This window comes from Coregonus clupeaformis, chromosome 35 (genome assembly GCF_020615455.1).
Source record: "Coregonus clupeaformis isolate EN_2021a chromosome 35, ASM2061545v1, whole genome shotgun sequence".
NCBI lineage: Eukaryota > Metazoa > Chordata > Actinopteri > Salmoniformes > Salmonidae > Coregonus > Coregonus clupeaformis.
The window spans coordinates 6298155-6442333 of record NC_059226.1 but is presented as its reverse complement, the minus strand read 5'-3'; the positions used below and the strand labels follow the sequence as shown (position 1 = coordinate 6442333).

General features: G+C 43.5%; 5 protein-coding genes and 1 pseudogene across 5 annotated transcripts; 1 reads left to right on the top strand and 5 right to left on the bottom strand.

The window, feature by feature from the left end:
• Positions 1-16392: 16392 nt before the first annotated feature.
• Positions 16393-19449, bottom strand: LOC121551234 (GTPase IMAP family member 8-like). Its single transcript, XM_041863793.2, has 4 exons — positions 18641-19449; positions 18266-18390; positions 17277-17967; positions 16393-17141 (listed from the first exon to the last, which is right to left on the bottom strand). The coding sequence occupies exons 1-4, from the start codon at positions 19185-19187 to the stop codon at positions 16855-16857; spliced, it is 1650 nt and encodes a 549-aa protein (XP_041719727.2). The 5' UTR covers positions 19188-19449; the 3' UTR covers positions 16393-16854.
• A 12072-nt stretch (positions 19450-31521) lies between these two features.
• On the bottom strand, positions 31522-39290 carry LOC121550634 (annotated as a pseudogene).
• An 18265-nt stretch (positions 39291-57555) lies between these two features.
• Positions 57556-61028, bottom strand: LOC121550776 (uroplakin-3b-like protein 1). The gene is made up of 6 exons (XM_041863135.2): positions 60888-61028; positions 59477-59644; positions 59004-59235; positions 58814-58896; positions 58586-58715; positions 57556-58427 (listed from the first exon to the last, which is right to left on the bottom strand). The coding sequence occupies exons 1-6, from the start codon at positions 60943-60945 to the stop codon at positions 58232-58234; spliced, it is 867 nt and encodes a 288-aa protein (XP_041719069.1). The 5' UTR covers positions 60946-61028; the 3' UTR covers positions 57556-58231.
• A 5122-nt stretch (positions 61029-66150) lies between these two features.
• prkrip1 (PRKR interacting protein 1) lies at positions 66151-74471 on the bottom strand. The gene is made up of 6 exons (XM_041863742.2): positions 74328-74471; positions 73041-73119; positions 72632-72732; positions 72458-72543; positions 72265-72329; positions 66151-66568 (listed from the first exon to the last, which is right to left on the bottom strand). Exons 1-6 carry the CDS (start codon positions 74454-74456, stop codon positions 66471-66473), a joined length of 558 nt encoding a protein of 185 aa, XP_041719676.1. The 5' UTR covers positions 74457-74471; the 3' UTR covers positions 66151-66470.
• An 11749-nt stretch (positions 74472-86220) lies between these two features.
• On the bottom strand, positions 86221-123035 carry LOC121551181 (vacuolar protein sorting-associated protein 37D). Its single transcript, XM_041863729.2, has 4 exons — positions 122730-123035; positions 109340-109511; positions 97180-97262; positions 86221-86881 (listed from the first exon to the last, which is right to left on the bottom strand). The coding sequence occupies exons 1-4, from the start codon at positions 122850-122852 to the stop codon at positions 86354-86356; spliced, it is 906 nt and encodes a 301-aa protein (XP_041719663.1). The 5' UTR covers positions 122853-123035; the 3' UTR covers positions 86221-86353.
• Positions 123036-123735: 700 nt separating this feature from the next.
• On the top strand, positions 123736-143741 carry LOC121551050 (nucleoporin 88). Its single transcript, XM_041863575.1, has 17 exons — positions 123736-123972; positions 126460-126629; positions 127028-127153; positions 127551-127637; positions 127738-127914; positions 129836-130022; positions 131101-131251; positions 131426-131524; positions 131640-131727; positions 131924-132028; positions 132181-132333; positions 132626-132751; positions 139176-139241; positions 140730-140810; positions 141058-141184; positions 141278-141396; positions 143400-143741. Exons 1-17 carry the CDS (start codon positions 123736-123738, stop codon positions 143461-143463), a joined length of 2163 nt encoding a protein of 720 aa, XP_041719509.1. The 3' UTR covers positions 143464-143741.
• The last annotated feature ends 438 nt before the right edge of the window (positions 143742-144179 follow it).

The following is a 144179-nucleotide window of genomic DNA, read 5'->3' as shown; positions in this document are numbered from 1 at the left end:
GACAATACTCAAAAATCATCTGACAAGTGACACACCAAGAACAAAAAGAAATGCCCCTCACATTCTATTTTACATTATTTTTCTTTCCACTTAGTAGCGACACGACAGACAATACCTTTGAATCTGTCAAGGGACTCCAGCCCAGCTTATTGTATCCAGCTCTTGTGAAGCATCTCTCACTCTCACTCTCTCACTCACCAACACACGCACACACACACACACATACAACCACTCAGTGCATCTCCCTGCTCCTTAGTGGTACGTACGGTAGAAGTAATACAAAATGCTGCTAATCACGATTATCACTGCAGTGTAGGTGACATCATTAGAATCAGTGCCTCATGTAACATTCCAAAGCTTCAGCTCTTCCCAAGAAACGTGATGCTATGTGTCACGGTTTCGGCCGAGGCTGCCTCTCCTCCTTGTTCGGGCAGGCTTCGGCGCTCGTCGTCTCCGGAATTCTAGCTGCCACCGATAGATGTTTCATGTTCGTTTGCTTTTGTCTGTTTGTGTCACACCTGTTTCTGTTTTACGTAATTAGTGTCCTATAAGTTTCTCGTTGTGTTTGTCATGTGTTGTGTATGATTGTTTTTCGTCAGTGTTGTGTTTGCTCGGTTGAGCATAGTTTCTCCACTGCGCTGGAGCATAGTTGCACTTGTTCGTGCACCACTTCGTTTGTCGCACCTGTTTGTGCGCATTTGCCTTTTCGCCTTGTGCGTAATTTAGCTGTTGGGCTTAGTTGTCCTGTTGCCTGTGTTGGGCCAGAAATACAGCATTTTGGAACCTACAGTCGGCGTCCTGCATTTGATTTCCTACACTACACCTACACACGCCCTGACAGAATCATACACCAGTCATGGAATCAGCAGGAGCCGAAGCAGCCCAGACAAGACTGGAAGCCCAGGTTCGGGACCAGCAAGAGCAACTCCTGCAGATGGGGAACGCCCTGCAGGAGGTGATTACCACACTCCGAGGCTGGGGTTCGCCTCCACCACCGCCCGCCCTGCCAGCACCATCGGCCAGCCCGGCCATTCCAGCGCCGGAACCTCGAGAGTCCGACTATCTCTCCCGAGGGCTTACGACGGGACAGCGGCTGGGTGTCAAGGATTCCTGCTCCAGGTAGAGCTATACCTGGCCACCGTGCACCCGGCACCTTCAGGGCATGAGAGCGTGTCCGCCCTGATCTCCTGCCTGGCCGGGAAAAGCGTTGGAGTGGGCCAACGCGGAGTGGAGGAAGATCGACGCCACGACCATCACGTACACCGAGTTCTCCCGCCGCTTTAGGGCGGTGTTTGACTCATCCCCGGAGGGCGAAAGCGGCGGGGGAGCGTCTGGTCTTCCTCCGACAGGGGAAGAGAAGTGCCCAGGAATTCGCGCTCGAATTCCGTACTCTGGCGGCAGATGCAGGGTGGAATGATCGGGCCCTCATCGATCTATACCGATGCAGCCTACGTGAGGACGTCCGTCGGGAGCTGGCGTGCAGGGACACCAGTCTCACTTTCGACCAGCTGGTGGATATGTCCATCAGGCTGGATAACCTGCTGGCTACCCGCGGACGTCTTGCGGAGGGTCCGTCCATTCCACCCTCCAGCGCCTCCGAGCCTTGTCCCATGGAGCTCGGGGCGCTGGCGCTAGAGAGAGGAGGGGTCGGCAGGCTAGGGGGTCCATCCACTGCACCAACTGTGGTCGGGGAGGACACACCGCGGCTAGGTGCTGGGGATGGCCTCCTAGGGGAGATGACGACAGGCCCCGCACTGGGGATTCCTTCCAGGTGAGTAGGCGCCCCACTCACCCAGAGCTCTCTGTTGCCCATTTCTGTATGCCTGTATGTTTTCCACAGGTAGCACCTCATGCCCAGCATAAGGCGCTGGTAGATTCAGGCGCAGCTGGGAATTTTATTGATAAAAAGTTTTGTTTAGCGTTAGGGATTCCCCTCATTCCTGTTGATGTTCCTTTTCCCGTTCACGGCCTAGATAGTCGTCCGTTGGGTACGGGCTTGATCAGGAGGTCACGGCGCCACTTAGGATGTGTGCGCAGGGGGATCATCAGGAGATGATTCAGCTGTTCCTGATTGACTCTCCTGCGTATCCGGTGGTGCTGGGCATGCCCTGGTTGAGTACCCATAACCCAGTGATTTCGTGGCAGGAGAGGGCTCTGATGGAGTGGTCTGCTCAGTGTGTGGGTAGATGTTTGGGTGTTTCCGTAGGGGCTACCTCGGTGGAGAGTCCAAACCAGGTGCCCGCATTGCACATTCCACCTGAGTATGGGGATTTGGCTATCGCGTTTAGTAAGGCGAGGGCGACGCGGTTGCCACCCCATAGGCAGGGGGGATTGTGCGATAAACCTTCAGGCAGGAGCTGCGCTCCCACGGAGTCATGTGTATCCTCTGTCTCAGGAGGAGAAGAAAGCTATGGAGATTTACATAGACGAATCGCTGAGACAAGGATACATACGGCCGTCCACTTCCCCCGCGTCCTCGAGTTTCTTTTTCGTGAAGAAGAAGGATGGTGGTTTGCGTCCGTGCATCGATTACCGTGGTCTCAATCAGATTACGGTGAAGTATAGTTATCCACTCCCGCTGATTGCGACCATGACTGAGTCGTTGCATGGGGCGCGTTTCTTCACGAAATTAGATCTCAGGAGCGCGTACAACTTGGTGTATTTCTGTATTTCTGTATTTCTGTATTTCTGGCCTGTGTTGGGCCAGAAATACAGCATTTTGGAACCTACAGTCGGCGTCCTGCATTTGATTTCCTACACTACACCTACACACGCCCTGACACTATGGAAACTATGATAATATCTGGAATCATTTATTCGGTTACAGTCTAATGCAGGTTAGTACATAAGGCAACTATATAACTAGAAAGTGATGTTTAACAGGGTATCATTTTCAATCATTGTTCAGGCATTACATTAGTGATACATGTTTTACTAAAGATGTCATCTCGAGTGTTCCAAATGTTACTGATGGGGTTTCTTGTGTAGACCCAAATCTTTGCATATTTTCTGCAGGTCAAAACACCAAAAATAAATCTCTAGACACAACTCATTAAGAAAAACATGAGACAAAGTAGATGTATGCAGTAGATAGTACATAATTTCAAGGTGGTTGGATGAAAGCATTTTCAGAGTGCATGCTTTGGAAAAATATGTCACAAGCTGTTGTGATTCTTGAGGAATCTTAACTGAAGTGCCTGCAATAACTCTGGGATGCTGTGTTCCATGCTATACAAAACCCCCTCAGGGACAAGAGTAGCTTGTAAAGGCAATAGAAGCAGAATGTCAGCAGAGACAGTCTTGAGCACTAACACATCACTTATCCAAAAGACACTGGCTGGCAACTGGCAAACAAGACACCATGTTGGCTCAATGATGAGTAATGATCACATACAGTATGTCAGGGGGAGGGAGAGATCATTAGCAGCCCAAAAGGGCAGTGAAGGATGGAGGGGGTGTGAGTACAAAGAGTTCTTTTGAAATCAGTGATGAGCACCAGCACCAGGCTAAAGCAAGAGCAGAAACGGTTAACTTCTCAGAGTGTGACATGATCACTAGAGACTAGAGAAATCTTTATTCATTGCAGCTAAGTGTTGATTTCTATCATGCCACCTCTATGGACAATCACACTTCCACAATGTCCATGTATGCCAAATTAATTGCATGCTCATATTAGGCCATCTGGCATGTAATCATGTTCAATGTGAATGTCATTTCAGTCCTTTTCACATCACAGGATGTATGCAAAACATTTATCTGAATTCTGTAGACCTCAAGATTAGAATTAATTCAATACCGGATAGCCTGACCTGTCATAATCTTTGTGCAAAGTTTGGTCACCAAGATGCATGTAAAACGCCTTACTTTCTATGTGTGTTTTGCTATTGTCATGTTAAGATGTTGTTGTTTTGCTATTGTCATGTTATGATGTTGCTGTTTTGCTATTGTCATGTTATGATGTTGTTGTTTTGCTATTGTCATGTTATGATGTTGCTGTTTTGCTATTGTCATGTTATGATGTTGTTGTTTTTTGTTGTTGTTTTCCTATTTGTATTTGTTAGTTTAGTTAATTTTTTAACAAAATAATATTTTCAGAACCTGTACATTGGAATTGAACAGTAAAAAATAAGTTGAAAAATTAGAGATGCCTTGATTTATTGATGTAAGTCCTCTTTTAAGGTATTGTATCATTGATGTTTCATTGCAGTATACTTTATACAGTATGTTAATTTTCCAGATGAAACTATACCAGTCCTCTATCCCTTTTTCCTTATCAGTGCAAACCAAACTATAAATAAGAATGAATGAATTAGGAATTAAATAAGAATTAACAAGAATAATGAAATACATTGATGGTGTGATATAAAGCTATTAAAGAAGTCTAGTCAAACAGAGGGCTGATGTCACGTTGTATACTGATAGAAGACAGGCGCAGGAATGCGTAATAGGGCTTTTTATTACTCTACCCAACATAAGGTACGTCATGGAAAACGACGGGGACGAAGCCCAAAACAAACACGTATATACAGTATATACAGTATATATAACACAGGGATGTAACCCAAGAAAAAGAGCGAGGTGTAAACCTCTAAATAATACACGGGACGAGACCCGTAATAACAAGTGCACAATACTTGGTATGTAAACTGTAATACAATGTACTCACGAAACCAACGGACATGGGACAATAATCGACAAGGACAATAAGGAAAAGAGGGCACATATATACACATACTAAGCAGGGGGAATGGAAACCAGTTGTGCGTAATGAGACAAGACAGTCCGGGGTTGGTGGTAATGTACCAGGTCAGTGACGCCTAGAAGGCCGGTGACGTAGACCTCCGGAGCTGGTGAACGGAATCAGTGCATGGAAATATTGAACAAAATTGTAACATTTCATCAATATATTCATATACAGCAGCGGAACAACACCGGCCTCTGGGACGACCACAGGAATGCGGTGCGGGTCGGTCAGGGCGCCGACGGTGAAAATCCCTGGTCAGCAAAGCGTCCAGGAGGCGGGATGTCACTGGGTCCAGCCTCAGCGAGGGGACCAGGCACGATTGGCCTGAGGAGAGACACATGAAAAGTTGGGTTAATGCGGTAATCAGCAGGGAGTTGCAAATTGTACGTTACCTCATTAACCCTCCTCAGGACATTAAACGGCCCCACAAACCCTGGGCTCCGCTTCCGGCAGGGCAAGCGGAGGGGCAGGTTCCGGGTGGATAGCCAGACCCGGTCGCCTGGAGAGAAAACAGGCGCCTCACTGCGGTGGAGGTCGGCCTGTTCCTTGTGCCAATGCACGGCCCGCTGGGGACAAGTGTGTGCAGCATTCCAGATCTCCTCAGCGCACCGAAACCACTCGTCCACCGCAGGGGCCTCGGTCTGGCTCGGATGCCAAGGTGCCAGGGCCGGCTCATACCCCAACATGCACTGGAAAGGAGTGAGGTTAGTGGAGGAGTGGCGGAGGGAATTCTGCGTGGTCTTAGCCCAAGGTAGAAAATCCACCCACTCCCCCTGCCGGTCCTGACAGTAACACCTCAGGAACCTGCCCAATTCCTGATTGACCCTCTCCACCTGCCCATTAGCTTGAGGACGGTACCCGGAGGTGAGACTGACCGTGACCCCCAGGCGTTCCATGAACGCTTTCCATACGCGTGAGGTGAACTGAGGGCCACAGTCTGACACAATGTCCTCCGGGATCCCGTAGTGCCGGAAGACGTGCGTAAAAATATTATCAGCGGTTTGCATGGCCGACGGGAGCCCAGGCAGAGGAAGAAGGCGACAAGCTTTGGAAAACCGGTCCACAACGACGAGGACGGTGGTGTTCCCCTGGGAGGGGGGATGGTCAGTGTCAAAGTCCACCGAGAGGTGAGACCAGGGTCATTGTGGAACCGGCAGGGGAAGGAGCTTACCATAAGGGAGCTGTCTGGGTATCTTAGACTGGGCACAGATGGAGCAGGTAGAGATGTAAACCCGGACGTCCCTAGCCAAGGTGGGCCACCAGTACTTCTCAGTCAGGCAGGCGATGGTACGGCCTATCCCAGGATGACCCGACACCCGTGGGCACGTAGGCGCGGTTCTCCGGGCACTGTGCAGGTGCGGGTTCCGCATGGCCTGCTGTATTTCAACGTCCACGTCCCACACCACTGGCGCGATGATACGGAACGGAGGGATGATGTGGGTCTCCTCTCCCTGCCTCTCCTCAGCATCATAGAGGCAAGACAGGGCGTCCTCCTTCACGTTCCTCAAGCCTGGCCTATAGGAAATCATGAATTGGAACCTGGCAAAGAATAGAGCCCACCTTGCCTGTCTCGGGTTTAGCCTCTTCGCTGCCCTGATGTACTCCAGGTTGCGGTGGTCTGTCCACACCAGGAAAGGGTGTTTGGACCCCTCCAGCCAGTGCCTCTACGCCTTCAGAGCCTTCCTGACCGTCAAGAGTTCCCGGTCCCCTACGTCGTAGTTCCTCTGGGCAGGGCTCAGCTGCTTGGAGTAGAAGGCGCAGGGCCACAGTTTTGGAGGGGTTCCGGTGCACTGGGACAGCACTGCCTCGACTCCTACTACTTTGGAGGCATCCACCTCGACGATGAAGGGGAGTGAGGGGTCGGGATGTGCCAGCCGGGAGCAGTGGTGAAGCGCCCTCTCCGCCTCTGCCATCCAACAAAGCCGCTGGGGACCTCCTCTCAGCAGGGAGGTAAGAGGCGCGACCACCGTGCTGAAGCCCCGGATGAACCTCCGGAAATAGTTGGCGAACCCCAGGAATCACTGGACTGCTTTCACGGAGTTGGGGATGGGCCGTGACCTGATTGCGCTGACGTGTTGCTCCTCCATCTCCACTCCCTCTGTGGATATGAGGTAGCCCAAGAAGGACACGGACCGTTGGAAAAACAAAAACTTTTCTTGTTTAACATAGAGATTATGCTCCAACAGTCTTCCCAGCACAGACCTGACAAATGAGACATGCTGGACTCAGTCAGCAGAATAGACCAAAATGTTGTCTATATAAACCACTACACCCCGTCCCAGCATGTCCCGAAACACTTCGTTAATAAAGACCTGGAAGACTGAAGGAGCATTAGACAGGCCAAAGGGCATTACGAGATACTCGTAATGCCCTGTGGTCGTGGAAAAGGCAGTTTTCCATTCGTCGCCTGCACGAATGTGCACCAGATTATAGGCGCTCCTCAAGTCCAGTTTCGTGAAGTACTGCATCCCGTGCATTTGTTCGATGATGGTTGGGATGAGGGGTAAAGGATAGCTGAACTTAACGGTGGCTTTGTGTTCGATAACCAATGCAGGGGTGCAGTCCCCCATCTTTATTCTTAACAAAAAATAAGCTTGAGGAGGCTGGTGACGTAGAGGGGCGGATAAAACCCTGCTGGAGGCTCTCCTGTACGTAGGTCTCCTCGGTCACCGCATAGGAGAGGGGATAGACGTGTCCTCTCGGGAGGGCAGGTCAATGGCACAGCCCCAAGGGCGATGAGGAGGCAAGCGTGCAGCCTGGGTCTTAGAGAAAACCCTGTCCAGATCCTGGTATTCTTCCGGTAAATCCACTTGAGTGGCGTGGTCCGGACTTTCCACCGTAGTGGTGTTGACAGACACCGCGAGACACCTCCCCTGACACTCCTGCGACCAACCCAGCAGTCTCCTCTCGGACCAGGAAAACAGGGTTATGCCAACTCAACCAAGGGAGACATAAAACAACGGGGTGCGTGGGGGTGTCTATAAACAAAAAGGTGATCTGTTCTAAATGATTGTCATGGGTCAGCAGAGAAATGGGAACAGTGATGTGATGTACGAGCCCTGTCCCTATTGGACGATTATCCAGGGCTCGAACCGGAATGGGTGACTGTAGGGGAACCAAAGGAATGCGTAATGCTGTGGCCAGTGTGCTATCTAAAAGATTCCCGACAGCTCTGGAATCAATCAGAGCTAACGGAGGTGAGGGGCTAGGGTATTCAGGGATTTTAATGGAAAAACACACTGGTTGAGTTGACAGAAAAGGAGAGGAGATCTTGCATCCTCCCTGGCTTGTCACCTCCTCGCCTATTAGTGGAACGAGGGCAGGTCGGGGAGAAATGAGGCCCAGATTCCTCCTTCTCCTACACTCTGCCTCGGGCAAATGTGCAGAGCCCACCTCCATCGGCTCTGGCCACAGAGCAGGTGTAGCCATGGGCTCCTGATTCCGAGCAGGTCTTCGTCGGGACCACAGGAGGTTGTCCAACCGGATCGCCATGCTGATGAGCTGGTCGAGTGACAGGTTGTCATCACAGCAGGCTAACTCCATCTGTCCAATTTGTAAGTCGCTCTGGATAAGAACGTCTGCTAAATGACTTAAATGTAAAAATGTAAATGTACCTCCTCCTGCAGTCCGCTGCGGAAAACGGTGATCAGAGCCGACTTGATTATCCGGTGGAAGCCGCAATGGTCCGGAACTCCAAGGCAAACTCTGAGGCGTTCCTAGATTCCTGGCATAGTCGGAGTAGACGCTCACCCCCTTCTCGGCCCTCCACAGGATGATCAAACACTGAGCGGAGGAGGAGGGTGAAGCGCTCGTAGGACTCGACCTCGGGTCCGCCCATCTCCCAGACCGCAGCACCCCAGTCCAGGTCCCGTCCGGTCAGTGCCGAGATGACAGTGGCAACCCTGTCTCTCCCGGAGACAGCCTCTGCGTAGCGAGCGAGGTACAGGTCACATTGCAGAAGGAATGCCTTGCATCTCGCTGGCGCACCGTCAAAGCGCTCCGGGAGGGACAGGGGTATTCCGCGGACCGGCTCAGATGGGACGGAGGCAGGTAGTGGTGGTGTGGGGGCTGGTGCCGGAACCGGTGCTGGAGACTGGAGGGACTGCATTTTTTTCTCCAACCGCAGGATGGTTGCCAGCACGCTGTCCATGGCACTGCCGAGTCTGGAGAGACTGTCCTCGTAATGCTGGACTGTCTCTACGATGGATGCCAGCTCAGCCTTTCCCGCTGTCTCCATTTTTATGGGTTGATTATTCTGTCACGTTGTATACTGATAGAAGACAGGTGCAGGAATGCATAAAAGGGCTTTTTATTACTCTACCCAACATAAGGTACATCATGGAAAACGACGGGGACGAAGCCCAAAACAAACACATACAGTGAGGGAAAAAAGTATTTCATCCCCTGCTGATTTTGTACGTTTGCCCACTGACAAAGAAATTATCAGTCTATAATTTTAATGGTAGGTTTATTTGAACAGTGAGAGACAGAATAACAACAAAGAAATGTTATAAATTGATTTGCATTTTAATGAGGGAAATAAGTATTTGACCCCCTCTCAATCAGAAAGATTTCTGGCTCCCAGGTGTCTTTTATACAGGTAACGAGCTGAGATTAGGAGCACACTCTTAAAGGGAGTGCTCCTAATCTCAGTTTGTTACCTGTATACAGTGGGGGAAAAAAGTATTTAGTCAGCCACCAATTGTGCAAGTTCTCCCACTTAAAAAGATGAGAGAGGCCTGTAATTTTCATCATAGGTACACGTCAACTATGACAGACAAAATGAGGGGGAAAAATTGTGTTCTTTGGATGCAACTCAGCATTCTTTGTCCTCCAAACACGACGAGTTGAGTTTTTACCTATTTTGGTTTCATCTGACCATATGACATTCTCCCAATCCTCTTCTGGATCATCCAAATGCACTCTAGCAAACTTCAGACGGGCCTGGACATGTACTGGCTTAAGCAGGGGGACACGTCTGGCACTGCAGGATTTGAGTCCCTGGCGGCGTAGTGTGTTACTGATGGTAGGCTTTGTTACTTTGGTCCCAGCTCTCTGCAGGTCATTCACTAGGTCCCCCCGTGTGGTTCTGGGATTTTTGCTCACCGTTCTTGTGATCATTTTGACCCCCACGGGGTGAGATCATGCGTGGAGCCCCAGATCGAGGGAGATTATCAGTGGTCTTGTATGTCTTCCATTTCCTAATAATTGCTCCCACAGTTGATTTCTTCAAACCAAGCTGCTTACCTATTGCAGATTCAGTCTTCCCAGCCTGGTGCAGGTCTACAATTTTGTTTCTGGTGTCCTTTGACAGCTCTTTGGTCTTGGCCATAGTGGAGTTTGGAGTGTGACTGTTTGAGGTTGTGGACAGGTGTCTTTTATACTGATAACAAGTTCAAACAGGTGCCATTAATACAGGTAATGAGTGGAGGACAGAGGAGCCTCTTAAAGAAGAAGTTACAGGTCTGTGAGAGCCAGAAATCTTGCTTGTTTGTATACTTATTTTCCACCATAATTTGCAAATAAATTCATTAAAAATCCTACAATGTGATTTTCAGGATTTTCTTTTCTCAATTTGTCTGTCATAGTTGACATGTACCTATGATGAAAATTACAGGCCTCTCTCATCTTTTTAAGTGGGAGAACTTGCACAATTGGTGGCTGACTAAATACTTTTTTTCCCCACTGTAAAAGACACCTGTCCACAGAAGCAATCAATCAATCAGATTCCAAACTCTCCACCATGACCAAGACCATAGAGCTCTCCAAGGATGTCAGGGACAAGATTGTAGACCTACACAAGGCTGAAATGGGCTACAAGACCATCGCCAAGCAGCTTGGTGAGAAGGTGACAACAGTTAGTGCGATTATTCGCAAATGGAAGAAACACAAAATAACTGTCAATCTCCCTTGGCCTGGGGCTCCATGCAAGATCTCACCTCGTGGAGTTGCAATGATCATGAGAACGGTGAGGAATCAGCCCAGAACTACACGGGAGGATCTTGTCAATGATCTCAACGCAGCTGGGACCATAGTCACCAAGAAAACAATTGGTAACAACCTACGCCGTGAAGGACTGAAATCCTGCAGCGCCCGCAAGGTCCCCCTGCTCAAGAAAGCACATATACAGGCCCGTCTGACGTTTGTCAATGAACATCTGAATGATTTAGAGGAGAACTGGGTGAAAGTGTTGTGGTCAGATGAGACCAAAATGGAGCTCTTTGGCATCAACTCAACTCGCCGTGTATGGAGGAGGAGGAATGCTGCCTATGACCCCAAGAACACCATCCCCACCGTCAAACATGGAGGTGGAAACATTATGCTTTGGGGGTGTTTTTCTGCTAAGGGGACAGGACAACTTCACCGCATCAAAGGGGCGATGGGCGTGGCCATGTACCATCAAATCTTGGGTGAGAACCTCCTTCCCTCAGCCAGGGCATTGAAAATGGGTCGTGGATGGGTATTCCAGCATGAGTATGACCCAAAACACACAGCCAAGGCAACAAAGGAGTGGCTCAAGAAGAAGCACATTAAGGTCCTGGAGTGGCCTAGCCAGACTCCAGACCTTAATCCCATAGAACATCTGTGGAGGGAGCTGAAGGTTCGAGTTGCCAAACGTCAGGCTCGAAACCTTAATGAGTTGGAGAAGATCTGCAAAGAGGAGTGGGACAAAATCCCTCCTGAGATGTGTGCAAACCTCGTGGCTAACTACAAGAAACATCTGACCTCTGTGATTGCCATTAAGGGTTTTTCCTCCAAGTACTAAGTCATGTTTTGCAGAGGGGTCAAATACTTATTTCCCTCATTCAAATGCAAATCAATTTATAACATTTTTGACATGCGTTTTTCTGGATTTTTTTGCTGTTATTCTGTCTCTCACTGTTCAAATAAACCTACCATTAAAATTATAGACTGATCATGTCTTTGTCAGTGGGCAAACATACAAAATCAGCAGGGGATCAAATACTTTTTTCCCTCACTGTATATACACTGCTCAAAAAAAATAAGGGAACACTTAAACAACACATCCTAGATCTGAATGAATGAAATAATCTTATTAAATACTTTTTTCTTTACATAGTTGAATGTGCTGACAACAAAATCACACAAAAAGTATCAATGGAAATCAAATGTATCAACCCATGGAGGTCTGGATTTGGAGTCACCCTCAAAATTAAAGTGGAAAACCACACTACAGGCTGATCCAACTTTGATGTACTGTCCTTAAAACAAGTCAAAATGAGGCTCAGTAGTGTGTGTGGCCTCCACGTGCCTGTATGACCTCCCTACAACGCCTGGGCATGCTCCTGATGAGGTGGCGGATGGTCTCCTGAGGGATCTCCTCCCAGACCTGGACTAAAGCATCCGCCAACTCCTGGACAGTCTGTGGTGCAACGTGGCGTTGGTGGATGGAGCGAGACATGATGTCCCAGATGTGCTCAATTGGATTCAGGTCTGAGGAACGGGCGGGCCAGTCCATAGCATCAATGCCTTCCTCTTGCAGGAACTGCTGACACACTCCAGCCACATGAGGTCTAGCATTGTCTTGCATTAGGAGGAACCCAGGGCCAACCGCACCAGCATATGGTCTCACAAGGGGTCTGAGGATCTACCTAATGGCAGTCAGGCTACCTCTGGCGAGCACATGGAGGGCTGTGCGGCCCCCCAAAGAAATGCCACCCCACACCATGACTGACCCACCGCCAAACCAGTCATGCTGGAGGATGTTGCAGGCAGCAGAACGTTCTCCACGGCGTCTCCAGACTCTATCACGTCTGTCACATGTGCTCAGTGTGAACCTGCTTTCATCTGTGAAGAGCACAGGGCGCCAGTGGCGAATTTGCCAATCTTGGTGTTCTCTGGCAAATGCCAAACGTCCTGCACGGTGTTGGGCTGTAAGCACAACCCCCACCTGTGGACGTCGGGCCCTCATACCACCCTCATGGAGTCTGTTTCTGACCGTTTGAGCAGACACATGCACATTTGTGGCCTGCTGGAGGTCATTTCGCAGGGCTCTGGCAGTGCTCCTCCTGCTCCTCCTTGCACAAAGGCGGAGGTAGCGGTCCTGCTGCTGGGTTGTTGCCCTCCTACGGCCTCCTCCACGTCTCCTGATGTACTGGCCTGTCTCCTGGTAGCGCCTCCATGCTCTGGACAATACGCTGACAGACACAGCAAACCTTCTTGCCACAGCTCGCATTGATGTGCCATCCTGGATGAGCTGCACTACCTGAGCCACTTGTGTGGGTTGTAGACTCCGTCTCATGCTACCACTAGAGTGAAAGCACCGCCAGCATTCAAAAGTGACCAAAACATCACCCAGGAAGCATAGGAACTGAGAAGTGGTCTGTGGTCACCACCTGCAGAACCACTTCTTTATTGGAGGTGTCTTGCTAATTGCCTATAATTTCCACCTGTTGTCTATTCCATTTGCACAACAGCATGTGAAATTTATTGTCAATCAGCCAGGGAAGCTCAGGTGAATTTTGCAGTATATGATGTGAATAAGTCATTTGTTGCTCAGTTGGTAGAGCATCGCGCTTGCAACGGCAGGGTTGTGGGTTCGTTTCCCACGGGGGGCCAGTATGAAAAAATGTATGCACTCACTAACTGTATGTCGCTCTGGATAAGAGCATCTGCTAAATAACAAAAAAAATGTTAATGAATAATACAAAGTTCCATCTTGAATTGATGGGTAGACCTACAGCAGCTTAAGGTTAAAGCTACAGCCTGGAATCTGGGAATAATGGTCATTTCAACTATTGAACCATTTTATTATCCAAGAATAGAATCAATCTATAAATGCACACCAAGGTCATTCTTTGTCATGCCTCATTTTAGGAGGAGTCAGATGGTGACAGAGGTCTCAGCAGAGTCAGGCAGCCAGGGAAGACCAGTCTGTGACAGAGGTGAGGTGAATTGTTGCAGATACAACACTTTATTCTCTCTGTCCAGCAAACACTGGACAAGCCAGATGTTATTTTAAGGCAGTCTGACAAACCTCCAAAGTTGATTTCCAAACTGTATCAAGGGTTGATAGAGGTTTTTCCCGATGACACAAAACATGTAAAACAAAAACGTGAGGAAGACCTGGGAGACGCTATTGATGATGATATGTTAGAATGCCCAGTCATGTTCATATAATCTCAGACATAAATTACTGCAGTTTAAGACCATCCATAGAACGTACTATATGCCAGTGAAACTGAATATCATGCACTCCAAAATTGCATTATTCTGCTGGAGGTGTAAAGCACAAAAGGGGACATATTTGCATATGTTGTGGTCTTGTGAAGGCTGGCTGAATTCTGGCATAGAGTATGTTCTTTTATCTCCGCATGTCTATAGATTCTCCCTTCTCCCTGTTTTTGTTTGCTTGGAAATGTCGATACTGGAGACTGTTATCAGAAGAAACTGTGTGACCTAGCATTTATAGTGGCTAATAAATGCATTGCCATTAATTGGAAGGTTGGTTATCCTGCCACAATGTATGGAAGAAATGTCAAGTGACATACAGTATCACTAGATTTGTTTTAAGATTAAGGGTATACTGTGCAACTTTCATAAGGTCTGGATGCCTTATATGGAATACTGTACGACAAAAGGTGTCTGTATTGAAAACATGCCCACGTCAGGGGAGATACCTATTTAGGTAATCCCAAGATGCTGGGCTGCTCAGTCCTGGCCCTGAGGGTCTGCTGTACTGTTGTCACTCTGGCCTTGGCCTAACACACCTGAAACCAATAATGAATGTTTCACTAAGATCCTAAAGCTGAGTGGGGTGTGTTGGGTTGGGGCACTACAGGCCCGTGGATCCCTGGGGCCAGGACGGGGTGACCCAGCTATATTGTGTGCAAGTAAAAAGAGCTCTACAGTACTATTAGGCCTATGATATTGTTGAGGGTTCTTTGCACAGTGCTGATATTCTCTTATTCTTAAACAAACTTTAAACTTTAGAAAATGACACAGACAACGGCTTCTGAGTATATGTAAAATATCTTTAGTTATGCAATTGCAGGCAGAAGTTAATACAGAGTCAACAGGATTTGTATAGCTCTTCATAAGTTCTCCAAAGTGTCTAAAACAATCTCTGCTTTTTATACTAGCACTGCCTTCCCATAGCGTGATGTTTACCCCTGACCCTGAACTTGCCCTAGCAACAACAAAGTATTCTTCCTAATGCTGTCTTCCCATGAACTCCGTATCAGGGGGTGAGGTGTCAGACAATAAAAACGAGACATGTCTAAAAGACAATGTGGCAATTGTGGTTGCAGGTTTCTGAGAACTTTCTGCTGTCAAGGCCTCCATAGTTTTTAATAATGTAAGCAAATGCGCATAATATATCATATATTCCCCATCAATATGAATTATATGGAGGGTTTACTGTTTATGTGTGTTTTCATTCAACTTTTGTTTTCCAAACCTTTCCCTTGAGACACAAAAAAAAGATGGGAAGGAAGTTGTGTTGGGGAGAGAGTTGAGTTATTGACTAGACTGGTGGGGGTTGGGCGTGTAGGCGGCTCGGGTTGGCTGGGCGGTCTGGTTGAAATTTGATATAGAGGATGTCTTAAAGACAATCAAAATGGTCTTTGTACTTTATTTGTAAGAGTTGTTCATTTGTTAGGCTATTGGTTAAAGGTGCAACACAATATTGATTATTGAATTATCATGGATCTAGTTCAGCTTATCAATCACTTAAACATATTTAATAATCTGTTACCTAGCTTGATGACTGTGGCCATTTTTGCTTACTTTTTGTTGTTCTAAATAGAGACGGCTAGAAGGGTCATGGGTCATATTAGATTGTGTAGAAATGCAGGAAATGTGCTTTAGACGCCCCCCAAAATTGGAGGACCCCCAGATCCCTGCCAAGTTATGTCCCCCTCTATAAATAGCACTGCTGGGTGATTTAAAAAGTCATAGTCAAATCGATTAAATAATATAATAATACTCTTAGCTAAAAAAATGAATGTACAATATGTAGAATCTATGAGAATAGAAAGGTTCAGAACTTTTGTGAAACATCACAGCACAGTTGAAAAACATATGGCAAATACAAATCAAAACTGGATGGTGTTCAGAGATAGATGGGAGGGGTTGAGTGGAGCTGAAGGATGGGACTAAAACAAACAAAAGACAACTATTGTAAAATAGATTGTGTCGTAAAATGTATATAGTATGTATAAGCTGGAAGTAGAAGCCTAAGTGTTGTTGTCCATTAGTTTACTCCAATTAGGGGAGGGATGGTAGGGTTAGGGGAAAATAATAAAGGAACATATATTTTTATATGTATATTTTATTTTATTTATTTATTTTTACCCCTTTTTGTGATATCGGACTCGGGAGAGGCGAAGGTCGAGAGCTATGCGTCGTCCGAAACACGACCCTGCCAAGCCGCACTGCTTCTTGACACACTGCTCGCTTAACCCGGAAGCCAGCCGCACCAATATGTCGGAGGAAACACCGTACAGCTGGTGACCGTAGTCAGCGTGCATGCACCCGGCCCGCCACAAGGAGTCGCTAGAGCGCGATGGGACAAGGCCATCCCGGCCGGCCAAACCGTCCCCTAAACCAGACGACGCTGGGCCAATTGTGCGCCGCCTCATGGGTCTCCCGGTCGTGGCCGGCTGCGACACAGCCTAGGATCGAAACAGGGTCTGTAGTGACGCTTCTAGCACTGCAATGCAGTGCCTTAGACCGCTGCGCCACTCAGAAGGCCACATGTAACAGAAATATTGCCCATCTCTGTCAACATGCACTGAGTGTACAAAACATTAGGAACACAATTATTTGCAGCTCTCAATCTTTTCAGTGGAATGTTGAAAGAGTCATACAGTAGTTGAGCATCACATGCGTATCTATACAACATATCATTAGACACATGTAACCTGCCACCGTCTTTAACTAAAAAGAACATCAAGAAACTCCCATGACAAAGCTGAAAGATCCTGTTAGAAATTATTTTTCTAAAGTGAACTTGCTTATGGCAATCCTCAGATGAGATCCTGATATTATGCCCCAGATGTGTCAAGCCAAGGCAAGAGCTGTGTTATGTATTTTCTCAAAAGTAGGTAGTACTTTCTTACTCTTAGTATTGTCAATTTGAGCTATGCTCAATGTGAGTGCCTACGTTTGGTTTTCACCCCATATGTGTGGGCCTCTGACTTAGCAGGACTATCCAACATCCTTCCCTTTATCTTGCCGTCCACCAGACTCTCCTTGACAAGATTCTCCCATTGGTCCAGAGATTCGCCCATGTAACTGACTGTTGAACTCATAGTGCCGTGCCCAGAGGATTCCGCAGATCTCCCAGCATTCTTCACTCTCCATTCAGACACCTTGGCATGTGCTCCATAATTTATGTAGGAACTCCCAACTTCAGAGGGAGTCTCACAGCTCACTGAAACACAGGATAACAAACACTGTTAGAAGATCCCTTTGACTGGAATACCCAACAAGAAATGTTACGAATTCAAATAAGCATTTCTAAGATAATAGAAACTAACAGATTTGGAAAATCTAATGTCAAACGTACTGCTGGGGATGACGCCATCATCAATACTTTTCTTCCTCCGTACAAATGGCAATTTAGATTCCTCTGGTTCTACCACCACTGCCTTCAACATCCGCTCTATGAGTTCCTCTTCTCTCTTGTTCCATTCCTCTTCAGTCATCATGCCCTTTCCTGCTAACCAGTGAAGCATTGGCTTCTGCCTACTCTTCTGTTCAATGGCGAAATGTTGCCCTTTGTTACGTACAACCATCTCCTTTACCTTCCTCAACAGTGTTGTGACCTGAGAGCCATCATCCCAGTCATGGCAGTTAATTACATGATACCTGTTCCCACATTTTTCAATGAGTTGTTCGAGGGCCTCTCCTTCTCTCTCAATGTATTCCTCAATGGCTCGGTCTCCTAGCCAATCTCCCCAGGTGAACAGCACCATTGTGTGTCTCCAGACTTTCTCAGTTAATAGCCCTAGGTGCTCCTCTACTGCTTTGAGGTCTCCCTCTGAAAATGGTGCAGAAATGGGAATGACCAGAAGAAAAGCATGGGGGCCAGGTTGACAGAGAGACACACTGCGCACCACTTCATCTTGAACCCAATCTCGTGCATCCTGTGGGGTTCTCTTCCACCAGCCTGGTGTATCTACAACTTTGAGCTTCATCCCAGCAACTCTCTTTTGTTGTATTACACACAGTGTAGTTCTGTTTTGAATTCTGAATTCCTAAATATATCAAAAACAAAAAATGTATAATCAGAATAATTAAGTAGAAAATAACTTTACCTGTGTTTAGGAGTTACCAACAGGGGAATGTCATAAACAAACATCGCTTTATATTTTTTATTTCAACAAACTCCCTAGCATTAAAGCAACAATTCCTGGGCTTTAATTTCCACTTTAATGATAGACACTTTAAATAATATTTACAGATAAAGGACAGGAGGATCCAAAATGTCAAAGTATGTTGCACTCATACAGTATCTGAAGGAATATAGAGCAGGGTGAATTGAAGTTTCCATACCTTGGTCAAAGCTGTCGGAAACAACTCTCCAACCAGTATTGTGTTTCCTGCCACACTCTTCCCAGCCGCTCTTCTCCCAACAAGTACAATTCTCAACTCATCCTCAGAGAGTATTTGTTCCTCCCCTTAAAAATTAAATCTATTATTTTTGCTTTCTCTTGTTACAAAAAACAAAACTTTTCTTCTATTTCCTAAACTCAAGGGTGTTTACAAAGACTAAATAATTCCAAACTAAATCAATAACAAATGGCAATTTTTTTACCTAGGAGATATGCACAAATGTTTGTCCTTAGGGGAAACATGAACAATGATTGTAGAAGGGGTGAAAGTAGGCATATTCTGTTAGTTTTATGCTTAGAATTCAAATAGACTCACCTCTAAACAGTTCTCTGAGTGTCGTCATTTGTCTCTGCACCTTCATCATGATCTTTTGAGCTCTTTCTTCTCCAGCCCTCTTTTTCTGTTCCAAGTCTGCTGAAACATCTCTGTCAATTTCATAAGGACAACCTCTGTTTTCTACCACCATCTCCTCTACTTTCTCCAGCAGCTCGGTTACCTGTGTTCCATCACTTCGATTCTTGTTGTCAAAAACATGGTATCTGTTACCACATTTCTCAATGAGCCACTGAAGACCCTTCCCTTCACTCGCAATGCGCTGCTCAACAGTTGTGTCTCCCAGCCAGTCTCCTCGTGTGAAGAGCACAATCGTGTGCTTCCAGACTGCATCTGTGAGGAGACCCATGTGGTCCTCAACAGCTCTCTTATATGATTTGTTGAATGCTGTTGCAAAGGGAATCACCAGAAGGACCGCATGAGGTCCTGGAGGACATTGAGACACACTGCGCACTATCTCAAACCTATCCATCTTGGAGGTGTTCTGTAGAGAATTATTGTAGTACCAGCCTGGTGTATCAACCACCATAAGCTGCCTCCCTGCTACTTCACCATGTCTTGTCACACAGTGCACTGTTCTTCTTGTATTACCAGCAACGTCAAACACACCTTCCCCCAGAATGGTGTTTCCTGCTGAGCTCCTGGCAGCCCATTGTGCCCCAACAATCACAAGCCTGAGGTATGTTGGGCTAGTTGCCTCTCCTTTCAAATGTAAAATAAATCAAAAAGCTACAGTGAGGATGCAGATCAAATGCTCTGAGGTAAGAGAGGGGGTGGGTACTCATGTCTTATGCAAACTACAGTGAGGGAAAAAAGTATTTGATCCCCTGCTGATTTTGTAAGTTTGCCCACTGACAAAGAAATGATCAGTCTATAATTTTAATGGTAGGTTTATTTGAACAGTGAGAGACAGAATAACAACAAAAAAATCCAGAAAAACGCATGTCAAAAATTTTATAAATTGATTTGCATTTTAATGAGGGAAATAAGTATTTGACCCCCTCTCAATCAGAAAGATTTCTGGCTCCTAGGTGTCTTTTATACAGGTAATGAGCTGAGACTAGGAGCACACTCTTAAAGGGAGTGTTCCTAATCTCAGCTTGTTACCTGTATAAAAGACACCTGTCCACAGAAGCAATCAATCAATCAGATTCCAAACTCTCCACCATGGCCAAGACCAAAGAGCTCTCCAAGGATGTCAGGGACAAGATTATAGACCTACACAAGGCTGGAATGGGCTACAAGACCATCGCCAAACAGCTTGGTGAGAAGGTGACAACAGTTGGTGCGATTATTCGCAAATGGAAGAAACACAAAAGAACTGTCAATCTCCCTTGGCCTGGGGCTCCATGCAAGATCTCACCTCGTGGAGTTGCAATGATCATGAGAACGGTGAGGAATCAGCACAGAACTACACAGGAGGATCTTGTCAATGATCTCAAGGCAGCTGGGACCATAGTCACCAAGAAAACAATTGGTAACACACTACACCGTGAAGGACTGAAATCCTGCAGTGCCCGCAAGGTCCCCCTGCTCAAGAAAGCACATATACAGGCCCGTCTGAAGTTTGCCAATGACCATCTGAATGATTCAGAGGAGAACTGGGTGAAAGTGTTGTGTTCAGATGAGACCAAAATCGAGCTCTTTGGCATCAACTCAACTCGCCGTGTTTGGAAGAGGAGCAATGCTGCCTATGACCCCAAGAACACCATCCCCACCGTCAAACATGGAGGTGAAAACATTATGCTTTGTGGGTGTTTTTCTGCTAAGGGGACAGGACAACTTCACCGCATCAAAGGGACGATGGACGGGGCCATGTACCGTGGGTGAGAACCTTGTTCCCTCAGCCAGGGCATTGAAAATGGGTCGTGGATGGGTATTCCAGCATGACAATGACCCAAAACATACGGCCAAGGCAACAAAGGGGTGGCTCAAGAAGAAGCACATTAAGGTCCTGGAGTGGCCTAGCCAGTCTCCAGACCTTAATCCCATAGAAAATATGTGGAGGGAGCTGAAGATTCGAGTTGCCAAACGTCAGCCTCGAAACCTTAATGACTTGGAGAAGATCTGCAAAGAGGAGTGGGACAAAATCCCTCCTGAGATGTGTGCAAACCTGGTGGCCAAGTACAAGAAATGTCTGACCTCTGTGATTGCCAACAAGGGTTTTGCCACCAAGTACTGAGTCATGTTTTGCAGAGGGGTCAAATACTTATTTCCCTCATTAAAATGCAAATCAATTCATAACATTTTTACATGTGTTTTTCTGGATTTTATTGTTGTTTTTCTGTCTCTCACTGTTCAAATAAACCTACCATTAAAATTATAGACTGATCATTTCTTTGTCAGTGGGCAAATGTACAAAATCAGCAGGGGATCAAATACTTTTTTCCCTCACTGTATATGTAAATTATAATGCTATTTCAGGTTTCATTCAATCTTGTCCTTAGTATTTCACACAGATTTAAGCTCACCTTCGATCAGCGCTCTGAGTCTGGTCCTTTGTTTCTGTACCTTAGCCATCATCTGTTTGGCTACTTCATTCACTGCTAATCTCTTCTCTTCCAGCTCTTCTGAAAGAGCTGGGTCTGTCTCATAATGATTGCCATCGTTTCCTGCCACCATGTCTTCTATCTTCTCCAGCAGCTCTGTGACCTGGGTGCTATCACCCCCGTTATTGACATTCAGAACATGATACCTGTTCCCACACTTCTTAATAAGCCAATGAAGATCCGGCCAATCTCTTATGTGTTTCTGTAAACTTCTGTGATTGGGGGGAATGATTGTACTAAACAGCACAATAGTGTGTCTCCAGACTCTTTCATTGAATAGCTCCAGGTGTTCCTGTAACGATCTTTTGTCAATGTTTTGAAAAGCAGTGTCCACGGGAATGACCAAGAGAAAGGCTTGGGGTCCAGGATGACATAGATATACACTTCTCATGATTTCCAATTGATCCAATTTGGGAGTGTTATCTACAGGATAACCCCACCACCAGCCTGGGGTGTCAATCACAGTTATCTGTCTCCCATACACATACCGTTGTCCACTCACACATTGGGCAGTTCTTCTTCCTGTCTCAAAAATGTCTCTGCCCAGGATGGTGTTTCCTATCGAACTCTTCCCGCTGGCTTCTATACCCCACATCCCTCTTCCCCCAATTAGCACAATATTCATCTCTGACCGATGGTGGGTCTCCCCTGTTAAAGAAAGAGCTTAGTGTATTCCTGAGGCACTCCTCAAATGGAAAATAGTTTTTTTTTTTTTTTTACATGCACTGTATAACCTCAACATTACCACAGAACTTACCGAGGGAGGGAGGAGCCCTACTTGCCATTTTGTGTTCTCCACACTTCTTCCTCCTTAGCTGTCACTGGCAGTAAGGCTTATTAACTATAACAAAATAAAACTGACAGATATCATGTTATGACAAATTTGACTAAATAAAGGACATAGACCTTTAAAAGGTCACAGCGACATCAAATTGCTCTCAATTAGTTATTTTTCAGGATGTTTTTAGACAGGCCTCAAGTCGTCTACTGTATTTGTAGTGACATCAGTGAAACCACATTCCAAATTCTATCTCTTCAAAAATAAGAACAAAAGCAGTTAGATTACATTCCAGAGATCAGCTCCTGAGAAGCCAAGAGAGCAACAGCAGTGATATATTATATTAGACAGATTTAATGTGTGAATCAAAGGAAAAATCAGTTTTAGTTGCAATAGTAATATACAGTGGCAAGAAAAAGTATGTGAACCCTTTGGAATTACCTGGACTTCTGCATAAATTGGTCACAACAATAGACAAACACAGTCTGCTTAAACTAACACAGTGTAAACATTCACAGTGCAGGGTGGGAAAAGTATGTGAACCCTTGGATTTAAAAACTGGTTGACCCTCCTTTGGCACAATAACCTCAACCAAACGTTTTCTGTAGTTGCGGATCAGACCTGCACAACGGTGAGGAGGAATTTTGGACCATTCCTCTTTACAAAACTGTTTCAGTTCAGCAATATTCTTGGGATGTCTGGTGTGAACCGCTCTCAAGGTCATGCCACAGCATCTCAATCGGGTTGAGGTCACTCCAGAAGGCGTATTTTCTTCTGTTGAAGCCATTCTGTTGTTGATCTACTTCTGTGTTTTGGGTCGTTGTCCTGTTGCATCACCTAACTTCTGTTTAGCTTCAATTGGCGGACAGATAGCCTTACATTCTCCTGCAAAATGTCTTGATAAACTTGGGAATTTATTTTTCTGTCGATGACAGCAAGCTGTCCAGGCCCCGAGGCACCAATGCAGCCCCAAACCATGATGCTCCCTCCACCATACTTTACAGTTTTGATGAGGTTTTGATGTTGGTGTGCTGTGCCTTTTTTTCTCCACACAGTGTTGTGTGTTCCTTCCAAACAACTCAACTTTAGTTTAATCTTTCCACAGAATATTTTGCCAGTAGCGCTGTGGAACATCCAGGTGCTGTTTTGCGAACTTCAGACGTGCAGCAATGTTTTTTTTGGACAGCAGTGGCTTCTTCCATGGTGTCCTCCCATGAACACCATTCTTGTTTAGTGTTTTATGTATCGTAGACTCGTCAACAGAGATGTTAGCATGTTCCAGAGATTTCTGTAAGTCTTTAGCTGACACTCTAGGATTCTTCTTAACCTCACTGAGCATTATGCGCTGTGCTCTTGCAGTCATCTTTGCAGGACGGCCACTCCTAGGGAGAGTAGCAACAGTGCGGAACTTTCTCCATTTATAGACAATTTGTCTTACCGTGGACTGATGAACATCAAGGCTTTTAGAGATACTTTTATAACCCTTTCCAGCTTTATGCAAGTCAACAATTCTTAATCTTAGGTCTTCTGAGATCTCTTTCGTTCGAGGCATGGTTCACATCAGGCAATGCTTCTTGTGAATAGCAAACTCAAATTTTGTGAGTGTTTTTTATAGAGCAGGGCAGCTCTAACAAACATCTCCAATCTCGTCTCATTGATTGGACTCCAGGTTAGCTGACTCCTGACTCCAATTAGCTTTTGGAGAAGTCATTAGCCTAGGGGTTCACATAATTTTCCCAACCTACACTGTGAATGTTTAAATGATGTATTCAATATAGACAAGAAAAATACCATAATTTGTGTGTAATTAGTTTAAGCACACTGTGTTTGTCTATTGTTGTGACTTAGATGAAGATCAGATCAAATTTTATTACCAATTTATGTAGAAATCCAGGTAATTCCAAAGGGTTCACATACTTTTTATTGCCACTGTATCTAGTGAACTGTATTGGGTCTTAGATAACACACATTTGATAGAATATAAATATAAAGTGCAGTAGGCAGCTTTTTGGGTGACCAACCAAATTCATGTAGAAATGTGAGTTATAGATCTGTCATTCTCATTCAAAGCAAGTCTGAGAAGCGTTCTATGTGCACAATTTTTATGCTTCCTGTGTCACCCTAGTCATAGACTGTTCTCTCTGCTACCGCACGGCAAGCGGTACCGGAGTGCCAAGTCTAGGTCCAAAAGACTTCTCAACAGCTTCTACCCCCAAGCCATAAGACTCCTGAACAGCTAATCATGGCTACCCGGACTATTTGCACTGCCCCCCCACCCCATACTTTTTACGCTGCTGCTACTCTGTTAAGTATTTATGCATAGTCACTTTAACTCTACCCACATGTACATATTACCTCAACTACCTCAACTAGTCGGTGCCCCCCGCACATTGACTATGCAACGGTACCCCCCTGTATATATAGCCTCCCTACTGTCACTTTATTCTATTGTATATATAGCCTCCCTACTGTCACTTTATTTTTACTTCTGCTCTTTTTTTTTCTCAACACTTTTTTGTTGTTGTTTTATTCTTACTTTTTTGTTTAAAATAAATGCACTGTTGGTTAAGGGCTGTAAGTAAGCATTTCACTGTAATGTCTGCACCTGTTGTATTCGGCGCATGTGACCAATAAAATTTGATTTGATTTGATTTGATTTGAAATGCCCAGTGCAGTCCAAAACTTGATTTTCCTGTGTTTAGATATAGTTCCATACCATGAGGTTGAAATAATACTGGGAAATTGTGAAAATGATAATGTAATTTTAGTGTAAGAGCTGTTTGAAAAGATTTCTGCCCGTTTTGGTGGGCTGGAGTTTTGGCCTGCCTGGTTACATCATCAATCAATCAATCAATCAATTTTATTTTATATAGCCCTTCTTACATCAGCTAATATCTCGAAGTGCTGTACAGAAACCCAGCCTAAAACCCCAAACAGCTAGTAATGCAGGTGTAGAAGCACGGTGGCTAGGAAAAACTCCCTAGAAAGGCGAAAGCCTAGGAAGAAACCTAGAGAGGAACCAGGCTATGAGGGGTGGCCAGTCCTCTTCTGGCTGTGCCGGGTGGAGATTATAACAGAACCATGCCAAGATGTTCAAAAATGTTCATAAGTGACAAGCATGGTCAAATAATAATCAGGAATAAATCTCAGTTGGCTTTTCATAGCCGATCATTAAGAGTTGAAAACAGCAGGTCTGGGACAGGTAGGGGTTCCATAACCGCAGGCAGAACAGTTGAAACTGGAATAGCAGCAAGGCCAGGCGGACTGGGGACAGCAAGGAGTCACCACGGACGGTAGTCCCGACGTATGGTCCTAGGGCTCAGGTCTCTCAGTTGGCTTTTCATAGCCGATCATTAAAGAGTTGAAAACAGCAGGTCTGGGACAGGTAGGGGTTTCGTAGCCGCAGGCAGAACAGTTGAAACTGGAATAGCAGCAAGGCCAGGCGGACTGGGGACAGCAAGGTGTCATCATGCCCGGTAGTCCTGACGTATGGTCCTAGGGCTCAGGTTCTCAGAGAGAAAGAGAGAACGAGAGAATTAGAGAGAGCATACTTAAATTCACACAGGACACTGGATAAGACAGGAGAAGTACTCCAGGTATAACCAACTAACCCCAGGCCCCCGACACATAAACTACTGCAGCATAAATACTGGAGGCTGAGACAGGAGCGGTCCGGAGACACTGTGGCCCCATCCGAAGAAACCCCGGACAGGGCCAAACAGGAAGGATATAACCCCACCCACTCCGCCAAAGCACAGCCCCCGCACCACTAGAGGGATATCCCCAACCACCAACTTACAATCCTGAGACAAGGCCGAGTATAGCCCACAGAGGTCTCCACCACAGCACAAACCAAGGGGGGGCGCCAACCCAGACAGGAAGATCACGTCAGTAACTCAACCCACTCAAGTGACGCACCCCTCCCAGGGACGGCATGAAAGAGCACCAGCAAGCCAGTGACTCAGCCCCTGCAACAGGGTTAGAGGCAGAGAACCCCAGTGGAGAGGGGAACCGGCCCGGCAGAGACAGCAAGGGCTGTTCGTTGCTCCAGCCTTTCCGTTCACCTTCACACTCCTGGGCCAGACTACACTCAATCATATGACCTACTGAAGAGATAAGTCTTCAGTAAAGACTTAAAGGTTGAGACCGAGTCTGCGTCTCTCACATGGGTAGGCAGACTGTTCCATAAAAATGGAGATCTATAGGAGAAACCCTGCCTCCCGCTGTTTGCTTAGAAATTCTAGGGACAATTAGGAGGCCTGCGTCTTGTGACCGTAGCGTACGTATTGGTATGTACGGCAGGACCAACTCGGAAAGATAGGTAGGAGCAAGCCCATGTAACGCTTTATAGGTTAACAGTAAAACCTTGAAATCAGCCCTTGCCTTAACAGGAAGCCAGTGTAGGGAAGCTAGCACTGGAGTAATATGATCAAATTTATTGGTTCTAGTCAGGATTCTAGCAGCCGTATTTAGCACTAACTGAAGTTTATTTAGTGCTTTATCCGGGTAGCCGGAAAATAGAGCATTGCAGTAGTCTAACCTAGAAGTAACAAATGCATGGATTAATTTTTCTGCATCATTTTTGGACAGAAAATTTCTGATTTTTGCAATGTTACGTAGATGGAAAAAAGCTGTCCTTGAAACAGTCTTGATATGTTCGTCAAAAGAGAGATCAGGGTCAAGAGTAACACCGAGGTCCTTCACAGTTTTATTTGAGACGACTTTACAACCATCTAGATGAATTGTCAGATTTAACAGAAGATCTCTTTGTTTCTTGGGACCTAGAACAAGCATCTCTGTTTTGTCCGAGTTTAAAAGTAAAACGTTTTCAGCCATCCACTTCCTTATGTCTGAAACACAGGCTTCTAGCGAGGGCAATTTTGGGGCTTCACCATGTTTCATTGAAATGTACAGCTGTGTGTCATCCGCATAGCAGTGAAAGTTAACATTATGTTTTCGAATAACATCCCCAAGAGGTAAAATATATAGTGAAAACAATAGTGGTCCTAAAACGGAACCTTGAGGAACACCGAAATGTACAGTTGATTTGTCGGAGGACAGACCATTCACAGAGACAAACTGATATCTTTCCGACAGGTAGGATCTAAACCAGGCCAGAACTTGTCCGTGTAGACCAATTTGGGTTTCCAGTCTCTCCAAAAGAATGTGGTGATCGATGGTGTCAAAGGCAGCACTAAGGTCTAGTAGCACGAGGACAGATGCAGAGCCTCGGTCTGACGCCATTAAAAGGTCATTTACCACCTTCACAAGTGCAGTCTCAGTGCTATGATGGGGTCTAAAACCAGACTGAAGCATTTCGTATACATTGTTTGTCTTCAGAAAGGCAGTGAGTTGCTGCGCAACAGCTTTTTCTAAAATTTTTGAGAGGAATGGAAGATTCGATATAGGCCGATAGTTTTTTATATTTTCCGGGTCAAGGTTTGGCTTTTTCAAGAGAGGCTTTATCACTGCCACTTTTAGTGAGTTTGGTACACATCCGGTGGATAGAGAGCTGTTTATTATGTTCAACATAGGAGGGCCAAGCACAGGAAGCAGCTCCTTCAGCAGTTTAGTAGGAATAGGATCCAGTATGCAGCTTGAAGGTTTAGAGGCCATGATTATTTTCATCATTGTGTCAAGAGATATAGTACTAAAACACTTAAGTGTCTCTCCCGATCCCAGGCCCTCGCAGAGCTGTGCAGATCCAGGACAGCTAAGCCCTGGAGGAATACGCAGATTCAAAGAGGAGTCCGTAATTTGCTTTCTAATGGTCATGATCTTTTCCTCAAAGAAGTTCATGAATTTATCACTGCTGAAGTGAAAGCCATCCTCTCTTGGGGAAAAGCGGTAAATTAGTTAATAGACCAATAAGTAAGAGATAACCTCTCTGCCAATAACAGCTAGTTTTCCGTTTTCCCTGAAGGAAACTGACTACTGGTGTCCTAGCTAGTTAGTTACCATTGTCGCCCCCGCCTCTTCTTTTCTTCTATGGGATTTATCGCAGTTGGCATCCAACGTTATGGTGCATTATCGCCACCTACTGCACTGGAGCGCCCCCGCCTCCCACCTGTGTACCGGAGACTTAGCTTAAAAATTTACCAATAGAAGTACACTACCGGTCAAAAGTTTTAGAACACCTACTCATTCAAGGGTTTTTCTTTATTTTTACTATTTTCTACATTGTCGAATAATAGTGAAGACATCAAAACTATGAAAAAACACATATGGAATCATGTAGTAACCAAAAAAGTGTTAAACAAATCAAATAGCCACCCTTTGCCTTGATGACAGCTTTGCACACTCTTGGCATTCTCTCAACCAGCTTCATGAGGTAGTCACCTGGAATGCATTTCAATTAACAGGTGTTAATTGTGCCTTCTTAAAAGTTAATTTGTGGAATTTCTTTCCTTCTTAATGCGTTTGAGCCGATCAATTGTGTTATGACAAGGTCGGGGTGGTATACAGAAGATATGGATTTGGTATTTTACCAAATAGGGCTATTATGGCAAGAACAGCTCAAATAAGCAAAGAGAAACGACAGTCCATCATTACTTTAAGACATGAAGGTCAGTCAATACGAACATTTCAAGAACTTTGAACGTTTCTTCAAGTGCAGTCGCAGAAACCATCAAGCGCTATGATGAAACTGGCTCTCATGAGAACCGCCACAGGAATGGAAGACCCAGAGTTACCTCTGCTGCAGAGAATAAGTTCATTAGAGTTACCAGCCACAGAAATTGCAGCCCAAATTAATGCTTCACAGAGTTCAAGTAACAGACACATCTCAACATCAACTGTTCAGAGGAGACTGTGTGAATTACATTTACATTTTAGTCATTTAGCAGACGCTCTTATCCAGAGCGACTTACATCAGCAATTAGGGTTAAGTGCCTTGCTTAAGGGCACATCGACAGATTTTTCACCTAGTCGGCTCGGGGATTAGAACCAGCGACCTTTCGGTTACTGGCACAACGCTCTTACCCACTAAGCTACCTGCCGCCCTTGAATCAGGCCTTCATGGTCGAATTGCTGCAAAGAAACCACTACTAAAGGCCACCAATAAGAAGAAGAGACTTGCTTGGGCCAAGAAACACGAGCAATGGACATTAGACTGGTGGAAATTTGTCCTTTGGTTTGGAGTCCAAATTGGAGATTCTTGGCTCCAAACCCTGTGTCCCTCCAAACCCTTGTGAGACGCGGTGTGGGTGAACCGATGATCTCTGCATGTGTATTTCCCACCGTAAAGCATGGAGGAGGAGGTGTTATGGTGTGGGGGTGCTTTGCTGGTGACACTGTCTGTGATTTATTTAGAATTCAAGGCACACTTAACCAGCATGGCTACCACAGCATTCTGCAGCGATACGCCATCCCATCTGGTTTGGGCTTAGTGGGACTATCATTTGTTTTTCAACAGGACAATGACCCAACACAGCTCCAGGCTGTGTAAGGAATATTTTACCAAGAAGGAGAGTGATGGAGTGCTGCATCAGATGACCTGGCCTCCACAATCACCCGACCAAATTGAGATGGTTTGGGATGAGTCAGACCGCAGAGTGAAGGAAAAGCAGCCAACAAGTGCTCAGCATATGTGGGAACTCCTTCAAGACTGTTTGAAAAGCATTCCAGGTGAAGCTGGTTGAGAGAATGCCTAGAGTGTGCAAAGCTGTGATCAAGGCAAAGGGTGGCTATTTGAAGAATCTCAAATATAAAATATATTTTGATTTGTTTAACACTTTTTTGGTTACTACATGATTCCATATGTGTTATTTCATAGTTTTGATGTCTTCACTATTATTCTACAATGTAGAAAATAGTAAAAAATAAATAAAACCCCTTGAATGAGTAGGTGTTCTAAAACTTTTGACCGGTAGTGTTTAAAAAGGGGTTCCTGCACCTTTACAAAAAAAGATAGTAATTTTGAAACTGCAGTAACCACAGTCGACAGTGGTATTTTGGATGAAGCATTTGCAGTGTACTGCAGTTATACTGCACTCTGACTGCAATCTTTTTTCGTAAGGGCAGATGCAGGAATGCCCACATGCAGGAACGGTCCGAATTGCGGGCCGCAATTATACCCTTCAGCTTTTTGGGCGACCCGACCAAATTCACGTACAAATGTGAGTGCAAGTCTGAGAAGCCGTAGATCTGTTCTATGTGCGCTGTTTCTTTGCTTCCCGTTCTTAAGTTTCATTTTTGCTCTTTTTACTTTCGGTTTTGTACACCAGCTTCAAAGAGCTGAAAATATGACATAGAAAATATATTTCTCACCGCTTTAAATGGTACAATGATTATTGCTTGTTTGATCTCAAACTGAAATTAGGCGCACCCTTCGAATTTTGACAACCTGGAAATGTACGCCTATTATTGTAAAGTAGTATTAGTAAGTTGTTTATCAAGTTTAAATGTGTCAGTGAGTTTGTCATCACAGTATGGTAATAAACAGTATATAAGACAAGAAAAACACTTTCAGTGGCGTTAAATCGCAATGTCAATGTCCTTGTTATGCTAAAAGATTTTAGCAACTTACCATGTTATGTTGAATGAGGTGAATTGGTACAATATCTTGTCGCAAAGTCAGACAAAAAGAGTAGCAAGTGAAAGTGAAATCTGAATGTACACATGTTATGTATGGTACGACGTGCTGTACGTCGTACTGTACGTTGTTATGGTTTACGACAGTGTGCTGCGTTACGGATGAATGGGTTGTCAGAATGCGTGGCACATGTCATTAAACGACAGAGTGATGTTCAATGTGAAACTGTGCAGATGTCCGTTCTTTTACAACTAGGCTAGATATAACATTACACACACTTACATTTCGAAGTATAATTCCAACAAACAGAATATGCAGTGTAAACCTGCCTCAACCTGTTTAGGTGCCAATTCTTTAATTTTTTTTACTACACCCAATGCGGAAAATGTAGACATAATCAGCATTGGCATTTTGTGCAATACACACCTGGGTTCAAATACTATTTGAAATCATTTCAAACCCTCATCTGTGCTTGATTGAGCTTGTCTGTTGCAATTGAACCAATTGATAAGTGCAAACCCCACGCCACTGGGACTTCAGGCTGGCTAAAGAAAACATTCAATTTCTTTGAAAGATTTCAAATAGTATATAAACTCGGGTCTGGTGTCATACTGCCACCATCCGGTTGTTATACCATCATGTCACCATCTGGTAGATCAAGCTGCAGGTTGGAAAATGGTAGAAAAACCATCATGGTTGAAGTTATGGGTTCTTGAGGCAAATGTTCTCCTTATGACAAAAGGGACTTTTGGAACAAAATTGTCACTGTAGAACAAATGGAGCTGGTCTTCACTAAATATCATTTCGTAGAATGTGTTGGAGAACTTTATTTGGCTACTCATACCAAAATGTCGTATTCAATTTAAGAGCTAAGATCAATTTTTTAAAATGTTATCTTGGGGGTGACTTTTTATTTCTTGAAATGTAACATTACTTGCATATTATTTTACAGTTTACATAAAAGACAAGTAAAGCCTATTGAGTAAAAATAAACCCTCCATATTTAGGTATACAGGTTACTCTGAGCCTCGTTGATTTTGGCAAACCTTTGGGAGGACGTCTGCACTCGGACAAGGCTCCAACTGGTGGTTAAAGGTGCGGGGAGGGAGGGAGAGCGAGAGATCAGCAAAAGGAAAATACACACCGCTCTTAAGAAAACAAATGTGTTCATTCTATCACTCCTATAGTGAGGGAAAAAAGTATTTGATCCCCTGCTGATTTTGTACGTTTGCCCACTGACAAAGAAATTATCAGTCTATAATTTTAATGGTAGGTTTATTTGAACAGTGAGAGACGGAATAACAACAAAAAAATCCAGAAAAACACATGTCAAAAATGTTATGAATTGATTTGCATTTTAATGAGGGAAATAAGTATTTGACCCTCTGCAAAACATTACTTAGTACTTGGTGGCAAAACCCTTGTTGGCAATCACAGAGGTCAGACGTTTCTTGTAGTTGGCCACCAGGTTTGCACACATCTCAGGAGGGATTTTGTCCCACTCCTCTTTGCAGATCTTCTCCAAGTCATTAAGGTTTCGAGGCTGATGTTTGGCAACTCGAACCTTCAGCTCCCTCTACAGATTTTCTATGGGATTAAGGTCTGGAGACTGGCTAGGCCACTCCAGGACCTTAATGTGCTTCTTCTTGAGCCACTCCTTTGTTGCCTTGGCCGTGTGTTTTGGGTCATTGTCATGCTGGAATACCCATCCACGACCCATTTTCAATGCCCTGGCTGAGGGAAGGAGGTTCTCACCCAAGATTTGACGGTACATTGCCCCGTCCATCGTCCCTTTGATGCGGTGAAGTTGTCCTGTCCCCTTAGCAGAAAAACACCCCCAAAGCATAATGTTTCCACCTCCATGTTTGACGGTGGGGATGGTGTTCTTGGGGTCATAGGCAGCATTCCTCCTCCTCCAAACACGGTGAGTTGAGTTGATGCCAAAGAGCTCCATTTTGGTCTCATCTGACCACAACACTTTCACCCAGTTCTCCTCTGAATCATTCAGATGTTCATTGGCAAACTTCAGACGGGCATGTATATGTGCTTTCTTGAGCAGGGGGACCTTGCGGGCGCTGCAGGATTTCAGAGCTTCACGGCGTAGTGTGTTACCAATTGTTTTCTTGGTGACTATGGTCCCAGCTGCCTTGAGATCATTGACAAGATCCTCCCGTGTAGTTCTGGGCTGATTCCTCACCGTTCTCATGATCATTGCAACTCCACGAGGTGAGATCTTGCATGGAGCCCCAGGCCGAGGGAGATTGACAGTTCTTTTGTGTTTCTTCCATTTGCGAATAATCACACCAACTGTTGTCACCTTCTCACCAAGCTGCTTGGCGATGGTCTTGTAGCAAATTCCAGCCTTGTGTAGGTCTACAATCTTGTCCCTGACATCCTTGGAGAGCTCTTTGGTCTTGGCCATGGTGGAGAGTTTGGAATCTGATTGATTGATTGCTTCTGTGGACAGGTGTCTTTTATACAGGTAACAAACTGAGATTAGGAGCACTCCCTTTAAGAGTGTGCTCCTAATCTCAGCTCGTTACCTGTATAAAAGACACCTGGGAGCCAGAAATCTTTCTGATTGAGAGGGGGTCAAATACTTATTTCCCTCATTAAAATGCAAATCAATTTATAACATTTTTGACATGCGTTTTTCTGGATTTTTTTGTTTTTATTCTGTTTCTCACTGTTACATTTTACATTTTAGTAGACGCTCTTATCCAGAGCGACTTACAGTTAGTGAGTGCATACATTTTCATACTTTTTTCATACTGGCCGCCCGTGGGGAACGAACCCACAACCCTGGCGTTGCAAACGCCATGCTCTACCAACTGAGCTACAGAGGGCCTATCTGTTCAAATAAACCTACCATTAAAATGATAGACTAATCATTTCTTTGTCAGTGGGCAAAGTTACAAAATCAGCAGGGGATCAAATACTTTTTTCCCTCACTGTATGATACTGGGATATTGGATACTGTACAGTCCCACAGGAGGTTGGTGGCACCTTAATTGGGGAGGACGGCTCGTTGTAATGCCTGGAGCAGAATTAGTGGAATGGTACCAAATACATCAAACACATGGTTTCTATGTGTTTGATGCTATTCCATTCACTCTGTTCCAGGAATTATGAGCCATCCTCCCCTCAGCAGCCTCCTGTGTACAGTACTCACTTTAACCAACTTGCTTAGACTTGTCAGAGCAGGTTTGCAGGTTTCCATGGTGACTGAGTCCGGGCTGATGACATCAGTGTAACATTGGTACAGAACAGCTGGAATCTGATGGACTTGGCAGTGGCTCAGTACTGAGGAAAGAATAGAGATTAATTTTACAATTTGGGTCATTCTGTGTGAAAATAATCCAAGAATGATCATGACGTTTTTCCTGAACCCATGGAGAGCAGAGACAGTATGGCGGTACCTGCAGCTGGCAGTCCAGTGAGGATGTTGGGCTGCTCTACTGCAGGGCAGAGGGCCTGGCTTTTGTAGGCACTGCTCTTGAAGGAGCGTAGGAAGGGGATGGTGCTACCGTAGAGGTAGTCTGGCGTTTTGTACTCAGCCACAGGGCTGTCTGAAAGCACCATCACATTGAGCCCTCTATTCTGGAGTCAGCCAAACACCTAGTACAGAGGGAAGGAGGGAGAAAAGCAGACAGTGAGAGACCTTTAGCCATTGCTGACAAATGGTTTTTGGACACCATAGCTCCCCAATTATAACCTTACATCTGCGTAATGTATTCATATCAAGCAGTGGGCATCAACCTCTACAAGACGACAATACAATCACAAGAGCATTACCTTTTCTGTCCATTGAAACAGCTGGTCCTCAGCAATGTAACAAGTGCTTTGGCATATTAGAACCTACAAAAAGAAAACAATAATATCCTTTAAAGAATCTGCTGTAATTGCTGAGGTGCATATCTCAGTGTTTCACTCTGACTTCAGAAGCAATTAAAATATTGTTGAAACACACCTTAAAGTTCCATATACAGTGCATTCGGAAAGTATTCAGACCCCTTGACCTTTTCCACATTTTGTTATGTTACAGCCTTATTCTAAAATTTAAGAAATTGTTTTTTTCCCTCATCAATCTACACACAATACCACATAATGACAAAGCAAAAACTGGTTTTTATAAATTTATGTAATTTATTTATTTATTATTTTAACGGAAATATCACATTTACATACGTTTTCAGACCCTTTACTCAGTACTTTGTTGAAGCACCTTTGGCAGCGATTTCTCCTATTCTTCTCTGCAGGTCCTCTCAAGCTCTGTCAGGTTGGATGGGGAGCGTTGCTGCACAGCTATTTTCAGGTCTCTCCAGAGATGTTCGATCGGGTTCAAGTCCGAGCTCTGGCTGGGCCACTCAAGGACATTAAGAGACTTAACGCAGGAGTGGCTTCAGGACGTCTTGGCTGTGTGCTTAGGGTCGTTGTCCTGTTGGAAGGGGAACCTTCTCCCCAGTCTGAAAAACATCCCCACAGAATGATGCTACCACCATGCTTGACCGTAGGGATGGTACCAGGTTTCCTCCAGACGTGACACTTGGCATTTAAGCCAAATAGTTCAATCTTGGTTTCATCAGACCAGAGAATCTTGTTTCTCATGGTCTGAGAGTCCTTTAGGTGCCTTTTGGCAAACTCCAAGCAGGCTGTCATGTGCCTTTTACTGAGGAGTGGCTTCTGTCTGGCCACTCTACCATAAAGGCCTGATTGGGGGAGTGCTGCAGATATGGTTTTCCTTCTGGAAGGTTCTCCCATCTCCACAGAGGAACTCTGGAGCTCTGTCAGTGACCATTGGGTTTTTGGTCACCTCCCTGACCAAGGCCCTTCTCCCCGATTGCTCAGTTTGGCCGGGCGGCCAGCTCTAGGAAGAGTCTTGGTGCTTCCAAACTTCTTCCATTTAAGAATGATGGAGGCCACTGTGTTCTTGGGGACCTTCAACGCTGCAGATATATTTTGGTACCCTTCCCCCTGTGCCTCGACCCAATCCTGTCTCTGAGCTCTGCGGCAATTCCTTCGACCTCATGGCTTGGTTTTTGCTCTGACATGCACTGTCAACTGTGGGACCTTATATAGACAGGTGTGTGCCTATCCAAATAATGTCCAATCAATTGAATTTACCACAGGAGGACTCCAATCAAGTTGTAGAAACATCTCAAGGATGATCAATGGAAACAGGATGCACCTGAGCTCAATTTCGAGCGACATAGCAAAGAGTCTGAATACTTACAGTACCAGTCAAAAGTTTGGACACACCTACTCATTCAAGGGTTTTTCTTTATTTTTACTATTTTCTACATTGTAGAATAATAGTGAAGACATCAAAACTATGAAATAACACATATGTAATCATGTAGTTACCAAAAAATTGTTAAACAAGTCAGCTTTGCACACTCTTGGCATTCTCTCAACCAGCTTCAAAATAGCCACCCTTTAACTTGATGACAGCTTTGCACACTTGGCATTCTCTCAACCAGCTTCACCTGGAATGCTTTTCCAACAGTCTTGAAGGAGTTCCCACATTTGCTGAGCACTTGTTGGCTGCTTTTCCTTCACTCTATGGTCCGACTCATCCCAAACCATCTCAATTGGGTTGAGCCAGGGGATTGTGGAGGCCAGGTCATCTGATGCAGCACTCCATCACTCTCCTTCTTGGTAAAATAGCCCTTACACAGCCTGGAGGTGTGTTGGGTCATTGTCCTGTTGAAAAACAAATGATAGTCCCACTAAGCCCAAACAAGATGGGATGGCGTATCACCGCAGAATGCTGTGAAAGCCATGCTGGTTAAGTGTGCCTTGAATTCTAAATAAATCACAGTGTCACCAGCAAAGCACCCCCACACCATAACACCTCCTCCTCCATGCTTTACGGTGGGAAATACACATGCGGAGATCATCTGTTCACCCACACCGCGTCTCACAAAGCCACGGCGGTTGGAACCAAAAATCTCAAATTTGGACTCCAGACCAAAGGACACATTTCCACCGGTCTAATGTCCATTGCTCGTGTTTCTTGGCCCAAGCAAGTCTCTTCTTATTGGTGTCCTTCAGTAGTGGTTTCTTTGCAGCAATTCGGCCAAATCCTGTGTGAATTTAAGTATGCTCCCTCTAATTCTCTCTCTCTCCCTCCCCTCCCAGGAGGACCTGAGCCCTAGGACCATGCCTCAGGACTACCTGGCCTGATGACTCCTTGCTGTCCCCAGTCCACCTGGTCGTGCTGCTGCTCCAGTTTCCACTCTTCTGCCTGCGGCTATGGAACCCTGACCTGTTCACCGGACGTGCTACCTTGTCACAGACCTGCTGTTTTCAACTCTCTCTCTCTACCGCACCTGCTATTTCAACCTCTAAATGCCTGGCTATGAAAAGCCAAGTGACATTTACTCCTGATGTACTGACCCTGCTGGTCATCTATGAACATTTGAACATCTTGGAGAAAAATCTGGCCTTAATGGCCATGTACTGTTATAATCGCCACCCGGCACAGTATGAAGGGGACTGGCCACCCCTCAGAGCCTGGTTCCTCTCTAGGTTTCTTCCTAGGTTTCTGCCTTTCTAGGGAGTTTTTCCTAGCCACCGTGCTTCTACATCTGCATTGCTTGCTGTTTGGGGTTTTAGGCTGGGTTTCTGTATAGCACTTTGTGACATCTGGTGATGTAAAAAGGGGTTTATAAATACATTTGATTGATTGATTGATTGATGAAGGCCTGATTCACGCAGTCTCCTCTGAACAGTTGATGTTGAGATGTGTCTGTTACTTGAACTCTGTGAAGCATTAATTTGGGCTGCAATTTGAGAGGCTGGTAACTCTAATGAACTTATCCTCTGCAGCAGAGGTAACTCTGGGTCTTCCATTCCTGTGGCTGTCCTCATGAGAGCCAGTTTCATCATAGCGCTTGATGGTTTTTGCGACTGCACTTGAAGAAACTTTCAAAGTTCTTGAAAATCTCCGTACTGACTGACCTTCATGTCTTAAAGTAATGATGGACTGTTGTTTCTCTTTGCTTATTTGAGCTGTTCTTGCCATAATATGGGCTTGGTCTTTTACCAAATAGGGCTATCTTCTGTATACCCCCCTACCTTGTCACAACACAAATGATTGGCTCAAACGCATTAAGAAGGAAATAAATTCCACAAATTAACTTTTAAGAAGGCACACCTGTTAATTGAAATGCATTCCAGGTGACTACTTCATGAAGCTGGTTGAGAGAATGCCAAGAGTGTGCAAAGCTGACTTGTTTAACACTTTTTTTGGTTACTACATGATTCCATATGTGTTATTTCATAGTTTTGATGTCTTCACTATTATTCTACAATGTAAAAGATAGTACAAATAAATAAAAACCCTTGAAAGAAAAGGTGTGTCCAAACTTTTGACTGGTAGTGTATGTAAATAAGGTATTTATTTTTAATTCTAAAAACCTGTTTTTGCTTTGTCATTTTGGGGTATTGTGATGAGGAAAATGTTTTATGTAATCCATTTTAGAGTAAGGCTGTAACTTCACAAAATGTGGGAAAAGTCAAGGGGTCTGAATACCTTCCGAATGCACTGTACACCAGATAGGTGCATGAAATGTGTTGTTAGTGTGCATTCTGAGATTGGAAGGTTGAGGGTTTGATCCCTGATCGAGTCATAGCAAATATCGGGCTGACTTGGGGTTAAGGCCCTGCGATTGAATAGCGTTCTGAGACAGACTAGCGTCCAAGAATAGGTTCCTGCCCCGTTCTGGGTTGGACAAGGCTTACTTACATTAAGTGTATCCTATCAGACTGGTCTCATAGACTAGACGTAACACAGTAAACATATATCCGGGACACTCAAATTAGTTTGATATGTATTGTTTGGTATGGTTACTTAAGACAGAAGATGACTTAAGGCAAAAATGAAAGTAGGGTGTTTGGTCGGGGTGGATGGGTGGGCGTATATAACGCGAACGTCTAGCAATCTAAAGTTTGCGTGTTCGAATCTCATCACGGACAACTTAAGCAGTGGGCGTATAGCGCAAATGTCTAGCAATCCAAAGGCAGCGTGTTCAACTTTACAACTACTTACTACCTTTTAGCTACTTAGCATGTTAGCTTACCCTTCCCCTAACCTTACTCTTAAGCTTAACCCCTAGCCTAGCTAACGTTAGCCAACTCGCTAAAGTTAGCCACCTCGCTAACTGTAGCCACACAACAAATTGGAATTCGTAACATATAATACGTTTAGCAAATTCGTAACATATCATAAGAAATGGATGATGGACATCCACAAATTAATACATACCATACGAAACGTAACATATACTAATTGGAGTGTCCCGGATTTACATTTACTATGTTACATCTATTCCTGAGTCCAGGTTGATCCTATGCACAATTGTTAGTGTGTGTTGAGTTTGATCGGCCACTCACTGCTGGGTTGTCCATGTGTCTGTAGAAGAGACAGGCTGGCTCTCCAGGTAGTGGGACACTGCTCTGTCTACTGGAGCCCCGACTCCTCTCATTCCACAGTGACACACAGCCCACTGCAGCTCAGCTCTCAGCGTTCAACACATATGCAGACAGAAACCCTGAAATGCAATGGGAGAGAATGCTTGTCATTCCTTATGGCATACAGCAGCCATAGAGAGCGAGAGAGAGGCGACAAGAGTTGTCTCAGGTGAGCTTACCTGCAGCATTAGGGCCCACTGCGATGATGAGGTCTGAACACTGCAATGTGTTGCTGCCAGAGCCTAGTGATTGTGTGACTTTTGGGCACCACTCAATATGGACCTCCCTGTTAGACATGAGCAACAATCATCAGTCAAAATCATACACATATTTTCTTATAGTGTACTAGCAATCGAAACAAAAAGAGCAGTGCTCAGTGGAGAACAGAAGACTTGTCATTTTAATGATCCGTATGCATTGGATGTTTCAAAAGAACAATCTCTTCTGCAGACTATGAACGAAGATTAAACTAAATAGGATTCTAGTTCTGTAGGTGAAACATTTCAAAGCAGTAGCTACCTAACGAAATTAAAAGCTGAGTTCTTTCACGTACAGTTTGTGTACTGTGGGTTTGTGTACTGATTCACGCAGTCTCCTCTGAACAGTTGATGTTGAGATGTGTCTGTTACATGAACTCTGTGAAGCATTTATTTGGGCTGCGATTTCTGAGGCTGGTCAGTCTAATGAACTTATCCTCTGCAGCAGAGGTAACTCTGGGTCTTCCTTTCCTGTGGCGGTCCTCATGAGAGCCAGCTTCATCATAGAAACTTTAAAAGTTATTTACATTTTCCGGATTGCCTGACCTTCATGTCTTAAAGTAATGATGGACTGTCATTTCTCATCTTATTTGAGCTGTTCTTGCCATAGAATGGACTTGGTCTTTTACCAAATAGGGCTATCTTCTGTATACCACCCCTACCTTGTCACAACACAACTGACTCAAATGCATTAAGAAGGAAATAAATTCCACAAATGAACTTAACAAGGCACACCTGTTCATTGAAATGCATTCAAGGTGACTACCTCATGAAGCTGGTTGAGAGAATGCCAAGAGTGTGCAAAGCTGTCATCAAGGCAAAGGGTGGCTACTCAAATATAAACTATATTTTGATTTGTTCAACACTTTTTTGGTCACTAAATGATTTCATATGTGTTATTTCATAGTTATGATGTCTTCACTATTATTCTACAATGTAGAAAATAGTAAAAAATAAAGAAAAACCCTTGAATGAGTAGGTGTGTCCAAACTTTTGACTGGTACTGTATATATAAATATATTAATTATATATTTTTTTTTTACTGGGGTGAAAATGCAATCGCTATAAGTGCCCTTGAGTGTTTCAGTGATGTGGTTTATTCCACAATTTGTTATTTAAAACAATATTTATAAACGGTTTACTGCAATAACCTTTTCATTGATCATTACAAACACCTCAAATAAAATTCAAATTATAAAAACAAAGCCTTGCCTACTTTTACAACCTTTGATTTTCATAAAAAGTCAAGTGTTGATTTGATAGAAATAATCAACTCATATAAAATTGCATTTTAATCTATTTTTTGCTATTATTTTTTCATTGATTGTCATAGAAACATCAAAACAAATGGCAATTATTCTATAAAAAAAATCTGGTATACTTTTATAACCTTTAATTTGCATAAGAAGTCAAGTTTTGATTTGATAGAAATAATCAAATCATATAAAAATGCATTTACAGTGCCTATAGAAATTCTACATCCCCTATTGTTGTGTTACAAAGTGGGATTAAAATGGATTTAATTGTAATTTCTTGTCTATGATCTACACAAAACACTCTAATGTCAAAGTGGAAGAAAAATTCCCACATTTATATACCTTGATTAGATAAGTATTGTGCAATATTTGCCCATTATTCTTCAAGCTCTGTCAAGGTGTTGGGGGATTATGGCTAGACAGCAATTTTCATGTCTTGCCATAGATTTAAGCAGATTTAAGTCAACTGTAACTTGGCCATTCAGGAACAGTCACTGTCTTCTTGGTAAACAACTCCAGTGTAGATTTGGCTTTGTGTTGTAGGTTATTGTCCTGCTGAAAGGTGAATTCCTCTCCCAGTATCTGGTATAAAGCAGACTGAAGCAGGTTTTCCTCTAGGATTTTGCCTGTGCTTAGCTCCATCCCGTTTCTTTTCATCCTGAAAAACTCTCCAGTCTTTGCCGATGTCAAGCATACCCATACCATGATGCAGCCAGCACCATGCTTGAAAATTCGGAGGCAGTTACTCAGTAATGTGTTGGATTTGCCCCAAACATAATACTTTGCATTTAGGCCAAAAAGTGTATTCCTTTGCCATGTTTTTTTGCAGTATTACTTTAGTGCCTTGTTGCATATTCTGTATATTTGTATTATTCTTTTCACTCTGTCATTTAGGTCATTATTGTGGAGTAACTACTATGTTGTTGATCCATCCTCAGTTTTCTCCCATCACAACCATTGAACTCTGTAGCTGTTTTAAAATCCCCAATGGCCTCATGGTGACATCCCTATCCAGTTTCCTTCCTGTCCAGCAACTCAGTTCAGAAGGACAACTGCATCTTTGATGTGTCTGGGTGGTTTAATACATAATCTACAGCATCATTATTAATATTAATTTCTATATTATTTTTCATGACATGTACATTGAAGTATTATTTGCAGTTGTCACTATGATAATGAACACACTCTGAAACAATGATCTGTTACCACCTTATTAATAGGCCTACAGTGTGCAGTAGGATGCGTTGATCAGTTGATTGGTAGGTGTACTGCAGAACAATAAACGATAAACGGTCCGCTGCTGTAGATGCTCGCCAACGTTTATAGTTACAGTGGGGAGAACAAGTATTTGATACACTGCCGATTTTGCAGGTTTTCCTACTAACAAAGCATGTAGAGGTCTGTAATTTTTATCATAGGTACACTTCAACTGTGAGAGACGGAATCTAAAACAAAAATCCAGAAAATCACATTGTATGATTTTTAAGTAATTAATTTGCATTTTATTACATGACATAAGTATTTGATACATCAGAAAACCAGAACTTAATATTTGGTACAGAAACCTTTGTTTGCAATTACAGAGATCATACGTTTCCTGTAGGTCTTGACGAGGTTTGCACACACTGCAAGCAGGGATTTTGGCCCACTCCTCCATACAGACCTTCTCCAGATCCTTCAGGTTTCGGGGCTGTCGCTGGGCAATACGGACTTTCAGCTCCCTCCAAAGATGTTCTATTGGGTTCAGGTCTGGTACTGGCTAGGCCACTCCAGAACCTTGAGATGCTTCTTACGGAGCCACTCCTTAGTTGCCCCGGCTGTGTGTTTCGGGTCGTTGTCATGCTGGAAGACCCAGCCACGACCTATCTTCAATGCTCTTACTGAGGGAAGGAGGTTGTTGGCCAAGATCTCGCGATACATGGCCCCATCCATCCTCCCCTCAATACGGTGCAGTCGTTCTGTCCCCTTTGCAGAAAAGCATCACCAAAGAATGATGTTTCCACCGCCATGCTTCACGGTTGGGATGGTGTTCTTGGGGTTGTACTCATCCTTCTTCTTCCTCCAAACACGGCGAGTGGAGTTTAGACCAAAAAGCTCTATTTTTGTCTCATCAGACCACATGACCTTCTCCCATTCCTCCTCTGGATCATCCAGATGGTCATTGGCAAACTTCAGACGGGCCTGGACATGCGCTGGCTTGAGCAGGGAGACCTTGCGTGCGCTGCAGGATTTTAATCCATGACGGCGTAGTGTGTTACTAATGGTTATATTTGAGACTGTGGTCCCAGCTCTCTTCAGGTCATTGACCAGGTCCTGCCGTGTAGTTCTGGGCTGATCCCTCACCTTCCTCATGATCATTGATGCCCCACGAGGTGAGATCTTGCATGGAGCCCCAGACCGAGGGTGATTGACCGTCATCTTGAACTTCTTCCATTTTCTAATAATTGTGCCAACAGTTGTTGCCTTCTCACCAATCTGCTTGCCTATTGTCCTGTAGCCCATCCCAGCCTTGTGCAGGTCTACAATTTTATCCCTGATGTCCTTACACAGCTCTCTGGTCTTGGCCATTGTGGAGAGGTTGGAGTCTGTTTGATTGAGTGTGTGGACAGGTGTCTTTTATACAGGTAAGGAGTTCAAACAGGTGCAGTTAATACAGGTAATGAGTGGAGAACAGGAGGGCTTCTTAAAGAAAAACTAACAGGTCTGTGAGAGCCGGAATTCTTACTGGTTGGTAGGTGATCAAATACTTATGTCATGCAATAAAATGCAAATTAATTACTTAAAAATCATACAATGTGATTTTCTGGATTTTTGTTTTAGATTCTGTCTCTCACAGTTGAAGTGTACCTATGATAAAAAATTACAGACCTCTACATGCTTTGTAAGTAGGAAAACCTGCAAAATCGGCAGTGTATCAAATACTTGTTCTCCCCACTGTATGTATCATTTATTGTTATAGTTATCGTTTTAGTTATTGTCTTTGGTGTGGATGACCCTTAACAGGAGGTACTGGTGTAGTTTGGTCTTTTTGGGGGGGTCTAACAGTAGTATATCTAATAAACAATGCATGTGCTAAATGTAGGTGAAAAGCTTACCCTCAGTTCAGACAGATATGAAATTGGTGTAAGGCTAATGTCATCTGAATTACCAAAAGCCAACATTTTATTCAAACATTCATGATAAATCTTTTGCAAAATATATTTAAATTAAAGGCCCAGTGCAGTCAAAAACTAGATTTTCCTGTGTTTTATATTTCCACACTATGAGGTTGGAATAATACTATGAAAATTATGATAATGCCCTTTTAGTGTAATAGCTGTTTGAAAAGACCGCCTGAAATTTCAACCTGTTTTGGTGGGATTGTCACGATCGTCGGGAAGAGAGGAGGACCAAGGCGCAGCGTGTTGAGCGAACATACTTTAATTAGTTAAAGTGCAAACACGATACAAAACAACAAAACGACTCGTAACGTCCTAGGTAACAATGACCAACTGGAACAAAAACCCACAAACACCAAGGGAACACAGACAGTTTAAATATGGCTCCCAATCAGAGACAACCAGCCACAGCTGACACTCGTTGCCTCTGATTGGGAGTCACTCAGGCCAACAAAGAAACAGAAGAACTAGAACCCCCAACATAGAAATATACCACATAGAATGAACACACCCTGGCTCAACATATAGAGTCCCAGAGCCAGGGTGTGACAGTACCCCCCCCTAAAGGCGCGGACTGCGACCGCGCCTCCATTAGAACAAAACAGGGGAGGGCTGGGTGGGCATTCCTCCTCGGCGGCGGTTCTGGCTCCGGCCTTTCCCACCACCCTCCAATAAACCCCCCATAGCGCCCCTGGTCCGGTCTGGCCCCGCTGGCTGGAGCTGAACTGGACGTAGCAGGAGCGGTTAGCTTCAGCTCCGTAGTGGAGCAGTTGACCGGTACCTTACCAGGCACCGGTGACCCAGGCACGGGTTGTGCTGGACTGACGACTTGCACCCCTGGCTTGGTGCGTGGAGTAGGAACGGGCCGAACCGGGCTGACGACTCGCACCCCTGGCTTGGTGCGAGTGGCAGGAACAGGCCGGACCGGGCTGGCGACGCACACCGTAGGCTTGGTGCGAGGAGCAGGGACAGGCCGGACCGGGCTAGCGACGCACACCGTAGGCTTGGTGCGAGGAGCAGGGACAGGCCGGACCGGGCTGGCGACGCACACCGTAGGCTTGGTGCGTGGAGCAAGGACAGGCCGGACCGGGCTGGCGACGCACACCGTAGGCTTGGTGCGAGGAGCAGGGACAGGCCGGACCGGGCTGGCGACGCACACCGTAGGCTTGGTGCGAGGAGCAGGGACAGGCCGGACCGGGCTGGCGACGCACACCGTAGGCTTGGTGCGTGGAGCAGGGACAGGCCGGACCGGGCTGGCGACGCACACCGTAGGCTTGGTGCGAGGAGCAGGGACAGGCCGGACCGGGCTGGCGACGCACACCGTAGGCTTGGTGCGTGGAGCAGGGACAGGCCGGACCGGGCTGGCGACGCACACCGTAGGCTTGGTGCGTGGAGCAGGGACAGGCCGGACCGGGCTGGCGACGCACACCATAGGCTTGGTGCGAGAGGCAGGAACAGGCCGGACCGGGCTGGCGACGCGCACCGTCCATTTGGTGCGAGGGGCCGTAACAGGCCGGACCGTACTGGGGACACACACCACTGGCTCTACCCCAGGATCTGGAACGGGCCGGACCGGACTGGTAACACATCCCAGTACCTCTCGCCGTGCCTCTAAACCTTCCTTCCCTTCCTTTACCAGTGACCCCCGTAACCTGGTGGCCTTTTGAATACGCCCCTTTTCTGCCTCCGTCAGCCCCGTCGTCCATGCCCTGTGCCCCCCCCTAAAAATTATTTGGGGTTGCCTCTCGACCGTCCGACGACGACCCTGATCACGCCGTTGCTCCTCTCTCCGTCGCCTCTCTACAGTCTCACTCCATGGCCGGCGATCCATCCCGGCCAGGATTTCCTCCCAGGTCCAGGACCCCTGTCCGTCCAAAATCTGCTCCCACGTCCAGGCTGCCTGCTCCTGGACACGCTGCTTGGTCCTGGTATGGTGGGTTTTTCTGTCACGATCGTCAGGAAGAGAGGAGGACCAAGGCGCAGCGTGTTGAGCGAACATACTTTAATTAGTTAAAGTGCAAACACGATACAAAACAATAAAACGACTCGTAACGTCCTAGGTAACAATGACCAACTGGAACAAAAACCCACAAACACCAAGGCAACACAGACAGTTTAAATATGGCTCCCAATCAGAGACAACCAGCCACAGCTGACACTCGTTGCCTCTGATTGGGAGTCACTCAGGCCAACAAAGAAACAGAAGAACTAGAACCCCCAACATAGAAATATACCACATAGAATGAACACACACTGGCTCAACATATAGAGTCCCAGAGCCAGGGTGTGACAGGGATGGAGTTTTGGCCTGTCTGGTGACACGGCCATGTGGTAAATTAGTTAATAGACCAATAAGAAAGAGTTCCAAACCTCTGCCAATAACAGCTAGTTTTCAGTTTTCCCCTCCCCACTCACACCACTCCCAGACAGCCCTAGAAAAATTATTGCTTGAGAAATTGCTTTGCTAAGAAGCTTTTTCTGTTTCTTTTTGACCATTTTAATTGACAAAAATCACAGTAGGGTACTTCATTGTTACCCAGAAATTATTTGATGTTGAGATAAAAATGGCTGCATTGGACCTTTAACAATTATAATGTACGAATACATTTTACATTGTTTTTATCTGTTGCGGTCCAAGAAATGTTAGACATTATGACATCAGATAGAAGGGAGGGAGAAAGGCTGGAGTAAGCTAGGTTTCCATAGACCTTCGATTACATATTGTAGCAGATTTACTTAGTTTATTATGTATATAAATATGTAGAAATGCACAGTGAAATGTCTATCCACGTCATCAATGGTCACACAATGGTCTTGATGAGTGCTGGCATGGTCTGAGAGTGGAGGAAGTTAGTATGAGTACTGTCCCAGAATCCCAGGTCCAGTGGTGATGTCATGGCCACCACAGAATGATCCCAACCTGGGTTGAGTGAGAGGGCAGGAGCACAACATTAAATTCAATAGACACGATCATCATTTCTAATCCCAATCTTGCCCGTGCCTTGAATAGAAAGAAAGGAAAAACACTGTAGTTTTAGTGTTGAGCAGGGTGGAGTGAAGTTGCTAATTCCTGGTATGGTACACTCTTAGAAAAAGGGTTCTAAAAGGGTTCTGCGGCTGTCCCCATAGGAGAACCCTTTTTGGTTCCAGGTAGAACTCTTGAGTTCGATGTAGAACCCTTAGTGTGGGTTCTACCTGGAACCAAAAGGGGTTCTTCAAAGGGTTCTCCTATGGGGACAGCCAAATAACCCTTTTTGGTTCTAGATAGCACCTTTTTTTCTATGAGTGTATGTGGTTATGCCTTTAGATTGCAGGAAACAGCTGGTTCAGGTTTAAAAAAAAGCTACATTCTCCAACTTCCAGAGGGGGGTAACCCATCCTCACATACTTCGTGACCCCTATAAAATAATGAGTGCATGACGCTCGTAGGTGGGATGGTAAGGTTTGTTTGTGTGCCTTACCAGTAGCAGCACAGCTCCCAGCAGTAGTAGCAGGACAGCCAGCAGACAGGAGGAGATGACTGTGATGACCACCATTCCTCCAGATCGCTTCCCTATCCACTCATCTATGGAGGACCAGGACCTCTCTGCACAGACAGAGAATAAAATAGAATAAAATGTTTTATCGTCCTTTAAAGAGGGAACACAACAAACATGTCTTTGAAACATCTATCCTTTTCAATTCAGGGTTCTTGCAACATTTGAAAACATTCAGATATGAAACGTTCTACTTTGTTGTCTACACAACACACATGTCGGTCATTGAATTGTGGTCATTTAATTATCTCAATAATAATGTTCCAAGTTCATGTAAGCCCAAAATTATAGCAGCTACTCATAATTTTTTTTGCAATCTGAACATAGAAATGATAGGAGGTCGTCTGTACTCTTTAAAGGTCCTTTATACGAAATAGTGTATGTTCCAGGTGTGTAAGGATCAAAATAAGAATTCTAGAAGAGATGGAGACCTGCACACTGTCAAAAAAGGGGAATACATACAAAACTGAGGCTTATATGCAAAAATAGAGATGTTTTATTGGGACATAATGAAGCCCAAAAGTTAAAAGTTTAGGTGCAGAAAAGTGCATAAATGAAAGGTGAAAAATCTAAACACAAACGTTTTGCCATCAAGTCATCATCAGTGTGGATGGTGAGCACACACACTATGCTTCCATTTAATTGCATATATCACATGATCTAGTGAGCAAATCTATACATGCAAATGTAACAGTATTGCTTCTGTCCCTCTCCTTGCCCCAACCTGGGCTTGAACCAGGGACCCTCTGCCAGTGACATGCGGTCAGGGTAGACTGCCTGCCCTCTGAACATTTATGAAAAAAGAACTGTAATGAAAAATAAATAAATATACTTTTTTATTAATAATAACTTTGTCATCTTCATGTTTTGTCTGCATGATCAAATGGATTTCTGAACTAGTACGGTGATCTGATACAAAATGTCCAAGGAGGCCAGGGGAAAGGCAGCCTCCCTGCTTGCCTTTCTCCCACTCTTCAAACTCCAAACTCAATAGAGCCCCACAGTGGACGTGTCATAATACCCATAAAACCTAGCGGTCAAACAGAGAAATGGTTCCAATCGTTTTCCACCATTCATTTTATCCATAGGATTTTAGAAACACTTAAAATAAGGGCTGAGTTTTGTGTAGTCTTACCCTGATGTGACGTTTTGATAACTGTGTAAATATCTCTCGGATAACGTGACTTTTATCAATATATTCGGCTCTATTTACTCTCAGATTCGAAAATGCTAATTAGCATCAAAGTAGACATCATGCAAGACTACAAATCCCTGCAAGCTCCTGCACGTCATCTTTAGCTGACACCTTTGCTAACAGGTATTGTGTCAATTTAAAACTTGCCCAAAACAGTTCACAGAATTGTCAATTTAAGGAAATGTAGCCAATTTATGCATTACAAAATTGAGTTAACATTAGATAGATAATCCAGAGATTCTTACCTTTGCCTTGATTCGGCAGTCTCATCCAGATCATCATGGCATTTGTAGTTCTGTATGATAGCCAGTCTCATCCAGATCATCATGGCATTTGTAGTTCTGTATGATAGCCATTTCATTTTGGGGAGGTAAATACAGTCGAATATATTGATAAAAGTCACCTTGTCGTAATGAGATTTATACGGTTATCAAAACGTCACGCCAGGGTAAGCCTACACGAAACACAGCCCTTATTTGGTTGTGTTTCGGGATTCATCCAATGGCATTGAGGAGTATACCACCTCAGTCACCGGCTTCATCAATAAGTGCATCAACGACATCGTCCCCACAGTGACCGTACGTACATATCCCAACCAGAAGCAATGGATTACAGGCAACATCCGCACCGAGCTAAAGGCTAGAGCTGCCGCTTTCAAGGAGCGGGACACTAATCAGGACGCTTATAAGAAATCCCGCTATGCCCTCAGACGAACCATCAAACAGGAAAAGCGTCAAAACAGGACTAAGATTGAATCCTACTACACCGGTTCTGACGGTCGTCGGATGTGGCAGGGCTTGCAAACTATTAAGGACTACAAAGGGAAACCCAGCCGTAAGTTGTCCATTGACGCGAGACTACCAGACAGGCTAAATGCCTTTTATGCTTGCTTCGAGGCAAGCAACACTGAAGCATGCATGAGAGCACCAGCTGTTCCGGACAACTGTGTGATCACGCTCTCCGTAGCCGATGTGAGCAAGACCTTTAAACAGGTCAACATTCACAAGGCCACGGGGCCAGACGGATTACCAGGACTTGTACTCAGAGCATGCGCGGACCAACTGGCAAGTGTCTTCATTGACATTTTCAACCTCTCCCTGACCGAGTCTGTAATACCTACAGTCGTGGTCAAAAGTTTTGAGAAGGACACAAATATTAATTTTCACAAAGTCTGCTGCCTCAGTTTTTATGATGGCAATTTTCATATACTCCAGAATGTTATGAAGAGTGATCAGATGAATTGCAATTAATTGCAAAGTCCCTCTTTGCCATGAAAATGAACTTAATCCCCCACAAACATTTCCACTGCATTTCAGCCCTGCCACAAAAGGACCAGCTGACATCATGTCAGTGATTCTCTCGTTAACATAGGTGAGAGTGTTGACGAGGACAAGGCTGGAGATCACTCGGTCATGCTGATTGAGTTCGAATAACAGACTGGAAGCTTTAAAAGGAGGGTGGTGCTTGAAATTATTGTTCTTCCTCTGTTAACCATGGTTACCTGCAAAGAAACACGTGCCGTCATCATTGCTTTGCACAAAAAGGGCTTCACAGGCAAGGATATTGCTGCTAGTAAGATTGCACCTAAATCAACCATTTATCGGATCATCAAGAACTTCAAGGAGAGAGGTTCAATTGTTGTGAAGAAGGCTTCAGGGCGCCCAAGAAAGTCCAGTAAGCGCCAGGACCGTCTCCTAAAGTTGATTCAGCTGTGGGATCGGGGCACCACCAGTGCAGAGCTTGTTCAGGAATGGCAGCAGGCAGGTGTGAGTGCATCTGCACGCACAGTGAGGCAAAGACTTTTGGAGGATGGCCTGGTGTCAAGAAGGGCAGCGAGGAAGCCACTTCTCTCCAGGAAAAACATCAGGGACAGACTGATATTCTGCAAAATGTACAGGGATTGGACTGCTGAGGACTGGGGTAAAGTCATTTTCTCTGATGAATCCCCTTTCCGATTGTTTGGGGCATCCGGAAAAAAGCTTGTCCGGAGAAGACAAGGTGAGCGCTACCATCCGTTCTGTGTAATGCCAACAGTAAAGCATCCTGAGACCATTCATGTGTGGGGTTGCTTCTCAGCCAAGGGAGTGGGCTCACTCACAATTTTGCCTAAGAACACAGCCATGAATAAAGAATGGTACCAGCACATCCTCCGAGAGCAACTTCTCCCAACCATCCAAGAACAGATTGGTGACGAACAATGCCTTTTCCAGCATGATGGAGTGATAACTAAGTGGCTCGGGGAACAAAACATAAACATTTTGGGTCCATGGCCAGGAAAGTCGCCAGACCTTAATCCCATTGAGAACTTGTGGTCAATCCTCAAGAGGCGGGTGGACAAACTAAAACCCACAAATTCTGACAAACTCCAAGCATTGATTATGCAGGAATGGGCTGCCATCAGTCAGGACGTGGCCCAGAAGTTAATTGACAGCATGCCAGGGCAGATTGCGGCGGTCTTGAAAAAGAAGGGTCAACACTGCAAATATTGACTCTTTGCATAAACTTAATGTAATTGTCAATAAAAGCCTTTGACACTTATGGAATGCTTGTAATTATACTTCAGTATACCATAGTAACATCTGACAAAAATATCTAAAAACACTGAAGCAGCAAACTTTGTGAAGACCAATACTTGTGTCATTCTCAAAACTTTTGACCACGACTGTACATGTTTCAAGCAGACCACCATAGTCCCTGTGCCCAAGAAAGCGAAGGTAACCTGCCTAAATGACCACCGCCCGTAGCACTCACGTCGGTAGCCATGAAGTGCTTTGAAAGGCTGGTCATGTCTCATATCAACACTATCATCCCGGAAACCCTAGACCCACTCCAATTCGCATACTGCCCCAACAGATCCACAGATGATGCAATCTCAATCGCACTCCATACTGCCCTTTCCCACCTGGACAAAAGGAACACCTATGTGAGAATGCTGTTCATTGACTACAGCTCAGCGTTCAACACCATAGTGCCCACAAAGCTCATCACTAAGCTAAGGACCCTGGGACTAAACACCTCCCTCTGCAACTGGACTGGACACATTGACTCGGTACCGGTACCCCCTGTATATAGCCACATTATTGTTATTTTATTGTGCAACATTATTTTTTTAAACTTTAGTTTATTTAGTAAATATTTTCTTAACTCCATTTTCTTAAAACTGCATTGTTGGTTAAGGGATTGTAAGTAAGCATTTCACAGTAAGGTCTACACATGTTGTATTCGGCACATGTGACAAATAACATTTGATTTGATTATTTTAAGTGTTTCTAAAATCTCCTATGGGAAAAATGAATGGTGGGAAAACGATTGGAACCATTTCCCTGTTTGACCGCTAGGTTTTATGGGTATTATGACTCATATTGTGGTACTCTATGCAAGGCATTGACATGACTTGCTAATGGGTGTTTCTACTTTATACTGCCAGTTAATGGACGCCGAAAGGCAGGCAGAGTTACATATTGCAGCTTTAACTTTAAGTAAAACATTAGGAAATGTAGCTGGCCACATTTGTTCTATGAAGGACATTAGAAATATGATAGCCATGCATCGTCTTTGCAAAAACAGACCTTGCTTTTTCATTGTAAGCTCATTTACTTGTACCCTGGTATACGGTATACCACCCAAGACTACCGGACAGTGCAAAGGGCCACATGAAAATACACAATTATCCCTCGGCTGGACTCAGAGTCCTACATCTATCCATTTATCTAGTTGCATTGGAATTGAGGGAAAATGTATTGAAATACTTTGCCACGTCCAGTTGAGACCTACCTGATCCGGAGGCGATGGCAGCCCACACTTGACAGATGCTTTGGCTGCACATGGCAGTGCTGGTTACCCTGCCGCTCGCCTCATAGGGGAGGATCTCAGGAATATGATCCACAGACACAACTACACAGAGAGAAGAAAAACTATTTACTACTTCTGGATCATTCCTTTTTACACAATAGATTTCAAACCAGAGCCACACGAGACCTCAATGTGTGGCTCTGTATCAAACACTTTCTCTCAAAGCTGGGCCACGCTGAAGTCATAGAAGTAAGATCAGATCGGAAACTTTTCAGAGTAGTTTATCTGATACTCTTTCCCTACTACCCTCCTATGGAAGATGATAGCCATCCCTTCCTCTTAATGGCTGTTTATCTGCTCTTTATCTAGTGGACTAGATATTACGTTCTGAGAAACATATTCTTGATTTTGCCATCTGATCCTGATGCAAGACATTTATGCAGATGTATACTACTCGCTACCAAGCTACCAGGGTTTGGACGCTATCTGTGCGAGAGCATAAGAAACTTCACTCTTGCTGTTCCTCCAAGTCTTGTCATGTTACAAAATGTTTGAATCTATCCGTAGTCTGAGACAATGGGAGAACAATACAAGCTCAAGTGACAATTACTGTAGAAAGGCCTCATTATGCTGTCTCGGACTGTCATTACTTTCATATGGATAATTGTATTCACTGCAACAGCTATTAATCATAACTAGCTGTACTACTCTCTGATGCCGCAGTAAAAGTACATACTGTACCTTCAGAAAGTATTCACACCCCTTGATTTTTTCCACATTTTGTTATGTTACAGCCTGAATTTAAAATGGATTACATTCTGATTTTGTGTCTGTGGCCTACACATAATAAGCCATAATGTCAAAGTGGAATTATGTTTGTAGAATTTTTGACAAATTCATAAAAAATGAAAAGCTGAAATGTCTTGAGTCAATAAGTATTCAACCCCTTTCCTATGGCAAGCCTAAATAAATTCAGGAGTCAAAATCTGCTTAACGACTTGTAAGTTGCATGGACTCACTCTGTGTGCAGTACTAGTGTTTAACATGATTTTTTGATGACTACCTCATCTCTGTACCCCACACATACAATTATCTGTAAGGTCCCTCAGTCGAGCAGTGAATTTCAAACATAGATTCAACCACAAAAACCAGGGAGGTTTTCCTAAGCCTCGCAAATAAGGGCACCTATGGTAGATGGGTAAAAAAAAAAAAAGCAGACATTGAATATCCCTTTGAGCATGGTGAAGTTATTAATTACAATTTGGATATTGTATCAATACACCCAGTCACTACAAAGATACAGGCGTCCTTCCTAACTCAGTTGCCGGAGAGAAAGGAAACCGCTCAGGGATTTCAGCATGAGGCCAATGGTGACTTTTAAAACAGTTACAGAGTTTAATGGCTGTGATAGGAGAAAACTGAGGATGGATCAACAACATTGTAGTTACTCCACAATACTAACCTAAATGACAGAGTGAAAAGAAGGTAGTCTGTACAGAATACAAATATTCCAAAACATGCATCCTGTTTGCAATAAGGCACTTAAGTAAAACTGCTAAAATGTGGCAAAGAAATTAACTTTATGTCCTGAATACAAAGCGTTATGTTTGGGGAAAATCCAACACAACACATCACTGAGTACCACTCTTCATATTTTCAAGCATGGTGGTAGCTGCATCATGTTATGTGGGTATGCTTGTCATCGGCAAGGAGTGGACTAGTAATTTTTTTGGATAAAAATAAACGGAATAGAGCTAAACACAGGCAAAATCCCAGAGGAAAACCTGGTTCAGTCTGCTTACCAACAGACACTGGGAGACAAATTCACCTTTCAGCATAACAATAACCTAAAACACAAGGCCAAATATACACTGGTGTTGCTTACCAAGGCAACATTGAATGTTCCCGAGTGGCCTAGTTGCAGTTTTGACTTAAAATCAGCTTGTAAATCTATGGCAAGACTTCAAAATGGCTAGATCGGGTTCAAGTCCGGGCTCTGGCTGGGCCACTCAAGGACATTCAGAGACTTGTCCCGAAGCCACTCCTGTGTTGTCTTGGCTGTGTGCTTAGGGTCGTAGTCCCATTGGAAGGTGAACCTTCACCCCAGTCTGAGGTCCTGAGTGCTCTGGAGCAGGTTTTCATCAAGGATCTCTAAGTACTTTGCTCCGTTCATCTTTTCTTCGAATCTGACTAGTCTCCCAGTCTCTGCCGTTGAAAAACAACCCCACAGCATGATGCTGCCACCACCATGCTTCACCGTAGGGATGGTGCCAGGTTTCCTCCAGACGTGACGCTTGGAATTCAGGCCAACGAGTTCAATCTTGGTTTCATCAGACCAGAGAATCTTGTTTCTCATGGTCAGAGTCCTTTAGGTGCCTTTTAGCAAACTCCAAGCAAGCTGTCATGTGCCTTTTACTGAGGAGTGGCTTCCGTATAGCCACTACCATAAAGGCCTGATTGGTGGAGTGCTGCAGAGATGGTTGTCCTTCTGGAAGGTTCTCCCATCTCCACAGAGGAACTCTGGAGCTCTTTCAGAGTGACCATCGGGTTCTTGGTCACCTCCCTGACCAAGGCCATTTTAAGGTATTTCTGTTTTTTAATTTTAATAAATTTGCAATAATTTATATAAACCTGGTTTTGCTTTGTCATTATGGGGTATTGTGTGTAGATTGATGAGGGGAAAAAACGATTCAATCCATTTTAGAATAAGGCTGTAAAGTAACAAAATGTGGAAAAAGTAAAGGGGCCTGAATACTTTCCGAATGCACTGTCGTGGTCAAAAATTTTGAGAATGACACAAGTATTGCTGCTTCAGTGTTTTTAGATATTTTTGTCAGATGTTACTATGGTATACTGAAGTATAATTACAAGCATTCCGTAAGTGTCAAAGGCTTTTATTGACAATTACATTAAGTTTATGCAAAGAGTCAATATTTGCAGTGTTGACCCTTCTTTTTCAAGTTATCCCTCTCACGTCGCCTCTTCCTCTCTGTCCAGACTCATTGCGGAGAATAAACTAAAGTCCGTGGTGGTGGCGTAGCGTTTGGCCGGAGCAAGGAGTCTGGGTCACTGAGGTATAATAACAACTGGAGACTGCGTCCAAGATGTCCGACCATTGTTTTCAAGGCAATCTACTCACTTATGCATTCGCCGATCTATGTCGGGGTTGCATTCGGTTTATCCAGACCAATATCACATGCACAGGGAGCAGCAACGATGTCATCCAAAATGATGTCAGACGTTGGATGAATATATAAAAAATGTATATCTTCAGCTGTGAGTGATGGGAAAAAAATCGGCCTCAGAGACAATTATTTGAATAATTTAATTGAAGTTTTGTGCACAAAGGTGATGGCTAAAGTGTCTTATTAGGAATTTTCAAATCTGACTTCTCTATGTGGCCATGTATGGAAATTGTCTTTCTGGGCGGGGTGTCAATTAAATTGCAGTACCGAAGCAAAACTGTAGGAGCAGTCTAAACCGTGACTCTGGACCGGAACCCTGGCCCATTGGTCTGGGTAGCGAGGAAAACCATAATTCACCTGTTCTTGCTCTTTTTATGTTGCCCAATACTAGCAGAATGTATGGAGGGAAACAGTCTTAAAAACGATTCTATGACCTATTCTACATCAACAGCATATACCAATTTGAGCTTATCAATTGGTATTGATAAGACCGAATGGAATCATTCAATCTGTTCATAAAAAACATTAATTAGGTTTGAAAAACTTTAAACAGTAAGGCTATATAAAGTTCAAGTATTTGAAAGTATTCTATGTTTTCATCATCAAACATTTATTTGGGTCTTATAACATTTTGATCTTTATTACTGATATGTTCAATAACTTAAATATGATTAAGTCAAATTGAAAGCATTCTTTCAACATGATAGCCTGTAGGTAAGTGAAGTATGGTTAGAGTAAAATAAAGTATTAGGCCTATTCAAAAATTGTGACATATTAAAAGATGAACAAACATTGTCCACGTTAGCATTACATCCTTGTGCTTGCATCACTACCCTCCCGAAACATAGGCTTGGCCGGGACACTTACTTTGTGGTCGGATTCCCAGGATAAATGCACTGAAGAAAGATGTATAGACATCGCAGATATTTTGGTGTTGATATTGAGACTGTTAAAATGTACTTGGGGTGGCAGGTAGCTTAGTGGTTAAGAGCGTTGTGCCAGTAACCGAAAGGTCGCTGGTTCTAATCCCCAAGCCGACTAGGTGAAAAATCTGTAGATGAGCCCTTGAGCAAGGCACTTAACCCTAATTGCTCCTGTAAGTCGCTCTGGATAAGAGCGTCTGCTAAATTACTAAAATGTAATGTAAATGTACTATTGTCTAGGATCCAGGTAATACACTTGTGTCCCCCGTACATAGCCGCGGGAAGTAGGGGTGCTGCAGAACCCCCTGAAAAAATAAAATAAAAACACATTAACTAAAGTAGTGCACTGGGCCTTTAATAGTATTAGCAGACCGATATAGACATCTGTAGCGCAGGAAAAAAACATATTTTCTGCTTTGGTGAAAAAAGGTAGTTGTATAATTAAGAACAGTATCTTGCAGGATTCAATAGTTGGAGTTGTTGCCCTGTCCCTTTCTCTGTGACATTGTCATTTTAATGGAATCCAGAAAGAACAAAACCTTGTCCTCAAACACTTACATCAAAAGGTGCAACGTTATGGGCAAAGACACAAAACATCCACATCAAATAAAATATTTTTCTTGATCAAATAACATGGAAAATAACCACTTTTTGTGCCGTAAGAATTTACCATCCTTACAAACCACCGAATGTAAATGTACATTACTGTATTGTACATAGGCTGGTCATCTAGGTTTGTACCTGTAGACTTTCCATCACCATGAAGAAAAACAATACACAATACAGTAATTGAGTACATTGAGACGTCAAGTGGTTTGTGATGATGTGGCTCAGTTAGTAGAGCATGGCACTTGCAATGCTAGGGTTGTGGGTTCAATTCCCACGGGGGAACAGTATGAAAATGTATGCACCACAGGAGGTTGGTGGCGCCTTAATTGCGGGGAACGGGCTCGTGGTAATGGCTGGAGCGGAATAGGTGGAATGGTATCGTTCCATTTGAGCCATTCCAGACATTATTATGAGCCATCTTCCCCTCAGCAGCCTCCACAGGTATGCACTCACTACTGTAAGTTACTCTAGATAAGAGCGTCTACTAAAAAGAAAAAGGAATGAATAGACCATTTCAGTTTTCACATAGAAATAGGTTGCATTTGCAAAGTATTTCAAGAAACTTGAAAACATATATCAAGCAAGTATTTTTATATTCCACAAGTATTATCAGATTAACTATTTTGTACAGATCATTATCAGACTCAAGTTACAAATGCTGGTAAACACTCAAATACATTTAGTTTAAAAAAATGTCACAAAAGTAGTGCACTGGGCCTTTACTTTATTAGCGGACCAATATAGAAGTCTTCAGCACAGGTTTCACCCCCCAGCTGTCATTTATGTTGATTTGTAATCTTAAGGGGTTAGCTATTATCTGACAATAAAGTTAGGTAAATAAATGTATAATTGTATTTTTTTTAAAAGTTCATTTTCATAGAATGACCCGTTTACACACTACACAGCAATGATGACATAATATAAGAGACATGAGAGAAATATAGTATTATTATGAACTTTCTATTTGGATTATTGTGAAAAGAAAAAACTATAAATATATAGATTTTAAAAAAGAGTTTTGATTATCTTGATGCACTCAATTGCATTTTTCTTTCTAAATAGATTTTATTTATGGCATACAAATGGCCTCCAAATAAATGTAGCCTATAATGTGAATTTTAGCATTGTATTTTAAACATAGGACTCGACTCCAGTTATTTTAAATGAAGCAACAAAATTAGACTTCTAAATAGCTATCAAACTACAGTTATTAATTTGCATAATTCCCCAGCCTTAATATCATAAACATATTGATCATGAATGACAGTCAGAAATTGATGATGCCAATGGACCACTAAGTGCAACATTCTTCTCTCGCAAACACTCACTACAATTCTGTGGCTGGTTTTGTCAAATCATAGTCAGCGTAGCTCTTGAGCCTAATGGGGTTAGTGGCTGTGGTTCTCTGTGGCTCATCCTCATAAGCAGGATTTACATAGGGGGAAGGACCCTTCAAGTTGTGAGTGTCATACATGCGCACTGATCCTGGAACTTGGATCTCCTGTTTCTCCTTCCGACAGCAACTGCAGAGGACATAGAGGGTTGGAGAAATCAATGAATGTCAGGTAGCCTATTATATACATGCTAAGTAGCCGACTATGGAAATGGAAATGAACATTGTGTCTATGAACCCTATGTCTATGAAGTTCAACTGGGAAAGGCAGTAGGTTATATGACTCACAGGACATAGATCAGCAGGATGAGCAACAGCAGCAGCAGCAAGGCCAGGAAGCTACACAGGATAGACGTTATGACAATCATGGCCGCAGACCTTCCCGCAAGGCCATCATCAATGCTGTCAGGGTCTTTCACTGGAGGAATAGACAATGTTATTGTTTTTACGTTTAGCAGAGGTACATGGACATTTCCGATTGACTGAATACTGATTGAATATATGGGAAGCCCTTACAAGAGTAAAGAGGGATGTTGTTGGACCACAAACTCTCCGCAACAACTGTTCTGGTTGCTGGGTTGATAAGAACATACTTAAATCTGAAATAGTGGAATAACATAATTTAGGTTGGTTGCATTGAATTCACACAATGGTACTTCAACTTAGATCCAAAGTCAATGCACTGGGGTAAAGGAGGGGTTCTGACCTGGCAGTGGAGCCAACAGGCAATACTCCATTACAGTTCGTAGTGGAGCAGCCTCCGTCAGAGCCAACCCTGAAGTAGTTTGGCCCATTGACGATGGGGCAGAGGTAGTCTTTCTGAAGCCCCAACTTGGTCAGGAAATATTTCTTTGAGGTGTTGGAAGAGAAGGCGGTTGGATAAGGAGAGAGGCTGTCAATGTTGGAAATTGTTTTGTCGGCATCATAAGTGCTGACTCCTGTTGAAAAGTATCAAGGTTTAGAACAAGAAAGAACAAAAATGCAATACTGTGCTTTCTTTTTCTTTGTTCTGTATGTGAAGTACTACATACTGTATCTACTTTGGTGGACCAAAACGTTAAAAAATGTTGACATTGCATGTATTTTTCTTTATAAATCAAAGACGGAAGAATGTTCAATTGCTCTTCCTGTGTGCCATTTGGTTTTATATTTCCTATCAAATGATGAGGATTCCAGTACCTGTATCTATGGCCGGTACCAGCCATATTTCACAGGTAGCAGAAGTGCAGGACAAACTCGTCAGACTGTCGAAGTAACAACTTGGGGACATCAGTATCACTGAATTGGAGGTCAGTTTCCCAGCCAAACTGAAAGGGATTATTGCAGGAGTGTTGTTGACTGTTACAACTGTGAAAGGACAAAGAGAAAAACATTTAGATTATTCCCAAAAACGATTGGTAGTTTGATCATTACAATGAAAGAGAAAACATTTTCTTATCTAAACTGTATCCTCTCTTTGTTTTAGAGAATCTTCTTTTACCTGAAATGTTCCAACACTCACATTCCGGGTGTGTCGAGTGAAACTGCTAGACGGTTGTATAAAAAGCCACTGTTATGGACTTTCTATCCAACTTTGCATCAATATATTTAATTGAAATGACACATCTGTCATCTTGGCCCAATTTCTCAATACTGGCTAAACCAGTGAGGGAGGTCCGGTTATTGTGCAACATATGAGACTTCACACTATTCAAGTTCAGTCATGCCAATTGAATCTGAATACTACCTAGTAATTGAGTCTCCTCCCAATAATATAGGTGAAGTAGAAATATGTTCCATATAGCAGAACGTGTGAGTGGGTTTTCCACGCTGTATTTAAGTGACTAATTTCTGCAATATTGTTCAGCAGAAACTCAGCACATCTGACTAATACTGGTGGAGCCAGCTTGATAGTTTCACACATTAAATAAATAAAAAAGATTGGTCTCTTGTTGTTTTATGGAACCCACCTGTTATTCAGCAAAAACCCTGAGACATTCTCTGGAGCCAACTGAATACACAGGAACTCCAAATGACATAAAACGTTGCTAAATAGTTACATGCAGGCAAATTCAAATCCCCTCTTTCTTTAATTGTTGTAATTTGTTTTCAATTATCATCAATAAAAAAAAATGTATGAGCTACCATACCAGGTCTCAGGGATGGCTAACTCTGGAGATCCCTTTGATCTCAACTGAGTTAGGTAAATCTGCTTTTAGTTTTTTTTTTGCACCTTACTTGTGGAATCATCTCCAAATCTCTCTAAAATTGGAAGAGTTGGTGCCTCTAGGGCAATTCAGATGACTGATTGAGGACCTTTTTATTGAAGAATGTGTTTGTTTTATATGATTGTGTTTTTATTTTCTTGTATTTTGATGTGTATGTTGGATACAGGGTTCATCTGTAAAAGAGACCCTTGGTCTCAGCATGACTCCCTGTCAAATTAAAGGTTAAATAAATATATAAAATTAACTTGCATAACTGAAACTGAGGTAAATAACTTTAAGATCATATGTGAAAGATCATAACTAACAATCCACAAAAAAACTATTCAGACACTCAACATTTTGTGAATATTACAACTGATAGTTGTATGAAAAAATGTACTTACTTTGCCCCAACCCAGTCCGGACAGACAGGCACAATACCACATAAAAGAGTAATGCCATTTCTTCTAACACTTTGGTATGCTGTATGTTGCTGACTGCTCCTGGGAAAGTGACTGAACTTGGCTGATGTGAACCGTTCCTAAATAGATTCCCTACCCATCCCTTTTAAAAGAGGAGAATGAATCAAACACAGGTTGGTCTGTATGGGCGTGTGTGGTTATTCCTGATTGAAACCGTTTGTGGTGTTTGCTACAGGTGTTTTGCATGCCTAGACATGCCTACTCTTTTGTAAAGTTTTGTTTGATTTGCTTAATACACCAAAACCTCATGGCACAGCTCATGTCTCCGGACCGCTCCTGTCTCAGCCTCCAGTATTTATGCTGCAGTAGTTTATGTGTCGGGGGGCTGGGGTTAGTTGGTTATACCTGGAGTACTTCTCCTGTCTTATCCAGTGTCCTGTGTGAATTTAAGTATGCTCTCTCTAATTATCTCGTTCTCTCTTTCTCTCTGAGAACCTGAGCCCTAGGACCATACGTCAGGACTACCGGGCATGATGACACCTTGCTGTCCCCAGTCCGCCTGGCCTTGCTGCTATTCCAGTTTCAACTGTTCTGCCTGCGGTTACGAAACCCCTACCTGTCCCAGACCTGCTGTTTTCAACTCTTAATGATCGGCTATGAAAAGCCAACTGAGAGACCTGAGCCCTAGGACCATACGTCGGGACTACCGGCCGTGGTGACTCCTTGCTGTCCCCAGTCCGCCTGGCCTTGCTGCTATTCCAGTTTCAACTGTTCTGCCTGCGGTTATGGAACCCCTACCTGTCCCAGACCTGCTGTTTTCAACTCTTAATGATCGGCTATGAAAAGCCAACTGAGATTTATTCCTGATTATTATTTGACCATGCTTGTCACTTATGAACATTTTTGAACATCTTGGCATGGTTCTGTTATAATCTTCACCCGGCACAGCCAGAAGAGGACTGGCCACCCCTCATAGCCTGGTTCCTCTCTAGGTTTCTTCCTAGGTTTTCGCCTTTCTAGGGAGTTTTTCCTAGCCACCGTGCTTCTACACCTGCATTACTAGCTGTTTGGGGTTTTAGGCTGGGTTTCTGTACAGCACTTCGAGATATTAGCTGATGTAAGAAGGGCTATATAAAATAAAATTGATTGATTGATTGATGTTGACTATTATTTCATTCAGGTGAATATTCCTTTGACATATTCTGGGCAGGTATCACCAGTGTCATGACTTTCCCTCATGGGTTGATGATCAAACATGCTGGCTAGGCAAAGGTTTGAACACCCCCCTTCCTGGGGGACAGTTTTATGACCGGTCGTAAATACAGTGCAGACTTTCTCTTCCTTGCCATGAAGTATTGGGAGAAAGGACCCCTTTGTTAATAAAGGAAGTCTTCCCACCAAGACTCCAACATCCAAAAGTGGATAATGAAACAATATTCCTACTTAAAAGAATGTGGGAAATGGTTGGTGGGGACTTAAAGAACAATCATGTCAAATTTGTTACTATGATGTGATGTCATTAAAGACAGTGGAACAACATAACTGTATCTCTGGGGGGGTACACTTCCCAGTTATGAGGTTTGCATCTAATTGTTGTATAAAACGAATGACTAAGAATAATAATACTTTTGTGAAGATAACAATGTGATTTTAGCATTCTAGATGAGATTATTGTTTTCCATATTGATTTGTTCTCAGTCAGTGGCCACGCCCAGATGAGCACAAACATGATGGAACACCCCTTTTACCCCGAGCGCATAAAAAGCGTTGTGACGAAATTCACCTCAGACCAGCAGACGTGAAGCGTGAGCTAAACGTTGTAAAATGGTTGAATTTCTACAAGACCAGAAAAACCTGAAAACGTGAGACGTTAGTCCACACGTTTGAAATGGAGAAACTCTCAACCTCTACACAAAGTGAAGAGGAAGACAATGCACTAGACCTTATCATTTCAGTCTGCAGCTGGCATGTATAGTCGTCTAGAGAACTTTCACTAAAGACACGAGAGGAGAGGACAATCCCTCTCAGACAACCGCAGGTATATCTGAAGTATCCATTCTAACCACCACTACAACCAGAAACTCTACCAAGGACATTGAGATCTCTGGTGGGCAAACCAGAGTCCTACATCATCAACTCAACTATCGAGGACAGCAACACGTAAATACATGTTGCATTTGTAATCTGAATGAGCAATTATTAGGGTGCATAAGTATTATGATTACTGTTAGCGTAGTTTCCAAAGTAACTACGATAGTTTGAATCTCTCTCTCCCTTCCATTCTGACCCCTCCACTACCCAAGCAGTCATGCTGTTAGTCCAGTCCACTAGGGACCTGTTTTCATTGTATTACGTTAGTAATCAATAACCTGTGTGTTTGTATTGTATTAGTTAGTTAGTTAGTAAATAGATTATTAAGCCAATTTGTGTATTGCTGATTCATCAATAAGGTTAGGGTTCTTGCAGGTTCAAGGATTATGCGACGTTCAGAATGAGACTGATAAGAGGTAATTATTTGATAAGTGACTGTTATCGATATAACATATCTTCTAAGAGTTTAGTTCGGGAGATGGTAACTCGTTAAACAACTTATTCCGTGGGTTAATTGTTACATGATTAATTTAATCGAGTGACAATTAAACATAGTTAGGTGATTCGATAAATAACAATCATACATTAAAGTAAGTCACATCACGACACCAGTTACCCAATTGTTAATTCATTTCTCCAGAGATGGGGTTACATTGTAAACAGACAGGTGTAAGAATCAATCTTATGTCGAAGCTTGAAAAGCTGTAAATACACCAGCAGAACTATTCATAGTTAGCATTTTTTCTGTTTTTATTACAAACATATCTTCACACCTTCAAAGGTTATCCTATGTAAGTCAAATTATAACACTTGTAGGAATTGATACAGATATTAAACGGTTTAGAATGTGTTTTTCAAAATGAGACAAACCTGATTTATCAGCTATGTAAATAAAACTGTAGTGATAGGCCACTTTTTTTTAAATAAAAGAAAGGACATGTTATGACTTGTCCATTGTAAAGCAAAGTGTATTTTCCTTAAAGGACATTGCTGTAGTAGTTACTAAGGTGGTGTGTGTTGTAGTTTGTGATCCCAGGGCTATGTGCACGAGAAGTCGAAATCTCTATCTTGTCTTTGGAAGAGCCATAACTGAAGCCAAAAACACACACACCTCAAGATGAGACATTAGTTGGTAAAGGATATGTAAAAATGTTGTTGCCTTGGCATTCATTGAAATTAACCCCACTAACTACGATTGGATTTCAGGTTAAAGTACCCATTGTTAGGTTCTCTCCTTGTGTGCCTCACCAGTCCAGCACAGCTCCTAGCAGATCCTCAAAGAAGTTATACAGCTGCACCATTGAGAGCATCTTGACTGGCTGCATCACCGCTTGGTACGGCAACCGCAAGGCGCTACAGCGGGTGGTGAGTACAGCCCAGTACATTACTGGGGCCGAGCTCCCTGCCATCCAGGACATCTATACAGAGGAATGGCCACAAAATTGTCAAAGACTCCAGCCACCCAAGCGGTACCAGTGTACCAAGTCTGGAACCAACAGGACCCTGATCGGCTTCTACCCCAAGCCATAAGACTGCTAAACAAGGCTGCTAAATAGCTCATCAAATGGCTACCCGGACTACCTGCATTGACTCTTTTTTTTTTTACTAACTATCTTGCACCAACTCACACTGGTCTCTACCCACATATACTTACACACCCAACACACACGCCCACACACGCATACTGACGCCACACACACTCACTTTCACCATAAACGCTTCTGCTACAGCTCAGTCTATTATCTATCCTGTTGCCTAGTCACTTTACCCCTACCTATATGTACATAGCTACCTCAATTACCTCATAACCTTGCACATCGACTTTGTGCTGGTACTCCCTGTATATAGCCATGTTATTTTTACTCGTTATTGTTATGTTATTCGCTGTGTATTTATTCTTCGTCACTATTTATATTTTATCTTTAACTCTGCATTGTTGGAAAAGGACCCGTAAGTAAGCATTTCACTGTTAGTCTACACCGGTTGTTTACAAAGCATGTGAGAAATAACATTAGATTTTCATTTGACTACAAACAAAATGCATTGAGACTGTAAACAAGACATTCCGATAGCTTCATAGATATAGGCAGGTCTTGTTTACATTGTCAACTGCACTGCTGCATCTCCAGTTCTGAAACTTTAGAGCAACAACCCCCTTCGGAGAGAGTTTGTGAAAAGACTTGATAGAAGTGGAAAAAGATTAAGCTTAACAGAAAAAAAGGTATCAAATTAAAAAGGAAGGAAGGGAGGAAGGAAGGAAGCCTTACTCTTTTCTTATCTTAGAATAGGAACAATCAAAATAGTATGTTATGTTGTGAGTACGAGTGCAGTACAGTAGTTGAGAGCTATTCCTTATACGTCATTGGATGAACAAGACAACTGCCAGAGCAATAAAGATGACAACATACCCTGCAATGATTGCTTCCTGGTAAAGTTGTACTGTAATTGCAGACCCATGTTTTACTCAAGTTATTACTGCAAGCACTTCTTTTAAAAAATCCCAATATGAGCATCTGCTTTCCTCTTGGAACAAATACTCAAAGAAATCCATTATCCTTCCCCAAATTCATTTCACAAGTGGAATGAGTGGAGAGTGACCCCTATAGGAGTATTATGTCCTGATCAGCATTGTGGAAATAGCTTGACAATGCTTGTCCTTAAGTAAATGTATGGCTTATGAAATTGGGTTATCATTAAATAATAAACTATTCCAGAAGATTCTATAGGAGGAAAATACAGCAAATATAGGCCTTATTCTTCCCAGATGTTTATTAAAAATATACACAAGCACAGTATAAAAAATAAACAAAAGTGAGCAATTATACTACCACACAAAAGGAAAAATTTTAGAAGGAGAGACATGCATGAAAACAACACCTTGATCATCGTATTCATTAGGGCACACTGCAGGAAAAGGTTTTGCAACGGAAAACTAAAATGTGCATTTCTTATTGGAGCATTTCAAGTTCAGGTATTCCCTCCCTGTTTCAGTCAGTTTTCTTCCGTTTGGTGCCTAATGAATACGACCCAGCTTTGTCAACCTCAATTCACTGAATTGGAAGGAGGTCCTCTAAACCAGTGTTTCCCAACCCTCCTCCTTGAGTACCCCCAACAGTACACATGTTTATTGTAACCCTGGACAAGCACACCTGATTCAACTTGTCAACTAATCATCAAGCCCTCAATGAGTTGAATGAGGCTTGTTTGTCCAGGGCTACAACGAAAATGTGTACTTTTGGGGATACTCGAGGACCAGGGTCGGTAAACACTGCTCTAAACTACAAACATATGAGTTTGGAAGAATGTCAGTTCCCTAACAGAGGCTCATCTCCCTTGGCTCTCTCTCAGATAATGTCTATGGAGTCCATTACATTGATAAAAGCTGGGCTGTGTTGATTTCTGAACAGGTATTAGATATTGGCCCCCCCGTTCAATTTCTTCCTGAAGCGTGTCTCATGACCCGGTGCCAGGCATTCACCTCTTCCCCATGACGAAGCTGGGCGCCTCTGCATCATCCTCAGCCTCCCTCTCCTGGTCGTCCTCTTCACTGCTGGAGGAGGACTTCTCAGAATCTGAACAGAGGGGACACAAATAATCTAAAATCAGTCTCTGCCATAACTTATTACCCTTACCATCTTCCACTAAGAAACTGTACTGGGCCGGGATTAGCATCGTTAAATCTCTGAGCGGTTTTCCAAAACCATCGCTACTAACGTTGCACTTAAAAATGCTCGTAATTTAACGAATGCATCAGACCACTCGTAGAAGTGCATCTTTGGATGATATTTTTCTCTCCCGCATCACTTTACACCATAGAGGTAGAAAGAGGGCTCTAGATGGATATAACTCATTTTAGCATGGACATTGCCATTGAGGGCTTCTGCCATTTAAAAGTCAACTGGGGGTTGGGGATTCCTATGGGTTGGGAGCAATGTTCCCTCCATTTTTCTTTTGATACTCACTCATAAAAACAGCAGCTCTTTGCTGTATTCGTTGACAGTCACTCTGTAGTCATGGTTTTAAACTTTTTGAAATCTCACAGTATCAACTTTGCTGTAGATTTATTTTATGCCTGCTACTTTACTGCAGACACAGTAATCTGAGCCATTCGATTGGCCAGCGGTAGGCCTATAGTGCACTTGATTTGCTCTCCAGGCCCGCCAGGAAGGCAGGGTTTGTCTTTCGAGTGGCGCAGTGGTCTAAGGCACTGCATTGCAGTGCTAGCTGTGCCACTAGAGATCCTGGTTCGAATCCAGGCTCTGTCGTAGCCGGCCGCGACCGGGAGACCCATGGGGCGGCGCACAATTGGCCCAGCGTCGTCCAGGGTAGGGGAGGGAATGGCCGGCAGGGATGTAGCTCAGTTGGTAGAGCATGGCGTTTGCAACGCCAGGGTTGTGGGTTCGATTCCCACGGGGGGCCAGCATAAAAAATATATATATATATATTCAATTCATGTATGCACTCACTAACTGTAAGTCGCTCTGGATAAGAGCTTCTGCTAAATGACAAAAATGTAAATGTAAATGTTTGTACCTTCAAATCAAATCAAATGGTTCAAAGTGGACACATGAAATGGTTCAAAATGGCAACAGTTCACCTACCCGGCGCACAGGGCAGCTGAATCGGGTGCACCTACCGCCAACTACCCGAGACAAAAAAATTATAAAAATAGGAACAAGGCTTTATCATTGGGTTTTTTACAGAAATGTTTGGCGATCGACTAGGAATGCCTTGGAGATCGCGATCGACCGGTTGGTGACCACTGCTCTAGAAAGTTGAGTATAGTTTAATCTTGTGCTTCTCTGTGGGCTGAAATTTCTTGTACTGTCTTTGGCATTGTCTTCTAAATTAGGTGGCCTATGAATTGTAAATGGCTTTAAGCTATATCACCACCATCTCGTGGCCACAATAAATGACAAGATTTGGTTCAGGACTCCAGCTGGCGGCGGTAAATCACCAATATCAGCTTTACAACTTACGCACTGATGTTTGGCGATTAGGCCTGGCTTGCACTCAGCGTTCCAATTCATCCCAATGGTGTTCGATGGGGTTGAAGTCAGGGCTCTGTGCAGGCCAGTTCTTCCACACCGATCTCGACAAACCATTTCTGTATGGACCTCGCTTTGTGCACGGGGGCATTGTCATGCTGAAACAGGAAAGGGCCTTCCCCAAACTGTTGCCACAAATTTGGAAGCACAGAATCGTCTAGAATGTCATTATATGCTGTAGCGTTAAGATTTCCCTTCACTAAGGGGCCTAGCCCGAACCATGAAAAACAGCCCCAGGCCATTATTCCTCCTCCAACAAACTTTACAGTTGGCACTATGCATTCGGGCAGGTAGTGGTCTCCTGGCATCCGCCAAACCCAGATTTGTCTGTCGGACTGCCAGATGGTGAAGCGTGATTCATCACTCCAGAAAACGCGTTTCCACTGCTCCAGAGTCCATTGGCGGCGAGCTTTACACCACTCCAGCCGACGCTTGGCATTGCACATGGTGATCTTAGGCTTGTGTGCGGCTGCTCGGCCATGGAAACCCATATCATGAAGCTCCCGACGAACAGTTCTTGTGCTGACGTTGCTTCCAGAGGCAGTTTGGAACTCGGTAGTGAGTGTTGCAACCGAGAACAGACGATTTTTACGCGCTACGCGCTTCAGCACTCGCCGGTCCCGTTCTGTGAGCATGTGTGGCCTACCACTTCGCAGCTGAGCCATTGCTGCGCCTAGACGGTTCCACTTCACAATAACAGCAATTACAGTTGCTGTTATACCGGGGCAGCTCTAGCAGCGCAGACATTTGAAATAGCCAAATCCACTAATTTGAAGGCGTATCCACATACTTTTGTATATATAGTGTAATTAACAACTTTAAAATGGAGATGGCCCTCAATGGCGCTGCCCATGCTGTCACAGATTCCATAATGGCACAGATACAAAGATGAGTCCTCTTTATCTCTATGCTTTACACCCAGAAGATCTCAGAAAACACAGAATCAAAATGTTTATCTGTCTCTCTGTGACCACCGATAACTTCATAGTTTGATACAAATATGAGGTTTGCAATATTACAAACAAGCAAATCAAGGATAAATAATGTATCTAATTAAAATCGATATGACTGTATTACAAAACAGCGATTTTAGGCTACATATTTCAATTAGGCTTAGGAGGTATTCGGTATATACCAAGGTATTTTAAAGTACCGACGGTATGATTTTCAACACCCCCCCACCTCAAAATATGAAGAAAAAAAATCCATTGAGCCAGTCCCATGGTATGTTTTTTACCAAGGCCCCATGGAGCAAACATGACAATCCACTGTTGAGCAGCACAAGCGAGGTGATCAAGTTACACTACTAATGTTTGCCAGCTAAATCTTAACTATCTAAGATGTGCCAAATACACTTTCTCCTACTCCAATTTTGCTAACTTGCTAGCTATAGGTGGCTAGCTTGAAAGATTAAGCTTCTTGGTTACAGCAGAAACAATCAATCCCCTCCTGGATCAACCTTTTAAAATAGTTCTATAACTTTATGAGCTGGGTTGTCTGTCCTTGCATTTAGTTTATGTTCACTTGTGCTTATTAGCATTTAGCTACTAGCATCCGCATTCACTAGTACTTTGTTAGTTTTACATTTGGAAAGAAATAATGTCCCTTGTGTGCCCTGCCAGTAATACCGTATACCCCGGTATGGTACAGGAACAGGATGAAGGTATGGAAATCTGGATACTGCCCAACCCTAATTTCAATCATATTGAAATCACTTTCATTGCATTATTTTGCCAGTTGTAGGCTATTGTAATCCTTTGTCAGTATTGTGCATTCATTCTAATGTTAAGGTAAGAATATGAATAGAAAAAGCTGATCCAAAGTCAAAGACATATCAACGCACTTATCGAACATTCTCTCTACGTGGTGTTTTGAGAAACGCATGTTACATCTTCAGCCATTAGGAAAACAATGCCTTGTTTAAACACTCGTAGGCTTAAGTTCCATCTCTATCAGGAAACCTAGCCCTGTACTGTACAGGGATCTTTCTACCATTGAAATCCTTAGGCAGGCTGCCTAAATGTCAAAACAGTGTTAAAAATATATATATTTTGGGATGGAAAAACACTTTCAGTGTAAACTTAAAACGACTAAAATCAGATGCAGTGCATTCGGAAAGTATTCAGACACCTTCCCTTTTTCCACATTGTTACGTTACAGCCTTATTCTAAAATGTATTAAATAAAATAAAAATGTCCTCATCTACACACAATACCCCATAATATCAAAACAAAAACAGATTTGATATTTTTGCAAATGTATTACAAATAAAACATACCTTATTTACATAAGTATTCAGACCCTTTGCTATGAGACTCGAAATTGCATCCTGTTTAAATTGATCATCCTTGATGTTTCTACAACTTGATTGGAGTCCACCTGTGGTAAATTCAGTTAATTGGACATGATTTGGAAAGGCACACACGTGTCTATATAAGGTCCCACAGTTGACAGTGCATGTCTGAGCAGAAACCAAGCCATGAGGTCAAAGGAATTGTCCGTTGAGCTCAGAGACAGGATTGTATCAAGGCACAGATCTGGGGAAGGGTACCAAAAAATGTCTACAGCATTGAAGGTCCTCAAGAACACAGTGGCTTCCATCATTCTTAAATGGAAAAAGTGTGGAACCACCAAGACTCTTCCTATAGCTGGCCGCCCGGCCAAACTGAGCAATCGGGGGAGAAGGGCCTTGGCCAGGGAGGTGACCAAGAACCCGATGGTCACTCTGACAGAGCTCCAGAGTTCCTCTGTGGAGATGGGAGAACCTTCCAGGAGGACAACCATCTCTGCAGCACTCCACCAATCAGGCCTTGATGGTAGAGTGGCCAGACGGAAGCCACTCCTCAGTAAAAGACACATGACAGCCTGCTTGGAGTTTGCCAAAAGGCCACTACAGGACTCAGACCATGAGAAACAAGATTGTCTGGTCTGATGAAACCAAGATTGAACTCTTTGGCCTGAATGCCAAGTGTCACGTCTGGAGGAGACCTGGCACCATCCCTATGGTGAAGCATGGTGGTGGCAGCATCATGCTGTGGGGATGTTTTTCAGCAGCAGGGACTGGGAGACTTGTCAGGATCGAGGGAAAGATGAACAGAGCAAAGTACAGAGAGATCCTTGATGAAAACCTGCTCAGGACCACCTTCCAACAGGTTCACCTTCCAACAGGACAACAACCCTAAGCATACAGCCAAGACAGCGCAGGAGTGGCTACGGGACAAGTCTCTGAATGTCCTTGAGTGGCCCAGCCAGAGCCGGGACTTGAACCTGATCGAACATCTCTGGAGAGACCTGAAAATAGCTGTGCAGCGACGCTCCCCATCCAACCTGACAGAGCTTGAGAGGATCTGCAGAGAAGGTGTGCAGGTGTGCCAAGCTTGTAGCGTCATACCCAAGAAGACTTGAGGCTGTAATCGCTACCAAAGGTGCTTCAACAAAGTACTGAGTAAAGGGTCTGAATACTTATGTAACTGTGATATTTAAGTTTCATATTTTTTTATAAATTTGCAAAATTTACAAAAACCTGTTTTTGCTTTGTCATTATGGAGTATGGTGTGTAGATTGAGGGGGGGGGGGAAACGGTTTTAATCAATTTTAGAATGCTGTAACGTAACACGTGGAAAACGTCAAGGGTGTCTGAATACTTTCCGAATGCACTGTAAAGTACTTAGAAAAGATAATGGACCTATTAATTTTTTTATAATCTTTCACAACAATCACCAAAATAAAAGCTAGATGGGAGAATTTAAAGTTCCAAAAACAATGAATTTAGCAGTATTGATTTTGTTATTATGTTTGAGCAAAATAAAGCATAGAATTTAAGGAAATTTGCTTTAAAACTGCCAAATCTTCTCTCAGCTCCATGGCAGAATATGTAGAATCGCAGGAAATTAGCTTTAAAACAAACATTTTCTCTCAGCTCCATGGATACATTTTTAGAATTGCAGGAAATTGGCAAATATGTCTCTACACTGCCAAGATGGGGGCCTCTAAAATTCAGCAACACCGACAGGCCGACCGCGCCCATTGCCACGCCCACCACCTAAGCCCCTTTTTGATCCAGAAAAACCCTGCTGTAGCATAATATGTGAGTACAATTTGGCTCTTGCACTGGCCATAGCAACACAAGTAGTGGACTTGCTCTTTCTTCACACTTCAAAAGTCTGAAGGGGACTTGTTTCAATGAAATCCATCACTTAAATATTATTTGTTTCATTTACCTTCACCTTTGTTGGCTTCCTGCTTGGCTTTCTTTGCCATAAGCTTCTTCTGCTTCAGCTTTTCCCTGAAATACAAATACGTGTAACGTAACAAACCATCAGCAAGTATAACGTTTACAGCAGAGACTCAAAGAATAAAGGCAATAGGCTCTATACATTTTATTTTTAGTGGGTCCTTGATTAATGCACCAACCTTTTCTTCCTGCGTTTGGCTGTTCTTTCATCAGCTGCCTGTTGGTTATCTGACACCTTGTCAAGATAGTCCAAATCCATCTTTTGCTGCAAGAAAAAGGAAAGAGTTTATTGCTTAACCCCACCGCTTAAAATAAATTGGTTCCCATGAGAAACGATAAGGTCAGCTGCCCACCTTCTCAGTCATCTTGTCCAGGAAGTCCTGTCTCTGATACTCTCGCCTGCGAAGGTGTCTGTACACATGGAACTCTCCACTGCCAGCCCCTGCACTGGAGCCTGGAGGAGGGGGAGATTCATTACACATCTCATCAGCGGGCTTAAAGTGCTTTTATTAAAATCAACTCAGTAGTAGGGGGGTAAGATTTCCAGTGCCAGAATTGTGCCAACAAGCCATTGCCTACCTAATAATGTGATAGTGTGGATGCGCGTAGATAACGAGTCTTGCAAGATAAATAACCATAATTCTTGCAAAGCTCGCTCGACTCTTTGGCTGCAAAAAAAGCACTTGCACGTGCCCTTACCTGAGAATTCACAAATTCATCCGCCACAGGTAGTTAGCTAAAGTTAGCAGATTGCAGGCTTACCCATCACATCCCGCACAAACTCTGGAGGAGCCCGAGGGTTCCATTCTTTTGGTCGGTCTGGGATAGGGGCAGGTTTATCCTACAAACATACATGAGAGTATTCATTTTTACGATAATTAGCTAGCTAGTATAGTCATTCACTGTTCTAGCTTGCCTGATACATCAGACTGTTACCATGGTTACCCCATGGATATTCAGTCTGAATGAAGTTGCCCTAAAAGTCTCTACAAGCCAGAATGTTGAATAAAATTATATTTAAACTTACTTTACTGGTTGTCCATTCTGTTGGTCCTTTTGATGGTAGGAAGTGGTGATAAAATGTCCACAGAAAAGTATAATTAAACCAACTTTTCAAAGCGCTTCTTCTTCTATGGTTTATTGGCGATCACACAATTGAATGTGCATCCCGCCACCTTCTATGCGGGATGGAAACAGGATTCCCCCCAAAAACGGAACTACCCAAAAATAAATAAATAAAATAAAACATAAATCAAACAACTTTTGTTAAAAAATAAATAAATCCCTACACAGGCTCAAGGGGAACCTGGGAGGGCAGGTCTTCCAGCCAGTACCCCTTGCAAGCTTTCAGATGTAAAATCCTTGAGTCCCAATAACGTTTCTGCAACAGCCACAATAATGTCCAGATTCCTCGACTTCTTTGAGACTTGTGCTGTACAGTTTATAACTGTAGAAATGAATGCAACAAAATCCACCTTTAACACACAGGGTATCTTTTGTCTGGCAACAAACATTTACTACAGGCTTTGGTATATCCACTAGCATAACTTGTTTTCTAAATTGTTAACCTCCGCATAGGAGATTCGATTGACCGCTCTAACTTTTGCCACCTTCACTCTTAAAGGGCACTCCAGGAATTCAGAATCATGAACCCCACCACAATTGCAACAACGTCGTCCTTCTAGTATCAGCGTTTGGAAAAGTCGGTTTAATAATAATGCACTTTCCTGTGGATATTTTTTCTCAAATTCCTACCCACAAAAGGACTAACCGCACACACAACTGGTAGAGTACCTTGAAATAAAAGTGTATTCAACATTCTGGCTTGTAGAGCTTGTGAGGAAGTTTTCCAAACAAATGAATGGCATTAATCTCTGACTGTCAACCAGGCAATGTTCTAGCTAACTACTGTAGCTAGCTAACTATTAGCTGCGTAAGCACAGATTCACTGCGGTTGGCGCTAACGTTAGCTAGCCTTTCTAGCTGTGGAGATAAACATGTGCCCATTTGAAGATATCCTCAAAGACAATAACCTCCCCAGACACTTACAGGGTTTCTCATCAATCTCTCCAACTTAAGGCGCTGCTCCTCTGCGGGAGTTTTGGCTATAATCAAAGGTTGAGATTCCTTTCCTGACGGTTTCCCTGGTCGACCATCTTTCTCCTTGGTCGCCGACATCTTTCGAATTTGATGTTTGTCTTCTTCTACATTGATTTGTAAGTTAAAGGTTTAGCTCCACCTAGCGTACTGGGGCTGCATACTGAGGGATAAGGGGGTGCATTGCTGGAAATGATAAATGAGTATGAGCTAAATTGGTGAGGTTATTGTTTTACTCTTGGTATATTAGGCAAGCACTCGTAGAAAAACACAAATAACGATGTTCTTTCAAATGAAGGTAATGGATTTACCTTGCAGAATGTTATTCTAAAGAAGGCTCAGCACCTCCTTGGGAGAGTTGTAATGCAGAGTTCATTATAGGCCAGTAGGGGGCACTCCTCCCTCTAGTTTATAGGATCGATCTGCATTTGCTACTACCATGTTTTGACTTATAATTAATTATATTTATAAACTAGGTGTTTCGAGCCCTGACTGCTGATTGGCTGACAGTCGTGTTATATCAGACTGTATAACAGGGGTATGCCAAAACATTTATTTTTACTGCTCTAATTACGTTGATAACCAGTTTATAATAGCAATAAGGCACCTCGGGGGTTTGTGGTGTATGACCAATATACCACGGCTAAGGGCTGTATCCAGGCACTCCACGGTGTGTTGTGTGTAAGAACAGCCCTTTTTGATTCGTCCCAAAAAAAACTATTTCGGCGCGCGCGGGCGACTGTACATGCTCTGAGGGAGAGAGCGCAAAGATGAGAAGGAGAACTGGAGGTAAACTTTGTTAGCTTGCTATTACTATAGCACATTTTGTTAGCCCATGATGATGTTATTCAGTTATTGACCTCACAGTAAGCCAGATTCGAGTGTCTTACATTTCAACATGTTGACTCAAAAGCTGCACTGACAGATAACGTTAAGCTAACTAACTAACGTGAGGGACTACCCAGTCTCGCTAGTAATGCTACTTCATTAGCAACCTAGCAAATTTTATGAGCAGGGTTTTGACAGTACCGTTATTGATTGGCTATCTGGACACTGAATCCAACTGCTGGAGCTCAGTTCACCACCCGACAAAGTATCACTAGCTAACCAATTACTGTCTAATCAAGTACTGTCCTAATATGCTAAAAGTTACTAATAAAGATAGCTAGCTAACTTAAGGCTAACATGACGGTTAGTAACTTTTGGTAACGTCAACTCAATTAGCTAGTTAACGTTACGTTATCTGTTGAAAAAAAAAAAAGCTTAATAGCTGTTAAAATTTTTTCCAATTTATAGAAGATTGACATATGGAATTGAAGATGCAGAGATGGTTGTTGTGTTTGCAGGAGTAAGTTAATAGATTGTGTGTATACAATACAATTATTTAGCATCTCTAGCTACATAGATGGGTAGATAGGCTGACAACGTTACGGAAACGATGTGCGCGCTTCCATTGCATGGGGCATAAGTCAGCCTGTTGTGATTCTGGAGTGACGCTGTGTGTGTGAATCATAAGTGGCTTGTTTCATCATGTTATTGATACCATGTCTTGTTTTGACAGCTTTCATGTCAATGCAACTATGGCTACAATTCGCTAGCTAGCTAACCAACAACTTTAACGATGTATTTCAAACCATAAGTGGTCAGTGTGCAAATGTATTTATTTTTCAATAAACATTGGAGACGAAATATAGCATACGTGTAAAACAATCTAAGCCAACCTCGTCTGTTTTGCCCCATGGTTGCACGCATTTCGATTTTGTTGCTAAAGCGACAGAGAACACAGGTATTGTGGTTAGTGAAGTGTAAGACAGTTGAACGTTAATCAGGTTAAGATTGAGTGAACTGCTGATATCATTAAGGAACAGAAATGATCCCAGATTTTACCTTTAGCTCAATTCAGTTAAACATTATTTGCCTGTTGTTCATAGTGTGTGTGTTTGTCTGTTCAGAATACTCCATATTGCTATGGCACTGATACTATGCCATCTCTGTAACAGTATAGGAGATCCAGGAGAGCAGAACTTCAGACAGCAAGGAAGAGAGGGAGCGAGAGAGGAGCAGACCGAACAGAGAGAGAACACAGGAGAACATAGAGCGATGGGAGGCCCAAACAAGACAAACATGGCATATTCCTCTCAAGCCAGAGGAAGTAGTCCATGCTAAACTTTAGATTGTAATATATATTTTTTTAAATATTATTGACACCATATTCCATGGATTTACTGACCACAATCCATTGAATAATATTAAGAAGTGTTAATTATTAGGCATCAGGAGAGCACAACGCATGGAAGAAAGTAGTGAGATATGCAATATAGTGTTATGTTTCTGCAAAATGTGGGGTGCTTCATTTCGGTCACGCAGGGATCAAATCTCCCCCCGTCCCAGGTCTTCGGGGCTGATCCCCGGATGTTCTGAATGTCTAGTGATGTCCCTGGCCCTAACCTTCAGAAAAATAAAGAATATGCATATAACTCAATTTCTTTTCATAATATATATATATATATATATATATATATATATTTTTGGGGGGAATTTACTGTAGCTTTCCTAGTCAGACTCAGACATCAACATCATGCACATTGCTCAGTATAGAGCAAACTAACCTCACTTATCCATACCAAAGCCGACACACAATCAATGGTCTGGTCTCTGTTATGACAAACATATCAACTAATGCAAAATGCTCTGAATGGTCAAAGCCACAGTGTTAGAGAAAATGCTGTTTCAAATAGGCTTACTACTTTCAGTCCCACAGAGGAAGGCAATTACAGAAGGCAAATAAGATACACACTCAAAATGCATCAACTCATAGCATTTTAATGAATTAGACTGGATAATTCCTCCCTCTGCACATCCAAATCAAATCACATTTTATTTGTCACATACGCCGAATACAACAGGGTTTAGACCTCACAGTGAAATGAAACTCCTGAGTGGCGCAGTGGTCTAAGGCACTGCATCGCAGTGCTAACTGTGCCACTAGAGATCCTGGTTCGAATCCAGGCTCTGTCGCAGCAGGCCGCGACCGGGAGACTCATGGGCGGCGCACAATTGGCCCAGGGTAGGGGAGGGAATGGCCGGCAGGGATGTAGCTCAGTTGATAGAGCATGGCGTTTGCAACGCCAGGGTTGTGGGTTCAATTCCCACGGGCGGCCAGTATATAAAAAAAAATGTATTCACTAACTGTAAGTCGCTCTGGATAAGAGCGTCTGCTAAATGACTAAAAAAAATTAAAATAAAGGCTTACTTACAAGCCCTTAACCAACAATGCAGTTTTAGCAAAAATAAGTTCAGTAAAAAATAGATAAGTAAAATTAAAAATAATTAAAGAGCAGCAGTAAAATAACTAGCGAGGCTATATACAGGGGGTACCGGTACAGAGTCAATGTGCGGGGGCACAGGTTAGTCGAGGTAATTGAGGTAATATGTACATGTAGGTAGTTAAAGTGACTATGCATACAGTTGAAGTCGGAAGTTTACATACACTTAGGTTGGAGTCATTAAAACTAGTTTTTCAACCACTCCACAAATTTCTTGTTAACAAACTATAGTTTTGGCAAGTCGGTTAGGACATCTACTTTGTGCATGATACAAGTCATTTTCCAACAATTGTTTACAGACAGATAATTCACTGTATCACAATTCCAGAGGTCAGAAGTTTACATACACTAAGTTGACTGTGCCTTTAAACAGCTTGGAAAATTCCAGAAAATGATGTCATGGCTTTAGAAGCTTCTGATAGGCTAATTGACATCATTTGAGTCAATTGGAGGTGTACCTGTGGATGTTTTTCAAGGCCTATCTTCAAACTCAGTGCCTCTTTGCTTGACATCATGGGAAAATAAAAATAAATCAGCCAAGACCTCCAAAAAATTTTTTGTAGACCTCCACAAGTCTGGTTCATCCTTGGGAGCAATTTCCAAACGCCTGAAGGTACCACGTTCATCTGTACAAACAATAGTACGCAAGTATAAACACCATGGGGCCATGCAGCTGTCATATCACTTAGGAAGGAGACGCATTCTGTCTCCTAGAGATGAACGTACTTTGGTGCGAAAAGTGCAAATCAATCCCAGAACAACAATCCCTGCGCCACTCAGGAGTTTCATTTCACTGTGAGGTCTAAACCCTGTTGTATTCGGCGTATGTGACAAATAAAATGTGATTTGATTTGGATGTGCAGAGGGAGGAATTATCCAGTCTAATTCATTAAAATGCTATGAGTTGATGCATTTTGAGTGTGTATCTTATTTGCCTTCTGTAATTGCCTTCCTCTGTGGGACTGAAAGTAGTAAGCCTATTTGAAACAGCATTTTCTCTAACACTGTGGCTTTGACCATTCAGAGCATTTTGCATTAGTTGATATGTTTGTCATAACAGAGACCAGACCATTGATTGTGTGTCGGCTTTGGTATGGATAAGTGAGGTTAGTTTGCTCTATACTGAGCAATGTGCATGATGTTGATGTCTGAGTCTGACTAGGAAAGCTACAGTAGATGTTGGAGGAAACAGGTACAAAAGTATCTATATCCACAGTAAAACGTGTCCTATATTGACACAACCTGAAAGGCCGCTCAGCAAGGAAGAAGCCACTGCTCCAAAACCGCCATAAAAAAGCCAGACTATGGTTTGCAACTGCACATGGGGACAAAAATCTTACTTTTTGGAGAAATGTCCTCTGGTCTGATGAAACAAAAATATAACTGTCCATAATGACCGTCGTTATGTTTGGAGGAAAAGGGGGGGTGGCTTGCAAGCCGAAGAACACCATCCCAACCGTGAAGCACGGGGGTGGCAGCATCATGCTGTGGGGGTGCATTGCTGCAGGAGGAACTGGTGCACTTCACAAAATAGATGGCATCATAAGGAAGGAAAATGATGTGGATATATTGAAGCAACATCTCAAGACATCAGTCAGGAAGTTAAAGCTTGGGCGCAAATGGGTCTTCCAAATGGACAATGACCCCAAGCATACTTCCAAAGTTGTGGAAAAATGACTTAAGGACAACAAAGCGAAGGTATTGGAGTGGCCATCACAAAGCCCTGAACTCAATCCTATAGAAAATGTGTGGGAAGAACTGAAAAAGCGTGTGCAAGCAAGGAGGCCTACAAACCTGACTCAGTTACACCAGCTCTGTCAGGAGGAATTTTCAACTTATTGTGGGAAGCTTATGGAAGGCTACCCAAAACGTTTGACCCAAGTTAAACAATTTAAAGGCAATGCTACCAAATACTAATTGAGTGTATGTAAACTTCCGACCCACTGGGAATGTGATGAAAGAAATAAAAGCTGAAATAAATAATTCTCTCTACTATTATTCTGACATTTCACATTCTTAAAATAAAGTGGTGATCCTAACTGACCTAAAACATGGAATTTTTACTAGGATTAAATGTCAGGAATTGTGAAAAACTGAGTTTAAATGTATTTGGCTAAGGTGTATGTAACCTTCCAACTTCAACTGTAGATAATAAACAGAGAGTAGCAGCAGCGTAAAAGAGGGGGTGGGTGGGGGTGGGGACAATGCAAAAGTCCAGGTAGCCATTTGATTAGCTGTTCAGGAGTCTTATGGCTTGGGGGTAGAAGCTGTTAAGAAGCCTTTTGGACCTAGACTTGGCGCTCCGGTACCGCTTGCCGTGCGGTAGCAGAGAGAACAGTCTATGACTAGGGTGGCTGGAGTCTTTGACCATTTTTAGGGCCTTCCTCTGACACCGCCTGTTATAGAGGTCCTGGATGGCAGGAAGCTTGGCCCCAGTGATGTACTGGGCCGTACGCACTACCCTCTGTAGTGCCTTGCGGTTGTTGGCCGAGCAGTTGCCATACCAGGCGGTGATGCAACCAGTCAGGATGCTCTCGATGGTGCAGCTGTAGAACTTTTTGAGGATCTGAGGACCCATGCCAAATCTTTTCAGTCTCCTGAGAATAGACTTTGTCGTGCCCTCTTCACAACTGTCTTGGTGTGTTTGGACCATGATAGTTTGTTGGTGAAGTGGACACCAAGGAACTTGAAGCTCTCAACCTGCTCCACTACAGCCCCATCGATGAGAATGGGGGCGTGCTCGGTCCTCCTTTTCCTGTAGTCCACAATCATCTCCTTTGTCTTGATCACGTTGAGGGAGAGGTGGTTATCCTGGCACCACATGGCCAGGTCTCTGACCTCCTCCCTATAGGCTGTCTCATCGTTGTCGGTGATCAGGCCTAGTGCTGTTGTGTCGTCGGCAAATTTAATGATGGTGTTGGAGTCGTGCCTGGCCATGCAGTCATGGGGAGAATATGTTTATGAGCAGTCATCCAGGCAGATATAAACACAATTGAACTCCCCATAGGCACATGTACAGTGAGGGAAAAAAGTATTTGATCCCCTGCTGATTTTGTACGTTTGCCCACTGACAAACAAATGATCGGTCTATAATTTTAATGGTAGGTTTATTTGAACAGTGAGAGACAGAATAACAACAAAAAAATACTGAAAAACGCATGTCAAAAATGTTATAAATTGATTTGCATTTTAATGAGGGAAATAAGTATTTGACCCCCTCTCAATCAGAAAGATTTCTGGCTCCCAGGTGTCTTTTATACAGGTAACGAGCTGAGATTAGGAGCACACTCTTAAAGGGAGTGCTCCTAATCTCAGCTTGTTACCCGTATAAAAGAGACTTGTCCACAGAAGCAATCAATCAATCAGATTCCAAACTCTCCACCATGGCAAATACCAAAGAGCTCTCCAGGGATGTCAGGGACAAGATTGTAGACCTACACAAGGCTGGAATGGGCTACAAGACCCATTCCAGTGAGAAGGTGACAACAGTTGGTGCGATTATTCGCAAATGGAAGAAACACAAAATAACTGTCAATCTCCCTTGGCCTGGGGCTCCATGCAAGATCTCACTTCGTGGAGTTGCAATGATCATGAGAACGGTGAGGAATCAGCCCTGAACTACACGGTAGGATCTTGTCAATGATCTCAAGGCAGCTGGGACCATAGTCACCAAGAAAACAATTGGTAACACACTACGCCGTGAAGGACTGAAATCCTGCAGCGCCCGCAAGGTCCCCCTGCTCAAGAAAGCACATATACAGGCCCGTCTGAAGTTTGCCAATGAACATCTGAATGATTCAGAGGAGAACTGGGTGAAAGTGTTTTGGTCAGTTGAGACCAAAATCGAGCTCTTTGGCATCAACTCAACTCGCCGTGTTTGGAGGAGGAGGAATGCTGCCTATGACCCCAAGAACACCACCCCCAGGTGGAAACATTATGCTTTGGGGGTGTTTTTCTGCTAAGGGGACAGGACAACTTCACTGCATCAAAGGGACGATGGACGGGGCCATGTACCGTCAAATCTTGGGTGAGAACCTCCTTCCCTCAGCCAGGGCATTGAAAATGGGTCATGGATGGGTATTCCAGCATGACAATGACCCAAAACACACGGCCAAGGCAACAAAGGAGTGGCTCAAGAAGAAGCACATTAAGGTCCTGGAGTGGCCTAGCCAGTTGTTGTGGCCTAGCCAGAGTTGCCAAACGTCAGCCTCGAAACCTTAATGACTTGGAGAAGATCTGCATAGAGGAGTGGGACAAAATCCCTCCTGAGATTTGTGCAAACCTGGTGGCCAACTACAAGAAACGTCTGACCTCTGTGATTGCCAACAAGGGTTTTGCCACCAAGTACTAAGTCATGTTTTGCAGAGGGGTCAAATACTTATTTCCCTCATTAAAATGCAAATCAATTTATAACATTTTTGACATTAGTTTTTCTGGATTTTTTTGTTGTTATTCTGTCTCTCACTGTTCAAATATACCTACCATTAAAATTATAGACTGATCATGTCTTTGTCAATGGGAAAACATACAAAATCAGCAGGGGATCAAAACCTTTTTTCCCTCACTGTACACCATACACACTTACTGAGTGAATGTGTTTGTTCATGCCTGCGTTTGAGCATGCATGCGGGCTAAACAGGTTGTGGGAGGTCCAGAAGCAACAGGATGGTTTCTCCCAGTAAATCCTGTCTGAACTGGTTTGTGAAAGCGCTCGCAGACTCTCTTCATTAATGCCAGGCCATGTCTTAATAGGCTGTGGCAGCTCTCACAACAGCTCCCTGGCTAAAGCAGACACTGCACTCACGAGTCACCCCCTACTCTGTAACCTACTCTCCCCCCAACCTCCCAACAAGTTTCTCTCTAGGGAGGGCACTGGACTTTTTAGTTCATGCCACTCGCCCTGCATGGCATTTTCTGGAGGCATTGTGTGAGCTCTAGTCTCTATGATTGAACTTTCCCCATTACGCTCACAGCATTTTAATATAAGCAAGGATGTGCCAGTTACGTAATATGTAGCACACTCACGCTGTGATGTTTAAAACATGCAGATGGGAGAAAAATGAATCTGAATGGATGGAGGGTTAGGCAGCCCGTCTGGTGTTCAACCTTCCCAAGTTCTCTCACGTCACCCCCCTCCTCCGCACACTCCACTGGCTTCCAGTTGAAGCTCGCATCCGTTACAAGACCATGGTGCTTGCCTATGGAGCAGTGAGGGGAACGGCACCTCCGTACCTTCAGGCTCTGATCAGTCCCTACACCCAGGCGAGGGCATTGCGTTCATCCACCTCTGGCCTGCTGGCTCCCTTCCTCTGCGGAAGCATAGTTCCCGCTCAGCCCAGTCAAAGCTGTTCGCTGCTCTGGCACCCCAATGGTGGAACAAGCTCCCTCACGACGCCAGGACAGCGGAGTCACTCACCACCTTCCGGAGACATTTGAAACCCCACCTCTTTAAGGAACACCTGGGATAGGATAAAGTAATCCTTCTACACCCCCCAAAAAAAAAAAAAAAAAAGTATAATTGTAAAGTGGTTATCCCACTGGCTATAGGGTGAATGCACCAATTTGTAGTCGCTCTGGATAAGAGCGTCTGCTAAATGACGTAAATGTGCCCTTGAGCAAGGCACTTAACCCTAATTGCTCCTGTAAGTCGCTCTGGATAAGAGCGTCTGCTAAATGACTAAAATGTAAATGTAAATGTAAATGCATTAACAAGCCAGAAAACATCAGCCAGAGAGAGGTAGACTGAGTGAGATGTACTGTATATGCTGTACTAAAGCCCGATGTCTTGGGGGCGCAGGGACGTACATAAATTTGATACGGCCACCATGAATTTGACATTGATCGGTGCAGCCGCTTTCCTCTCCTCAAATTCAGTTCTAACCCAGATCACGCACCAGATAGACGCTGCTAAAAGACCAAAGGCGGATAAATGTCTAGGCGGAACATCACAGGGAATATAGGGAATATAAATAAGGCCAACATCTTTAATTTACGACATAGGTTAAACATTGTGTGTGTTTCTACTTTGATAATGTAGGCCAGGTTGAAATAATGAGATCAATGAATTCATAGTAAGTGATGTATTGTAGCAAATTAGGCATGTAGCGTGTAAATTGCTCCTATATGTCGCTCTGGATTAGAACGTCTGCACATACATTATTTTATCGAACCCACAACCCTGGCGTTGCAAACGCCATGCTCTACCAACTGAGCTACATCCCTGCCGGCCATTCCCTCCCCTACCCTGGACGACGCTGGGCCAATTGTGCGCCGCCCCATGGGTCTCCCGGTCGCGGCCAGCGAATTGAGACTCCTAATGAGACTCCATGATCTTATTCGGAGAGGCCTGCCCTGGGGCTCTTTCTCTTAATATTCATATTTTAGATGCCACATGCGTTCATACTGAGAACAGGCAGAAAGGGGAAATTGTCTTGAATTTTCAATGGAATACATACTAATACTTTTTGACATACTCTAGACACTTGCAACCACAATCCACTGACATTAAAAGCTATGGTCTTTTCATGTCAATAGTATTGTTTTTGTCTGAGTGAGTCATCACCACATTGGATTTGTTGTAATGTAGCCCAATTCACATTCCCCTCCATTTACAGGAAAGCTGCAGGTGTATTCAGTTACCTTGATGAGGGAAGAGAAAGATACTGTACTGGACAAAATGTAAAAAGCTTTAGATGTGATCCTGAAACAGAAGGGAAACCCCACATTGATATAACACACCATTCCCCTTCATAAATATGTTCTATGATAGCTTCTGTTTATTATCATTAGGTGTAATATCTGGGTTATAATTGAAATCCCTCTCCAGTGGCTATGGTTGATACTTACTGTAACCTTAACTGGAAAGTGACAGTAGACCACGCTGTTGCAAAAGTGTTAAAACAAGAGTTACTTCAATGCGCCAACATGAGCTGAAAGTCCTGGTATACAATTAATGTGGGCTAATTAAAATCCTCTTATTCTAGTCCCTTAGGTCACACATGAACTCTGTACAATCTTACTGCCATGAAAAAAATTAGGACAGGAAAAACTTGCTTGTTTGTGACTACATTCCTTCCAGTCATGGTTGTTCTCTTTGGCATGCCCTGGCACGGGTCTCTTATAATAATATGGAGAGGGCTCTAAAGTTCACACTCACCTTTTAGCCAGCTGTGCTACAGGGTCGTTCGTCCACCATGTCCTTAGGTTGACCCTGAGAGCTAAACAATGTGTTTCGTTTGGTTGGAAGCCTGACTTGTCACATGGAGATTCCTGTGCCCACTGATGTAATGGACCTTGTCAGGCTGCTGTGATAGTAGTTCTCTCACAATTAATATTATGGTAATCACATAATTGAGATAAATTGATTTTATTGCTGAAAATGTTGCGCCCCATCGATTTGAAGCACAAAACCAGGACATTATAATGACCTATTATACTATTTACCCCAAAGTGCACTTCTATGCTGGACTGGTAGTAAGGAAATTAAAGAGGCAAGAAATGGTTTCATATTAAATCATAAAAGTATGTGCTTCCTGCAGAAGGCTGACTTTCTCACAGAGATTACATTTACACGCTCTTCTACTCAGTTCGGAGGAGAAATAAAAACATTCAGGAAGCCCTGAAAGAAAAACAGCCTCATTTATCAGAGTAAACAAAAGCCTTTGAAGCTGGGCATTTAAAATAGGATTTCCATAAATAAGTCAACCATTCGCCGATGTGAATGCCTTGTTTGTGTTTGTGAAATAACAAACGCAGAGTTTGTCGTTCTTCAAGGTTTATTTGTGACGGTAATCAACTTCAGCTGAGAAACCTGGTGACCCTTTAGAAAATGTAGCCCTATTTGGGAGCCGGTCCAAAGATAACAATGTTACTGTTCACCCATATCCACTCTTAGCGATATTATTCATCATAAAAAAATCCATGTGACAATAAAAAATGTGAAAAGCCTGAGCAGTCAGTCATGTTGCCAGTGTATATCTCCTGGCCGGATAAATAAATATTAGACCATGTGCTCTAAATGTGCATTTGAAAGGGGAAGCTGCATAAACACTGCCACATATTCAGTGTTCTTTGTTAATCTTTGTGTTGTGATGTCTTGTGTTTGCGCATCAGGAAGATGGCTTGGAAATGGTTCCAAAACTGCATAATTATGACTGCATCGCTTGGACCGAACTATGAAACAAGTAACGACAGGGATTTAGGTTAATAATAAACACCATGATTTGGACTTTATTGATCATCAGCAAAACGACACCAGGCCATTTCATAGAAGTTCTCAGTCGGATTAATGGACAATGGGGTCCTTTATGACAAACTGGAGACACTAGTCCATCTGAGACATTTCCATATGATTGCTGTGCTTCACAACCCTGTGACGCCCTGACAGTGTAACATTCAAAGAAAAAAACTATGAAAACCACACCCTGTTGCTCCTTCATTCACTTGCTTGCTTTCAACTACACTTACTCCATGCTTTATGGCTTCCGGTTCTCTTCCTTTTTAGGTATGTTTACATTTTGTGTCATGGATGGCGAACGTATGTGTCAGATCAATTCCACAAAGTCTTCAAAGGCCATCTTTGCGTCCATGAGTCTGGTAGCCACTGTTTGGTTCCATGTCTAGAGACCTCCAGGGCCCATGCCTCAGTTATTGTTATAGAGGCTCAGGCTGATGAGGGGCGGGCCTATAGAGCTGCTGTAACCGCACCGGTCTGGTTGGCCAGCCGCCGGGTAATTGTCCAATGACCCGTAGGTTCACAGGGTGCCCATGTCCAGAGAGCAGGGCACTTGGGCTCAGGATGTGGGTCTGGCCTGGCTGGGAGTCCAGTGGAGGTAGACTGGCGTGGGACGGGGCAGAGGGTGAGGAGGTTGGCAGGGGGAAGTGGGGCAGCAGGATGGCGGGGGTGAGGCCGTAGCGGAGCTGGAAGACCCGGGGTGGGCCCTGGGCCACGAAGCCGTTGGGCCGCTGGGTTTCAGGGTGCTCGTCCCTCTTTACCTCCAGCGCCTTGTCCTCTCGCTCCTCTGGCTTTTTGGGTTTGCTGGAATTCTGTTTGACTCGGCTGAGCTCCTGGATTTTCTCGGCCTGAGCACGGCGGATGTGGTAGCTCTTCCTGGAGCTTTGGAAGGAGTCCAGGAACCCCTCCAAGGGCACGTTCCCCTCCATGAACTTCTCCAGGAGGTCCTGTGAAGCAGAGGCCCACAAATAAAACAGGTATCAGAAGATGACAGGAAGTCTAACAAAAGGATTCCCAACCCCTGGGAACAGTGTAAACACAGCCCCACATGTAAAAGTGGGTTTCAAATTGACTTGTAATGCTTTGCCATGAAATTTGACACAGTTGTGTTGATAATTTCATTGCGAGAGAGTTTATTTTACATGGGCCAAAATGGTATATCCAGTAACACTTCCACTGGAACAGCCCTAGAATGACTATAATCAGTCTGACTGTCAACTGTACCCCCAGCCACAGGGAGCAGGTGGAAAAACCTGTCTAGCCTAGTATTGGGGGAGTGAATAATTGATGACAGTCTGCACAGCCCACCTCCCCACTCTAACCTCTGCCTGAGCATAGTCAATGGGAATGACTCAATTTGCATGAAGCCACCAGCTACGCACTCAAAAAAGGTTTGGGTCATTATTGTGTCTCTTCCATATCAGAGCAGCACAAATGGTCCCCACGGTACCACCATAATTTCCCTGGACATTTCTTTCTTCACAGTTGCCAGCTGTAGATGGCTTGACACTAGGCTTGGACGATATACCGTTTATACAGGTATACCGGGGTATTTCGAAATACCGACGGTAAATTATATTTTTTTGGGGGGGTGCGTGCTACGCCACTGCTTATAACTAACTATAAGTTAAATATAACTATTAGAAATCTAAGATGTATCAAATAAATTATATCCAGCTCAGGGCTACAGCTATGCATTTGGTTTGCTAACTTGCTAGATGTCAAGATCAAGCTTCTTGGTTACAGCAGAGACATTCAATCCCCTCCTGGATCAAGATCCCTGTTGCCTAAATTGTTTTGTGCGTCAATATATTTATATATATTTTTGAAATAACGCCCCTTGTGTGCACATTCGGTAATACCATATACCCCGGTATGGTACAGAAACGGTATGATGGTATGAAAATCTGGATACCGCCAAATCCTACACAATCAACCCTCCTATGATGTTACCTTCGGCCTCGGGGGCTGAAATTTGTCAGCTTCAACAGGGAGCCGCTAAAGATTTTAATGTCTGGCACTGGCGATACATAAAACCAAATTGCTGCCCTAACTGCCATTCATTAGATAAATTGATTGTGTTAGGCCTCCTGTAGCTCAGTTGGTAGAGCATGGGGCTTGCAATGCCAGGGTTGTGGGTTCGATTCCCACGGGGGGCCAGTATGAAAAATGTATGCACTCACTAACTGTAAGTAGCTCTGGATAAGAGCGTCTGCTAAATGACTAAAATGTAAATGTAATTGTGTGAAATCCATTTAATAAACAAATGGGCCATTTATTTACGGCCGCGAGCTGGACAGCCTTGCATGGATATATGTTGGAAGGATTGTGTGTGGGGGGATAGTCTGGGGTAGTAAGCCTTTCTCATGATGGGAACGTGCTGTATAGGACTGTAGTCTGTTATAAATAATAATATAATATGCCATTTAGCAGATGCTTTTATCCAAAGCGACTTACAGTCATGCGTGCATACATTTTTTTTTTTTTGTGTATGGGTGGTCCCGGGGATCGAACCCACTACCTTAGCGTTACAAGCGCCGTGCTCTACCAGCTGAGCTACAGAGGACCACACTCACGGTTATACAGTCACTTACATATATGGTTTGTTTAAATGAAGGTTTACAAGGACCACTTGCTAATGGATCAAGCTCAATAACTGTGTAGCGCCATACATTCCTCTCTAAATAAAATGTTTTATCACCTAGGACAGTATGAGGGCAGATGAAATGTGTATAGTTTGCACAAATTGCCCTGTAAAAATAACCTTTCCTACAAGGGTGAAAACATACCAATGTGGGCATGTTTGCTGGGTAGTGTCTTGGTTATAGTATGAAGGAGCTGAATGTAGTTGTATGAAAATTGTAGCTTTAGGTTAAAGAGGTATTTCAATTGTTCAGTAAACCGTGGCAGTCAAGGTGCAGTGCACATTAAAAAAGTAGCTGATGCGGGTGAAAAAAGGACACTTCTACACTACAGGTCAAAAACACCTCAATTTTTCCAGTTTTTATTGAAATTCACACAGTTTTAATGTCTTAATGTACTCTGAAATTAAAGCATAGAACAAATCAACAATTGGAGACAAAAAATAAATCATGGAATTTTTTGGTTTAACAAAATGTAATCTACATTTTTGACTCATCAAAGTAGCCACCTTTTGCAGACATAACAGCCGAACACACTCGTGGCATTCTTTCTACAATGGAACTCAAATATTGTTCAGAAAGTTCTTCCCAACACTGTTGCAGAAGTTCCCACAAATGTATTGCACTTGTAGGTTGCTTTGCTTTCACCCTTCTGCCCAGTTCATCCCAAACCAGCTGGATGCGGTTAAAGTCTGAAGACTGTTCTGGCCATTCCATGATTTGAAGCCTACCGTCTTGTTCTTTTCTTCTAAGGTAGTTCTGAGGTGTGTTCTGGGTCATTATCTTGCTGTAGGAACCCCTGATCAACTAGGCGTACAACAGATGGTATTGCATGGTGCTACAAAATGCTGTGGTAGCCGTTTTGGTTCAGGGTGCCACTCACTCTGTGCAAGTCGCCGACTCTGGATCCAGCAAAAGAGCCCCAGACCATCACGCTTCCTCCTCCATGTTTGACAGTTGGTGTCACACACTGAGGAACCATCCTTTCGCCTACTCGACGGCGTACAAAAACCCTGCGTGATGAACCAAACATTTTGATTCATCGGTCCGTAAGACATTCTTCCAGTCTTCAGTAGTCCACTGGCGGTGCTTCATGGCCCAGGCAAGCCTCTTTTTCTTATTTTGCCATGTTAGCAATGGCTTTCTTACTGCCACTCCACCTGTCAAACCTGCAGCTCCAAGTCTTCTCTTCATAGTTGAAACTGAGACTTCCTTACTTCGACCAGTGTTAAGCTGTACTTGAAGCTGTTGTCATGTGAGCTGCCTATCACGCAAGCTGTTGACTCTCAGAAACTTGTCTTCTGATTCTGTTGTGGCTTTTGGTCTGCCAGACCTCATCCTGACAGAGTTTCCTCCAGTTTCCAAGTGCCTTTTGATGGTGTAGGAAACTACTCACTGACACTTTGGCTTTCTTTGCAATTTCTCTAAAGGAAAGACCTACACTTTTAAGGGTTATAATGGTCTGTCTGTCTTCCTTTGTTAATTGCCTTTTTCTCACCATTATCAAATCAAATCAAATCAAATCAAATTTTATTGGTCACATGCGCCGAATACAACAGGTGCAGACATTACAGTGAAATGCTTACTTACAGCCCTTAACCAACAGTGCATTTATTTTAAACAAAAAAAGTAAGAATAAAACAACAACAAAAAAAGTGTTGAGAGAAAAAGAGCAGAAGTAAAATAAAGTGACAGTAGGGAGGCTATATATACAGTAAAATAAAGTGACAGTAGGGAGGCTATATATACAGGGGGTACCGTTGCAGAGTCAATGTGCGGGGGCACCGGCTAGTTGAGGTAGTTGAGGTAATATGTACATGTGGGTAGAGTTAAAGTGACTATGCATAAATACTTAACAGAGTAGCAGCAGCGTAAAAAGGATGGGGTGGGGGGCAGTGCAAATAGTCCGGGTAGCCATGATTAGCTGTTCAGGAGTCTTATGGCTTGGGGGTAGAAGCTGTTGAGAAGTCTTTTGGACCTAGACTTGGCACTCCGGGTACCGCTTGCCGTGCGGTAGCAGAGAGAACAGTCTATGACTAGGGTGGCTGGAGTCTTTGACAATTTTGAGGGCCTTCCTCTGACACCGCCTGGTATAGAGGTCCTGAATGGCAGGGAGCTTTGCCCCAGTGATGTACTGGGCCGTATGCACTACCCTCTGTAGTGCCTTGCGGTCAGAGGCCAAGCAGTTGCCATACCAGGCGGTGATGCAACCAGTCAGGATGCTCTCGATGGTGCAGCTGTAGAATGTTTTGAGGATCTGAGGACCCATGCCAAATCTTTTTAGTCTCCTGAGGGGGAATAGGCTTTGTCGTGCCCTCTTCACGACTGTCTTGGTGTGTTTGGACCATGATAGTTCGTTGGTGATGTGGACACCAAGGAACTTGAAGCTCTCAACCTGTTCCACTACAGCCCCGTCGATGAGAATGGGGGCGTGCTCAGTCCTCTTTTTTTTCCTGTAGTCCACAATCATCTCCTTTGTCTTGGTCACGTTGAGGGAGAGGTTGTTGTCCTGGCACCACACGGCCAGATCTCTGACCTCCTCCCTATAGACTGTCTCATCGTTGTCGGTGATCAGGCCTACCACTGTTGTGTCGTCGGCAAACTTAATGATGGTGTTGGAGTCGTGCCTGGCCATGCAGTCATGGGTGAACAGAGAGTACAGGAGGGGACTGAGCACGCACCCCTGAGGGGCCCCCGTGTTGAGGATCAGTGTGGCAGATGTGTTGTTACCTACCCTTACCACCTGGGGGCGGCCCGTCAGGAAGTCCAGGATCCAGTTGCAGAGGGAGGTGTTTAGTCCCAGGATCCTTAGCTTAGAGATGAGCTTAGAGGGCACTATGGTGTTGAATGCTGAGCTGTAGTCAATGAATAGCATTCTCACGTAGGTGTTCCTCTTGTCCAGGTGGGAAAGGGCAGTGTGGAGTGCGATAGAGATTGCATCATCTGTGGATCTGTTGGGGCGGTATGCAAATTGGAGTGGGTCTAGGGTTTCTGGGATTATGCTGTTGATGTGAGCCATGACCAGTCTTTCAAAGCACTTCATGGCTACAGACGTCAGTGCTACGGGTCGGTAGTCATTTAGGCAGGTTATCTTAGAGTTCTTGGGCACGGGGACTATGGTGGTCTGCTTGAAACATGTTGGTATTACAGACTCAGTCAGGGACATGTTGAAAATGTCAGTGAAGACACTTGCCAGTTGGTCAGCACATGCTCGGAGTACACGTCCTGGTAATCCGTCTGGCCCTGCGGCCTTGTGAATGTTGACCTGCTTAAAAGTCTTACTCACATCGGCTACGGAGAGCGTGATCACATAGTCATCCGGAACAGCTGGTGCTCTCATGCATGCTTCAGTGTTGCTTGCCTCGAAGCGAGCATAGAAGTGGTTTAGCTCGTCTGGTAGGCTTGTGTCACTGGGCAGCTCGCGGCTGTGCTTCCCTTTGTAGTCTGTAATAGTTTTCAAGCCCTGCCACATCCGACGAGCGTCAGAGCCAGTGTAGTATGATTCAATCTTAGACCTGTATTGACTCTTTGCCTGTTTGATGGTTCGTCTGAGGTCATAGCGGGATTTCTTATAAGCGTCCGGGTTAGAGTCCCGTTCCTTGAAAGCGGCAGCTCTACCCTTTAGCTCAGTGCGGATGTTTCCTGTAATCCATGGCTTCTGGTTGGGGTATGTACGCACGGTCACTGTGGGGACGACATCATCGATGCACTTATTGATGAAGCCAGTGACTGATGTGGTGTACTCCTCAATGCTGTCTGAAGAATCCCGGAACATGTTCCAGTCTGTGCTAGCAAAACAGTCCTGTAGCTTAGCATCTGCATCATCTGACCACTTTTTTATTAACCGAATCACTGGTGCTTCCTGCTTCAGTTTTTGCTTATAAGCAGGAATCAGGAGGATAGAGTTATGGTCAGATTTGCCAAATGGAGGGCGAGGGAGAGCTTTGTATGCGTCTCTGTGTGTGGAGTAAAGGTGGTCTAGAGTTTTTTTCCCTCTGGTTGCACATTTAACATGCTGGTAGAAATTAGGTAGAACGGATTTAAGTTTCCCTGCATTAAAGTCCCCGGCCACTAGGAGCGCTGCATCTGGATGAGAGTTTTCCTGTTGATTAATGGCCTTGTACAACTCATTCAGAGCAATCTTAATGCCAGCATTGGTTTGTGGTGGTAAATAGACAGCTATGAAAAATATAGATGAAAACTCTCTTGGTAAATAGTGTGGTCTACAGCTTATCATAAGATACTCTACCTCAGGCGAGCAAAACCTCGAGACTTCCTTAGTATTTGATTTTGTGCACCAGCTGTTGTTTACAAATATACACAGACCGCCGCCCCTTTGTCTTACCAGAGTCAGACGTTCTGTCCTGCCGATGTAGCGTATAGCCTGCTAGCTGAATGTTATCATTGTTGTCGTTCAGCCACGACTCCGTGAAACATAAGATATTACAGTTTTTAATGTCCCGTTGGTAGGATAACCGTAATCTTAACTCGTCCATTTTATTCTCAAAAGATTGAACGTTGGCTAGTAGGATTGATGGGAGAGGCAGTTTACTCGCTCGCCGTCGGATCCTACAAGGCACCCGGATCTGCGTCCGCGATATCTCCGTCTCTTCCTCACGCGAATGACGGGGATCTGGGCCTTGTCGGGTGTCTGTAGGATATCCTTCGCGACCGCCTCGTTGAAGAAAAAATCTTCGTCCAATGCGAGGTGAGTAATCGCTGTCCTGATATCTAGAAGCTCTTTTTGGTTATAAGAGACGATGGCAGAAACATTATGTACAAAATAAATTACAAATAACGCGGAAAAACACACATAATAGTACAATTGGTTAGAGGGCTGTAAAACGGCAGCCATCTTCCCGGCGCTGTTCAAAAGTCATGATAGCAATATACTACTTCCTGCAGTACAACACTGTCCAAATAATGCTTAAGCGGGTGTAGTAACAGTCTGTTCCAACACTGCTTTTATACAGACAGGGTTTGTACAGTGAGGGAAAAAAGTATTTGATCCCCTGCTGATTTTGTAAGTTTGCCCACTGACAAAGACATGATCAGTCTATAATTTTAATGGTAGGTTTATTTGAACAGTGAGAGACAGAATAACAACAACAAAATCCAAAAAAACGCATGTCAAAAATGTTATAAATTGATTTGCATTTTAATGAGGGAAGTAAGTATTTGACCCCCTCTCAATCAGAAAGATTTCTGGCTCCCAGGTGTCTTTTATACAGGTAACGAGCTGAGATTAGGAGCACACTCTTAAAGGGAGTGCTCCTAATGTCAGCTTGTTACCTGTATAAAAGACACCTGTCCACAGAAGCAATCAATCAATCAGATTCCAAACTCTCCACCATGGCCAAGACCAAAGAGCTCTCCAAGGATGTCAGGGACAAGATTGTAGACCTACACAAGGCTGGAATGGGCTACAAGACCATCGCCAAACAGCTTGGTGAGAAGATGACAACAGTTGGTGCGATTATTCGCAAATGGAAGAAACACAAAATAACTGTCAATCTCCCTCGGCCTTGGGCTCCATGCAAGATCTCACCTCGTGGAGTTGCAATGATCATGAGAACGGTGAGGAATCAGCCCAGAACTACACGGGAGGATCTTGTCAATGATCTTAAGGCAGCTGGGACCATAGTCACCAAGAAAACAATTGGTAACACCCTACGCCGTGAAGGACTAAAATCCTGCAGCGCCCGCAAGGTCCCCCTGCTCAAGAAAGCACATACAGTGAGGGAAAAAAGTATTTGATCCCCTGCTGATTTTGTACGTTTGCCCACTGACAAAGACATGATTAGTCTATAATTTTAATGGTAGGTTTATTTGAACAGTGAAAGACAGAATAACAATAATAACATCCAGAAAAACACATGTCAAAAATGCTATAAATTGATTTGCATTTTAATGAGGGAAATAAGTATTTGACCCCTCTGCAAAACATGACTTAGTACTTGGTTGAAAAACCCTTGTTGGCAATCAGAGGTCAGACGTTTCTTGTAGTTGGCCACCAGGTTTGCAAACATCTCAGGAGGGATTTTGTTCCATTCCTCTTTGCAGATCTTCTCCAAGTCATTAAGGTTTCGAGGCTGACGTTTGGCAACTCGAACCTTCAGCTCCCTCCACATATTTTCTATGGGATTAAGGTCTGGAGACTGGCTAGGCCACTCCAGGACCTTAATGTGCTTCTTCTTGAGCCACTCCTTTGTTGCCTTGGCCATGTGTTTTGGGTCCTGTCCCCTTAGCAGAAAAACACCCCCAAAGCATAATGTTTCCACCTCCATGTTTGTCGGTGGGGATGGTGTTCTTGGGGTCATAGGCAGCATTCCTCCTCCTCCAAACACAGCGAGTTGAGTTGATGCCAAAGAGCTCGATTTTGGTCTCATCTGACCACAACACTTTCACCCAGTTCTCCTCTGAATCATTCAGATGTTCATTGGCAAACTTCAGAAGGCCCTGTATACAGTGGGGGAAAAAAGTATTTAGTCAGCCACCAATTGTGCAAGTTCTCCCACTTAAAAAGATGAGAGAGGCCAGTAATTTTCATCATAGGTACACGTCAACTATGACAGACAAAATGAGATTTTTTTTCTCCAGAAAATCACATTGTAGGATTTTTAATGAATTTATTTGCAAATTATGGTGGAAAATAAGTATTTGGTCAATAACAAAAGTTTCTCAATACTTTGTTATATACCCTTTGTTGGCAATGACACAGGTCAAACGTTTTCTGTAAGTCTTCACAAGGTTTTCACACACTGTTGCTGGTATTTTGGCCCATTCCTCCATGCAGATCTCCTCTAGAGCAGTGATGTTTTGGGGCTGTCGCTGGGCAACACGGACTTTCAACTCCCTCCAAAGATTTTCTATGGGGTTGAGATCTGGAGACTGGTTAGGCCACTCCAGGACCTTGAAATGCTTCTACTGAAGCCACTCCTTCGTTGCCCGGGCGGTGTGTTTGGGATCATTGTCATGCTGAAAGACCCAGCCACGTTTCATCTTCAATGCCCTTGCTGATGGAAGGAGGTTTTCACTCAAAATCTCACGATACATGGCCCCATTCATTCTTTCCTTTACACGGATCAGTCGTCCTGGTCCCTTTGCAGAAAAACAGCCCCAAAGCATGATGTTTCCACCCCCCATGCTTCACAGTAGGTATGGTGTTCTTTGGATGCAACTCAGCATTCTTTGTCCTCCAAACACGACGAGTTGAGTTTTTACCAAAAGGTTCTATTTTGGTTTCATCTGACCATATGACATTCTCCCAATCCTCTTCTGGATCATCCAAATGCACTCTAGCAAACTTCAGACGGGCCTGGACACGTGGCTTAAGCAGGGGGACACGTCTGACACTGCAGGATTTGAGTCCCTGGCGGCGTAGTGTGTTACTGATGGTAGGCTTTGTTACTTTGGTCCCAGCTCTCTGCAGGTCATTCACTAGGTATCCCCGTGTGGTTCTGGGATTTTTGCTCACCGTTCTTGTGATCATTTTGACCCCACGGGGTGAGATCTTGCGTGGAGCCCCAGATCGAGGGAGATTATCAGTGGTCTTGTATGTCTTCCATTTCCTAATAATTGCTCCCACAGTTGATTTCTTCAAACCAAGCTGCTTACCTATTGCAGATTCAGTCTTCCCAGCCTGGTGCAGGTCTACAATTTTGTTTCTGGTGTCCTTTGACAGCTCTTTGGTCTTGGCCATAGTGGAGTTTGGAGTGTGACTGTTTGAGGTTGTGGACAGGTGTCTTGTATACTGATAACAAGTTCAAACAGGTGCCATTAATACAGGTAACGAGTGGAGGACAGAGGAGCCTCTTAAAGAAGAAGTTACAGGTCTGTGAGAGCCAGAAATCTTGCTTGTTTGTAGGTGACCAAATACTTATTTTCCACCATAATTTGCAAATAAATTCATAAAAAATCCTACAATGTGATTTTCTGGATTTTTTTCCCTAATTTTATCTGTCATAGTTGACGTGTACCTATGATGAAAATTACAGGCCTATCTCATCTTTTTAAGTTGGAGAACTTGCACAATTGGTGGCTGACTAAATACTTTTTTTCCCCACTGTATGTTGAGCAATATGTTTGGAACATCGAATCGCAATAATACATATCACACATATCGAATCGTGATAATATCGTATCGTGAGGTCTGTGTGGATTTCTGTTAACCATCTGGTCGTCAATAACATTGTGCGTTTAATAAGAAAATTAACATTTGAAAGACCTGATTATTTTAAAATCATAAGGTCAAGGCAAATGTTCTCGTTCAAATTGTAGACATTTCTATTGAAATCGTTGCCAGATGTAGTATAGTGCACAAAACTTTGCACAAAATCCTTTGTTTGATCTCGCTTGAAAAAGGCAACCAGTACAGTGTGGATCCTAACTCCCGCAGCCTTAAATACTCAAGTATGCATGAGTTTCATGGACTATTCCTAGAATCTGTCCGATTTTACTGGAGAACAGAATGAACAAAAGTGGCCTGGCTGTCGACTTGCATGGAGGCTTTTCAATTATTCTACACTAGTGCTGACAATGCAAAGAACGCACTCAGTGGTTTATGCTAAGACCCAACAATCGAGCTCAGGCTTTGGATTTACCTCAGACTGTTCCTCAGCACGCGCCACGTCTTCGTGGAGAAGATTTTGTGCTGTTTGGAGGCTGTGCTTCTGTGTGTGGGCATCTGCAAGGACAAAGAAACATAATTGATTCACAGGGAATGACAGAGACAGAGGGAGCAGTTAATTACATAAAAGAGCTTACCAAAAAGAGTGACTTATGACTAGCTCAAGACTGAGGGTGGTTCAGTCAATGAGAAACCAGGAGAGATTAAATCATTTTAAAACACAAATAACCTTTAGTGTAGTGAAGGGAGATAAATATAATAATAATATGCCATTTAGCAGACGCTTTTATCCAAAGCGACTTACAGTCATGCGTGCATACATTTTTTGTGTATGGGTGGTCCCGGGGATCGAACCCACTACCTTGGCGTTACAAGCGCCGTGCTCTACCAGCTGAGCTACAGAGGACCACAGAGGACTTTCTTTTGTCTCGGTGAGAGGGGCTGGGGAGCTGTAAACGTTGCCTGTGAGCAAACATTTCAAAACATTGAGGTTTGCTCAGCTGAAGAAAAACCTCTGGCGCTTCTCTCAGCCTGTCAACCAACCCGTGAGAGAGGCGTCCACACACAAGGTTCCACTTCCATTGAAAAATGTTTGCAGTGTCATCAGTAGGCATTAAACCATGACATTCGGGAGTCTCAATTTTTTTCATGGAACCTACTTTTTTTTATGGGTCTAATAGTAAAGACACAATTTAATGGTATTTTGTTATTACCTTTTTAATTTGGCATGAACATAACCAGTCATCTTGTTGTCAAACAAATACAAAAAGTATGCTACCTGCGCATGTTTGTCCACTCCAAAATAATTCCAGCATTATTCCAGCACTGTGCACTCAAGCCATTTGATGAATGGAAAGAGACATTTGTTACAAAACACCAAAAAGTGTAATGACAGTAACATTAGTACTTTAAGAAAATGTTTTTATATACAGTACCAGTCAAAAGTTTGGACACACCTACTCATTCATGGGTTTTTCTTTAATTGTTACTATTTTCTACATTGTAGAATAATAGTGAAGACATCAAAACTATGAAATAAATATGAATCATGTAGTAACCAAAAAAGTGTTAAACAAATCAAAATATATTTGATATTTGAGATTCTTCAAAGTAGCCACCCTTTGCCTTGATGACAGCTTTGCACACTCTTGGTGTTCTCTCAACCAGCTTCATAAGGTAGTCACCTGGAATGCATTTCAATTAACAGGTGTGCCTTCTTAAAAGTTAATTTGTGGAATTTCTTTCCTTCTTAATGCGTTTGAGCCCATCAGTTGTGTTGTGACAAGGTAGGGGTGTTATACAGAAGATAGCCCTATTTGGTAAAATACCAAGTCTATATTATGGCAATAACAGCTCAAATAAGCAAGAGAAACGACAGTCCATCATTACTTTAAGACATGAAGGTCAGTCAATACGGAACATTTCAAGAACTTTGAAAGTTTCTTCAAGTGCAGTCGCAAAAACCATAAAGCGCTCTCATGAGGACCGCCACAGGAAAGGAAGACCCAGAGTGACCTCTACTACAGAGGATAAGTTCATTAGAGTTAACTGCACCTCAGATTGCAGCCCAAATAAATGCTTCACAAAGTTCAAGTAACAGACACATCTCAACATCAACTGTTCAGAGGAGACTGTGTGAATCAGGCCTAACCTACAAAGCACTACATGGGCTTGCTCCTACCTATCTCTCCGATTTGGTCCTGCCGTACATACCTACACGTACACTACGGTCACAAGACGCAGGCCTCCTTATTGTCCCTAGAACTTCTAAGCAAACAGCTGGAGGCAGGGCTTTCTCCTATAGAGCTCAATTTTTATGGAATGGTCTATCTATCCATGTGAGAGACGCAGACTCGGTCTCGACTTTTAAGTCTTTACTGAAGACTCATCTCTTCAGTAGGTCCTATGAGTGAGTGTAGTCTGGCCCAGGGGTGCAAAGGTGAATGGCAAGGCACTGGAGCGACGAACCGCCCTTGCTGTCTCTGCCTGGCCGGCTCCCCTCTCTCCACTGGGATTCTCTGCCTCTGACCCTATTACGGGGGCTGAGTCACTGGCTTACTAGTGCTCTTCCATGCCGTCCCTAGGAGGGGTGCGTCACATGAGTGGGTTGAGTCACAGACGTGATCTTCCTGTCCGGTTTTGCGCCCCCTCGGGCTCGTGCCGTGGAGGAGATCTTCGTGGGCTATACTCAGCCTTGTCTCAGGGTAGTAAGTTGGTGGTCTGTTGATGTCCCTCTAGTGGTGTGGGGGCTGTGCTTTGGCAATGTGGGTGGGGTTATATCCTGCCTGGTTGGCCCTGTCTGGGGGTATCGTCGGACGGGGCCACAGTGTCCCCCGACCCACCCCTGTCTCAGTCTCCAGTATCTATAATGCAATAGTCTATGTGCAGGGGGGCTAGGGTCAGTCTGTTATATCTGGTGTAATTCTCCTGTCTTATCTGGTGTCCTGTGTGAATTTAAGTATGCTCCCGCTAATTCTCTCTCTCTCCCTCTCCTCCCGGAGGACCTGAGCCCAAGGATCTTGCCTCAGGACTACCTGGCCTGATGACTCTTGGCTGTCCCCGGTCCACCTGGTCGTGCTGCTGCTCCAGTTTCAACTGTTCTGCCTGAGGCTAGGGAACCCTGACATGTTCACCGGACGTGCTACCTTGTCCCGGACCTGCTGTTTTCGACTCTCTCTCGCTCTCTACCGCACCTGCTGTCTCGACCTCTGAATGCTCGGCTATGAAAAGCCAACTGACATTTACTCCTGAGGTACTGACCTGTTGCACCCTCTACAACCACTGATGATTATTTGACCCTGCTGGTCATCTATGAACGTTTGAACATCTTGAAGAACAATTTGGCCTTAAATGGCCATGTACTCTTATAATCTCCACCCAGCACAGCCAGAAGAGGACTGGTCACCCCTCAGAGCCTGGTTCCTCTCTAGGTTTCTTAGTAGGTTCCTGCCTTTCTAGGGAGTTTTTCCTAGCCATCGTGCTTCTACATCTGCATTGCTTGCTGTTTGGGGTTTTAGGCTGGGTTTCTGTATAGCACTTTGTGACATCTGCTGATGTAAAAAGGGCTTTATAAATACATTTGATTGACTGGTGTTTTTACCAGTTTTAGTTGAACGTGTCTCCACAAGATGTTCCCTTTTAAAGACCCAACAAGTCACTTCAGTCAACCAATGATAATGGTTTATTCTGAGCACCACAGGCAGTGGATAAACACATAAAACAACAAACCATAGTGAACGTTCCAACAACAAGCCCATTAATAATCCTAACCAACAGTAAGGCCTCTTCTGGCAAGAGCTGTGTGAACATGTACCTTCATATACGTGAGAACCACGCATGCATGAAGGGGAAATGGTGAGGCGAGGTGTGCCACGTGCATGACCCTGTGCTCCAATTGTTGGGGGTGTAATGGAAGGCGACAGACAGCCAAACAAACACTCCAGGAGCAGCTGCATTTGACCTACATTGAGGGGAGAAATAATTCAGCAGGGCTGGAGGCTAACTGGCTAAAACAATAGCACTACCCGGTCCTTCTCTGGGCGGAATGGTTGGGGGGAGAGCAACACCACCCCCAGACTAGCTGGCTAATGGGTGTCGGCAAATGGGGATCCTAATAAATCAAATCAAGCCTCTGGGAGTGGCAGTTGGCGCGCTGACACCCACAGCAGAGGATTGAGACTTTTGCTCCCCACTGTTTTCAGAAAACAAGATATGGTCAGTTAGCTGCCCCTCTTATCTGAAGCAATGGTGAACTCATGAAAGCAACGCATCCCTGGGTGGGCTTGAACTACTAACCTTTCAGTTAAGAGCGAAACACGATAGCCGATTGTGCCAAGATACAGGAGCTATAGAAATCTGACATAGCCTGACTTACTGTATGAATGTAAGCCCTACTTTTTCCACATTTTGTTACGTTACAGCCTTATTCTTATTCCTTATTCCTCATCAACCTACACACAATACCCCATAATGACGAAGTGAAAACAGCTTTAATTTTTTGTGTGCAAATGTATTAAAACTAAAGAAAATAATTACCTTATTTACATAAGTATTCAGACTCTTTGCTATGAGACTCGAACTTGAGCTCAGGTGCATTCTGTTTCCATTGATCATCCTTGAGATGTTTCTACAACTTGATTGGAATCCATCTGTGGTAAATTCAATTGATTGGACATGATTTGGAAAGGCACACACCTGTCTATATAAGGTCCCACAGTTGACAGTGCATGTCAGAGCAAAAAAAAAAGCCATGAGGTCGAAGAAATTGTCTGTAAAGCTCAGAGACAGGATTGTGTCGAGGCACAGATCTGGGGAAGGGTACCAAAACATTTCTGCAGCATTGAAGGTCCCCAAGAACACAGTGGCCTCCATCATTCTTAAATGGAAGTAGTTTGGAACCACCAAGACTCTTCCTAGAGTTGGCCGCCCGGCCAAAATTAGCAATCGGAGAAGAAGGGCCTTGGTCAGGGAGGTGACCAAGAACCCGATGGTCACTCTGAAAGAGCTCCAGAGTTCCTCTGCAGCACTCCACCAATCAGGCCTTTATGGAAGCCACTGCTCAGTAAAAGGCACTTAACAGCTCGCTTGGAGTTTGCCAAAAGGCACCTAAAGGACTTTCAGACCAGGCACCTAAAGGACTTTCAGACCAAGATTCTCTGGTCTGATGAAACCAATATTGAACTCTTTGGCCTGAATGCCAAGCGTCACGTCTGAAGGAAACCTGGCACCATCCCTATGGTGAAGCATGGTGGTGGCAGCATCATGCAGTGGGGATGTTTTTCAGTGTCGAGGGAAAGATGAACGGAGCAAAGTATAGAGATCCTTGATGAAAACCTGCTCCAGAGCGCTCAGGACCTCAGACTGGGGCGAAGGTTCAACTTCCAACAGGACAACAACCCTATGCACACAGCCAAGACAACGCAGGAGTGGCTTCGGGATGTCTCTGAATGTCCTTGAGTGGCCCAGTCAGAGCCCGGACTTCAACCCGATCGAACATCTCTGGAGAGACCTGAAAACAGCTGTGCAGCGACGCTCCCCATCCAACCTGACAGAGCTTGACAGGATCTGCAGAGAAGAATGGGAGAAACTCCCCAAATACAGGTGTGCCAAGCTTGTAGCGTCATACCCAAGAAGACTCAATGCTGTAATCGCTGCCAAAGGTGCATCAACAAAGTACTGAGTAAAGGGTCTGAATACTTATGCAAATGTATATTTCCGTTTTTTATTTTTAGTACATTTGCTAAAATTTAATAAAACCTGTTTTTGCTTTGTCATTATAGGCTATTGTGTGTAGATTGATGAGGGGGGGAAAACGATTTAATCCATTTTAGAATAAGGCTGTAATGTAACAAAGTGTAATGCACTGTAGCTGTATGTCAACAGTAGGATGCTAATGATGTGATAATAGCCAGTTCACCAACAACAACAAGGCATGTTGAATGAATGGTAGCAAGCTCATATAAGTGTAGTTCAGTTGTTTCATACTCCAAATACAGTAGGCTAGACTACTACATTGCATCCAGTAATTTAATTATTCTGAATTTTGTCCCCAAACAAAATTGACACCTACTAATTACATTAATCATTACCCCTAAATTTAACCTAGAACATGTGAAAGTGTCATTGAGACCACCTCAATTTCATTTAGGATCAAACACTAGACTACTGTGTTGGCTACATTGTTTGATATCATTTAAGACTCTAGGGTTCAGGAAATAGCAGTTACAGGTTTTTCAAAAATGCAAAATGCGCTAACTTCTTGCTCCAACTTCACTGACCCCCTCCGGACCTCTCCCCTACCCGACCTTAGGCCTACATCAGCACCACGTTGTCAGAAAATCCCAGGGACAGCCCTGAATATACATTTAAACACATTTCTAGTTAGCTACTGAAGAGCAGCCAATTGCCAAGTACCCATAAGTCTATAGCCTACCATTCCTACTGAGGCAGTCTTCTGCCAACATCATTATTAGGCTAAAAAGGTGCATTTGCCACCCAAGTCATAGACTGTTCTCTCTGCTACTGCAAGGCAAGCGGTACTGGAGCGCCAAGTCTGGGACCAAAAGGCTCGTGAACAGCTTCTACCCCCAAGCCATAAGACTGCTGAACAGTTCATCAAATGGCTACCCGGACTATTTGCATTGACCCCCTTTTTTTTTTACTGACTCTCTTGAACTGTCTCTATGCACACTCACTGGACTCTACCCACAAACTCACACATACTACACTGACACTCCAACAAACACATACTATACACACACACCCTACATATGCTCCCACACACAAAACGCACACACAGACACACTTTCACACTCTTTCACACACTTCACATACGCTGCTGCTACTCTGTTTATTATCTGTCCTGATTGCCTAGTAACTATTACCCCTTCCTACATGTACATATTAGCACAACTACTCCGTACCCCTGCACATTGACTCGGTACCGGTACACCTTGTATATAGCGTTGTTATTGGTATTTTATTGTGTTACTATTTCCTTTTTTTATCTTGCTAATTTTGAATTACTTTTTAACTGCATTGTTGGGAAAGGGCCCGTAAGTAAGCATTTCACAGTAAAGTCTACACCTGTTGTATTCGGCGCAGGTGACAAATTAAAGTTGATTTGAGCGGGGTAGGTGTCGGGTGCGTCGTCGTGGGGCCCGGGGTGCCACCGCCACCGCACTGGTACTCATAAAAGTGGTACTCATAAAAATTATTCAAGGTTGGCAGATCTGGTAATGGATTTTATTGACAAAACACTGACCACAGTAGAAACAGGCCCATGTTAATCTGTATATGAACTGATTATTGATAAGACATTTGAAAAAGAGAATGCAGTACACTGAACATTTTGTGAAATCCTTTGAAACTACAGTGTCCTTCCAAACACTTCCTTGGACAACTCTTTCAGTAAAGCATACAGTATAAAGGTCTCCAAGCAAGCCAACAGAAGACCGATTTCATGATTGAACTGCAGCTGACATTGTCTCGTCAATGGCTATTAGATAGAATTCCTGCTGACTGGTATGCCTGAAGCACTGCAGCTAGACGTCAATTTAAGGCCATGTGTCCAAAGGAATCTCATATTTTCCAATGTTAATGTACTGTATCTATCAGCTCATACTGATGCCACGCAAATAGGTCATAGTATCACAGATGCGGCCTCGCAGGGCTTGGAATATTTGAGTGTTCCGAATTAGCCAGTGGGTCAGCAGTAAATTATAACCCTGCAGGACCCTGGCCCAGTTTAGATGCCTACATAGCCCAACATGTCTTCTCTCTCAAATTAGGTCAGGATGAAAAAGACAAAGCACACAAGCTCCGAGGCCACTTCATACAGCAAAACGAAAGCCCCCTCACACACACACATATGTACACACACACACAGACACTCTTCCTGTCAATAACAGTGGGTGTTATTTGATCTGTGGAGATAAATACCGCTGACTGGTGCTGCTCAGCTTGACTGGGGATGATAAAATTAGCTTGATGGGCTTCACACAAAGAGATGCACACTGATGTTTCCTGAATGTGTCACCCTGTCTCCTCAAAGCTTTTTATAACACAATACACTGTGCTGACATCATCTATTCCTCCCTATGACAAGTTTGGTAGAGACTCCCCAAAATCTTTTAGGATGTAGATGAGGCAGAGAAAATGCACACCAGCATCTTGTGTAATGTGATTTGTACAGAATGGTTTCTCAGATCAAAAGAGACAGTGTGCAAGCAGAGGATGTTAGAGCATAGTGCTTGCTCTCCAGACTGACGCTGAGTGTGTAGCAACTCTGTGGCTTCATCTTTACTTTACCACAGTCTGGCAACAGCAACACAGTTAGCAGCCAGTGCCTTCAGCAGCTAAAAATAACAATGCATGGCCATCATATTTGCAAAGTTTATCATAGAAAGAATGTAGCCAGCTACATTCCCTAATGTTTTCCTTAATAAGAAGCATTTTAGATCTGCGTTTTAAAAAACACACCAAGATATTTCTTGTGCGTTTTTATCTTTTTTCTCTGCGTGAAAAATGCAGAATTCGGCGTTAACGTGAACCCTAAGTTTAACTTGCTAGTTATCTAAGTAAGTGGCTGAATTAATAAGCAGATGGGGCATGGTATAGTGGTAGCTTTCTGCCATGTTTGAGAAATCTGTACAGCTGCCAATGCTATCTTGATTTTCTTACGGTTTTTTCTCCTCTCCGTTCTCGGCCCATCTGCTCCTCCCCCCGTCTTCTCAGAGCAGACAGGCCTGTTGCCCTAGCGACTCCAGACTCCACACAGACACAGCGTGTACACATGCTGAACCAGAGCCAGTACTGTTCTTCCTTCAGACAAGCATGTGTCAAAACTTTGTTAATTTGCACGTCTCTTGTTCACATTCGCTTGTAAATGTCCAAACTCACCAAAAATGACATTTGGTAGCTCCTACCTATATACACTACCGTTCAAAAGTTTGGGGTCACTTAGAAATGTCCTTGTTTTCGAAAGAAAAGCAATTTTTTTGTCCATTAAAATAACATCAAATTGATCAGAAATACAGTGTAGACATTGTTCATGTTGTAAATGGCTATTGTAGCTGGAAAGGGCTGATTTTTTATGGAATATCTACATTGGCGTACAGAGGCCCATTATCAGCAACCATCAGTCCTGTGTTCCAATGGCACGTTGTGTTTGCTAATCCAAGTTTATCATTTTAAAAGGCTAATTGCTCATTAGAAAACCCTTTTGCAATTATGTTAGCACAGCTGAAAACTGTTGTAATGATTAAAGAAGCAATAAAACTGGCCTTCTTGAGACTAGAGTATCTGGAGCATCAGCAATTGAAAGCAGAAATGAAAGAGAACTTTACCGATGTCAATTAGATTGTTGATGATGCATCGATCATTCTATCGGTTTATGACATTCTGGTGAGCAAGGCTTTATTTAGTATTCTAGACGAGCCTCAAGTAATGACAGAAGAGAAGCTGCATGTATCTAATTATAGACAAGTTCACACATTTTTAAGCCTCATTTAGCAATTTTTATGCTTATAATTTCCAACATTTGGTAGGCTATTTAGCTTACCAAATGTTGGAAATTATAAGCATAAAAATTGCTAAATGAGGCTTAAAAGCTATTTTTTCCTGCCTACATGAGCCTTTTGAAGTAGCCTAATTGTTTGACAATCAGATGAAAACATCCAGTTAAACAACAAATCTTTACTATTAGGCCCATAGAGATCCTTCAAGTTTTTTGGCTTCGGCCCACCACCTAACAGACACACAGGGAAAACGTGTTTTCATCTTCAAGTAGCATTGCGAGATGGTACTTGAAGGAGAAACTGAGCTGAATAATTTGGTACACTGTTTAGATTGAGCACATCTAAGCGAAATACTGTACATACTTTTTCATGATGATATAAACGGATGGATGTGTTCTAGACAAGTATGCCCATAACATCTATTGGCTGATTTGGAGATCTAGAGTGCAGACAATTGTTTGAAAAGCATTATGAAATGTTATAGTGTGTTATCCCCTATTACAAGAACCATGTAGCTATGATGCACTCCTACACGATTTCCTGATTTCACAGATGGACCACTTAGAAGATAAATCATGGGGGAAACAATTATTTTACCCACTGATAGAACATAAGCTTTCACCAAATTGACAGGAGTTTCATGATTTTTATTTCTGGGGGTGGATTATCCCTTCAATGTCTTCCATCTCTAAGCAAGCTGCATTACGCAATAGGTCTTTGCCTTGAGCCAGAACACAGTCTAACAGTTAGACTCTAACTCTTCTGCGATTGCTTGCCTCAGGAATTATTCCTTTTTTTTCTCACGATTTTCCTCCCTCGTCGGGCCAAATGAGAATCAGATGTTTTGTGGAGGAAGGAAGGACTCCCACCCATCCTGCTTTGCTGGTGCAGCTGGAGTGTTGGTACAGTGTGTGTGTGTGTGTGTGTGTGTGTGTGTGTGTGTGTGTGTGTGTGTGGTGGCAGGAAGGTGAACATTCCACCCTCGTTCCATCATTGGACAGCTGCTAAGGCTGTAGAAAGGGAGAAAAGGGGAGAAACAACGGGCTCCAAAACATGCCGGTTGTACACAAGGACCAGTTTAAATCGGGTGCTTTTGAGATTTCCTAATCTGTACATAATATGGATACATTTGTCTAAACATGAAAATAGTTAACTAATTTAAACATCTGTGGAGCTGAACAGCACCTGCTTTATCCTGACTCATGAAGAAGTAAAATATTTCTGTGTTTCACCCATGAGGCTCAGGATTCAGGAAGAGTGGTTTAAGGCTTCCTCTACTGAGTGGCTACTGCTCTGCTAAAGCTAAGAGTTCTCACATACCCTAGTGGTGCAGCTCTGCTGTCATCCTGTCAACAGCATGACTCTGCTATGCAAAGACAAAGCCCCTTTCCACCCACCAAAATCCCCTGACAACTGGTCAGTTTCCTGCTGGCATTGATGCGCCCAATCTTTACCATGACCATTAGCTGGTGAGCTTGCACACAGTTACAGCAGAGAAAACCCAGCCAGAGGGGTGGGCCTCCTACCTTCAGAGGCTTTTGGAAGCAGTTCTCTACAGTCATGTGAAACTTGCCCTTGTCTTTGAACTACCTGCTAGCAGCAGACAAAAGGCCTGACAAATATATTTGCAGCACCACTTGGTGGGGAGGGGAGAGGATGGGTGGTGAAAGTCAACATATAATTAATATCTCCTTGTTTGCTTTGAATGCTAGAACACTGGCTGAGGCTGTAGGAGAATGTGGGTCGGGATTGAATGGAAGAAGGGTGGGGAGGTGTTGCAATCTCATTCCTATGCTTGTCCTCATATCTACTGCATAAATTGATGCACCTGGTAGACTTAAAGCTAATCTTTTTGTGCTCCCCCTAAATTTCCATAATCTAAATCATGAATTCTCAGTGTGCCGAGCCCGAGGTGTTGAAGATTCTGAGAGGAGTTCAAACTGAGATTACCGCTTAAGAAAAGAAAGCGAGACTGAAGCTTTCTCTCTCAAGTCTCGGCAGGACTGCTTCAATAAGTGCCCCTTTGTCTCTTAGCAAACACGAGGTAAGACAATGAGGGCCACCGCGGACTAAACCATGCAATTACTCAGCCCGATGAGGTTAGAGTGATTGTTCTTCTTTGGGTGCTGAGGTTTCTGCCTAGTTCACTGTGGGTAGCTAAGCAAGTTGCATGAACAGTACCATATCTATGAAAAATGATTTTGTACTGTATTCAGTTTATATTTTTGTCTGTTTGAATAACATATTATTTGGTTCAGCGAGCCAAAGGTGACTGAGATGTGTGAGTCTGTCTGACTCTGAGAAAACAGTCAGCTTCTTACACTGCCAAGAAGAAAACAGGGAGGAACACAATAATATTTAGTCATTTTTGGCCAAATAGAATATCAAAAAAGCAGCTCTACTAAGAGCAGCGACCCTGTTCACTGTTTGGGAAGTGAAACAGCCTCATGTGGAGCAGGGCTCCTATTTCATACCTGCTCCAGTGGTTATTCTTGGCTAGTGTTGAAAGTGGGGTGGAACAGCCAGGTGGGAACCCCATGGCCTGAGCTCACCCATGGGGATACGATAGCTCTGCTACACCCCCACCTCTGGCTCCACCCCTCACACCCATGAGGGGGACGATGGGAGGGGGGTGGACCAGGGTTTGGATCCCAACAATGCCAGCAGATTTCACCCAGCCAACCACTCATATGGAATAACAATCCACACAAGAGGTTGTGACACTGGTCAGCACTGCCTCATAAATTAAACACCGCGGACATTAGGGTGTGTTGTTATGGAACCGTGTTGCTCTGTGATGTGTTTCCACCGACACAAAGGCACACGCCCTGGGGTTGTTTGGATGTTATTAATAAACCATTGTAGATTTTGCAGCTTACATCAAAAATAGTCTGCTACAACAGCTCATCAAAACCTCATTCACTGGTCTATGATCACACAGACAATAAGACATATATTTACATAAATTCTTATCCAGATGTCTGTGTATATTCTTAATCCTGACTCATGGCGGACAGCATTATTCCATGAACATCCGGTAATAGAAAGAAACAGAGACAGTCTTCCCTTCCTTTCTCCTCTGTTTCCTCTGTCTCTCTCGGGCACATGTAGACTCACCGAGCCGGCTCTGTTTTTCCCAACAGACGGTTGCCAGATTGGCCAGCTCCTTGTATTTCTCGGCCAGCTGGAGTTTGCCGTTGTTGAGGCGGGGTCGCTTGGCGATGCTCTCCTCGGCCAAGCTCCGGTTGGAGGTCAGCAGGATCTCTCTGTCCACCTGCAGCTCCTGAAACTGGAGACAAACATGGCGTCATGACCCTGAGGATGTCCAGCTCAGCACACACAAAGAAAAGGTCAATGGATTAACTGAAACAATGGCAGACTGTGATGATGGGGTGCCATGTTTAAAATTGTATTCCAGTAATACAGGTGTATCAACCCACTTATAGCATCTTGATAAACAGGAGTTTAAAGTTGGCATAACAGTTGGAAATGTACTTATTTATTTAGCTATTTAGAGATTTATGTTTACAAATCTGCTCAACTGATCTTCAAGGCTAACCTCAGTCTGCATGAAATGCTCTACACACTGAGCTTGAAATGTAGTGAGCTGGAACATTTTGTCTCATAGGGTTTGAGCAGAGAAAGCAACAGCAAAGGGGTTAGTCAATATGGAAAGTATGAAACTGTGAGAAACAAGAGGGTCATTGAGGGTTAGAAACACAGGAAGGAACAAGGGTTTACATACACTACATAAATGTTTGACGGCCAGTTACTTAAGAACAAAACCTGTTCCATGGTGTGAACTTCAGCCACATGCTACATATTGAATTTATGAAAAGATGTTCTCGGCCAGGCTAAATTAAGCTGAGGGCACTTGATACTAAGAGCAACTCAGCCAGTGTCAAATCTAATTTCATGTGATGGTTAAGTAAAGATGTGTTAAACAAGATAAATAAAAGTTGGTGTTAAAAAAATTACTTATAGGCCACATTCCCAAAACCAATGTGACTTTCCACGTCTGGCAACCAGCAGACTGAATTCCTGGTCAAGAGCCTTGCTCATGTTACACATGGCCAGCATGGCTACGCTTGTGGCTTTGGCATACACACTGGGAGCATTCAGTTGATAACTTGGCATGAATGAAGTCAAATTTTGCTTACTTCACATATCAGCACTTTAAAGTTGTTTTAAAACCAAACTCAAGACGAAAGTCAGGCTATTGCTTACACTTTCATAAATCTTCATACCACAAGCAAGAACATTCATATATATGTACAGTAATTAATAGTGACAGTTCTGTAGACTAAGGCTTCAATTAAACAAAAATCAATTTAGTATTTAAGTAAGCATCCATATATGGCAATAACCCTCAAACTGAAGGACAATTAGAAATGATGTATTGAGAAGTATTCCATTTAAAGGGCCATCCCCAACGGTCCAGTGGTCCGGAACTAATGGCGCGTCCAGTGGCTTTTTTGCTATGCATCGCTCTGGACCAAATGAGAAAAACACAGTCGCATAATGAAGGGATTCTGTGGCCTATTATTGGTGGCTCTCTCAATTTTGTTCCCAAAACGACACAAAGGGCTCCTTCAAACGACTCCAACAGTCACCGGCAACCTTTAGCGATGGAGCTCAGGAGGAATTCAAACCAATGTCCTCATGGAAGAAATTTGCATAGCACAGACAGGACGGCAAACCACAAACCCCACTGTTAACTCCAATTGTCTGAGGCCAAAAGAGCGTGGAGGCTTTTATTGGGATTCACTATTTTCCATCTGCCTCAAGTAAAATTATTAGGGTTTTTTGCTGCCAATTTCACTGTTTAAAACTCGGGATATTGTTAACTCTGGCTGAGCTCACCAAAGCATACAGAAGATTTATGATTTATTTGTTCAATGAATATGAGATTTTTGCCTCACTTGATATTCTGCTTTAAGACCAAAACACAGTTTGGCTGTCTCCATGGGGAAAGCCTCCACTTGAAATTAATTTGCTTACAGGAATGTGATAATTTATGTTCATTGCGTCATTTCTACAATCAAAACAGAACAAAGTTGGTCATTTGAAAGTGCTTAAGACTGAGAAATAGCCAAGGAGGAAAATATTCTCAGTGACATCAGAAAGTGGGGTTAGGTGAGGTCAAATTCATGAGACAGGGAGGGCAGGGTGGCCAAAGGGAATTAGGAGGGAGGAATATTATCTACAGCTTTTATTGGCATGTTTCCCAAGTTACTGAGTCACTAATAGTGATATTTGTCACTGATGCAGTGGGGGTGCATTGAGTTTTCTTGCAGCTTGAATTATGGTTTTGAAATGCTCAGTCAAATAAAATCTAATGTTATTGGTCGCATACACATATTTAGCAGATGTTCTTGCGGGTGTAGCGAAATGCATATGTTCCTAGCTCCAACAGTGCAGTAATGTATAACATTACAAAACAATACACGCAAATCTAAAGTAAAATAATGGAATTAAGAAATATAGAAATATTAGAACGAGCAAAGTCAGAGTCCGGAATATAAATATATATGTACAGTGGGGAGAACAAGTATTTGATAACCTGCAAAATCGGCAGTGTTTCCTACTTACAAAGCATGTAGAGGTCTGTAATTTTTATCATAGGTACACTTCAACTGTGAGAGACGGAATCTAAAACAAAAATCCAGAAAATCACATTGTATGATTTTTAAGTAATTAATTTGCATTTTATTGCATGACATAAGTATTTGATACATCAGAAAAGCAGAACTTAATATTTGGTACAGAAACCTTTGTTTGCAATTACAGAGATCATACGTTTCCTGTAGGTCTTAACCAGGTTTGCACACACTGCAGCAGGGATTTTGGCCCACTCCTCCATACAGACCTTCTCCAGATCCTTCAGGTTTCGGGGCTGTCACTGGGCAATACGGACGTTCAGCTCCCTCCAAAGATTTTCTATTGTGTTCAGGTCTGGAGACTGGCTAGGCCACTCCAGGACCTTGAGATGCTTCTTATGGAGCCACTCCTTAGTTGCCCTGGCTGTGTGTTTCGGGTCGTTGTCATGCTGGAAGACCCAGCCACGACCCATCTTCAATGCTCTTACTGGGGAAGGAGGTTGTTGGCCAAGATCTCGCGATACATGGCCCCATCCATCCTCCCCTCAATACGGTGCAGTGTGTTACTAATGGTTTAGTGTGTTACTAATGGTTTTCTTTGAGACTGTGGTCCCAGCTCTCTTCAGGTCATTGACCAGGTCCTGCCGTGTAGTTCTGGGCTGATCCCTCACCTTCCTCATGATCATTGATGCCCCACGAGGTGAGATCTTGCATGGAGCCCCAGACCAAGGGTGATTGACCGTCATCTTTAACTTCTTCCATTTTCTAATAATTGCGCCAACAGTTGTTGCCTTCTCACCAAGCTGCTTGCCTATTGTCCTGTAGCCCATCCCAGCCTTGTGCAGGTCTACAATTTTATCCCTGATGTCCTTACACAGCTCTCTGGTCTTGGCCATTGTGGAGAGGTTGGAGTCTGTTTGATTGATTGTGTGGACAGGTGTCTTTTATACAGGTAACGAGTTCAAACAGGTGCAGTTAATACAGGTAATGAGTGGAGAACAGGAGGGCTTCTTAAAGAAAAACTAACAGGTCTGTGAGAGCCGGAATTCTTACTGGTTGGTAGGTGATCAAATACTTATGTCATGCAATAAAATGCAAATTATTACTTAAAAATCATACAATGTGATTTTCTGGATTTTTGTTTTGGATTCCGTCTCTCACAGTTGAAGTGTACCTATGATAAAAATTACAGACCTCTACATGCTTTGTAAGTAGGAAAACCTGCAAAATCGTCAGTGTATCAAATACTTGTTCTCCCCACTGTATATGATGGGATGTATAGATGGGATGTATAGACATTATGGACAGTATATGGATAGAATATGTCATACAGTTTTTCAACCACTCCACACATTTCTTGTTAACAAACTATCATTTTGGCAAGTCGGTTAGGACATCTACTTTGTGCATGACACAAGTAATTTTTCCAACAATTGTTTACAGACAGATTATTTCACTTGTAATTCACTGTATCACAATTCCAGTGGGTCAGAAGTTTACTAAGTTGACTGTGCCTTTAAACAGCTTGGGAAATTCCAGAAAATGATGTCATGGCTTTAGAAGCTTCTGATAGGCTAATTGACATCATTTGAGTCAATTGGATGTATTTCCAGGCCTACCTTCAAACTCAGTGACTCTTTGCTTGACATCATGGGGAAATCAAAAGAAATCAGCCAAGACTTCAGAAAGACAATTGTAGACCTCCAGAAGTCTGGTTTATCCTTGGGAGCAATTTCCAAACGCCTGAAGGTACCACGTTCATCTGTACAAACAATAGTATGCAGGTATAAACAGCATGGACCACGCAGCCGTCATACCGCTCAGGAAGGAGACGCGTTCTGTCTCCTAGAGAATAACGTACTTTGTTGCGAAAAGTGAAAAACAATCCTAGAACAACAGCAAAGGACCTTGTGAAGATGCTGGAGGAAGCCGGTACAAAAGTATCTATATCCACAGTAAAACAAGTCCTATATAACCTGAAATCCCGCTCAGCAAGGAAGAAGCCACTGCTCCAAAACTGCCATAAAAAGCCAGACTACGGTTTGCAACTGCACATGGGGACAAAGATCGTACTTTTTGGAGAAATGTCCTCTGGTCTGATGAAACAAAAATAGAACTGTATGGCCATAATGACCATCGTTATGTTTGGAGGAAAAAGGGGGTCGCTTGCAAGCCGAAGAACACCATCCCAAGAGTGTGCCAAGAGAATGCCAAGAGTGTGCAAAGCTGTCATCAAGGCAAAGGGTGGCTACTTTGAAGAATCTCAAATCGAAAATATATTTTGATTCCATATGTGTTATTTCATAGTTTTGATGTCTTCACTATTATTCTACAATTGTAGAAAATAGTAAAAATAAAGAAAAACCCTTGAATGAGTAGGTGTGTCCAAACTTTTGACTGGTACTGTATGTAGTATATGTAGGATATAATAGTATATGTACAGCAATACTAAATAGGATAGGCCTAGACTAGAATATATTATATATAAATATGAAGTGGGTAAAACAGTATTTAAACATTATTAAAGTGACCAGTGTTCCATGACTATGTACATAGGGCAGAAGTCTCTCTGAGTACCGGGTGGTAGCCGGCTAGTGACAGTGACTAAAGTTCAGGGCAGGGTACTGGCTCAACTGTGGTTTCTTTCAACTTCAGAATTTACGTATAACCTTCACTTCTCAACTGAAACCACATGAGTTTGTTGCAACAGGAAACTGAAGCGAATGCCACTCCCCCAACCAGAGCAAATCAGAAACCACTGATCCAATCATAGTGGTCTCTGAGCAAAGGTGCCTTGTATGCCTCACACCTCCCAAAATGGAGGGGGATATATAGTCTTCTTCGGATTGAATGTTTCCATTTCCGCAAGCTGAAACCGCAGAGCAAGATGTTAGATAAGACTTCTGTAATTGGAGGCAGTTATATGTACAGGGAATGAGAGGACATTTCAAACTGCCCACCTTATCTGTGAAGAGGGATTAGTCCAAGACTTCTGGATCAGGGTGATAATCAATTGCTAATTAAAAGCTTCTCTTGGCAGTCAGCATGGAAAAGGCTGTTTCTAACTTTGACCAACTTCAAAACTATGTCATCGTTCCTGGGAATCCAGTTCAGTGGAAAGTGTCTGGCTGGACATATGAGGCTTTTTAGAAACCCTGCACTGTAATAATCATAGAAACTTTGTGGGTCCAAAATACATTTATTTCCCCTTCAATACTTAAACCCCTAATCGTCTCAGACTTCAAGGTTGATGAAGCACTTAGAAAAAAGTATTTCACTTAGCTATGATGGGCTGAAAGGGGAGGGGGGGAGCAACGTACCAGCAAGTCTTTAATCTGTGTTCTTTCATTATTAATCCAATGGAGGGAAATAAGAAAAATCTTAGAAATAGGGACTTTATAACAAGGGCTCCCATTCTCAAATGAATGAAGGGGCCTTCTCAGAACTGCTTAAGACCCAGCTCTCTCCCTCAGCATCATCAAGAGACTTGGCCATTTAAGAATGCTGTTCATCGACTACTGCTTAGCCTTCAACATCGTAGTGTCCTCCAACTTCATCACTAAACTCGGGGCCCCGGGTCTGAACCCCGCCCTGTGCAACTGGATCCTGGACTTCCTGACGGGCTGATCCCAGGTGGTGAAGATAGGCAACAACACCTCCGCCATGCTGATCCTAAACACGGGGGCCCCACAACGGTGCGTGCTCAGCCCCCTCCTGTACTCCCTGTTCACCCATGACTGCGTGGCCACGCACGTCTCCAGCTCAATCATTACATTTTACATTTTAGTCCTTTAGCAGACGCTCTTATCCAGAGCGACTTACAGTTAGTGAGTGCATACATTTTCATCAAGTTTGCAGACGACACAACACTGGTAGGCCTGATTACCAACAACGACAATACAGCCCATCCACATCGACGGGGAGAGCGTGAAAAGCTTCAAGTGCCTTGGCGTGCATATCACTGACACCTGAAATAGTCCATCCACACAGTCAGTGTGGTGAAGAAGGCGCAACAGCGCCTCTTCAACCTCAGGAGGCTGAAGAAATTCGGCTTGGCCCCTAAGACCCTCACAAACTTCTACAGATGTACCATTGAGAGCATCCTGTTGGGTTGTATCACCGCCTGGTACGGCAACTGCACCTTCCGCAACCGCAGGGCTCTCAAGAGGGTGGTGCGGTTAGTCCAACGCAGCACCAGGGGCACACTGCCTGCCTTCCAGGACATCTACAGCACCCAGTGTCACAGGAAGGCCAAGAAGATCATCAAGGACCTCAGCCAACCGAGCAACGGCCTGCTCACCCCGCTACCATCTAGAAGGCAGAGACAGTATAGGTGTATCAAAGCTGGGACCAAGAGACTGAAAAACAGCTTCTATTTCCAGGCCATTAGTCTGTTAAATAGTCACCACTAGCCGGCCTCCGCCCAGTACACTGCCCTGAACTTTAGTCACTGTTACTTGCCGGCTACCACCCGGCACTCAACCCTGCACCTTTGAGACTGCTGCCCTATGTACATAGTCATTTAACACTGGTCACTTTAATAATGTTTACATACTGTTTTACCCACTTCATATGTGTATACTGTATTCTAGTCAAGGCTGATCCTTTATAACTACTGCTGAACACACCTTTTCTATTCATATACTGTCCATAATGTCTATACACACCATCATATACATATATATTTATATTCTGGACTCTGACATTGCTCATTGTAATATTTCTATATTTCTTAATACCTTTCTGTTTATTTTTGGGATTTGCGTGTATTGTTTTTATTGTTAGGCATTACTGACTGCACTGTTGGAGCTAGGAACATAAGCATTTCGCTACACCTGCAATAACATCTGCAGAATATATGTACGCGACCAATAAAATTATACCGCTGCTCTGTTGTTCACTACATACTTTAGTCTTTGAAGCCATTTGTGCTGACGAGGGGCATGAGGGGCATTGTACAAAACAAAGTAATCAGCGATTTGATCGTCTCTAACCTATCAGAGTATCAAAGCCAAGGACGAATTTACCCAGGTGTGTTCTAGCTCTGGCCCAACACATCAGGGAGGTACTCAGATCCACACTCATTGCGGAGAAGAAACTAACATCTGTGGGCGTGACATAGCGTTTGTCTGCGTAGCCAGGCAAGTAAGGACATGCAGATGTTTCAGACCACTGACTGACTGGATACACAAATGAGAAGTAGATCTCTGATTGATTGTTACAATGACCAAAAAAAACCTGTGGAGGATATACAACATGATAAATGCATAATCTACTGAAGTAGTGATGGCTTGAAATATGATTTCCGCTGATCTCAGTCACAAGCCACAGGGAAAAAAAGACTGGCTTCAGTTCGATCATGGCTCTGGACATCAAAGCTGCGAATGTGATCTCATTTCAGATAGCTCTCTAGAATTACCTTGGCCAAGGGACATCTGATGCTGAGAGGCTAGAATTTTTCCCTGAGAAACATCTCATCTGCCGTTTGACTGCCAGCCAGGTGACACTTTTCAAAGTAAGGAATGACGGTAGACACTGAAGTTGACATGAAATTCATCTGGATAAAAAAACATATATATTCCACAGATGTTACCCAAGATACTGTGCGAACACTTTTCTCTGGAACCATCCTTTACCAACTTTTCTTTGTCAGGTCAAGATCTCGTTTAGATGATCTGGTGGGTTGATACATTCTTTCCATACCAATTAATTGACGACTTAATCTCAACAAGAATATGCCCAAAAGGCTAAATGATAAATCTTTCTGGATTACTTGTTGATTGCTTTTGAGAATATTGTAATTTTAAGTGTTCAAATTAAAGTTTATAAGCATTAAAAAGCTTGTAAAACATGTGTTTTTGCCTTGCGTGTGTTTGCTTTGAGGTTGCATTTCCTTGCAGTGTTACAAATGCTCCAAATGTGAGGTATTTTCTTCTAGTATTCCACTTCTGTATTAATTTTAAACGACAATATTAAAACACTCATTCCATGTAGTAAAATAATGTGAATGTTAACGTTTAGTCTAGTTATTCATTGTAGGTTTATAGAGTATATTTGCCAATACTCAAATGCATTCAAACTTTCTAAACTGAGCCCCACAATATCCTAGGCCAATATCCTCTCTTAAGCATGAAACACACTGAGAATCTCACTGCTGATAGACTGCCAATAGGTACTTAGTGGAAGAGCGTTATTTCTCTTGCTAGAACAAAAGTGGTACATGCGCGTGCCGACCCGGTAGCAACAAACCTACCAATTCTACTTGTAGAATCGCAATGCTCATCAGTGGCCAACAACTTTACTTCTAGTCAATCAAAGAGCACGAACGCCCACGTCCTCCCAAAAAAAGGAATCCACGGATGAATCAGTCACACTTCATATGCAATGTAGGCTATGCGATGGTAGCTAGCTAAGTGCACACAACCCTAAATACTTCCTCCAAGTAAGCTAACCACTGTGGCTAGTATTGACATTATAATTATTATAATGGATTAGCTCATTTCCAGGAAACAGCTGCCAGTGTTAGCTGCCGAGTTAGTGCAGTGTCCTTAGCTAGATAGCTATGTTGTGCTAGCTAGCGAATATGCTAACGTTAGCTAGCTAGCTAAACATTTGACTATGGGGTGGCACTGGCAGTATGGGATTATGGAGAGTGAATTAAATTGTTTATTCGTCATCTTGCTAGGTAGCTATCTAGCTGTTGCCATCCGGCTAGTATCAACAAGGGCTTTCTACAAAATAGCAACATTAGCGCAGATAGCTTGGAATCTAGACCATAAGCAATATGCACGGATATGCACTGCCAAACAACGCTACTTCCACCTAAGGCTGAGCGGCTGACGACTTCCAAGGTCTTTGCTGTGTGAACACAAAAGAGATTGACTGCTGACACTCTGTTCAGAGGTGCTAAGTACTGTTGGCAGGCAAACGTTTGACAATCGTACCGGTGGGTCTGAGCTTTTAGGCTTGTCACACCTCTTTGTGCATACTTAAGTCTTGTCATGGGAGCAGCTTGAAATATCTGCATTGTTACATCACAGCAGGCAAGATGGCAAAGTCTGTAGGGTATTATACTTCCATGACGCCACACTGTGTGGCTGGCACGCAATTTAGAGAGACCACAAATCTTAGCAGCCCATCTGAAAGTGCTCTAAAGATTATATCAGTGTCTAACAGTTCCTGTGATTTGGCTAAAATGGGTGTGAACCTAGTACAAAATATAATTGTTCGACATTTGATATTGGGATATATACAGTGCATTCGGAAAGTGTTCAGACCCGTTGACTTTTTCCACATTTTGTTACGTTACAGCCTTATTCTAAAATGGATTAAATCATTGTAACTTTAAAATGTGTTCAAATTAAAGTTTATAAGCATTAAAAAGCTTGTAAAACATGTGTTTGTGGCTTGCGTGTGTTTGCTTTGAGGTTGCACTTCCTTGCAGTGTTACAAATGCTCCAAATGTGAGGTATTTTCTTCTAGTATTCCACTTCTGTATTAATTTAAAAAATGTCCCTCATTAATCTACACACAATACCCCATAATGAGAAAGCAAAATCTGGTTTTTAGAATTTTTTGCAGATTTATTAAAAATAAAAAACGGAAATATTACATTTACATAAGTATTCAGACCCTTTACTCAGTACTTTGTTGAAGCACCTTTGGCAGTGATTACAGCCTCAAGTCTTCTTGGGTATGACTCTACAAGCTTGGCACACCTGTATTTGGGGAGTTTCTCCCATTCTTCTCTGCAGATCCTCTCAAGCTCTGTCAGGTTGGATGGGGAGCGTCGCTGCACAGCTATTTTAAGGCCTCTCCAGAAATGTTAGATCGGGTTCAAGTCCGGGCTCTGGGTGGACCACTCAAGGACATTCAGAGACTTGTCCTGAAGCCACTCCTGCGTTGTCTTGGCTGTGTGCTTAGGGTCCTGTTGGAAGGTGAACCTTCGCCCCAGTCTGAGGTCCTAAGCGCTCTGGAGCAGGTTTTCACCAAGGATCTCTCTGTACTTTGCTCTGTTCATCTTTCCCTTGATCCTGACTAGTCTCCCATTCCCTGCCGCTGAAAAACATCCCCACAGCATGATGCTGCCACCACCATGCTTCACCGTAGGGATGGTGCCAGGTTTCTTTCAGAAGTGACGATTGGTATTCAGGCCAAAAAGTTCAATCTTGGTTTCATCAGACCAGAGAATCTTGTTTCTCATGGTCTGAGAGTCCTTTAGGTGCCCTTCTGGCAAACTCCAAGCGGGCTATCATGTGCCTTTTACTGAGGAGTTGCTTCCGTCTGGCCACTCTACCACAAAGGCCTGTGGAGTGCTGCAGATATGGTTGTCCTTCTGGAAGGTTCTCCCATCTTCACAGAGGAACTCTGGAGCTCTGTCAGAGTGACCATTGGGTTCTTGGTCACCTCCCTGACCAAGGCCCTTCTCCCCCGATTGCTCAGTTTGTCCAGGCGGCCAGCTCTAGGAAGAGCCTTGGTGGTTCCAAACTTCTTCCATTTAAGAATGATGGAGGCCACTGTGTTCTTGGGGACCTTCAATGCTGCAGAAATGTTTTGGTACCCTTCCCCAGACCTGTGCCTCGACACAATCCTGTCTCGGAGCTCTACGGATAATTCCTTTTTACATTTACATTTTAGCAGACGCTCTTATCCAGAGCGACTTACAGGAGCAATTAGGGTTAAGTGCCTTGCTCAAGGGCACATAAACAGATTTTTCACCTAGTTGGCTCAGGGATTAGAACCAGCGACCTTTCGGTTACTGGCACAACGCTCTTAAACACTAAGCTACCTGCCGCCTTTGACCTCATGGCTTGGTTTTTGCTCTGACATACACTGTCAACTGTGGGACCTTATGTGTGCCTTTCCAAATCATGTCCAATCAATTGAATTTACCACAGGTGGACTCCAATCAAGTTGTAGAAACATCTCAAAGATGATCAATGGAAACAAGGTGCAACTGAGCTCAATTTCGAGTCTCATAGCAAAGGGTCTGAATACTTATGTAAATAAGGTATTTCTATTTTGTTTCTTTATAAACTTGCAAACATTTCTAAAAACCTGTTTTCGCTATGTCATTATGGGGTATTGTGTGTAGATTGATGAGGATAAATATTAATTTAATCAATTTTAGAATAAGGCTGTAACGTAACAAAATGTGGAAAAAGTCACGGGGTCTGAAGACACTGTATATTATACAAACATGAAAAATATGTTATGATTTATTATGCCAGCGTAAGTATACTGGCTCATTTTCCATCAAGTCAACCTGCAAGAATCGATCAGCTAGATTTGTCTTGGGGGGGGGCTTGGTAAACTGAGACAGTGACAGTGTCCAGATTACTGTAATTGAATTTTCACAGTTCGGCTAATACCCCATGTCAAATCCTACGGAGCCAGTAGAGGATAGCAATTCTGCCAGTCAGGAGGCTGAGAACATTCTCCAGAGGGACCTAGCTAGTGAGATATGGGCTATATACACAACATTTACATTACATTTTAGTCATTTAGCAGACGCTCTTATCCAGAGCGACTTACAGGAGCAATTAGGGTTAAGTGCCTTGCTCAAGGGCACATTAACGTCATTTAGCAGACGCTCTTAGCCAGAGCGACTCACAAATTGGTGCGTTCACCCTATAGCCAGTGGGATAACCACTTTACAATTGGGGGGGGGGTAGAAGGATTCCTTTATCCTATCCCAGGTATTCCTTAAAGAGCATCCATCTTATTATGGCATTAATGACCCTTTCAGGGTGATTGCCCTCGGAGACCCCAAAGCGTTAATTAATTGGAGCGCTGCTCACCAGTGGATCATAGGGGCTGTGGAGCCATCCGCTAAAATGAGCTCAACTACCACCACCACATGGTCACATGTCAGCCAACCATGCATATGTGGGCTTTATTAAACTTTAATGGCATCTGCAGGAAGGGCAATGGGAGGGGAGCACACCCAGACACCCTACTGATGTTTACTTACACAAAGTGTGTGTGAATGTCTCAACTAACCTACAGTATCATATTGTCTAGTTTATTACTGGCATGTAACACTTTGTAAATTTATGTTCGATCAAATGTCTTGGTCAAGTCGAATATAACTGCTACTACAACCATTACTGAAATCCCTACCATGGCTCTAGCTAAGTAATTCTGATCCAGTCTCTTGGGAGAATTCCATGGCGTCTCTCGGTGAGATGCAACCACTTTGGAAACATCTCTCTATTTCATTTGCTGCAGCAGTGAGGCAGGTTTCAAATGTCATGTCTTGCTCTGAATTGGACACACACACATCCATTCCCAAATGAGTAACGATTTTCTCTCTGTCCAAGAATGAATGCCACACCTGATGAGTTAAGGCAGAGGGCTATGTACCATGAATCACAATGTTTTTGAACGGTGCAAGACTGCAGGTTCAAATAGGAAAAGAACAAACTGCCCTAGTAATTTAACATTACATTCAGCAATAGTTGTTCTAGTGAGGAATAAGACAGAAATATACAAAAAGAGGTACATTTGAATGTAAACGTGTGTGAGAGATGTGTTTACTGTATTAAATTGTGTGTATGTGTGTGTGTGTGACAGAGAGACCAAGATGATTTGTTTTCAAATGAATATTTTAGTTCCTTTATAGTATTTCGAATAGTTTGATCCTGCTGCTCACTGAACATGGGGGGTGAAAGGCTTTCGAAAACCATTGGAAGCCACGCAGACAATAATGCAGAGTCTTGGCAGGCTCCTAAAGCGGCTAATGCATTGCCCATATCCTAGAAATCTGAAGAGAACACAATGTACACCTATTTAAGTTTGAATGCAATAGTCTGGAACATGAAATATCAACCACATGTAACACACAGATAGATTTAGTAAAACTGTGTGGCTTTATTCGATAGTTGCCACATTGTAGAACCAAATACCTTCTCATTGAGTCGGACGATCTGGTCCATTTTTTCTTTATCTTGTAAAAGCTCCTGCAATTCACTCATGTTTAGAGCCCTATACCCGTCTGGAGTAGAGTTCGTGTCCTTAAAATTAGACATTGTATTTCCCTCACAAGCAGTTCAGACGAGTTCGTTTGCAAGCCCATCTGGTTCCATGTCGTTCGCAATGAATAGCAAAGCAACGAGCGCGTGTTGTGTTGAAGCAGACCGCGTAGCGAAAATGGGTTACAGCTTCTGTTGGCGGAGTCAATACAAGATGCAGTGACACCTACTTACCACGATTGCATTGCAGCTAATGTAATGCCACCGAAAACCACGAGAAGGTCGTCACTAGTTACCACAGCCACGAAGTGATAAACGCCGCCTATTTCTACAATTTCACTTCTTAAAATGTGATTTTAAACCTAATCCTAACCTTTCCCATAACTTTAACCACACTGCTAACGTTGTGCCTAACCATAACCTTACATTAAGACCAAAAAGTTAATTTTTGTTTTCATTAATTTGTACGATATAGCCATATTTGGACTTTGTGGCTGTGGAAATCCCACGGGAAGGCATGGTCGTGGTATAAAACGTTTATAAGCAGGTTCTAAAAGTAATAAACCTCTGCCATGATTTTGTTTGGCGATGTTTGATTCTTGCCTACTTACAACCTGTATTTCCTACATTTGTAATGTAGGCGAGTGTGCACGTACACTGGCAAATTGAACGTTGAAACCATTTTCACTTCGTTGACTGTTATAACATCAAAGATTGTTCTATCTGTGGTTACATTGTATCATTTTGTAGCAACTACCGGTATGTTATCTATCAACTTTTGAGGCAACTTTCGTTTCAGTGGTTGTAAGAACTACAATTCCCATTGTTTGTACGCCTTTAGTTTGCCCCTGGATCTGATTGGCTGATCGAGTTGTAAGTATTCTGAAGTTCGTTTTCATTGGTACGATTCTGACGACGTCATTTTCAGACGACGTGAAAAATGGCGGCGTTTGCTGGCGAGCGATGGAGAAGCGAGCTACCAAGTCATTATATATTTGTTAAATTACGAGAGAAACTTGATTTAGAACCCAAAGCGAATTGCAGGAGAACTGCAAAGAATCTTACATTTTGTCTCAATGGTGACATATTCGTGTGGAATGACGCAGACAGTGTTTTTTACACGACCAACCTGAGGCAGCTCAATTCAGAGGACAGCTTTGAGAGTGTGAAATATCAGGTGAGCACGTTATTCTTGCTAGATAACGATGTTAAAGGGTGGTTGTTCATCTAGCTACTTTCCGACACGTTTTTTTAAAGCTAAAATAGTCCCTGCGATGTAATTTCAGTCAGCTGCCACTCCCATTCATTCTTGGCGCAACATGCAATTGTTTTTCACATTATCCAGAAACAACCCGTAATAACCCCTATATACTGTCCCCCTAGTCGCTTGTGTTGTGGAGATCTGGGAGGATTGGACAGGTGTAAGCAATATGGCAAATATTCCACTACAGTTAGTTACAGATTGTACACCAGACGTGATAGCTATGTTTTCATTACTGTGCGTTACAGGGTTCGCTTATACAATACGCTGCAATATGTTTCAACTGACCTGCTCTTGGGGATACTGTCAGAAATATGTTAAATCTATGTTTATTACCGCAACAGGTTCCTCTCCATCTTAGCTTCCACACATCTAGCATTTCCCAGCGTAACGTTAGATCTTTGACTTTGTTTTGGTCGCACTGTCATCTACTTCTACACGTGGCCATGTAAGAGGCATTTCTCACTCGATACAAAACATGAATTTAATGTCGTTGAGTTTTCTCTGGTTTTTGTAGAACCAGCAACAACTGGACACAGATATTTATAAGATACAATTTTCTCTGAATCGAGAACGAAGACGGTATCGCAAAGAGCAAGTTAGTTAAAACATCTATGGCGGCGTTTTGTATAAGATAACCTGAAACGCCTAGTAATGGAATCATAGTTATCACATATCTGGCGTACAATCTCTAGCTAATGTTCCACCTAGCCCTGGCAAGTTGGAGTTATCATATTGCCTAAAGTTAAACCTAATGAACTCCTCTCAAAACGTAATTCTCCAAAAGGGGCTAGGGATTTCTGGAGGACAAGGTCACTGACTTAATCAGCTCCTGATCCATGTTACCATACATTTTTTGGTGATAAGCATTAGGGTTGAGCGATGTCAACCTTTGTCCTATTGTGATTATGTACCCATAAAACATTGTGATATACTATGCTATCGCACCTATTTACCACCCCCCAAAAAATAGAATATAAAAAACCAGCTAAACCGACAGTTGGTCTATAGCGCGAAATTGAATGTAACTGGATGAATCATGATGAAAGATAATGTTGTTGAACGCCTGGGCAGAGGCTAAGTGCAGGCAATGGCAAATGTTTTCTAATATTCCTTTCTGGTGGAGGAGCAGAACAGGTTTGTTTTTGTCTGTGTGATGTGCACATGATGGAGCAGTGACTGTCTGAGAAACGGGCTGTCTTATGGTAGTGAACTACAGTATGTTATAGGCCTACATCATGGGCTGGATAGAAGCAGTACCGTCTTCAGAACTGGATAATAATTGCTTTATTTGCCTCATAAAATAATAGAACAAACAATATTATTTATTTTCTATCTCATGAAGCTGTGATTTGAGAATAGCCTATGTGTTTTGTTTTTTGCCCTAGCACTACACAGCTGATTCAAATAACAAGCTTTGATCATTTTAATCAGCTGTGTAGTGTTGGGGCAAAAAACAAAACGTGCAGCCATTGGGGTCCTGAGGACTGAGGTTTGGGAAACGCTGGCCTATGCTTAGGCTATAGACTTTCATTCTTGTTATTTTTGAAAGCCACAACTTTAAGACAACACCCTCGTAGGCCAGAATATTTGGGAAATACGCTACTGTTCATAAGTTAGATATCTTAAAGCTTTTATGATAGGCCTAGTAGGAGGATAGATGATTGGCCATTTGGTTTTCAACCTCGCATGGATGGATTTTCCCAGCACGCATGGATAATTTCTTTCTTAATAAGCTTAAGTTATATTTTTCTATAGGCTATTGATATTGTTTATTCTCTCTCATTATTAGTCCTCTGGCTACCTTAAGTTTTTAGGCTATTCAAATAACTTTTTGAGAACTCCATTACATTCTTTGTTTGATCGGGAGAAAGTGATGCATAAAACAATGAAGCGTAGCCTTCTGTCATATTCATAGCCTATCGAATGGAGAGAAAGAAGATGAGAGAGATGTTTTTTTTAAACAGCTAGACACAATATAGTTAAGGACTGTCTGTTTATACATAAAAAGGTTTAGGGTATAGCCTAATGACCATGCATCCGACAGAGAGAGAGAAACAATATTTTCTGACTGGACATTTTGTTCTGCTTTGGTGGGATTCTCTGCTCTGTCTGGCCTACATTCCTCTCTTGTGTTCTGGGTTCTGTAGGCCATATGACATATTTATTGAAATAGGCTGTAGCAAATTACTCGGAATGTCACTTGTGTGCTGCGAGACTCTGTTTTTTTTACTGCGCTGCACTAGTCAAGTTCAAATAGGCTAAACCATTGTCTGTTACATCACGACGTCGTCACCATTGACGATGGCTGTCAATTATCGTCAATAGACAATGCTGTTGTAATATCGCCCAATCCTGTGAAGTTGAAGACTAACGTCAGTTGACTTACATTTCTTTCCTCAGACTCTGTTGTGCATCAATCCACCACGGTTCGAAGTATGCCAGGTGTTGCTGAGCCCGACACAGTACCACGTCGCACTCATTGGACAACGTGGTGCCACCGTTCTAGAATTACCACAGCGGTGGGGCAAGAGGTCAGAGTTTGAAGGAGGACGGAGCGAAGTTAACTGCAAGTGAGTATGAAATGTTATCCCAATACCCCTTCTATTATAAATAACTATCGACCCATCAAAGCATTTTCTTCAGATTATGCTGGTCCCTTTAGGGATATTTAGAGCACTGTCAGCGCTCAGCAGGGTCCCTACTTGAACATTTAGGAAGCCCCTGTATCATAGTTTATTTTTCTTTATAACAGAAGCGTGCCGTGGGCTGGAACTAACTCGCCCATATAGCCTACTGTAAGAAAGGATCCCCATCCCACGCTCATTGTCTTGAGTTTTAGGAAAAAAACATATTTCAGTCCATATCGAATAAACATTCTTACACCACTCCAAATCCTGTGTTGACTCTAATCCAAGGAGTAGATGAACTAAAGATTCGGTGCTGAGTGAAGTTGTTTCCCCTTTACCAGGACTATTCCTGTGGCTGAGCGTTTCTTCACCAGCTCAGCCTCAGTGACCCTGCGGCAGGCTGCCTGGTTCCCCAGTGAGACGGAGGAGCCCCATCTAGTGCTACTGACCTCTGACAACACCATCAGGTGAACATGCTCTGGACCATTTCCAAAGCACAAATATGTAAATGAATTGATGAAATGACTTGTTGTGATAGTGTTTTCTTTTAGAATTTATTTTTTATGTCTCATCAGTCAATGGGTTTGTTAGTTATAGGGCCCCTAGTTATCTGCATCACCATCTCCTGCGAGTGATGTATGTGTGTATTAGTAGTTTTATACTCTTCGTATTTTTGTACTCCTTGACGAAGGCCATGCAGCCGAAACGCGTCTGTTTTTTAATATTGGTTCCATTGAACATGGCATACAAATAAAGGCATTTAAATTAATTAGATGTGGAGTGCCTTGGTCCTCCTTTCTGATAGTTTTATACTGTATTGACCATACTATTTCACTGCATTGACATTGTATTGGTGTGTTTTAGGTTCTATGGGTTGAAAGAGCCTCAGACTCCAGCTAGAGCGCTATCAGTGTCCCAGTCAGAGGAGGACAGCAGTGTACACACTCGAGGGTGAGTTATTTCATCCTCTGTATTTACCAAATCAAAATGGAATTGACCTACACCCTGCTATGTGGCTTACTTATAAGATCTGTCTCTCAACCCTCCTTAGGCGCTCCTATGCAGCCTCTCTGGGGGAGATCGCTGTGGCTTTTGACTTTGGGCCAGTGGCCGGCGCCCCTCGACAGCTCACAGGCCAGCGGTCCAAGGAGGATGTGCTGGTATACCCCCTCTACATCCTCTACGAGAACGGAGAGACCTATCTGAGCTACACCAGCCTCACACACAGGTAAGGGGCTTAGCACCTTCAGGGGAAAAGCAGAGAAGAGGCAAAGCCTGAACTGGATGCTTCCTGAGTTTTGAACTTGAAGGCTGCCAAGTGTGATCTTGGGTTTGCTTACCTGATTTCAGAACTTAAAGGCTGCCTTTTGCTCACCTGAGTTCCGAACTTGAAGCACGATCTTGGGATTTGCTTACATGCATATTTAATGTAGGTCAGCTTAACATTTGTATTCTCTGGTTTTGTCTGACTGAATTTCAATTAAGTTTATTCGGTGGACCTTATAAATACACTACCGGTCGAAAGTTTTAGAACACCTACTCATTCAAGGGTTTTTCTTTATTTTTACTATTTACACAATCGTGAAGACATCAAAACTATGAAATAACACACATGGAATCATGTAGTAACCAAAAAAGTGTTAAACAAATTAAAATATATTTTAGATTTCAGATTCTTCAAATAGCCACCCTTTGCCTTGATGACAGCTTTGCACACTCTTGGCATTCTCTCAACCAGCTTCATGAGGTAGTCACCTGGAATGCATTTCAATTAACAGGTGTACCCTTCTTAAAAGTTAATTTATTTCCTTCTTAATGATTTTGAGCCAATCAGTTGTGTTGTGACAAGCTAGGGGGGGTATAGAGAAGATAGCCCTATTTGGTAAAAGACCAAGTCCATATTATGGCATGAACAGCTCAAATAGGCAAAGTGAAACGACAGTCCATCATTACTTTAAGACATGAAGGTCAGTCAATACGGAACATTTCACGAACTTTGAAAGTTTCTTCAAGTGCAGTCGCCAAAAACTATCAAGCGCTATGATGAATCTGGCTCTCATGAGGACCGCCACAGGAATGGAAGACCCAGAGTTACCTCTGCTGCAGACGATAAGTTCATTAGTTACCAGCCTCAGAAATTGCAGCCCAAATAAAAGCTTCACAGAGTTCAAGTAACAGACTCATCTCAACATCAACTGTTCAGAGGAGACTGTGTGAATCAGGCCTTCATAGTTGAATGTCTGCAAAGAAACCACTACTAAAGGACACCAATAAGAAGAAGAGACTTGCTTGGGCCAAGAAACAGGAGCAATGGACTTTAGACCGGTAGAAATTTGTCCTTTGCTCTGGAGTCCAAATTTGAGACTTTTGGTTCCAACCACCATGTCTTTTGTGAGGCGGGGTGTGGATGAATGGAGGATCTCCGCATGTGTATTTCCCACCGTAAAGCATGGAGGAGGTGGTGTTATGGTGTGGGGGTGCTTTGCTGGTGACACTGTCTGTGATTTATTTAGAATTCAAGGCACACTTAACCAGCATGGCTACCACAGCATTCTGCAGTGATACGCCATCCCATCTGGTTTGGGCTTAGTGGGACTATCATTTGTTTTTCAACAGGACAATGACCCAACACACCTCCAGGCGGTGTAAGGGCTATTTTACCAAGAAGGAGAGTGATGGAGTGCTGCATCATATGACCTGGCCTCCACAATCCCCCGACCTCAACCCAATTTGAGATGGTTTGGGATTAGTCGGACGGCAGAGTGAAGGAAAAGCAGCCAACAAGTGCTCAGTATATGTGGAACTCCTTCAAGACTGTTGGAAAAGCATTCCAGGTGAAGCTGGTTGAGGGAATGCCAAGAGTGTGCAAAGCTGTCAAGGCAAAGGGTGGCTATTTGAAGAATCTCTTGTTTAACACTTTTGGTTACTACATGATTCCATATGTGTTATTTCATAGTTTTGATGTCTTCACTATTATTCTACAATGTAGAAAATAGTAAAAATAAAGAAAAACCCTTGAATGAGTAGGTGTTCTAAAACTTTTGACCGGTAGTGTATATTATGCTACTGTTTGAAATCTTTAAAAGATAATCCATTAGTAAGAATCTTATTTGAATCCCATCCCTAGACTGTATTTTTCTGTCTTCCAGTTTGGGAAGCCTCAGTAAGCCCATTGGGCCCTTACCCATGTACCCCGCGGCAGAGGATAACTATGGTTATGACGCCTGTGCCGTGCTCTGCCTGCCCTGCGTTCCCAACATCCTGGTCATCGCCACGGAAACAGGCACACTGTACCATTGCGTGGTGCTGGAAGCAGAAGAAGAGGAGGAGACTGGAGTAAGTACTGTACTAGAGTGCAACGTTACAGAATATTCAAATCAAATCAAATTTTATTGGTCACATGCGCCGAATACAACAGGTGCAGACATTACAGTGAAATGCTTACTTACAGCCCTTAACCAACAGTGCATTTATTTTAAACAAAAAAAGTAAGAATAAAACAACAACAAAAAAAGTGTTGAGAGAAAAAGAGCAGAAGTAAAATAAAGTGACAGTAGGGAGGCTATATATACAGTAAAATAAAGTGACAGTAGGGAGGCTATATATACAGGGGGGTACCGTTGCAGAGTCAATGTGCGGGGGCACCGGCTAGTTGAGGTAGTTGAGGTAATATGTACATGTGGGTAGAGTTAAAGTGACTATGCATAAATACTTAACAGAGTAGCAGCAGCGTAAAAAGGATGGGGTGGGGGGGCAGTGCAAATAGTCCGGGTAGCCATGATTAGCTGTTCAGGAGTCTTATGGCTTGGGGGTAGAAGCTGTTGAGAAGTCTTTTGGACCTAGACTTGGCACTCCGGTACCGCTTGCCGTGCGGTAGCAGAGAGAACAGTCTATGACTAGGGTGGCTGGAGTCTTTGACAATTTTGAGGGCCTTCCTCTGACACCGCCTGGTATAGAGGTCCTGAATGGCAGGGAGCTTTGCCCCAGTGATGTACTGGGCCGTACGCACTACCCTCTGTAGTGCCTTGCGGTCAGAGGCCAAGCAGTTGCCATACCAGGCGGTGATGCAACCAGTCAGGATGCTCTCGATGGTGCAGCTGTAGAATTTTTTTGAGGATCTGAGGACCCATGCCAAATCTTTTTAGTCTCCTGAGGAGAGACTAAAATGATGTCATTAATATCTGATGCCTTGATAATTGTGCTACCTGCTACTGAGAGGGCTGGTACAGAGGATGTGCTCTACGATACACATTTTCTGTGTAGAAGGGTTATGATTGTCTATCTGGTAGAACAGGGAATCGTGTTGGCTGTATTTGTTACATATATATCTGCAACATTCTGAACATTTCACCTCACTGAATACACCCCAGGAGTGTACACTTGAGGACTTTTCTTCTCTGTGTGTGATTGACAGGCAGTGGAGCGTTGGCTGCGGGGCTCGGAGGCAGTGCCCTCTCTCTACGTGTTTGAGTGTGTGGAGCTGGAGCTCACCCTCAAACTGCCCGCCGGGGAGGACGACGAGCCTGTGGAGTCCGACTTCACTTGCCCAATCAGACTGCACAGAGGTGAGTGGGTCATGCTGATATAGTTGAATGCTAAAATTGGATCCATTGATACTTCCCACAAGGTCTCAAAGGTCCACACCCCATCATTATGTTTGCCTAATGTACTTTCAATGTGATTTTCTTTCTGTTGTGTATCTTTTGTTTCGTTGAAACTTGCATTATGCCCTATTTCAGACCCTCTGTGCCAGCACAGATACCACTGCACACATGAGGCAGGAGTGCACAGTGTAGGCCTCACTTGGTTCAACAAACTGCACAAGTTCCTCCAGTCAGGTGAGTCCTTCATGTCCAGATGGGGATGTCAATTCAATTGTTTTGTTTACCATATAAATCAGAGGTGGTTAGTGCATTAATTTGCCTGCTTTGCCATAATGCTCTCTCTCCACAGATGAGGACAAGGATAGTCTCCACGAGCTGGCTGCTGAGCACCGCTGCATCGTAGAGCACATCCTCTGTACCAGGCCTCTCAGTAGCAGGTAGCACAATTATCAAGGCATCAGATATTAATGACATCATTGAAAATATTGAGATTCTGCTTGGCACCCCTGAGTCAGAAGAACCAGCTGATGACCGTTGTAATTGATTGTCAGCTTGGTGGTAAGGGGTGTTGGCTCCTGTATTTACGTTTTTATCTCCTGTCGCTCATCTCTTTCTTTCTTTTTCTCTCTCCAGTTTGTCAGCTCCAGTACGGGGCTTCTTGATTGTGTCAGACCTGTCTTTGGGTGCCACCATGATCTGCATTACCAGCACCTACGAGTGTCTACTACTGCCTCTCCTGTATGGTTCAGTATGAACTCAAGTGTTTTGGTCAATTACAGTTTTGATTCTGGAACGATAATAGCCTATTATTTTTCAATTCATTATTATTTCAGTCCAAACATAGAAATTACATTGTCAGGACTGATGGTGGATGTCTTTGTGTGTTCTAGGAGTTCCATTCGGCCTCCCTCTCCTCCCCTGCTGTGTTCCCACCCGGGGGTAGGCTCAGCTAGCTCTCCTCTGCGTGGATTGCATGACGACTCCTTTGAGCAGCACATCCGCAACATCCTGGCCCGAAGCTCCACCAACCCTCTCATGCTGAGGTAACGCACTCACCACAGTGCATTGAAAACACCCCTTGAGGAGATCTTGGATTTGCAGATACTAATTGACTCCATGGCAACATGCTTTGGCATCATGATGCGCTATCTTTACATGTAGTATCCTCCCTTGTTGCCGTTTTTGTGAAATACAAATTTTTTTCTCAATGACCTGGCTTGATAAAGGTTAGATAAAACTTTACAGCATGCCCATCTCCTCCTTTAACATGCACAAATGAACACTGTTAGGCTTGGTTTAGTGTGTGTACTCGGTCGTGTTGTCCTGTGTGTTTAGGGCAGGGGACAAGGACACATCGTCTCCTCCTCCAGAGTGTCTCCAGCTGCTGAGCAGAGCCACACAGGTTTTCAGAGAGGAGTACATCCTCAAACAGGACATTGCCCGCGAGGAGATGCAGAGAAGGTAAATGTCACTCTCATTAACAGATACACACACACACTAATGCATACACACATACACTACTGGTCAAAAGCTTTAGAACACCTACTCATTCAAGAGTTTTTCTTTATTTTTACTATTTTCTACATTGTAGAATAATAGTGAAGACATCAACTTTGGAATCATCTAGTAACAAATCAAGATATATTTGAGATTCTTCAAATAGCCACCCTTTGCCTTGATGATAGCTTTGCGCACGCTTGGCATTCTCTCAACCAGCTTCATGAGGTAGTCACCTGGAATGCATTCAATTAACAGCTGTGCCTTCTTAAAAGTTAATTTGTGGAATTTCTTTCCTTAATGTGTTTGAGCCAATCAGTTGAGTTGTGACAAGGTATTTTTGTATTTGTATTTTTTATTTTATTTTTTATTTCACCTTTATTTAACCAGGTAAGCCAGTTGAGAACAAGTTCTCATTTACAACTGCGACCTGGCCAAGATAAAGCAAAGCAGTGCGATAAAAACAACAACACAGAGTTACATATGGGGTAAAACAAAACATAAAGTCAAAAATACAACAGAAAATATATATACAGTGTGTGCAAATGTAGCAAGTTATGGAGGTAAGGCAATAAATAGGCTATAGTGCAAAATAATTACAATTAGTATTAACACTGGAATGCTAGATGTGCAAGAGATTATGTGCAAATAGAGATACTGGGGTGCAAAATAAATAACAATATAGGGATGAGGTAGTTGGGTGGGCTAATTTCAGATGGGCTGTGTACAGGTGCAGTGATCGGTAAGGTGCTCTGACAACTGATGCTTAAAGTTAGTGAAGGAGATAAGTGTCTCCAGCTTCAGAGATTTTTGCAATTCGTTCCAGTCATTGGCAGCAGAGAACTGGAAGGAATGGCGGCCAAAGGAGGTGTTGGCTTTGGGAATGACCAGTGAGATATACCTGCTGGAGCGCAGACTACGGGTGGGTGCTGCTATGGTGACCAATGAGCTAAGATAAGGCGGGGATTTGCCTAGCAGTGATTTATAGATGGCCTGGAGCCAGTGGGTTTGACGACGAACATGTAGTGAGGACCAGCCAACAAGAGCGTACAGGTCACAGTGGTGGGTAGTGTATGGGGCTTTGGAGACAAAACGGATGGCACTGTGATAGACTACATCCAATTTGCTGAGTAGAGTGTTGGAGGCTATTTTGTAAATGACATCGCCGAAGTCAAGGATCGGTAGGATAGTCAGTTTTACGAGGGCATGTTTGGCAGCATGAGTGAAGGAGGCTTTGTTGCGAAATAGGAAGCCGATTCTAGATTTAACTTTGGGTTGGAGATTCTTTATGTGAGTCTGGAAGGAGAGTTTACAGTCTAACCAGACACCTAGGTATTTGTAGTTGTCCACATACTCTAGGTCAGACCCGTCGAGAGTGGTGATTCTAGTCGGGTGGGCGGGTGCCAGCAGCGTTCGATTGAAAAGCATGCATTTAGTTTTACTAGTGTTTAAGAGCAGTTGGAGGCTACTGAAGGAGTGTTGTATGGCATTGAAGCTCGTTTGGAGGTTTGTTAACAGTGTCCAATGAAGGGCCAGATGTATACAAAATGGTGTCGTCTGCGTAGAGGTGGATCTGAGAGTCACCAGCAGCAAGAGCGACATCATTGATATACACGGAGAAAAGTGTCGGCCCAAGAATTGAACCCAGTGGCACCCCCATAGAGACTGCCATAGGTCCAGACAACATGCCCTCCGATTTGACACACTGAACTCTATCTGAGAAGTAGTTGGTGAACCAGGCGAGGCAGTCATTTGAGAAACCAAGGCTATTTAGTCTGCCAATAAGAATGCGGTGGTTGACAGAGTCGAAAGCCTTGGCCAGGTCGATGAAGACGGCTGCACAGTACTGTCTATTATCAATCGCGGTTATAATATCGTTTAGGACCTTGAGCGTGGCTGAAGTGCACCCATGACCAGCTCGGAAACCGGATTGCATAGCGGAGAAGGTACGGTGGTATTCGAAATGGTCGGTGATCTGTTTGTTAACTTGGCTTTCAAATACTTTCGAAAGGCAGGGCAGGATGGATATAGGTCTGTAGCAGTTTGGATCTAGAGTGTCACCCCCTTTGAAGAGGGGGATGACCGCGGCAGCTTTCCAATCTCTGGGGATCTCAGACGTTATGAAAGAGAGGTTGAACAGACTAGTAATAGGGGTTGCGACAATTTCGGCGGCTAGTTTTAGAAAGAAAGGGTCCAGATTGTCTAGCCCAGCTGATTTGTAGGGGTCCAGATTTTGCAGCTCTTTCAGAACATCAGCTGTCTGAATTTGTGTGAAGGAGAAGCGGGGGGCATGGGCAAGTTGCAGCGGAGGGTGCAGAGTTGGTGGCCGGGGTAGTGGTAGCCAGATGGAAAGCATGGCCAGCTGTAGCAAAATGCTTGTTGAAATTCTCGATTATTGTAGATTTATCGGTGGTGATAGTGTTTCCTAGCCTCAGTGCAGTGGGCAACTGGGAGGAAGTGCTCTTATTCTCCATGGACTTTACAGTGTCCCAAAACTTTTTGGAGTTAGTGCTACAGGATGCAAATTTCTGTTTGAAAAAGTTAGCCTTTGCTTTCCTGACTGCTTGTGTATATTGGTTCCTAACTTCCCTGAAAAGTTGCATATCGCGGGGGCTATTTGATGCTAATGCAGTACGCCACAGGATGTTTTTGTGCTGGTCAAGGGCAGTCAAGTCTGAGGAGAACCAGGGGCTATATCGGTTCTTAGTTCTGTATTTTTTGAATGGGGCATGTTTATTTAAGATTGAGAGGAAATTACTTTTAAGGAACAACCAGGCATCCTCTACTGACGGAATGAGATCTATATCCATCCAGGATACCTGGGCCAGGTCAATTAGGAAGGCCTGCTCGCTAAAGTGTGAGGGGTGGTCGTTTGACCGCGGACCCGTTACGGACGCAGGCAATAAGGCAGTGATCGCTGAGATCCTGGTTGAAGACAGCTGAGGTGTATTTAGAGGGTATGTTAGTCAGGATGATATCTATGAGGGTACCCAAGTTTACGGATTTAGGGTTGTACCTGGTAGGTTCGTTGATAATTTGCGTGAGGTTGAGGGCATCTAGTTTGGATTGTAGGATGGCCGGGGTATTAAGCATATCCCAATTTAGGTCACCAAGCAGTACGAACTCTGAGGATAAATGGGGGGCAATCCATTCACATATGGTGTCCAGGGCACAGCTGGGGGCTGAGGGGAGTCTGTAGCAAGCGGCAACAGTGAGAGACTTATTTCTGGAAAGGTGGATTTTTAGAAGTAGAAGCTCAAACTGTTTGGGCACAGACCTGGATAGTATGATAGAGCTCTGCAGGCTATCTCTACAGTAGATTGCAACTCCACCCCCTTTGGCAGTTCTATCTAGACGGAAAATGTTATAGTTGGATGGAAATTTCAGAATTTTTGGTGGCCTTCCTGAGCCAGGATTCAGACACTGCTAGAACATCAGGGTTGGCGGAGTGTGCTAACGCAGTGAATAACTGAAAATTAGGAAGTAGACTTCTGATATTTACGTGCAAGAAACCAAGACTTTTGCGATTACAGAAGTCAGCAAATGATAGCGCCTGGGGAGTAGGAGTGATACTGAGGGCTGCAGGGCCTGGGTTAGCCTCTACATCACCAGAGGAACAGAGGAGGACTAGAATAAGGATACGACTAAAGGCTTTAAGAACTGGTCTTCTAGTGCGTTGGGTACATAGAATAAAGGGGGCAGATTTCCGGGTGTTGTAGAAAAGATTCAGGGCATTATGTACAGACAAGGATATGGAAGGATATGAGTAAAGTGGAGATAAACCTAAGCGTTGGGTAACAATGGTAGGGGGGGTATACAGAAGATAGCCCTATTTGGTAAAAGACCAAGTCCATATTATGGCAAGAACAGCTCAAATAAGCAAAGAGAAACGACAGTCCATCATTATTTTAAGACATGAAGGTCAGTCAATATGGAACATTTCAAGAACTTTGAAAGTTTCTTCAAGTGCAGTTGCAAAAAACATAACGCTATGATGAATCTGGCTCTCATGAGGACCGCCACAGGAATGGAAGAACCAGAGTTACCTCTGCTGCAGAGGATAAGTTCATTAGAGTTACCAGCCTCAGAAATTGCAGTCCAAATAAATGCTTCACAGAGTTCAAGTAACAGACACATCTCAACATCAACTGTTCAGAGGAGACTGTGTGAATCAGGCCTTCATGGTCGAATTGATGGGAAGAAACCACTACTAAAGGACACCAATAAGAAGAAGAGACTTGCTTGGGCCAAGAAGCACGCGCAATGGACATTAGACTGGTGGAAATGTGGCCTTTTGTCTGGAGTCCAAATTTGACGTTTGTGGGTCTAACTGCCGTGTCTTTGTGAGACGCGTTTTAGGTGATCGGATTATCTCCGCATGTGTATTTCCCACCGTAAAGCATGGAGGAGGTGGTGTGCGGGTGCTTTGCTGGTGACACTGTCTGTGATTTATTTAGAATTCAAGGCACACTTAACCTGCATGGCTACCACAGCATTCTGCAGCGATACGCCATCCCATCTGGTTTGGGCTTAGTGGGACTATCACTGGTACTGTGTGTGTGTGTATATATATATATATATATATAATACACACACACACACACAGTGGGGGGAAAAAGTATTTAGTCAGCCACCAATTGTGCAAGTTCTCCCACTTAAAAAGATGAGAGGCCTGTAGTTTTCATCATAGGTACACGTCAACTATGACAGACAAAATGAGGGAAAAAAATCCAGAAAATCACATTGTAGGATTTTTTTATGAATTTATTTGCAAATTATGGTGGAAAATAAGTATTTGGTCAATAACAAAAGTTTCTCAATACTTTGTTATATACCCTTTGTTGGCAATGACACAGGTCAAATGTTTTCTGTAAGTCTTCACAAGGTTTTCACACACTGTTGCTGGTATTTTGGCCCATTCCTCCATGCAGATCTCCTCTAGAGCAGTGATGTTTTGAGGCTGTCGCTGGACAACACGGACTTTCAACTCCCTCCAAATATTTTCTATGGGGTTGAGATCTGGAGACTGGCTAGGCCACTCCAGGACCTTGAAATGCTTCTTACGAAGCCACTCCTTCGTTGCCCGGGCGGTGTGTTTGGGATCATTGTCATGCTGAAAGACCCAGCCACGTTTCATCTTCAATGCCCTTGCTGATGGAAGGAGGTTTTCACTCAAAATCTCACGATACATGGCCCCATTCTTTCCTTTACACGGATCAGTCGTCCTGGTCCCTTTGCAGAAAAACAGCATGATGTTTCCACCCCCATGCTTCACAGTAGGTATGGTGTTCTTTGGATGCAACTCAGCATTCTTTGTCCTCCAAACACGACGAGTTGAGTTTTTACCAAAAAGTTATATTTTGGTTTCATCTGACCATATGACATTCTCCCAATCCTCTTCTGGATCATCCAAATACACTCTAGCAAACTTCAGACGGGCCTGGACATGTACTGGCTTAAGCAGGGGGACACGTCTGGCACTGCAGGATTTGAGTCCCTGGCGGCGTAGTGTGTTACTGATGGTAGGCTTTGTTACTTTAGTCCCAGCTCTCTGCAGGTCATTCACTAGGTCCCCCCGTGTGGTTCTGGGATTTTTGCTCACCATTCTTGTGATCATTTTGACCCCACGGGGTGAGATCTTGCGTGGAGCCCCAGATCGAGGGAGATTATCAGTGGTCTTGTATGTCTTCCATTTCCTAATAATTGCTCCCACAGTTGATTTCTTCAAACCAAGCTGCTTACCTATTGCAGATTCAGACTTCCCAGCCTGGTGCAGGTCTACAATTTTGTTTCTGGTGTCCTTTGACAGCTCTTTGGTCTTGGCCATAGTGGAGTTTGGAGTGTGACTGTTTGAGGTTGTGGACAGGTGTCTTTTATACTGATAACAAGTTCAAACAGGTGCCATTAATACAGGTAACGAGTGGAGGACAGAGTAGCCTCTTAAAGAAGTTACAGGTCTTTGAGAGCCAGAAATCTTGCTTGTTTGTAGGTGACCAAATACTTATTTTCCACTATAATTTGCAAATAAATTCATAAAAAATCCTACAATGTGATTTTCTGTATTTTTTTTCCTCAATTTGTCTGTCATAGTTGACGTGTACCTATGATGAAAATTACAGGCCTCTCTCATCTTTTTAAGTGGGAGAACTTGCACAATTGGTGGCTGACTAAATACTTTTTTCCCCCACTGTATATGCATACCCGATTCTGACATTTATCTTATTTTTCTGGATTTGTGTGTATTGTTAGGAGATAGAAACATACGCGTTACGCCGCACATGCGATAACATCTGGAAAACATTTGTACACTACCAATTAAAATTTGATTTGACACACATACGTGTCCATGTGAGGAAGCATGTTGCTGACTGGTTTTTTTTTTCTTCAGGGTGAAACTGCTGACAGGACAGAAGAACAAGCAGCTGGAGGACCTAGCCCTGTGCAGAGAGGAGAGGTGAAATAGGGACACAAGTTTCCCAATAAACGTAGTACTTGATGCCCATGGCCAATGTTCCCTCTAAACTGCGCGCGTGCCTCCAGAAATGCCATGCTGCGCAGAGACGCAAGAGATTGAACTTCACTGAGTTCGCCCAATTAGTTTGCACTATATAGATCAAGGTTTTCCTGTGATCGAATCAACATTTTCAATGCAACAAACCAAAACAAATCTAACTTCACAATATTGAGTCTGTGATTTTGTTGTAGGCAGAGCCAGAGCGCAGCGGGGGTAGCCCACTAGCGGTCTTTCAATCACCCACGTGCGCTTTTCAATCAGAGCCGCACGTGTGCACATTTTGTTGATATTCTTTGCTAGTTTGCGAGTTATTAGCCCAGGGGCAGTGTTGTATTTTGTGACAGGCTTTAATATGCCAATAGGCAGAGGGGTAGACTACATTGTCTAATTCTCTATGATAATAATTTATTTTATTTTGTAAAGTGGTTTCTTGCATCATACAACACAATTCTATGCAATTTACAGTCATCTATTTGGCCCATGGTGTTACAGACCAAGTAAAAAATAATTAATGTCAAGCCCTTCATAATGTAAAAACGTTTTTAAAAGTCTCATGCAATGTAGGCCTGCACTGAACACCACATATAGGCAACGGTAGGCTATATGATAGAAATCAAAAGCAATTTCCTTGTGAAAATGTTAAGGGATTTGTTCCATTGGTTTTGTTGATAGGCCTACATTATGCTCAAATAGCCACAATAGCCTATTGGCTACTGTCTAAAACGGTAAGGGTACAGCCTCAGTGTTCACTGTAAATATGCACCAGAAATTTCAAAAAATTCTCACGATGTTCAAGTTTCCGCTCACAAGACCTAAAATTTGCTCAGTGCCCCAATAAATTTGAGGGAACATTGCCCATGGCTATGCACACCCAAGGCATCCAACAACTCAGAATTGTGCTAACAATAATAGCACTTGAAATAATAATGGATTGGATGTAGTGCCTTTGTTATATTGTAATACCAATGCATTTCACATACGCTTTTTCATTTTACAGAGCGAGGTAATATAAAAGACAGAGACATGTATTACATGAAGAACCAGAGCAGGCAGCAGCAGATTGATGTACTGTAAGAAATTGTTGTATTGTCTGAAGCCCTTTTCAGAGTTTTTAGCAGTGGCAGAAATGTGCTCCAAGTAGTCTTGGAATGAAATTGTCTGTCATCACTGTTTCATTGACTCTCAGTATAATGTATATTTGTTAACCTGTTTGCTCCCAGTGTACATATAGCCTAATATGATCATCATTCAATGAGGTCATATAGTGTGTGATGTAAGTGATTTTGTACGCCGGCAGTCTGGGGTTGATGAGGCCAAACGGAAGCATGTGAATTACAGTGATGGAAGTACAGAGGCTTCATATGAGCTTCACCTGCATTTCATATACGTTGGAGCTGTTCTTCACCTTGTTTATTGTTCTATCAATAGGAAAAGCCTGCGAGAGTCTGCAGAGCTTCTGGCTGATAAGTATGAGGATGCCAAGTATCGCCAGGAGGCCACCATGAACAGGTAGCTAGATACGCTCGTCTTTCAAATCTAAACTTTCTTCAGGGCTTCAGTTTCAGATGTTTTTACGAAACTCAAACCCGTCTTCAAAACGGTCAGATACCCAAGCAACATAACTGGCTTCCTCTCAAAAAACTAATGTGAGCTGCTTCAGAGCTTTTATTATAGCAACAGATCAGATATGTAAACAGATATGAGCCTATTTCCTCCTTCTCTAACTGACTTGTGTATGTGTTCTGTACTACCCCAGCGTGAAGCAGGTCCTGGGCAGTCTGCGCAGTCAGCTGCCCGTTCTGTCTGACAGCGAGAAGGACATGAAGAAAGAGCTGCAGACCATCAATGACCAGCTGCATCACCTGGGCAACGGCATTAAACAAGTGAGCTGCCCTCTTGAGGTCTCTATCGTCATCCTCATGGAGCCTCGTACTGGTTCACAGTATTAACTGGACTGGTGTCTTATCTTCTTCCAGGTAAATATGAAGAAGGAGTACCAAAAGAAACAGATGGACAAAGGGCTGTCTCCAGCCAGAGCTACTGTCGCCCTCAACCCCCACCAGAGGAAGTGTGTCCAGGGAGTGATAAAGGAACAGTGAGTATGGGCAGCTCTTACCTGGGTGGCATACTAGTTTGCCAGCCTGTTGGACTTACAGTGAGGGGGAAAAAAGTATTTGATCCCCAGCTGATTTTGTATGTTTGCCCACTGACAAAGACATGATCAGACTATAATTTTAATGGTAGGTTAATTTGAACAGTGAGAGACAGAATAACAACAAAAAAATCCAGAAAAACGTATGTCAAAAATGTTATAAATTCATTTGCATTTTAATGAGGGAAATAAGTATTTCTGGCTCCCAGGTGTCTTTTATACAGGTAACGAGCTGAGATTAGGAGCACACTCTTAAAGGGAGTGCTCCTAATCTGTTTGTTACCTGTATAAAAGACACCTGGGAGCCAGAAGCAATCAATCAATCAGATTCCAAACTCTCCACCATGGCCAAGACCAAAGAGCTCTAAGGATGTCAGGGACAAGATTGTAGACCTACACAAGGCTGGAATGGGCTACAAGACCAACGCCAAGCAGCTTGGTAAGAAGGTGACAACAGTTGGTGCGATTATTCGCAAATGGAAGAAACACAATAACTGTCAATCTCCCTCTGCCTGGGGCTCCATGCAAGATCTCACCTCGTGGAGTTGCAATGATCATGAGAACGGTGAGGAATCAGCCCAGAACTACACGGGAGGATCTTGTCAATGATCTCAAGGCAGCTGGGACCATAGTCACGAAGAAAACAATTGGTAACGCACTACGCCGTGAAGGACTGAAATCCCGCAGCGCCCGCAAGGTCCCCCTGCTAAAGAAAGCACATATACAGGGCCGTCTGAAGTTTGCTAATGAACATCTGAATGATTCAGAGGAGAACTGGGTGAAAGTGTTGTGGTCAGATGAGACCAAAATGGAGCTCTTTGGCATCAACTCAACTCGCCGTGTTTGGAGGAGGAGGAATGCTGCCTATGACCCCAAGAACACCATCCCCACCCTCAAACATGGAGGTGGAAACATTATGCTTTAGGGGTGTTTTTCTGCTAAGGGGACAGGACAACTTCACCTCATCAAAGGGACGATGGACGGGGCCATGTACTGTCAAATCTTGGGTGAGAACCTCCTTCCCTCAGCCAGGGCATTGAAAATGGGTCGTGGATGGGTATTCCAGCATGACAATGACCCAAAACACACGGCCAAGGCAACAAAGGAGTGGCTCAAGAAGAAGCACATTAAGGTCCTGGAGTGGCCTAGCCAGTCACCAGACCTTAATCCCATAGAAAATCTGTGGAGGGAGCTGAAGGTTGGAGTTGCCAAACGTCAGCCTCGAAAACCTTAATGACTTGGAGAAGATCTGCAAAGAGGAGTGGAACAAAATCCCTCCTGAGATGTGTGCAAACCTGGTGGCCAACTACAAGAAACGTCTGACCTCTGTGATTGCCAATAAGGGTTTTGCCACCAAGTACTAGGTCATGTTTTGCAGAGGGGTCAAATACATATTTCCCTCATTAAAATGCAAATCAATTTATAAAATTTTTGACATGCGTTTTTCTGGATTTTGTTGTTATTCTGTCTCTCACTGTTCAAATAAACCTACCATTAAAATTATAGACTGATCATGTCTTTGTCAGTGGGCAAACGTACAGAATCAGCAGGGGATCAAATACTTTTTTCCCTCACTGTATGACACCCATTGACTTCTGTTTTGTTTGTAGAATTTGTCTGTTTAATATTGGTCCCGAGTCTTGTCTGATATGAACTGGTGTAACGGAGTTAAGAACGTACCGTAAGCTCACTCCACAGCTAGCTTGAAATGTTGCAGATGGAGCCATTTAATTGGTACCTTTTGGGAGTCTCAAACAATTGGAATGTTAAGGAGGGCAGTCCACGTGTGTTAGCAAAGCAGAGGTCTCGAGTTCGAGGCAGGTATGAACCGAATCGGAGGAGGGAGTGGTACTCGCTAAGCAAGCAACGTGATGTCCGTAACACTGGCAGTGTTCGTTTCCTCAAGTAGCCTCTTGACAGCCTTTTTGTTTCCCCCTCTCTTCCAGGGGAGAGCACATAGGAGAAATGATGAAACAGATCAAGGACATCAATAACCATTTCAGTGTCTGAGACCGTTAAGGGAGCCATCCTTCATCCACAGTTATCCCACTGCTTTCCAAACAACCAAAATAATAATGAAGTGCTATTGTGAATACTCAAACACTTGCTAAGATAGTCTGTCTCATGACATGAGTCACTGAGTTGATATAAGGCTAGTCATTGTGTCAGCCATGAGGGCAGTATGTCACATTTTTGGAACCAGTAGTTGAAATGAGAAAATATCCAATGTTTTATACACACCATGTATGTTTGTCTATCTGGAGAATAAAATTAATGTATGTACAGTACTGCCATGACTGACTATTTACATTTTAGTCATTTAGCAGACGCTCTTATCCAGAGCGACTTACAGGAGCAATTAGGGTTAAGTGCCTTGCTCAAGGGCACATTTACGTCATTTAGCAGACGCTCTTATCCAGAGCGACTACAAATTGGTGCATTCACCCTATAGCCAGTGGGATAACCACTTTACAATTATACTTTTTTTTTTTTTTTTTTGGTTTTTTTTGGGGGTAGAAGGATTACTTTATCCTATCCCAGGTGTTCCTTAAAGAGGTGGGGTTTCAAATGTCTCCGGAAGGTGGTGAGTGACTCTGCTGTCCTGGCGTCGTGAGGGGAGCTTGTTCCACCATTGGGGTGCCAGAGCAGCGAACAGCTTTGACTGGGCTGAGCGGGAACTATGCTTCCGCAGAGGAAGGGAGCCAGCAGGCCAGAGGTGGATGAAC

Bases quoted from the DNA above. Each gene is read 5' to 3' on its own strand.
- LOC121551050 (XM_041863575.1), top strand. From the start codon at position 123,736: ATGGCGGCGTTTGCTGGCGAGCGATGGAGAAGCGAGCTACCAAGTCAT. The intron at 131,252-131,425 runs GTGAGTGGGTCA...GCCCTATTTCAG, and splicing joins CCCAATCAGACTGCACAGAG to ACCCTCTGTGCCAGCACAGA. The intron at 132,752-139,175 runs GTAAATGTCACT...TTTTTTCTTCAG, and splicing joins CGCGAGGAGATGCAGAGAAG to GGTGAAACTGCTGACAGGAC.
- LOC121550776 (XM_041863135.2), bottom strand. From the start codon at position 60,945: ATGGCATTACTCTTTTATGTGGTATTGTGCCTGTCTGTCCGGACTGGG. The intron at 59,236-59,476 runs GTACTGGAATCC...ACTTTTCAACAG, and splicing joins GGTACCGGCCATAGATACAG to GAGTCAGCACTTATGATGCC. The intron at 58,428-58,585 runs GTGAGTCATATA...TGTCCTCTGCAG, and splicing joins ATCCTGCTGATCTATGTCCT to TTGCTGTCGGAAGGAGAAAC.
- LOC121551181 (XM_041863729.2), bottom strand. From the start codon at position 122,852: ATGTCTAATTTTAAGGACACGAACTCTACTCCAGACGGGTATAGGGCT. The intron at 97,263-109,339 runs GTGAGTCTACAT...TTGTCCTTGCAG, and splicing joins GGAAAAACAGAGCCGGCTCG to ATGCCCACACACAGAAGCAC. The intron at 86,882-97,179 runs GTAAATCCAAAG...TCTGCTTCACAG, and splicing joins GTGCTGAGGAACAGTCTGAG to GACCTCCTGGAGAAGTTCAT.
- prkrip1 (XM_041863742.2), bottom strand. From the start codon at position 74,456: ATGTCGGCGACCAAGGAGAAAGATGGTCGACCAGGGAAACCGTCAGGA. The intron at 72,544-72,631 runs GTGGGCAGCTGA...TTTTTCTTGCAG, and splicing joins TGGACAAGATGACTGAGAAG to CAAAAGATGGATTTGGACTA. The intron at 66,569-72,264 runs GTAAATGAAACA...CCCTCTGTTCAG, and splicing joins GGAAGCCAACAAAGGTGAAG to ATTCTGAGAAGTCCTCCTCC.
- LOC121551234 (XM_041863793.2), bottom strand. From the start codon at position 19,187: ATGGTGGTTGATACACCAGGCTGGTACTACAATAATTCTCTACAGAAC. The intron at 18,391-18,640 runs GTGAGTCTATTT...TTAATTTTTAAG, and splicing joins ACTCAGAGAACTGTTTAGAG to GGGAGGAACAAATACTCTCT. The intron at 17,142-17,276 runs GTACGTTTGACA...CCTGTGTTTCAG, and splicing joins TGATGGCGTCATCCCCAGCA to TGAGCTGTGAGACTCCCTCT.